At 41.4% G+C, this 141690-nt stretch overlaps 5 protein-coding genes across 9 annotated transcripts in view; 4 read left to right on the top strand and 1 right to left on the bottom strand.

The window, feature by feature from the left end:
* Positions 1–14188, top strand: part of PAPOLG (poly(A) polymerase gamma) — a 17735-nt gene extending 3547 nt beyond the window's left edge. Inside the window, exons 4-22 of one of the 4 annotated variants that reach the window (XM_066316573.1) lie at positions 33–114; positions 198–307; positions 887–940; positions 2018–2129; positions 2999–3088; positions 3659–3797; positions 3935–4007; positions 4090–4210; positions 4482–4566; positions 4882–4935; positions 6493–6612; positions 6874–6983; positions 8864–8985; positions 9073–9242; positions 10143–10231; positions 10309–10379; positions 11436–11507; positions 12054–12107; positions 12880–14188. In XM_066316573.1, the coding sequence (XP_066172670.1) occupies positions 33–114; positions 198–307; positions 887–940; positions 2018–2129; positions 2999–3088; positions 3659–3797; positions 3935–4007; positions 4090–4210; positions 4482–4566; positions 4882–4935; positions 6493–6612; positions 6874–6983; positions 8864–8985; positions 9073–9242; positions 10143–10231; positions 10309–10379; positions 11436–11507; positions 12054–12107; positions 12880–12978 (1827 nt within the window). In that variant the 3' untranslated portion in view covers positions 12979–14188. Of the gene's footprint in view, positions 1–32; positions 115–197; positions 308–886; positions 941–2017; positions 2130–2998; positions 3089–3658; positions 3802–3934; positions 4008–4089; positions 4211–4481; positions 4567–4881; positions 4936–6492; positions 6613–6873; positions 6984–8863; positions 8986–9072; positions 9243–10142; positions 10232–10308; positions 10548–11435; positions 11508–12053; positions 12108–12879 lie in introns of those variants that run through there. The other 3 variants (XM_066316572.1, XM_066316574.1, XM_066316575.1) reach the window with 3 other exon arrangements.
* A 16546-nt stretch (positions 14189–30734) lies between these two features.
* Positions 30735–60255, top strand: REL (REL proto-oncogene, NF-kB subunit). The gene is made up of 10 exons (XM_066316570.1): positions 30735–30844; positions 35706–35848; positions 38467–38615; positions 42456–42547; positions 52328–52468; positions 56093–56197; positions 56489–56701; positions 57049–57117; positions 57221–57292; positions 57663–60255. Exons 1-10 carry the CDS (start codon positions 30838–30840, stop codon positions 58388–58390), a joined length of 1719 nt encoding a protein of 572 aa, XP_066172667.1. The 5' UTR covers positions 30735–30837; the 3' UTR covers positions 58391–60255.
* On the bottom strand, positions 60068–84591 carry PUS10 (pseudouridine synthase 10). The gene is made up of 18 exons (XM_066316571.1): positions 84452–84591; positions 83614–83750; positions 82370–82636; positions 80932–81018; positions 76793–76827; positions 76232–76343; positions 74571–74632; positions 72017–72062; positions 69781–69845; positions 69274–69359; positions 67031–67156; positions 66161–66217; positions 65182–65258; positions 65033–65088; positions 64795–64912; positions 63550–63692; positions 62894–62993; positions 60068–62652 (listed from the first exon to the last, which is right to left on the bottom strand). Exons 1-18 carry the CDS (start codon positions 84462–84464, stop codon positions 62614–62616), a joined length of 1626 nt encoding a protein of 541 aa, XP_066172668.1. The 5' UTR covers positions 84465–84591; the 3' UTR covers positions 60068–62613.
* Positions 84592–85384: 793 nt separating this feature from the next.
* On the top strand, positions 85385–93267 carry PEX13 (peroxisomal biogenesis factor 13). Its single transcript, XM_066316568.1, has 4 exons — positions 85385–85570; positions 87616–88313; positions 88744–88869; positions 89103–93267. Exons 1-4 carry the CDS (start codon positions 85503–85505, stop codon positions 89396–89398), a joined length of 1188 nt encoding a protein of 395 aa, XP_066172665.1. The 5' UTR covers positions 85385–85502; the 3' UTR covers positions 89399–93267.
* A 1235-nt stretch (positions 93268–94502) lies between these two features.
* On the top strand, positions 94503–116438 carry SANBR (SANT and BTB domain regulator of CSR). 2 transcript variants are annotated; one of them, XM_066316566.1, is made up of 21 exons: positions 94503–94754; positions 97711–97876; positions 99783–99969; positions 103067–103160; positions 104149–104387; positions 105237–105295; positions 105931–106091; positions 106909–106995; positions 107102–107212; positions 108977–109100; positions 109274–109426; positions 109611–109786; positions 110163–110262; positions 110740–110772; positions 111366–111465; positions 112446–112540; positions 112655–112683; positions 112778–112851; positions 113483–113571; positions 113928–114019; positions 114432–116438. In XM_066316566.1, exons 2-21 carry the CDS (start codon positions 97727–97729, stop codon positions 114466–114468), a joined length of 2190 nt encoding a protein of 729 aa, XP_066172663.1. In that variant the 5' UTR covers positions 94503–94754; positions 97711–97726; the 3' UTR covers positions 114469–116438. The 2 variants fall into 2 exon arrangements, with proteins under 2 accessions (XP_066172663.1, XP_066172664.1); XM_066316567.1 differs by lacking the exons at positions 94503–94754; positions 99783–99969 and having other exon boundaries at positions 97803–97876.
* The last annotated feature ends 25252 nt before the right edge of the window (positions 116439–141690 follow it).

The raw sequence follows: 141690 nt of genomic DNA, 5'->3' as shown, positions 1-141690 counted from the left end.
TGTGCATGTTAAACTTTCTGTTCTACCCACAGAATCTTCCCCCTTCAATAACAGAACAAGTCGGTGGCAAAATATTTACGTTTGGCTCCTACAGACTTGGCGTGCACACCAAAGGTAGTACTTTCAGTGCCTGGTCATAGTTGGGATGTTGGAAAGTGAATTCCAACAGTAACAGGAGAAATGGAATCTCTTTGCAGGCTCGGACATAGATGCCCTCTGTGTTGCTCCCAGTCATGTGGAAAGATCAGATTTTTTTCAGTCATTCTTTGAAAAACTGAAGAATCAAGAGGAAGTAAAAAACCTGAGAGTGAGTAAACTGTGCTTGATAGATTGTGTGAAGCTTACAGTAAGAACATTCACGTTAAGGACTTGCATTGGTAGTTAATATCTTACAAGCCAAAATTAAATCAGTTCTGAGTACCCTCTAATATACTGGTTTATGCAGCATGAGGATGTTTGCTGTCTAGCTCTTGGCTCCTTTTCCCAGTGACTATATCATGTAAGTGTTTCTGTGGTCCCTCTCCCCTCCCTGTGTTTTGGGAATGAGTCAGCTGTATCAAAAGGCAAGGTTGCCTCTGGAAGCTGTGTTTTCACCTTGGATGTAGTAAGGGCTTAGAGCTACTGATACTGATGGTTTGTTGTGAGCTGCTTATAACAGTTCACGATCAGCCTCTGAATCTCTTGCCTAAACAAGATCTTTTAATAAAATATAGTATTGGTACCATAATAGTGCTATCCTGTCTGAGAGTTATTAGCATTTTTTGTTTGGAAGGAATTCGGTCTTTATACTGAGTAGCTCAGCATAAGTTCTCTATTTTATTATAGTACAGGAAAGCCTTTAAAGTAGTAAAAGGATGTCTTATTACAGCTGTCCTTTCCTTCACAGGCCATTGAGGATGCCTATGTACCAGTTATCAAATTTGAATTTGATGGCATCGAGGTAAGAATCTTAATTTTGATTTGGTTTGTTTTTTTTTTCACCTTTAAGTGAGATTTATTTTTCTTGCTTTGGAGTAGGATAACTTTTTCAGGGTTTTATGATCCTGCTGTTTTTTGAGGTTACTGGTTCATGGCGGCAGGTTTAGGAAACTGAACAGCCTGACTGCAACCTATCCCAGAAGTAAAATGGGATCTTCTAGGAAAATAAGCCCCTAGCTAGCCTGGCAAGCGTGGGAACATGAGGGACATTTTTTTAAACCTGTGCTGCAGACCAGGGTAGCCTGCTTGGGTAGTGTTTATCTCCCAAGGATGTGCAGAGTGGGAGTAGAGGCAGTGTCCTTGCTAACTCCCCTGAGCTCTGACAAGAGCTCCCGTTCTGCAGAGGGTGTTTCTGTTGTGGTTCCCTGCACAAATCACCTGACATTTTGTGGCAAATCAAAAATTAAATCCTTGTGAGACAAACAACAGTGGAAAATGAAAAGTAAAAACTACTCATGGGACTCCTGCCTCAGTTTATCATCTGCAGGAATCCTTGTACCAAGAACACCTTTCATGTAGAGAATAAATACTCATTTGCTGTAATACCTGAGCAAGTTACTGCTTGGTATTGCTGTCATGAAGACACTTCTTGATGACCTCTTTGTTTCCTTTATCTGGTACAGACATTCACAGAATAATTTGCTTGCCTCAAGTTAAACTGAAAGCCAGCTGCTTAAAGCCCTACAGCATAAAGAAAATGCTTTCTCATTTGTTGAAGTATAGTTGAGGTGCTTTGAATTTTTCTTGATTTTATGGTTAATTTAAAATTCCTTTTAATAGGAATTCTAAGTTTGGAGTAATCTTTCCAACTTTCAAAAAAACCCTATTCCTTTCCCTAACTTAAAAAAAAAAAAGGTGGTTTTGTAAACAAATAGGGATCTTGGAGCAAGTTTCTTGTTTTCTGGCAAATAAACATCTGTGGTCACATAATTCTAAATATAAATGTTAACAACATGAATGACTGGGTGTCCCTCACTAGTGTCCTGTTTGCAAACAGTGCTGCATTGTAAGTCATGGTTGAAACTTTTTTCTCTTGAAGATTGACCTCGTGTTTGCAAAGTTGTCTTTGCCAACGGTTTCTGATGATCTTGATCTCAGGGATGACTCGTGCCTCAAAAGCCTGGATATAAGATGCATACGGAGCTTAAATGGTGAGCCTGTTCTGCACACCTTTATAAAGACATTTCAATTGGCATAAAATGCACGTTACACAACCCACATTCCTGTACAAGATGCAGAAACTGATCTCCAGTGTTACTTGAGTTCTGAGGAGGCAACCAGTGGGCCCAAATTTAGATATTTCAAGGAGCTGCGTGTTTACACAGACTTGTGTGTCATGTTTGTTTGATTGGTTTGTAAGCAGTGCTTGTTTGCCCCAGAAATTCAAATGACTAAGTAGGGCACTTGATAAGAATGTACGAATGATAAACAAAGTCGTTCATAAAAGAAAGGTAATTAAAATATCTGAAGTCTGACTTGCTCAATGTTTAGCACCAGTTGGTTTAATGGTTGCTGGCTGTCAAAAGAAACCTAGCATCTGGAATCACAGAATATTTAGGGAGGGGACCTCTGGAGATCATCCAGTCTAACTCCCCAGCTAAGGCACAGTCACCTGGAGCAGCTGACCCAGGAATGTGTCCAGGTGGGTTTTGAATCCCTCCAGACAGGGACATTTCACAACCTCCCATGGCAACCTGTTCCAGTGCTCTGCCACCCTGCGATGGAAAGTTCCTCTTCATGATGAGGTGAGGCTTCTTGTGTTGTAGTTTATGGCCAAAACATCCTGTGCAGGGGCTTTATTTAAAAGTTCTTTGTTGTAGTCTGAACTGTGGAAAAAACTGTTGAGGGCACCGGTTACCTAAAGCAATGCTGAATGTTATGTGTAATCTATCACTTAATACGAAGCAGCTATTCCAAACCTGCTTTGCTAGACTTGAACTGTAAGCTTTTGATCCTATGTAGGGACACCTGACTTGTGCCTGTGACTGGGAACTCCTGTGCTTCACCTTTTGTCTTGCAGGCAGCAGGGTTACAGATGAAATACTGCGTCTGGTGCCCAATCTGGAGAACTTCCGGCTCACGCTGCGGGCAGTTAAACTGTGGGCAAAACGTGAGTGATGGGGTGCTTTGTGACCTTTAAACTTTTCAGAGGCACCTCATGCTCGCTGCTGGATGTACCTCAGCCTTGGATTGCTATTTAAATGGCAGCTGTTATATTAAAATCCTTTCAGTTTAGGTTCATGGTCTGTCCATGTGGTAAATTCTGTGTGTTTTTTTTAGTGAAGGGTGGAGTTCAGGGAAGAGAGGAGCACTTATGCTGCATTGCTTATCAGGAACCTAACTACCAATGATAAAAATTCCCAATTAAATGTAAGAGTAATAAGAAAGTCCCATTTGCCCACGTGGCTAAATCAAGTACTAGCAGAATGGCAGAACCTTTCTGTTAAGGGGAATTGAAGTGAAGCAGTAGGTGTAGCAGCACAAGCAAGTTTCACAGTAGCATTATTTTGGGAAGTGGTGTACTGATTATTTTTCTCATCACTGTGAGGACCAGCAATTTGGCCTCACTGCACTGCAAAAACCAATGACATAGAGGCTGAAGTGTATGAAGTATTCTATAGATAGTGCCGCTGGTGCTGCAGATTTGAAAGACAGACTAACAGTGCATTATGTGTTCCAGGACGTGGTGTTTACTCCAACATCATGGGATTTCTTGGTGGAGTCTCCTGGGCAATGCTGGTAGCAAGAATATGTCAACTCTACCCGAATGCTTTGGCCTCTACTCTTGTTAACAAGTTCTTCTTGATATTTTCGAAATGGTAAAAGCTGTTTATTTTAACTTGCATAAAGAGGTAACACTCGTAGTTATTTATATCAGGATGTACATTGACAACATCCTGTGCAGCCCAGAATTGCAGAGCTTAAAAGGGATGCTTTACTGTTATTTCTTGTATAGGGATTGGCCAAAGCCGGTATTATTGAAACGACTTGAAGAGAGCTTTCTTAATTTACCAGTCTGGGACCCTAGGGTAGGTAGCCATTGAGCTCAGAAGCATTAAAGCTTCATTCTGACCTAAGCTGGTGCTGAACAAAGCTGCTGTAACCTCATAGGTGAACCCATCAGACCGGTACCATGTGATGCCCATCATCACCCCGGCCTATCCACAGCAGAACTCCACGTACAACGTGTCTGTGTCGACACGAGCAGTCATGATAGAGGAGTTCCAACGTGGTAAAGTACATTTTGTGCTTATTAAACACTGTCTTCTTGCTCTATGAAACCATGTTATCCCAATTAGTTTTGCTCAGTGAGGGGTTTCTCTGGGAAATACGCCCATTGCAATAAGGGACCAGCTTTCCAATAAGCCGTTGTAGGATCTGCATTGTGTCAGGGGAATTCCTGCTTCCTTTTTTTTTTTTTTTCTGTCAGTTACTGTTACAATCTTAAGTTTGTCATGGTAATCTTTAAAAAATAGTGATAAGATTTTCAACCATATTTCTAGGTCTTGAAGTTACAGATGAGATTCTCAAAGGAAAATCAGACTGGTCAAAGCTCTTTGAACCTCTGAACTTCTTTCAGAAGTACAAGTATGTATGAAATCTGTTGCCTGAACTTGAAGTTATTTACTTAGTGGTTAGCATAATGAGTTTTAACTTGGGGTCTAAATAGAAAACTGCATTGATGTGTTTCAGTTTACGTGTTTTTAAAGAAACTGGAAGTAGTCATACAAATTTTGGTATGTATAAGCATAGGGAAGATAAGAAAAGCTGTCTTGTGCCACTCACATTTTCCTACCAAAAAAAAAAATCATCATCTGATTTATTCTATTTAGATTTATTCATCTAAATAGAATGTAGAATAAAATCTTGAGCCAGTGTACTCATTTTCCTTTCTTCTTCCAGACATTACATCGTGCTGACTGCCAGTGCCTTTACAGAAGAGCATCACTTAAACTGGTAAGTGCTGCTTTAAATGTGGGTCTAGTGCAAAACTGAAACGCAATTCAATATTGCACCATAATTTTGTTAATTGTGTTAACAAATAAAGTCTAGCTATGCAACTAGGCATGGAATACACCCCCTTCCCTCCCTGCTTTGAAGACCACTGTTCTAGAGCCTTAGACTTGTTTTCATAAAGAGTTTTACTGTAATATCTAAGGACTAGCTTGCACTGACTAGGACTAGATTGCACTGGTGGGTAGTCAGCCTATTCCAGACCAACTTTTCTTAAATGAAGGGAGATTTGCCAATAATTTATTATTTAACTGATGTGAATGTGCTGAGTCACTGTGGATTTTGAAATAAGGGGAAACGGTGAGGAATTAAGGCACTGTAATGTGTGTTTTTTTATTTTTCCAGTGGGTTTCTTTGTTAAGAAATTTAGTACTTTGCTTGCTTTTCTCAAGTAAGGAAGCAAAACACCTCTCCATAACAGACACCCATTCTGGGGGCACCTTTCATTTCAAAGTTTGGCTTGTGCTTTAAGTCAAATAATTCTTGTGCCATCTCTAAAAGACAGCCTAAAAGTAGTTTTAACAGGTAATACCTTTTATCTGAGTTTCCTATTTTATGTACCTAAAAATCTTATCTGCTACAACTTGATATCAGTCACAGTTGTGTACAACAAGGTGTATGGGCAGGGGACCAAATAATTTTTAATGTGAAATGTTCTTGAGTGAACAAAGCTTATTGTACCTCACAATAAAGACAAGGGAAATTCTGGCTGTGGTAAGAGCTGATGTTTTTTTCAGTGACACAAATAGAGGCAAATTTTCGAGTTTTGCAGCTTGGGAAAATGATAAACAGAAGATAAATCTGCTTCATTTTATAATAAGAAGAAATTTAATTTACCAATTCTTGAATGGATTTGGAAACAAATAGCATCTCTGTTATTCATCCACATAAGATGCTTTGGAAGAACATACAGATTTCTGACTGCTTTTAAAGTTAACAGTTTTAGGTAGAAGGATGAAATGCCAGTACTTTGTTGAAATTAAAGCTCTGATGGTCATGATTCATTTCTTAAGGAAGTTTCTGATGGGACCGTTGACTAGATAATTTTTTTATTTAAATAACTGTTTTTACATTTTCACTGATCAATCTGCAGGAAGAATTGCATCTTTGCGTGGGTGTAACTGAACTGTTGTGCTTGAGGCTTTTCAAAACCACTGTTCTTGATTTTTGTGGCAAAAAGGAGTTTTGCTGCACCCCAGAGGTAGTGGGATCTGCTCCTTGTTTCTTTTATCATGGGCTGCAGGTGGAAGTGTTGTATCTGAACTGTTCAGAGTACATGTAAAACTTACTTGTCTCTTGTCTTTAGAAACAAAAGCACAAATGTCACTGGAAGCATCTCAAATTACAGTGTGTGTATGTGATACAAAGATCTAGTGTCTGCTCAGCTCTATAGAACTTGGTCCTTGCTGATTGGATTGGTAACACTGTTTTACAAAAAGACCTCTAACTGATGAGCTGGATAGAGTTAAAAATGAATAAAATACCTCTTGTTTTTACTAGGATTGGCCTCGTCGAGTCTAAAATCCGTGTGCTGGTTGGAAACTTGGAAAGGAATGAATTTATAACTATTGCACATGTGCAGCCACAGTCTTTCCCTGGCAATGAAGTTCTCTATAAACAGTGAGTTTTGTTACTTCTCTGAAGTACAGTTTGGCCAATGTGTGTCTTCATTCCCCCTCAGCTCACTGAGAGGTGAGAGAGGTTCAGTATGTTTCTGGCAGGGCCCTGAGCACTTAACATCTTTTTAAAGGGAGCAATTCAGGGAAAAATGCTCTGGGAAACTAAGTTTGGACTGGCTGTAAACTGAGCAACTAAAATGTACCAGAATCCAAATGACTGGTATCTATGCCCAATTCAGGTTTGTAAATCTGTCTTTTTTAGGAGTGGATACGTATCAATGTGGTTTCTTGGGCTTGTATTTAAGAAAGCAGAAAGTGCAGTAAAGACTAATGTTGATCTAACACATGGGATACAGTCATTCACAGATACAGGTAAGGCTCTATTTTTACTCTAGACTTGTAGGGTAATTCTTGTGTGTAATTCTTTTTATCCCAGTGGAAGCTGCTTCACAAAGTGAATTGTACTTCCTTCTGTTATTAGATACCTCTGTAGATAGAACGGAGAAAAAATTAGCTTGAAAAACACGTTGTGTTGACACTTTGCCGAAGTAAGACACAAAGTAAGAAGTGTTACAGTTGTATGGGGTGTACTGTATATGAAATGAGTCCTCACAAAACTGCACTTCTTGTAGTGGACAGTCAGCTGTGAAGCCCAGAGATGCCCATTTGCTGGGGTAGCTATTCTTGTCAAACAGTAGTCAGCTGCTGAACTTTGGAAGTGGGAAGTGACTGTGTCAAGCTCTGAAATGAGTTGTTGGTGCCTGTTGGTGGTATTTTTCTGAGACAGTTTGTTTATATTATGATCCCAGTACTGTGAAAGTTGCTGGGTTGTCACATTGTAATTACATGCAGTCTTACATGTAAATTTTCATATTCATAGTCTGCTGCTACTTTTGATAGATGTAGAAATAAATCACTATTGCAAGTGTTAGAAAATGCTAGAATAATAAGGAAATCAGGCTATTCTTCTGAGTGATAAGCGTGTTTGGACAAAGAGTTCTAAACAGTGAAATCCTCTAAATGTTTGTTGGCATTTATCCATGATACTAGAATGAGTTCTGTGTTGTTTTGCTCAGACAACATGGGTAAAAGCAGTAAAGCCTGACCAAGAAGGTCGTGCTTGGGATATGAAAAAAGCACAGAAAAATGCATCAAAACTCTTGTCTGAGTTACAAGCCAGGTGGGGTGATTTCCTCAGACTTCAACTGTTATCTGTACTTGCACATTACATCCAGTGGCACTACCTTTCAATGGCAAATGTGAGAGTTATGTAAATGAGATTCATGTGCTGCAAAGAGGCCAGAACTAATGATAAATCCTCTATGCATGAGCATTGTTAGTATGGCTGTGTGCTCTTGCTTCAGTGAAGCACAGCCTGTGGTACGTGCTGGATGTAGCGTGTGAATCCAGAGAGAATTGAACAGAAAAGCTGCTCCTTGAGAGCTGGGAAATCCTTTGGCACATGTGGGGATGACCAGTAGTTCCGTGCTATGGAGCTGTTACCATGTGCCTTGACTTTAAGAGAGTAACTTTAGAGGGCAAAGATTAATTTCAAGTTGGTGAGCTCAAGAATAGAAGGCTCAATTTGGAAGGCTTTTGTTCAGTGAACTTTATTTCTCTTTTGCATACAAACTATTGAATTTCATTTCAAGGAACTGTCCATATTGGGCTGTGTGCTCATGTCTGCTTTTATTTCCCTTCTGGTCTCTTGTAGAAAGCCTCTAAGTTGCATATCCTTGCTTTGATTCCAACTCTCTATGTCAGTAAGCTCATCTCTATTTCCAGTTATGCTCATGATAGGCCAGTGAGATAAGCTGATCTAAATCTAACTTAACTCTGTAATAACTGTTGTGCTGCTATAGCATTTGTCAGTTGCATAAAAGGCTGTTTGCTGGCAGTTGAGAAAAAGCTGTTAAAGTTTAAAGTTTTTCGTTTAAATAACTGTAGTGAGTCTGTTAAATCAGATGTCCCTAAAATGCAGTCTTGCTTCCTGAGACAGCTAGAATTTATAAATGCATATTTGAACTCGAGTAGCTGTTGTGTCTGGTCTGTAGTGAATGTGAAATGGGCATCACAGGTCGCATTCATCTTCTTGTGATGACTGGGAGTGCTTTGGCAGCATTTTGTGTTAACTTAAGCTGGGAACTCTTCATTTGGGCTGGGCAGATGTGTTTCTAAAGAAACCATATGTTACTTTGACCAGCACTAATGCAATCATCCCCAGTAAGCTACAATGCTGTGTTTTATATCAGTTTACAGGCAAGCCAGTGCTCTCAACATCCTAAAAGAAGGTATGAAGATAGAGGCAACTTATGTGAAGAGAAAGCAACTCCATTATTTTTTGCCAGCAGGAACCTTACAGAAAAGAAAGAAGGTATAATAAAAATTCAGCGCTTCTGGTAATTTTTAATAAAAGCTTTAATAATTACTTGAAGACTTTATTTTTTAACTGTCGTTTCAGCAAAGGGTGTCAGATATTAGTCAAAATAATAGTGGACTTCAGTGCAAAAGGTCTTCTTTAGGTGAAGGCTGTTCGGATGGTTCCAAAGACAGAGATTCCAGAACACCCTCTAATTCCTCTTCGTTAAATAAGATTTCTAAGTTGGACATCTCTACAGCAGAGACAGAAAGGTTAGTGCTGTAACCTTGGAACTGTGGAGAAGCTGCTTTTAGCTGACTCACAATGTAAATGAGTCTAGGATTTCTTGTTTGGATCTGTGTGGATCACAAGCATGTGGAGGGCTAAGAGCTTCAGGAACAAAGCTGGAATCTCCATTGGGCACATGGTAGGAGACCAGGTTAAAGGAATACTTGAAAAAACTTAATAATATCCATGAACACATAGGAGTGAAGAACTTGACACCAGGAAAATTTAGTCTTGAATGTAAATCTTCATAGGTTAGTGTGTAACTTGAAGCTGGAGTATTTTTTGTGCAAGAATTTTTGTTCTTTCTAACAGAAAGTACTGTTGCTGCCAAGTGGATTAAGTTCTAATGACATACTGATTTTGGTCTCAGAAACACCAGAGCTGCTGCTGACTTAGTGGAGTGGTATGAGAACTCAGGCAGTAAAAGTCTGTCACTTCCTGGGAAGTCTGTTTGTCCCTAAGCACAGGAAGAATCCATGATCTTGAGAGTAATTGCCCAGTCCTACTCAATGTATGCTACCTGCTCTGTTCAGACTGTTTGATACTGTAGGAGTCACATGGAAAAAAATCCAAAAAAATTGTGTTCACATCTGGGTAGAACAGAACAATGGTTCAGAGTAGTACAGTGTACTGGGTAGAGTAATTTGGGAAAATATATCAGCACATAAAGACTCAGTAAAGAAAATGCTTGAGTTTAAATCTGCAGTCTGAAATTCAGCAAAAGGATGGTCTGGTGCTACATTCCCTGGGAGGTTGTGTTGCTTAATAGAGCTCTGACAACGAGCTGAGGTGGTTGATGTTTGTCTTGCATGCACTTTCTGGAAATGACATATGCAGTATTTTACAAACTAGCATTTTATAACTCTAGTGTTTGACTTTTATAGACATGTTGAATGTCAGAGTTGTAGTGGTGCCAACAGTGTATCTGAGCCATCAACGTCTAAGGGACTTTGCATTCCTGTGACTGATCCAAGTATGTATTTGAAGTGGTAGGTGGAATGTCGTTTTCAATTTCGTGGCCAAACTCTAAAAGCCAGGTGTCTCCTACAGAAATGGAGGCTACAGTTGCACTAAGAACATCGGGACTTCCAATTGGTTGCACCATTCCAGGATATAACACAGTTTGTCAACTCAGAACGTGTTTTGTGCAAGGACAACATAAATTAAGTGGGACTCTAATCACGGATCCTAAGAGTGCTTCACCTAAGCAGCATTATTCACCAACCTCTAAAGTATCTCGTCCACCTACAGCAGGAGAATGCCCCCAAAAAGCCATAGATGGAGAAAAGGCAAGAAGGGGGGGGCTAGGCCAAGGAGGGTTTGAAGTAGTATTAATTACTGATGTAGAACAAATGAAATAACTGAAAATGAATGCATCTATACATCCCTGAAGGATCTGGGAATCTAAATTTAAGCGTATCTAGTTGTACTAGAATGTAGATGTGAGAAATCATAATGAATATAACGTGTAACTATTAATGTATTTTCAGGATCTGGCACTTAATGACTGCTTTTAGCCTGGTGCCAAGGTATCTGAATAGTGCTGTACTTATCTGTCACTGCAGTGACCAATTGCTGAATGAACTGTCTCGTCTGAAAGCAGTTCTTAATTCAGAAAAAAAATCTCCAAATAAAGAAGAAATTAATCCTATGACTGTAAAAGTATGAGCTAATCTGTTTCTGGCAGATGCTTTTTCAGTGCCTATTGATAGTTTTGCTGCTTTAAAAATCAGCAGCCTACACAATAGGTCATTACTTCCAAAATGATTGTGTGGAGTTGCTTGTTAATTCTTGGTTTGTGGAATGTTTAGATTAATATTTCATTTGTTTTATAACTATGTATAAATATCCTTAAGTAGCTGTTCCTGGAGCTTGACCTCTGATTTGAGGCACAAGCAAAGAACAACCAGAAAAAGAAACCCCAGTTCTGACACTTTAACAGTTCTGCAAGATGATTCCTTATATCTAGTACTGAATATTGCTGAGCATGGGTTTCAAGGTTTGGGTAGTAGGGCTTTTTCAGAGGCTTGATATTCCTGTGGGGTAATGGTAGACTTGTATAAATATTCTTTTAAGAATGGCCCCTAATATATTTAATGTGCTGACTGGAAGCTGTGCCCAAATAAGATAATTTTAGCACAGCAATTATTTTGAGTCTGTGTATTTTGTTCCTCCAGCTAAATGTGTGGGACTCCGATTTCACAGAAAGCGAATACCCTCAAGATGGGAGGAAGAGAACTACAAAAAATGTAATTTTTAAGTGATTTTACTCAGTGGGCTAACTGAAAAGCTGAATAGTTTACACCCTAGACTGCCTCTCTGCATGTTTACTGATGGAAACAAAAATACACTTTTTAGTTATTTCAATCTTCATTTCCCAAATATTACACTTGTTTGACCTGTCTTAAATGTTACTATTTGTCTAATTCCTTGCTATGCTTGAAATAATATTGAATTTTCTTTTTAAAACTATTTGATTCACTGGTGTAAATTAAAACTGCTATGAAGACTAAATCCTTTGGCCTCTCAAAGGGGAGATAAAGAGCTTTGCTATTCATGGTGGTTGTTACTGAGGCATAAACTCTTGAGGGCACACCCTCAAATCAAGATGAGATCTTGGTGGTGAAGGTTGAAATACCTGAACCACTGTCTGTGGTTTTAGGGCTTCAGGATTCCTAAACCCACCCCCCATGGGGTGGAGGCTATTAATGCATGTATGGTTTTAAAGTATCCTTGCTGCCTCTCAGTCAGGAACCTGGTAATACTGCGTAACAAATCCCTTCTGCCTTTTTTAGGGTGTCCTTGATAGAAAATCCACGCAGATTCCGGTGATCACATCAAGAGCACAGGTATTTATTGTGCTTTTGTATTCATAGGTGAAGCAGAACTAGCATTTTCGTTTTATGTTCAAAGATTTATGTACCATTAAACTTGGTGGCTTGAAGATTAGTAGGGTTTTGCCTGTTCTGTGTCCAACAAATTAAATGACTGAACAGTGACCTTCACAAAAGTGAAGATGAAGTTTCCAAGTTTTGAAGTAGGAAAACCACATTTCCATGCTCTCAAACACTGAGTCAATGTCCTGGTTTGGTTTTCTTGGACTGTTATCAGTCCTTGTATACTGATTTCTTCTATACTGATGAGACCTGGAAGCTTTGAAGTCTATAGGTGACTTTAACTGCTCTGTGTCATGTAGAATGTTGTGAAATTCAGGGCTGCAAGACTGGAAGTGATCCAGACAGTAGAGACTCTGTTTTCCTGATCCATGGTTCTAAGGAAAAAAATCTTCTTTTACTGTGCTGTTGAGCAACTCTCAGCTAATTCCCCCCCATCAGGGAAATATTTCTCTTAGCTCATGCAAGAGAAGAATTGTGCAGAGGGGAGAATTGCTCTTCCTCTGGATATGGTGGTAATTAAACAAGTGGTGTGGTAAAAAAAGGCTTCTCTGAAAATGGATTTGGGCCATACAGGTTTGGCACATAAAGAATGTTATTTTCAGCTAGGAAAAGGTTTATCTGGTGCTACTTGTAAATTAATGAATTTAAAATTAATTCAATAATTAATTAACAATTCCTTTTTTCTTTTTTTTTTTTTTCCCCGTGGCATCTATTTGTGTTACAGAGGCTTCCCAGTAAAGAACTGCCAGATTCTTCATCTCCTGTTCCAACAAATAGCATTCGTATCATTAAAAGATCCATCAAACTTACCCTTAATGGGTAAGTGGTTGATCTTCAGGTGAAGAGAACAATCACTTGTTATCAGTCCTTACTCTGAATGTGTGTGGTAGTTACTAACAAAGGTAGAAGGTTACTGTGGCCATACTGTAACTGACCAGTTAAAATCATGGTCTGATTTTTATACTGTTGTTAGATGCTTGCTTCCTTTTGAACTACTTTTTGCATGTGCTTGTAACAGTTACCTTTAGGAGTTTTTAAGAAGTCCAAATTGTCACCAGCTGGCACAGCTACAAAAACCAACCTGCCGTGTTCCTTGGATTCAGAATGTATGTCACCAGGGTGAATTACTTGCTGCAACTACATTCTGTTTTCAAGTGTGTATGCATGTGCTTGTATTCCTTTGTGATTGCCAAATTCATGTGCATGCATTGTTCTTATCTCCAATTATTTTCCTATTTGGCACACACACGCTCCTGTGTTTCTCTCACAATGGTGCTCAGCTTCCTTGGCTCGCAGCTTTCCACTGCCTTGCACAGTCATGCACTACACAGGTATTGCCTCCCATGGAGGCCAATAAATCATTTCAGTGTCGAAGGAAATGCAGCAGAAGATGCTACCAAGGTATGGAGATGATAGACGTGTCCCGTGCTGTGTTATCTGATACTTTTTTTTTGTCTCAAGACTGCTCCAGCATGATACTTGAGAGGGTTATTTTGTGTCACTGGGTAGATAAGCCCAGCTCTGAACACACAGTGAAGATGCACTGAACCATTGCAACAGCTGAGGCTGTCCTGCCATTACTGCCCACCTGCAAGCTGCATGCAGAAAGTGGTTTCAGATAAACCCTGAAAGCTGTTCTAAATGCTGACATGAAAACCTGTTGTAGTCTTGAGTCTGATTCTGTAAACTGATAACACTGCTTATCCAGCTAACTGCATTAGGGGTTTTGAGGGGTGGGGAGAAATTCTGATTATATGAAAGAAGTATTATGCTATTTATCTATTGTAATTTCTTCATCATTTGGTGGTTTCATAAATGAACTTGTAAGTTGTTTTTCCAGAGTATTTTTGTATGTACTGTAAAAAACTATCTTCAAAGTGAAATTTAAAATCTGTAGTCTTTTTTTTTTTTTTTAAATGCAGATGGGATCTGCTTAAAAAATATAAACATCTAAACCAACTTTAAAGGGATGGGAGGAAGGCAGTGCCAGAAAAGTGTTCTACAAAATGACAATGTCGTAGAATCACTTAGGTTGGATAAAATCTTTAAGTTAGAGTCCAGCTGTAAATCTTAACTCTGCCAAGTCCACCACTAAACTGCCATGCTAGAGTAAATCTGAGGAGACAGGAACACTGCTTTGCTTTTCTGCTCCTGGTAGATCTGGGGTTTTATTTAATGCCCTCTGCATTGTGCAGTTTGCGAACTGCATGACTCACCTGAAGTCCCAGTTTGGTATGTGGACAAAGATACCCCTGAATTGTTTTAAAATGAGTTGCTTGTCTTAAAGAGCAAATCTGAGCTCTAAACATCTTAAGTATCCACCTTACCTCACCTTAGTGAGGAGACTGAAGGGACTGTAAAGAAATAAGACATGACAACATAGATACCACCTCTTAACTCTTCAGCATTCCCTCTGCTGCTAGCCTGTGGAAAAAGCATGGCTATATCTATCAGAGTCTTCTTTGTTTTCTAGTTTCCAGCTTGTTTCAAGTGCAACTTATCCCTTGGAAATGGATCTTAGTGGGTTTGAGGCCCTGTTTTTCCTTCTACCCTCCAGAACCCCCAGAACGTAGACTGCAAGGCTTTGATTTAGATTAAAAATAAGAAACAGTACCCCATGACTTATTTAGCTTTTAGCAGAACTACATTGTGGGTCTACATACTTCCATTTTGTTACCTGTTCTAAAACAGTGGTACTCAAACACTGTCACTTCTGTGTACCAGGTACAGTAGGTATGCAACTTCAGCACCTGTGTAAATACAAATCCATCATGAATCTGAAGGAACTAAAGTTGAAGTTGGTGATAAGATAAACAGCAAAATGAATAAAGGGAAGCATTTTGTAGGAGACCACAGTTCTGTAATATTCCTGTGCTTTTAAATTCTTCCACACAAGTGTTCCAAGACTGTTGTAAGGGATGATTTTCACATACACTCTATATATATATACCTTTACACAGGTATATATATTTTATTTTACTCTTGCTTTGTGGTTATCTTCTAATTGCTCTTTATAATTTTTCTTTTATTTTCTTCCTCACTCTTAGGGTTTTAAGAAGAATGTTCAGGGTTTTGAGAAGAACATTCAGGAAGAATTTAGGTTACTAGTTTCTCAGACTTGATCCATTGGTGAATTGCACGTCTTATCTTAATGTATCTTGACATATAAGATGTCAAGTGTGATGTTAAGTGACGTCAGTGTTCTGGAGTTTCCCTGGATGTTGCAGAAGTTCGATGCTGCCCCAGGACTCTGCAGATTAGAATTCAGCTGTTTGTAAATAAAGTTCAAACTTATTCAACTTGGGTGTTCTCCTCTGTTAAAGTGAAAGGGAAGTTACTCCTGCATAAGGAGTCAGTGAGGGAAGCTCTTTGATACTGGACTTCTCCAAACCTTGCTCTTTTCTCTCTGCTTTCTTAGCTGGTTGCTGGCTGTCTGGGTTGAGCATGAGTCCCTCATCTCAATCTCTTCCAAGAGGAGCAGCTCTGTATTGAAATTGTGTCTGATGAGTAACTTTGAGCAAGAAATTCCTTTGCAAGTGTTAACATCTGTGGTTTTACTTATTAGGTACAAGCAAGGAAGCAGTTAATGTGAAGTCACCTACGTTTTGGCTGTAGCAATTGATTATCCTGTAGAAAGTGAGAGAAAGTAACAGAATACTTACTTTTTGCCTTAATGAGGAAAAAGCAAAGAGGAAAAAAGGTATCTTGAAATTTGTTAAACTTGATTGTGGGAGAGAGGGGGCTTACTAACCCTGTCTTATGTAATGCTTAGTGACATAAGCTGTTGAGCCTAAAAAGACCAGCAAAAACTCCTGGCTGTATTACCTCATCACACTTCTTCTAAAGAGTGTGATCCTGTGCACTATTCCAGTAAATGAGGAGCCGTGCTTGGAGGGTGCAGGCAAAGGGCTCATGCCCAGCCCAAGCCCTGTCCCAAAGGGAATCGGGTGCTCGTAAGGCAGGAGCAGGACTTCGGTCCTATAGAAAAATCCTCTTCCCCTGGAGCACCCCGCCGGCTGCTGCCTTCTCCCTCCTCCACCCGCCGCGGGGTGGCTGCGGGGGCTGCGTGCCCTTTCTCCGGGGCTCGCAGGGGAGCTGTGGCCGTCCCACGCCCGGGGCGGTTTCCTGCCCCGCAGCCCGGGGACTGCGTGTGCTGTGACAGTGCCTCGTGTGGCCGCCTCGGAACGTCACTGCTGACCCGGGCTGCTGCCACCGCGGCCCCCGGCCTGGGGCGGCACCCACAGCCCTCTGCTGTGCCCTGCCTTGCCCTGAGCCCTGCGAGGCTAAGCAGAGTGTCGGGGCTGCTGTCCAACCTGGAGCGGTGGGAGGCACTCCTGCCTACATTGTGTTGATCTGTGTGGACCCCCCCATGGGTAAGGGTTTCTTCAACCATGACCTGGAGTGTGGCCCAAGGGCTCAGGGCGTTATTATGAGAGGATCTTGACAAAGCAATAGCCTGGGGACTGATTTTTCTCTTATTCTGGAAAATACAGCCTGATAAACTCTCATCTGTTTGACCTTCAAGAAATTGATGAGCTGCTCCTCCTTAGGCAGTTCCTCTTTCCTGGGAAGACACTGTCTGAATCCTCCTGCTGTCTTATTCACACCTCATTTTTTTTTCTGTTCTTCTGATCTCAGACTTGCCAGTTTTCCTTTTCTCTCTGACAAATTCCCATTTACATCTCGCACCTTGAGTCCCTGTTTCTGAATTTGAACTGGGTAATACATTATTTGGTGGTGATGAGTAAAACTCCCATGGGCCTGAAGTCAGAGGAGAAATAACCTAACTCTGTTTCAGTTTCAGCCTGTGGCAGCCTGGCAATCAGCTGCCTACTGCAGGCACCATCCAGGTCCCTGTGTGTGTGTGTGTGTGTGTGTGTGTGTGCAGTGGAGACAAAGCTGAAAATTTTGGCTACTGAAAGCAAGTCTGGCAAGCATGTGCAATCTGTCTGTCAATCTTTTCCAAGGAAGAGCAAAAAATCCCAGTAGTGACACCAGCATGGCCTCCTTGCTGAATTTCATGTCCCTCTTTCTGAAAGGCAAAGAACTTTCTTAAAAGTTTAAGAATTCTTTGAATGTAGTTAAAGCATATATTCCCCTTGGTCATTCGTAGAAAAATGACTGAGTCATATTTGTTCTGTTTTTCCTAAAAAATCATCTCAAGGGGCAGCATATGTGATCATGTGAAGAAAAGGTGTTGGCAAACTGGGAGTAACTGAAAATGTGGCCTTAAAATAGGAAGTGTTGACTAGCCTTTGCCAACAATGCGTGTTGACAATAATATGATAAAAATAAAAGGCTGTAGCAAGTAGGCACTAAAGCTAGAACATGCTAGAGTTTCTTTTATCCCTGCAGTTTTAATTCTGCTCTGTTTTTCCAGTGTGGTTACTTGGCCAGAACAGAAAGCTATCCCACCTACTCTGAGTGCATGCACCCAAGGAAGAAAAGCTGAAGTTTTGTGAATCGTTTGATGTGTAGTTCTTTGCTAAATGCCTTCAGCACTGCTTTGGAACGATACTTGTTGTGATTTTGTTTTTCCCTTTTTTATTTGTTTGGTACTGAATTTTTATTATGTACAGCTTTAAGCAGAAAAGCACAAACCTGTCATAATGAGCAATCCCACAGAGCTTTCTAATAACTAAGCTAAAGAAGTACCAGCTATTTTACATTTCTGTGTTTTCTGCTCTCTCAAATGAAACGGGCATTAGACTGGCAGGAAACTGAAAGCTGGTGCTGGCTCTGAATTGTATTTCTGAAACTGAAGTCTCTATTTCTTGCAAGACTTGTAACTGGTCATTACATTCACTTTTGGTTTTGTCTAGATGGGATAGTATCCATTTATTTTGAATGTTTTTAGAGCTCTTTAATTAATAATGTACCTTATTTGCTGTGCAGGATAACATGTTGGGAGAGTAAGCATTTGCCAATCACAAACAACTGGAAGATCAATTTGGTAAAGCATTTGCCAAATCGCAAACAACTGGAAAATCATGGAAATTGTATTTTCTATAGAGTAACTGTTTATAGTAATTTAATTAAAACCAAATGAAACAAAAATATGCTCCTGGGAATCGTATTTTGAGGAAAATGATAGTGTTGCAAGCAGTGAAGTACTAGCAATGAGAAGGCCAGGGAATCCCCTGTTTCTGTTCCTCTGTTCACCCACTAAATAAATCCTGCCTTACACCAAATGGTAAATTGTGCAAGTACAGAGATGTTCACTTTGCTGTAATTCAGGGTAAATGCTTGGTACGTGCCTGTAAAATGATCAGTCAGTTTACTAAATACTATTCCTCTTACAGAAATGTGTAATCAGCAGCATGTTAATTTTCTCTCCCATTCATACATGTTGTGGTTTCAAATGGGGAAAATTCAGTAAAGGTAATATCTCAATTTTCACTAGACTTTGGTTATTTAAAGTTGGCTTGAGTTCACCTTTCAGTAACAAGTAAGCTGAGATGGGTTGTCCAGCAGGCCAGCTATGAAGCTCAAGCAGAGGTTTATATGTTCAAACTCAAATCTTGTGTTCAACCTTAAAGGTCAGTCCTGATTTCAGTGGCTGTGATGTCAGTGGGGAAACCCTGCTGCACTTTTGTCTGTCCTAGTGCAAAGGTCTGAAAACGTCAAACAAAAGCAAAGCCATTACTTAGAAAAGTTTAATGCTGCAGAATAGAAACTAACCACAGGTTCTCACTGACTTCTAAGCAACACCACATTATTTCATCAGCTCATGCTTTTATGAGAACTTCAGTCTGTTCTCAGCCACTGTTTCTTTAGCTTAGATTGTTTTGGTTTTCAGCTATTTAAGATGTTTTGTTGACAAACATGGGATAATATATTTATTAAGTAATGGATACTCTCAACACCAGTGTTTAAGATGATTTCTAATCCAGAGTAATTGGACAGAGTGCCCACCAGAAGTTCCTTATTTATATCAAGTTTTGGAATTAAGTATCATCCATCTTTTCCAAGGCTTTCCTTCTGCTTTAACAGACAAACCTAAGGTGTAGAGATTAACTATTTATGAAGGGCCAGGCAGAAACTTTGTGGCTAGGACCAGAAACTGAAGCCAAGTTCCCTGAATGTATGAGACCCTTTTTCTTTAGAGTCAGGTTGTCTATGCCCACAGTGGGGATTCCCAGTGCCTAAGTTACTGTATCTGGCTAAGGACTGTTTTAAGGGTTCTGTATTTCTAGTGATTACTGACATTAGCTATTGATTGTTAAGCCACTACTTACATGATAGCCCACTATTCTTTTTTGTTGCGTTTTTTATAAGCTTGCAAATTAAACAACTTTTCCTTTCAGACTATCGCCCTAACAACAACAACAAAACCCCACAAATTTGTTTCCTGCTTATTTTCATTTCTCCATAAAATAGTCTCACTAAGGCTATTTTAGCATAACCCACAGTGCCACAGGACTGCCAGATGCAGGTTAACACCTTATTAAGCGCTCATAGGTAAGTTCTTATGTCCTAATATTGTGGGGCTGAGTGAGACTGCTAAGGAGGAATCCCAATAATTCTTGATAGTAAAGCTGTGAAAAAAATAGGGTGACTTATTTTCTAAGGAGTATCTCTAGAAAAGGAATGGATGCTAAGTGTACATATTTGTTTAAAAACGTCATTAATGTTACATGTGTGAACTGGTATATTGCTATATTTTTCTGAAAGAATGGCAGAGTTTACAGCAAGTGTTTGTAATCTATCTCCCTTACAATGCTTCAATACTTACATGAACGTTCTGTTTGCAGGGCCACGGACTTCTATCACTCAAAATTCCAGTCAAGCCACGTGGAAGCATTGCCTGAAAGGGAGGTGTGTGATTGGGTTCTTCACTCTTAACTGTTCTGTATTGCTGTGAATGCGTTATTGCCTGACCCCAAATTTAATAAACTTATTCCTTGAATCAGACTTGTCAGGTGCAGGGAATATGCCCAATGAGCATATCTTCAGCGCCAAGAGTGTGCTACTGCTTCATAAGTTTCTTAAAGCCCCTCAAATAAAGCTGGAAAAACACTCAGTTGAGAGAAGATGAAATACCCCTTCCCTCTTCCGGCTTTAGGTGGGTGAATTTTCTGAAATTCCCAAATAATGCCATTGAGCAGTCTCTGCTTGAGCATGTTATGAGCCAAGATAGAGCTTCTCTTGTAAAAGGAGCCACAGAGAACTGTGGCTCCCCTCCATCTTACTGAGCCCAGGCCAGCAGTTTATGAAGATACCAAACATCTGTCTATGGAGCAGCGCTGTGCATATGATGTTGGGAAGCTCTGGGTTGGAACACAGCCAGTAACTTTTGCAAAAGTTGAAAGAATGGAGGGTTAGAGGCTTGTGAAGGGGAGGATATTGCGTAAGAGAAGTCAATAGGGTTGCTAGAGCATAGAATGGCTGTAAAGGAGTGGAAAAAAAAAACCCTTTAGTAACATATAATTAAGCAGTAGCTACTTTGCTATATATTGTTTTTATAAACCACAATCGGTTGGAGTTCTATCATTTTAGGAGGTTCTTGCTGTCACCTTCATCCCCAGCACACCTGAGTCCTTCTCTTCTTTCCTGGCTGGGGAGTTCTGCTTCATCAGCTGCAGTAGATGGACTGTCTGTGTGTCGGTAAGGAGCCAAACGCTGGTAAAGCGAGCAAAATGAACACCTTGTTTATTTATCCCTGTTTTTTGTTATTTCAAATTAATTACAGAGGTGTTTATGAGACAGGGTTGTTGACCACACAAATGCAGGCTGTTCATAATGCATACAGTCTGGGAGAAACTGTAATTGCTGCACTAAATGTAATTTATTCTGTGGTTCCATTCAGCTATATATTTAATTTTATTTTTCCATTCTTCTTCTAGGGGTGCTGGTAAACATTCTTCTAAGCAGGATGGTAATGATGAGACAGTAATTGTCTGAGTAAATTATCCAAGTGGCCACCTTTCTTTTTTTTCACTTCCTACATTTCTGGTGTCCTCTGGCATCAGAACAGAAGTATATGCTAGTCCTGGGCTATGTAAATTAAAAGTTCTGTCTACATTGCAATTAAAAACATGTCAGGTCACATGGTTTCCACTTGACCAGTTACAGCAGCAATGTTTTGCAAAAAAGGTTTTAACCGTGTTGCAAGTGTGAAGTCCTGAACTGACCAAGTCTGTAGTAACTGGGTCACCTGCCAGAGTTTTTTGTGATGTAGGTCATGGGAATATTTGCAGAAGCAAAAGAGCTGTAATTGCATAGCTGTACCAGTATTCGTGTTGACATTGAAACTTAAAGATGCATATTCAGGAGGCAGAAACAGCACCATGTATAATTAAGATACGTGAAAGGAATATAAATTCTAGTTTAAAAAATCCAGCAGTTAAACACTGTGGATTTTTGAATTAATGGCACTATTTCAGGTCTATTTCCTAATGGGGTTTTTGCACCCCCAAGAGCACAGACACTGCCCACTCTTGGGCAAAGAGAATTAGGAGCAGTAGCATAAGAGAGCTCAGGAGCCCCAAAAAGAAATCAGTGCATCACATGTAAGGGTTGGGTTGCTGTGCAGCCAAGGAGCTGTAGTCTTAGACCACTCTGCTGTGCTGTGAAGGCAGGATGAAAAGTCCCCCCTAAATTGTCCCAAAGCCCTGGCAGTCTCAAAATAAATAGGTGAAAATGGTGAAAAAGGGTAGCACTAGCAATTCTCAAGACAGCATCTGTCATGGAATGGAATACTGTCTTGGAAAGGAACCTCAATATCATCTGGTTCAAGCTTTCCTGGCAAAAGCACAATTTAGACAAGATGGCCTGCTGCCCTTTCCAACTGAATCTCAAAAGTGTCTAACACTGGAGAAAAGAAAGCTGGAATTAAAGAAGGAGTTAAAGAAAGGTGGAATTAAAGCCTTCCTTGCAGCAGCAGATTTCTCCTGTGAGCCATAGTCTCACTTGGTGTGTCAGCTAAGTTTGAAAGGCTTGGGGCAGTAAAAGTCTCCAAATGTGAATCAGGTCTCACTACCAATCTCACAATTGCAACAGTCTCTCTGCAGGCCTTTTATAGGGGGTGTAGAGCATAATGAATATTAATTAAGTGTGGTAGCCAGTTTTACTTTAGGCAAGTGTCTCTGCTATTACCATGTCTGAATCTCCTGGAATCAGCCAGCCACAGAATTCACATCTCTACAGCATCCATGCCTTTGGGAACATGTTTGGTTTCTCTCTTACTGAACTATGAGTCTCTAGTATCTCTAGAATTTTGAAGTGGTATTAAATCTGGATCAATTATCAGAATTTTGCTTTTATAGGGCAAGAGAAGGTGATAAGAAAAATTGAAATAGCTGTATTATTTTTAAAAAGTAACAAACTTCTTTGGACCTACAGATTTGGCTTTGTATCTTGTTGGTTTTTTTAAGCAAATGATTATGTATATGGACAGAAGTGCTTTTCAAATTCGGTGGGAATGTTGGTCTCAGTTTCATTTCAGTCACGCAGATGGTTATTTATGCGGGTTTCCTTTTAATGGAAACTCCTGGAAAAGGCACAGTCAGCTCTCTGGCTACTTTTCTTGGAGATGAGAGCTCAAGATGAGAGCACTGAGACTACAGTTCTTGGCTTTGCACATGTAAATCTTGACCCTCCTGTTCTGGGAGAAGAAGTAAACCCAGCATAAAGGAGCAGTGGGGGAAGCAGGATTTGTGTGCCCAGTGTGGAAATCGTGGTGGTCACCCACGAGGGAGCATTTTATTGAGACACCACAAAGCCAAAGGTGTAACTCACCCATCACTGGGACAATGGTATCAAGGCCCTTAGGGGATAAGCTGCTGTGACAACCAGGAGTAAAGCCAGTGGAACTGTAAGCAGAGATTTCATTCCAAATGCCTTCCAGTCCTTAATCTTTTGATACTGGGGTCTGCAATGCTTATCTTAGAATCCATGGGGCTGGCACAATGGAAAGGTGTAGGTAGCAGGTACCTGTCTCCTACTTTGAGAAACAGAGAACTGAACATGTTGACTTTCAGCACTGCTGACTTGACTTGCACCCCAGGGTCTCATTGGTGAATAATCGGAAGTGGAGCTGGGATACCTGTGACTTTAATAATTTGTCTTTTTTACATCTTCCTGTTAAGGAACATTTCCATAAAGCCATTGCCTTTTCTTTATATTCAGCTTTATATATGACATTGCCCCTGTAGCCAACACCAGCCCTTGTCCTAATTAATCCTTCTTGCCACTGGCTGCTCTCTGTCAGCTCTTTCTTGGGTTAGGCCTTCTCCCTCCTCTGGTTCCTGCACGTACTTGCCAGAAGCAGCTTGTGGTGTCTGTTGTGTTTGTTGTGTTTCCATCCAACAGGCTGTGTCTAGAGCTGTTATTTCCACTGTTATTTGCACAGAGCAAAAAATCAGTTCAGTTCCTTTTTTTTTTTTTTTGGATTTGTATTGCACAAGAGATGTCTTGAAGAAGTAGTCTTCTTGGCTTGTTGTTCTTTTTAATTAAAAAAAAAATTCAGATTGACATATGTGTTCTTTACTTGCCTACAGTGAGTAAGGTACATGGAGTATTTTTTTCAGGCATCTGAAAATATTCTGAGTATCATGGTGTCTGACACATTTACTATACCTGAGGCTTGGTATTTCTGATCAAAAACACAGAGGTTGTTTGGATTTGATCTGTTTTCCACAGATCAAAGGTGGAAAGGTGGAAAGGCTCACAGGTGGAAATCCTGTGCAGGTGAATGAGTATCTATCAAACTCATTGTTATATGAGAGGTTAACCACAACATTGGTTACAAAAATTTAGGTAAATGACATTTACCTAAATGTCCTAAAAGCAAAATTGACAAGTCATGTAGCAAGTGCCAAGTGAACAAGATAATGAAATAGCAAAACTCATCACTGTTCTGGATGAGAAATCAAGAGCTTTCAACAATGTCATTCAGAAAGCTCAGACTAATAATGGTAGCCTTACTAAGATGTAGGTCTCATTAATAAATCTGAATTATTTTTTTGGAGTGTGGCAGTAAACTGGATGCACAGGCACCAAGTGCAGACAGCAGCAGGGTGAGCAGCCTGGTTGTGGCTTACTCCAAGCTGATTGTGGCCAGCTACTGCTGGTAAGGCTTTGCACAGTGAGGTGGCACCTGTGACACACAGCCCCGGGCAATCTGTAGGAAAGGGCTAATGCAGGGCCAGATAAGATGTGTAGTGGCCAATTTACAAGCTGCATGTTTGCTTGGCATATGTAGGAGGACTTCATGTGTCAACTTGTCCCAGAAGATGTTATGTGTTTACCTTTCGCCTGAAGAGTGGTGTCACTTTCTGTCATTCCTCGGTGTAATCCTATAACGGTACAGATCAGAGTCATTGCATTAGAGGTTGAAAATTAAGATGTGAGACTTCAAATTAAGAGGAGATAATACCTGGTGGGGCTGTACTGAAACAAGGTACCTTTTTCACCTCTTTAAAGTTCCCATGTCACTCTCTGCAGGCTCCTGAAAGGAGGTTGTGGCCAGGTGGGGGTCAGGCTCTTCTCCCAGGCAAGCAGCAATAGGACAGGAGGACACAGTCTGAAGCAGCACCAGGGGATGTTTATGTTGGACATTATGAAGGATTTCTTCACAGAAAGGATGATTAGGTATTGAGTTTGGCTTCCCAGAGAGGTGGTGGATTCACCAACCTTGGAGGTGTTCAGGGGAAGCCTGGATGTGGCACTCTGCTGTGGTCTGCTTGAAAACATAATGTTCAGTCAAAGATTGCATTCTGATCTCAAAGCTCTTTTCCAACCTAATTGATTCTGGTTATTGGCTGTAGATACAGTCTTCTGAGATTCTTGAAGCTCAAGGTGATGTTAAGGAGCTCAAACTCCTTGTGAACCCTGAGGAAAATGTGAAGTCCTGTAATAAAAACCTGGATGAGTGATGGTTCTCCTCTGGATGGTGGATGCCTGACTTTTGGGGAGCAGAGGAATTACTTCAGGCATACATTGCCTGTATATTTTTATGCAATTTTCATTATAAACGAAGGTACTCTAACAGCTTTCTGTTGGCAAAGGGACAATTCCTGTCCTTCCTTCTGCCTCTTTATGTTTTGTGGCTTCCCTTTGGAAGCAGCCACAGTGATCTGGCTTATAGAGGTAATCTATTTTGAAAAAAAGTTATTCTGGGCAGAAAAAGGTTGTTTTCTGCTGACTTAACTCCTTCTGCTCAGCTTGAGCTCTTCTGTAAGTCCTCTCCCTACAGCTCTACTGCATCAGATGAATCCTGACTGTGTGACCACTTCAGAGGTCACAATCAGCTTCACTGTAATGAGAGGCTTTTATATAGCACAGTGGAAAATGAAAACCCTACTCCATCTTTTTCTTTGCCTGCCAACAGACATTTAAAGTTTTTCTCTGTTAAATAACTCAACTCCCAAACTGTGGTGTGCATTTATAGCACTGGGATGAGTAGAAAGGAATAGAAAACACTTGAGAGAGTTGGGGGAGAAAGTGCCTGAGAAGTTCTGCTCTGAATACTAACTCTGGAAAGGAAGGAGTATGAATTAGAAATTTCAGGGAGGTTTATCAATTTTTCAGGCTAAAAATACAGTGTTAGGCTACAGTTCCATGACGTTAGCACTCTGTCAGGAAGCAGGCACCTCTGCCCAAATTTGTCTTCCAGAAACTTGTTCTAGCCTCGGTGCCACCGCATTCCTTCTTGCTGGCAGAGTCATTTCTGTGATTGTACATGGAACTGGCTCCAGCAGAAAAAAACCCAGTAGTCTTGTTTCTTCCAGGTTACTTTTATGCATGCTCCTGTGTTTCCAAAGCAGTGCTTGGAACAGTGTAGGAGCACACAGGAGTGAGTTACCTGGATGGAAGGAGACAGAGACCCCTCTCTGTCTTTTTCTGACACTACCCCAGTGTTCATTTAACTATCATTGTTTTGTGCTTGGCACTTTCATGTAAGAGAGTGGTTCATCCCCTGAAGAAGTTGCATCATAAGTGAATTAGGCAGAAGTGTGGGAGCAAGGAAGTATCTTCTCTGATTTTTATTGGGGAAATCGAGGCTTAGAGTATTAAACAACTTGCCTAACAGTAGAAGGGCTGACTTGCCAAGAGCCAAATTCCAGTCTCCTGAATCACAGCCTTGTGCCTTATCCACAAGACTAACCTTTCTCTATTAGCATTTCCTTTCTCTCCACCCTGTTTTGAGGGAGGCACGGTAGCATTGTTCTATGTCAAACAAACTCAAAGTGTGGTACAGGAACTCTTCCAACAGAATTACTTGAACAACCTTTGAGTTTATCATTAATCTGGAAGCCATGAGTTTTTTTAGGAATGGCTTCTGCATTGGAACCTTCCTCAGGACCAATAACCACAAAAAGCTCTAACCACCAAAAGGTCCGACATTGTTTAATTAGGACGCCTTTGAGATTAAAAAACATGCTTCAAACAGCAAAAGGTTTTTTAAGGCAGAGAGGATTGGAAATTTCTTATCTGGCAGTAGGTGAGGCTTGAGACAGAGAGGACAAGAAAACAGGACTTAACTTTATTCCTTAAGGAGAGAAAGAAATTATTTTATTAATACTACTCTGACTCCTAGTATGATGTACCTTATTAGGAAAACCATATGCTGAAAGTACCGTAGTGTCTGCTTAACCAGGCCAGTGACAAGGGCCTTATCTGTGATCGAAGTGAGATAGCTGGGAACAGGAAATAAAGGCTTAACAGTTTGCCTGTGCTGCTCTGCTGTCACAGCCTGCTTCATTGGGCAATGCCTGCGCCAAGCACCACTAAAGAGCCATCGTCCTTGGGCTTGACAAATACCATGTCAAATACTTAGTCCTTTGCTGTAGAAGGTTTTAGTGCTGATTTTTTATCCCTGCACTCTACCCTTGCTTGCACCATGACGTTCCCTGCCAGAACACGGAGCATTATTCTTATAGCAGTGTAGGTGTTAACTGTGCTAGCTCAGCACCCAGTGAAAAGCAGGAGTGTAGGACTTGTATTTGGACTTGATAAGTGGAGAGAAATGGGACCTTAAAACACTTGCTTTAACTGGAAGACAGGAAGTGAAGCACTGGATCAGACTGGCCTAAGAATTCTGGTATCTTGCCTCTGGCTATAGCCAAAGTCAGCTGACAAAAATAATAGTGAAGCACCTGGCTTTTGTTATGCAATGCTGCAGGAGGGGAATTCCGTCCTGTTTTTTTGCAGAGATCTGCATATACCCAAAGCTATGACATGTTCTTACACTTCATGGCAGTTGCTGATGAGGTTTCTGTGATTGCCAAAGCAGTCCTCTAGTTCACCTCACTGTCTCAGTATAATCCCTGTGCCAGAGATTCCGATCGCAGCAATTGCATACAGGGTGGTCAGGAATAGAGGAATATCCTCGTGCTTGCACAACTTTGAGTAAGGCCTCTTTAATTTGCTTAGGTTTTGGCCTTTTTCTTGGGATGGCTTCTTGGTTTCTATAGAGTTTAGGAACATGAATGTTTTATAAAACAGCTATGCTGGTCTTAGACTAAAAAGCTCCTTTTGTCCCACTCTTGTGCTTTTCCCTGGCCATCAGCTTATGGCCACTGCTAGAGAAAAACCATCAAGAAAACATTTCCTTTTCACCCTGTCCTTCCTCCAGTCACCTTGTTCAGGGTCTTCCTGAGCCAGATCTAGTCTACGTATTCTGGTGATGGGAGCTCACAGATTTTACACAATGAAACTCTTCACATGATTGGATGTCCTCTTATCACAAGTCGTTTTCATTTGAAAAAAGAGAGATAAAGTTTTTAGGATGCTATAAGAAGTGCAGCCCATTCGTATTTTTTCTGAAAAATAATATGAAGGAGCATTTTGTACCAAAGACAATGGTGTGTATGTGAGATACCACCTCAATTTCAAACGTGCAATCTTAAGGATTATCACTGAGTAGCCTGTTCCTGCAAGCCCTAAGAGTTAGAGTTCAAAAGAACTGTGGAAAATTAGGGAATGTTTATTATGTTTTAGTCATAACATGGTATTTGTATTGCCTGGAATACTTCCCTTAATTTCATATCGGTTTAGTTTGTGTACCCTACAATAACACTTTCCTTCTGAAGAAATCAGTAGATTCTGTTTTGAGCTACAGTCTGCCTGGTCCCCTGGTCTGTGTCTACTCAGCAGTGTCACAGGCTGGAGAAATAGGTCAGATCTAGGGATATAAACTGTATTTAGGGAAGCAACTAAATTAATTCTTTCTGAGATGTCACAGTTTTTACTATCCGAGATTTGGAAAACCAGCCTAAGATAAGTAAGAGAAAGTATTTAGTCACTTCATACATCTGTACTCACAACTTGCTTTACATCCAAACTCAAAATTCACATCTACAGCTTGAGCTATCCCACAGGAATTGCACCCCTTTCCTTTTAAAAATCACCTCCTGTGATCTGCAGGGATGCCCTCGAATTGGGAGTATTTCTCTGGCTGTTCAGCCCTGTGAATAAAGGCTTGTACAAAACTTGCCCGACCAGGTGATCAGTTAAAAAACTAAAGTATCTTCTAATACGAGATGTTGACGAGGTGATTGTTTGGATGAGGCACTTAGCAGAGATAATTCAGGTTGAGCATTTTCCTGTTTGCTGTCTTTGTCGTAGAGCGGCACAATTTTATTTGTGGTCTCTTTGTCAGTTTGTGCTTTGGGGTCACGTGTGCTTGTGTAGGTTAAGTCTAAGCTTGATTTAAAAATATTAGACGCACTTGCCTGCTTTATTGTACATTATCAATCATAGGGAATCCAAGAAATCCCTGAAGATGTAAAAGTCTAGTCTGAATTTCTTATAGTTTTAGCGTGCTCCTGGTTTATATATTTTGTGTTACTGTGTTTTGGCTTTTTTGTGGGAAAGTAAATGAGAAATTATGTTCTTCTGGCAAGAAACTAACCCACAGGAATGGAATTATTTTATTATAGCATCTGAATAATATAGTTTTTCTTCTCTTTAATCATCTAATCAGCTAATGTCACAGACATTTTGATTATCCTGAGTTTTTGATTATCCTGTGTTCTCCCTAGGATTCTTCTACTCCAATTTCAGTTATAAGTTTGACAGGGGTGCAACAATCCTACCATGTGACAAACCATGAATCTTTAATAAGGAAAGTTTTGCTTATGGGGTAGAGAAAGACATTTTTTGTTTACAGAAGATATGAGGATAGTTGAGCAAAACTAAGGTTATAAAGAAAAGTCCTGTTGAGATGGACTAAAGAGCAGGAAGAATAATAAGTATTTGGCAGCCTCTTCTGCTTAGTTACATGGCTTGGTGTATGAATTTGCGGATTACAGAACAGCATTTTCAGCTGTGCTTCATTTCTGTACATCCCAATAACCATAGCTTTAGAAATAGGATAGTGGAGGAAAAAATATCAGTTTTGTACCTCACTTGAGTGTTCTTTCAGGCTTTTCTTGATAATTTATTAATCAAGTCTGTTTCAGGGATCCTAATTGATCTAACTGCATTTTCACATGGGACAGTTTATTCCACTCCCAGATTAAAGATTTAAGAAAAAGACTTAAGTTTTATTGTTAACTAAGTAGTCTTTACACCACAGCTAGGTGTGGCCTTCCTGTTCCTTTGTGTTCCTTTGTGTTCATGTAGTTTTTAATTTCCCTCCAGATGTTTGTCACTGACCTCACCACCTGATCCAAACATGCTGCTGTGGGGCAGTTCCCAGTGTCCAGCTCCTTCGCTTCATCTCACTGTGTCGGCGCCAAGCTGTGAGATGTAGGATCTGGGATGCTCCAAAGGTTTGGTGGATTCAGAGTTGATCATTGTTGACTGAGTCAGCTCGTTGGCGATTAGTTCTTACCTTACCTGCCATGTTGGTCTATACCTAGTAAGTACAACTTAGTTATTGAATCACAGAATGAGCTGTAAAAGGCATTAAAAGCACATCTCATTCCAACCCCCTGTTTTGGGCAGAAACATTTTCCACCAGACCAGGCTGCTCCGAGCTCTATCCAGCCCGACCCGGAACAGTTCCAAGGATGGTGCATCCCCAGCTTCTCTGGGTAGCCTTGTTCCACTGTCTTACCACCCTCACAGGGAAGAATTCTTTATCAGTATCTAATGTAACCCTGCCCTCTGTCAGTTTAATGTAACTCTGCCATTCCTCCTTCTCCTGTCGCTTACAGGCCTTGGTACAAGTCTGTCCTTGTCTGACTTATAAACCCCATAAGGGGCTTAGATAGGCGCTGGAAGGTTGCAGTACAGTTCCTGGAGTTTTCCCTTCTCTGAGCTGATCACCAGGCTCCATGCAACCGAGAAAAAGATGGATAAGGAGAGCGCTTGCTCTCTCGAGGCTGACAGACCGGGGTTGTCGGAGCGATGCTCTGCCAGGGTGAGGGCATGGAAGGAAACAGGCTCTCGGTGAATCCGCCCTGCTCTGAAATCGGAGAAGTTGGAACTTTTTCCTTTGTACTTTTGGCTCCCGGGCGGGGCCGGACCGGAGGACACACTTGTGCTGCAGTCCCGGAGCGGGGTCCCGGTGTGCCGCGGGGGATCCGCCGCTGCCGGGCGGGGCGGGCGCGGCGGGGGCGGCTCCGCACCGCCCCGCGGCTCAGCGCGCACGTCAGCCCGCCCGCCCCACGGGAAATTCCCCCTGAAAAGGGCGGCCAGCCCGGCAGCCGCGGCCGTCCCTGAGTCCCTGCGAGGTGTGCGGGCCCGGGCCGGAGCCCCGCGGCGCAGAGGCCGGAGCGGAGCTGTCAGCATGGCCGGTGAGCGCTGGGGCTGGGCGTGGGGCGCGGGCAGCGGCCCCGGGGGGCTCCGAGCGCTCTCCGCCCTCCCTCGCTGCTCGCGTCGGGTATTTACACCGCGAGCCTAAGGCAGCGATGGGGTTGTTCGGATGAGTCGCGATGAGATTTCAGAAGGCTGTTCCGTTTTAAATGGATCTCTTAAAATCGCGGAGTGGAAGCGTTTAGGTGTTAAGTAAGCACCCGGGTCGCGTGTCTGGGCTGGAGACAATGGGCTGAAGGTTGGGTGATGCTCATCAGGATCCCGTTCACATCGGAACTCGGCTGTGAGAATGCAAATGAATGAGAAATACTGATGGCACAGATGCAAAGTAATGCAGATAAGGGATCGTGCTTTGAGTAATTACAACAAAAAGCACAATTAAGTTTCTAGAGGCTAAATTAAACCGAGTTCGTCATCCTTTCGGGAGGCGTCTCTCTGGTATCTTTCTTAGGGTTAAGAAAACCCCCTGAATTTAAAACATGGCAATACTAATTAGAATAATATTTCTAGGAAAAGCTGCTTTTCAGAACCTGATTGTGTGTTCTCTTAGCAAGGTATGAACTTTGAATCCTGAGAAATACATAGGTGTCCTGTCAACATGGAGGGAAAACAGCTGGGCTTGTGCTTTAAATATTATGATGTATTTTAGAGTGGCAACAATGAAGCAGGACAGAGCAGTTTCGGAGGTTTTTTTCTTCATGTCTTTATTTATTTTCGGTGTAATTAGGAACCAGATAAGGAACTTTTTCAGCGGGGGAAGTTTATAACTTCCTGGTACTAGCTAGCTTTTGTAGGTTTGGTTGGTTTTGTTTTTTTTTTCTTCTTTTAGTTGCCGTTTTGTAATGTAACACGATAGTAAAGAGGAAGTTCATTAGTGTCGTTTGGTTTCTGTTAGAATTTGTGCAGTTTATGGAGCCGTAGGTAGATTACTCCTTTTTCAAATCGAATCGTGATATGTTTCCAGGGCTTTTTTGCTTAAAATGAGGGGTACTGTAACAAAGTTTTCACCATCGTCCCTCTTTGCCTGAGGTGTTGCAGAAGGTTCCAAGTGGATAGATTCTTGCTTTTTAGAAATGACAGACCTAGGGCCACCAGGAATTTGTTCAGAGCAGTGACATCAGAGTTAAAGGGCGACACTTCTCCCATCTGTGTCTCATTGCAGTCACCTCGGGCCGGAGGGTTTCGGGTGATACTTTCACATCTTCCACAAAGACCCACAGCTGCTCTGCTTTCACACGCAGATATTGGTGGAGATTCTGTTCACCAGGCACTCCTGGCTGTACAAGAAAGTGACAAATTGGGCAGTGCCTCCGGAGCCCGCTTGCTTGGAGAAAAGAAACCAGACAGAACCCTTGATCGGGTTGTCACTTTGCTTGCTGGCAGCATGTCACACTTCCTCCCTCATGGCACAGACTTTAAACTTCACACCATCACGGGTTTCTTGTCCTGGAGACGTCTGATGGAAGTCTGTTCCGACTTTTAGGGATTGTCCTTTTGTTCCTCTTTGTATTGCTCAAAATGTGAGAATAAAATACCCTTCAGTTCTTGAATGAGCACAACTGGCTGAACTCTCCAAGCTGTCACTGCTTCTACTTATTTTCCTTGCTGAACTCTCAGAACTGTCATTGATTTTACCTCTTTTCCTTGCATATATAATTGATCTCCTGTATTCTCTTTAAAATTATTCAGTGTTGTACTCAGGGCAGGAGGGGAAAAAAGCGATTCAATAACAAAAAAATTGACAGGCAGGTTATAATGTGTAGCACAATGTTTCTATTACTAGCAGGTGTATGGGCAATTAGAATTAATTACAAAGACAAATTAAATTCTTAAGAACTTAGATGAAGAATTAGCTAGATTTTTTTTTCCTTTTCTTCCATTTCAAATGCTTTATGAAGTAGTTGTGGGCAGGCAGGTAATAAATATGAGTAGCTGTGCATTTCTCTTCCAGAATTAGTGACAGTTTGGGGTTTGGTATATCTCACATTTGATTGACAAGCAAAGCAAGACCTGAGGAGGACAGGTCTGTAGTGACTGTGTGGGAGCTAACAGACCTCTGTGCATGTGTGTGAGAGCAGATTGTGAAATAGTTAAGCTGTGCCATTTCATAAGTACATTGCTGATTTACAGAAATAGGGAACACTGGACACTTGGCTTCAGAGTGCTGGTAATACCTCTCATCCACACAAACACTTCTGTGTGTTTCCTCTCTACACAAAACATGATGACACTGATAATCACAGCAGAGATAATAATATGATTCTTGAATAGAGAGAGAGGCAGCCAAGACAAAATGTAGTTTAATGTTTAATCTCTGGAGGCTGCCGCATCACTGAGCTTTACTTTCCCACAAACACACCTGCTGCTGAGCGGTGGGTTTACCTTCAATGACATTTGTTTCGACCACAGCCCTGTAGAGATCACTGAGCCCAGAGTTTTAAAATAAAGGGCTCTTCAGAGGTGAGAAAATAGCCCTCTCAAGCAAATATTAATAGAACATGAAGGGAAATTGTTGGTTAAAGCAGCAAGAGTTAAGGACCTCAAGCGATTGCGCTCTTGTAGTTTCGAGTGGTGAGGCTCTGGCTAGTTTTGACAAATACATAATGTCTGTGGGTGTCCTGCACATCTGGTTAGCAGCTATGTAAGCATAAGAATCTCCCAGTAACAAGATTAGTAGGCACTTTGCTGTTATGTTGTCATTTGAACTTGTAAAACAGATTTTTAATTTAGTGTATAGATCCGCATCTGTATTTGTGCTGATCAATGTAACAGCATAAGTAAACTGGAGTGTGGAAGTTAAAATAGCCAAACACAGATGTGTGAGAAGCTCAGACTTCTGCTCTCTCTGAAACCAGCTTTACGTCATTTCTAGGCTTTTTTGTTATCAATGCCTACCTTCCTCTTCCCTTTTGCTGGACTTGCTTGTTTTCCGTGAAGAGAAAATATGCAAAGCTCATCTAAAGGAGAGTCAGGTAAAGAGCTGGGAAGTGTCTAGAAAAAGGGACCATCCTCTTCAGTAACTGCACCTAGACTAGTAGCTAATGTGTATTTAATGTGATAGCTCATGGCTAGTGTTCAGGAAGTTATTTAAAATCTTTGTGATGGGAGATGATCAGTTTAGAAAACTGCATTTTGACTGACTGTTTGAAAGGTTTATAAAGAGTCCTGAACCACAGTTCTCAAAGGTTTAGACCCCAAACATAGTCTGAAGTGGAACTGCGTTGTGTTTTTGAAGATTTTGCGGAGGCTCCAGTTGTTGAAGACCATCCTAGCACAAGAGCTGCTCTCAGACGGTGGTGGATGCAGTTCCACCACTGCCTGTAGGTGTGTGGCAGATAAGTGTGTATTCAGGTCAGACTGAGGTGACGTCTCAGATGTCGTTCTTTCCATCCATCCCTTCTCTGCTGCTCTTGATTACTTTATCTCTTAGGTTATAATATTTTCCTACTTTGGGTATGAACTGCTGCAGCACTGGAAAAAGTTTTGTGATCAATAAATCCCAGGCATAAAGTTCAAGCCTTGTGTTGGTAGGGTCGCCTAAACGATTGTAGGTGCAGCAAAAGAAAAACCTTTATTATGGCGTTAGGATTGGAATCCACCTCTTTGCCAGAACCCGTGTGCTGTGGACTCACAGGCAGCATAGACCTTGGGCAAAAGGAAGTAGGGGTTCTTTTACCATTTCAGCACTTTCAATATATTTAATAACTGTTTTGCTTATTATGTTAAGTCCAAGCACTCTTTTTCAGTGCTGTGCCACAGGATATTGTCTGTCCTATTTGTTTGTGATGCTCAGCTTTGCTTGAGGAGGATGCTATTATATGAAGATGACAGAGAGCCCAGTAGACATTTCCATAAGCTATGTTCTTCTGATGGTGTAGCACTGTGATGATTCAACTTCAGCAATATTTACTTAGCCTCTGTTGTTTGTTTTTCGCATGCCATCCCACTGTTGTCACTGTTTGATTGACTGTCCTGTTTGATGTTCTCAGTGAGATATATTAAATGGCTTGTTACTGTCTGGCAATAAAACATCACTTTAAAAGTACTTAGGCTATTGCTAAGTTAATGTCTTTCTAAACCCCCATTTAAGAGATCTGCTGTCTCTTATTCTCATCTGTCACTCCATGTTTCCTGAAAATCTCCCTGTTGAACTGCCCAATAGCTTTTCTGAGGTTTCATTGTCTGAGGAAATACTGCAAGTAGAAGCCAGCCCTGTGGGAGATGGGCAGCTCAAAATGTAGAATTCAATACGAGCAATCAGGTATTTTTTGAACTCACAGTGACAGTATTCCACCCAGTAGGGTGGGGATTTTTTGCATAATTTGAATAGTTTCTGCTGCACTGTGATAGGAACTAAATCAATCAATTCTGAGCAAACATCTTCACTTTCAGAGGACACTTAAGAGAACACAGCAGTTGACAGTGCCAGTGCTTGGAGAGTACAGCCATTCTTAAAACTGTATTATTCCTAAAAATGTTAACCATTCCCTCAGAATAATGATTTGGGTTTTGTTGTATAACATCTTCATCCATCAGACACGTGTTCTATGATGGTTATAAGAAGCTAAGTTCTAGATTAGAAGGAGGGAAAGGTGTCTTTTTTTTGCTAATTACTTCCATGGCATTGATACCATGGGAGCTTCATCCAAATCTGTTCTCTTCCCTTGTACCCCACCTTCAACATCTGCGTGTACATAAAAATAAAGAGTAGATTTTTTGATGAGGTAGACCAAGTGGAAGGATGGTAATGTAAATCAAAAGTCTAGAAATTCTAATTCTTGCATCATCTGCTGCTTTTTAAGCTCTACTGTGTCCTAACTCTGAAAATATTTTATTTTTAAGGTGGCCCTGAGCCCTACATTGAAATATTTGAGCAACCCAGGCAAAGGGGCATGCGTTTCAGATACAAATGTGAGGGGAGATCAGCCGGCAGCATTCCAGGAGAACACAGTACTGAAAACAATAAGACCTTCCCTTCCATCCAGGTAAATACCCCTTTTATCCGGGAATTACCATTTCCCACATTACCATGGTGCTCGTAGCTATGTGTTGGACTCTGCACAGTAAATACAATGCTTTTCATCTCACATTCTGGGATTCTTTCCTTGGCATGCAAATGGAGTTGCAGCAGAGTGGGAAAAGAGTTACTTGCTCCTGGTCACGAAAAGATTTGGTTTACAAAAAGAGGAGAAGGTGCAGAGGTGGTTTACAAAGTGCTGCTAGAGGGGACGCAGTGAAGACTCAAGGTCTGGGAGCCATTCATTAGCAGCTTTCTCTCTATGCATGTTTGCTCTGCTTTCTTAGTTAGGTGACGTGGGTTTGGTTTTACGGTTTGGACTGCAGCATGAATTTTGGGAGAGCGTTGAAGGAATTTGCCTACAAAACGTGGAAAGGCTTTGAAACGTTGCTGGGCACAACATGAAAGAAGGCGCTTTGTGCGAGCGAACAGTCGGCCGCGATGCGGCGAATGGGCCCTGCAGAAGACACCAGCGTGGAGGGTGTGAAGTCAGAACTTAAAAATGAGCTGAGAAAGGGGGATTGTGTCATCAGAGCATCCACGGCCATGATGAGCTGGGTGGTTGCACCATGGATGAGTTGGGAAATCTGGAATGAAGAGATTCAGAGGAGCCCTGACAGCTGTAATCAAAGCAGGGGGACAAAGAGACAGTAGAGCTCAAATGGAACCACTTGGGCAGTAGCTTCCATAGGTTGGACAAAGGACACCCTAGACAAGTAGGGTAAAAGAAAATAATTTCAGGTCCCCTATGTGATGTTAAGAGTTGCCTGAATTTCCTTGATCTCTTTCAGTTTGGAGGAAGTCTGTCAGAGCTGAGATTAGAGAAGAAAACTCAAATTTAAATGGGAAGTTAGGAGCACTTGCCATCTTCCTGCCCAGGAAGAGAGGCTGTGTATCTGCACTTGCAGAGCGTGCAAGTACAAAAAAAACAATGTGGAGCTCAAAATGGAGTCTCTGGAATCACAGCAGGAAACAAACAGATAGAGAAGATGTGAAATGTGACAAATATGAGATGTTTTATGCTGAGGCACAAAAACTCTTTTAAGAGGGAGGGCTTGAGGAGGAGTGTGTTGGCAGTTGTGTGTTAAGCGGCAGAGTGAGTCTCTATTGCATAAAGCAACTGTGGAAGCTAGTCCAGCCCTGGAGGCAGAATTACTAAGGGAAGAAGCAAGGAAGGTTTCCCTTTGACTATCACAGTGCCAGATTTGGTTAGGGAATGCAGGAAATGGAGATGGTGCCAGACTCATTTTTTCAGCACGCTGCCAATTGAGCAAGGAATTGTGTGGGCTCTTGGCAAGAGAAGAGGTTTGCACAGACTCTCAGCCTGAGTCTGTGTCAGGGCAGAAGCTGAATGGGCTAAATCAAGCCTTGAATCCTCTTTTCTTGGACTGTGCTGCACATGAATGCCAGGCAGAACCCAAATGCGGAGATGGGAGATAGGTATGTGACTATGCAAGCCTGGCCGAGTTTGTTCTTTTGAAAGGTGACTATTGATGACAGAGCTGATTGTACTGATAGCAGGTGATTTCTAGGTGAATTCCTGCCTCCCTGAAGCCCGTGGGAGACTTTAGTGCTGATTATGTTCCAGGGGAGTCCCCTCTAGAGATGGAAATGTGAAGAGAAGGGCCAGGAAGAGATTAAATTTCATGGTGTGGTTATGAAGATGAACATCAAGGGGGAACTGGAGAACCAAAACCAACTAGATCAGGCTTCATGTTCATGGGGCTGGGTGTGAAATGAGGGAGAAATGATGTAGTGGTTGAAGAAAGTGAAGAAGCAGTGCAAGGATTTTTTAAGGGTAGATGTAACAGAGGCATTTTGAAGACTGAATGGAGCCAAACTGGAGATTGATGCAAACAGATGACAACAGGTAAAAGAGTACAGTTCAAGTTAAAGATTTGAAGTGTTGACTAAAAAGGATTGTGATGGATCCTTGGAGTCTCAGGAGGAGGAAAGAAAGGGAAGGAGAGGAACTGTGGAAGTGGAGGGGAAGAGCTCACCTCTGCACAGGCATGTGCCTGAGCAAGTCTTGTATTTGCTTTCAAGATTTTATGTGTCAAACAATTTAGGGCAAACTGGTTAACTGGTTTTTGTCCCTTTTTTTTTTTTAATTTTTTTATTTTTTACAATCCCTCAGTGACTTCACTGGTAGCCATCTGCTTGAGGTTGCTCTTATGCACCTGAGAAAGGAGCATTAAATTAGGCTGATCACTACTGTGAAAGCTCTGGTAGGAGCTGGAGAATTTGGTACTCCCCAGCTTGAATGTAAGATTGAATACTCATCTGAGAATTAGTTGGGAAAAAACCCAACAGCTTCAGAGAGGATTGTGTCATGCTGCATGTGTTAAGATCCTCTTTCACAACTTAGTATTCCATAGCACAGGTATCATCCTCATCCCTGAGGCTTTATGAGTTTTTTTTCCTAAAATCTTTGGAGGTAGAGTTGTTCTTCAAGCAGCATTTCTGTACAGTCGCCTGTGAAGCTCTGGTGTTCCTTCCATAGAGCATTTCAGGATAAAAGTTATTTCCTGTAACAGGTGGGGGCTGACACCTAAAATCTTGAAAATATCTCACGTTTTTATGTAGATTCTAAACTATTTTGGAAAAGTCAAAATAAGAACTACGTTGGTAACGAAGAATGAGCCCTACAAGCCCCACCCTCATGATCTGGTTGGAAAAGACTGCAGAGATGGTTACTACGAAGCTGAGTTTGGCCCAGAACGGCGAGTCCTGTCGTGAGTAATGATGGTGTTGCTTGGGAGTTTGATTAATTATGCAAGTGATTTGCTAATCTTGTGTTTTAAAACTCATATTAATGATTAAAAGAGCAATTAGAACGCTGTCTTTGCTGTAGTTTACTAACCCATTTCGGGGAACTTCCCTTGGAAGTATTTCCTTCTCTTTTCAATACTACACTTGGGCTTTTTCTTTCCTGTCACCCTTTTCTTTCCTTTATGCATTCTCCCAATGTTTGTCTTCTTTTCCTTTCTCCCACTTACTTTGTTTAGCCTTGTTCATTAATACATCTTACTCTTAAGCATGATTCTTTCCTACATGTAAAAATGATGAGTAATAGAAAGGGTAACAGCATTAGAATTCATACTTCATGGTGATGAGGAAAGTTCACATCTTCCATGGAAATTATATTTGGACTTTCTGGACAAAGTTTATCGTGGCTGAGTATCATGTAATCTACAAGACAGTGTTTATGACATATCTAGAAATGTGTTAGTAGCTGTCACTGTTGTTGCTTGTTGTTTGAGTTGGGTTTTTTTGAGTGAAAATACAGATTCTGCTCCAGCCCAGCCCTGAAGAGTAGGTGTACCAGGAAAGGATCTGCTTGTGGATGCAGTGAGGAAAACTCAGGATGTGCACAAGACATTTCTCAGTGTTATTAAGAATATCTCAAATGCAATTGTATTTGATGGTGTTTCCTCTAAGTTTACTAGGTCTCGTGTAATAAAATAACACCAGAATGAGCTGTAGCAAACACAGAGTGATGATTGCTGGAGAGGGGAATTTAGAACTGGCAAGCTGTTTGTGGTTCTCAGTTTGCAATGTAGGAAATATGGAAGTAGGCTATTGCTTTAGGGTAAGCATAACTGAGCTGGGAAGAAAATCAGGTAATATTTCAGTGTATAAGTAGCTCTTACAGCTCTCAGGCCAATGGGATTCTGTTGGTGTTGGTGAAATTATTCCCTGTTTACGTGGGTTTAGTCAGTAGGACAGTATTAAAGGAGAGAGCTGAAGACACATCTGTTTTTGAAGGTGGTGATTGCCTGATGGTGAAATAAACAGTGGAGGTGCTGCTTCAGCATCCAGCCCAGGCTCAAGGGATCATGGATGTGCTACACTGTGTTCCAGTGGCGTGGGGCACACTGACTTGGAAACATCCTAAACTAACAGGACCTTGCACCTTCTTCTGACCATCCATTCACCAGCTTCCCCTTTGTCTTCTCAGATCGAGCTTCCTCAGCCAAGGTGAAAGGAAGTCTGCTGTTCTGGCCCATCCCACTTCCTCCCCTCAGCTCTGTGCCTGCTGATTCGAAGCAGAAAAGCCCGATTGCTTAACACCTTTTCTGGCCCTGTGTTCCCATCACTGAGTGCAGGAAGACACTGACAATGGTTTCTGCTCTTGGCATTTGGTTGCACAAGGTTCAGTGTGGAGGCACAAGACGAGCCTGTTAGAGAGGCCATTACAGGATGTCATGCCAAGAAACATTGGGATGCTCTGCAAATATTTGCAGATTGTGATTTCATCTCCATTATACATTTCCATCAAATCCTGTCCTTTGGCATAATTCCATGCCTCTGTTTCACTTCAGGCACTGGTGCTTGTTTGCTCCATCCATGAAATCCTCTCAATATTTTTAGGATGTGAACCTCTCAGTTTCCTACAGAATTGTGAGTGGGCTGCTTTCATTTTATTGATAATGTGAAACTGTGAGCTTTGTGTTTGACATTGGAGATCCTGATGGGAGGAGGCTCGACACATTCCCTTTGAAATGTTTCCAGCATCGGTACACTCATTTTTTTTAACAAATCATTGGTTGCTTTAAGATGAAAGAACAGTATGATCCATAATTGGATCTGGATGTTTAAAGTCATTTTCCTTTTTGTGGCTGGTGACTCAATCTTCACATTCTTCTCTTCAAGTCCGTGTTGGAGAAAAGCCTCATCCAGTACTATGAGTGGGAGATGTCCTCTGTCAATACTTTTTCTGGCTCTTTACTCTTGCTGAGCACCCCAAACTGAGCAAAAGTCCTATTTTTTTTTTTCCTCAGTAGAAGTGGAATTATTAATCACAGATTTTGGGCTGCTGTGAGTAATTACTCTGCTTTCTGCTGTTTAAAGTTCCCCATGTTTTAAAGTTCCCAAGCATTTTGTTCTGCCTGTGGTACAGTGATCTTTGTACTGCTGCCCAAACTTGATCAGAGCCCTCCCTGGCCGAGACATCAAGGGAAGAGTAGGAAAATCAGAGCTTTTGGGGCTGCCTATGTACTCAGATTTTTACTTCGTAGTTTCCTCTCTCTATGAGGGATGATATCATAGTTTTTTTAAGATGTTTTTCATTTTTTCTCTCTCTCTCTTCCTACTTCTCTCTCTCTGTTCTCGTTATCTCACTTGCTTCCTGTCAGCGCCCATCGATGTGAAACCCCACAGCCCTGCTGGGGCTCTCAGCAGTTCCTCCTCTGGCCCAGCCTCTGCTTAGGCATGGTTAAACACACACTTTCACTGTGACAGCACAGGCGTAGAAACCTTTGATAATCTGAGAATTTCAGGCTGCTGAAAAGCCTCTCATCCATGAGAGGCTTCGTTTGGGGGGGTATAATAAGGAACCACCCTGTTTGTGGACTTTTGAAGTGTGCTTCAAACAGCTGGTGGAATACAGTGGGTATTCTGAGGGGAGGAAAAATAATGTGTGCTGTGATCAAGCCCTAAAGAAAGTACTTTCTCCAGGAGCAGGTGGAAATAGGATTGCTCATCAAGGTACAATCGCAATCTGAATGTCAGTAGCCACAATGTGAAGGCAAAATGCTTTAGTGAATTATGAGATGCTACTGTGTTTTATTTTCTCCTAGGTTGCATCATGTTCAGTTTGCAAAGGAAGCCTGTATCTTTCTCTAGTGAGCAGAGATTCTGGAAGTGGAGCCTGATGGCAGAGGGTTTGAACAGAGCATGTTGGGCACAGACAAGGGAGTTTAGGGAAATTAAACTTAATATCATGCTAGGATAATCTTGTTCAGAAGTGTACCAGCACTCTTGGCAGGAAAAGGAGTATCTTTAGGTACAGTAAGATGCTCTTTTGCTAAAGCAAAGAAGGTTTGTGGAGTTTTGAAGGAAGGGAGATGGCTGGGACTTCTGGAGAAAGATGCCTGCTGACACAACCCATCTTCAGAGCTTATTGTAACATCATGAAACACAGATTTTTTTTTTTTTTTTTTTTTTTACTTCCTGCTTTACATCCAGTCAGCTTTGATGATGTCATGTTTTTTCCATGTGGGAAAGAGTCAGCCTGCCTGGGACTCCCCCCACCCCCTGCATCAGGGTGACCTGACTTTTATGCAAATCAAGAGGAGCTGCAGCTCTTCAGAACTTTTCCATAACTATGTGAGATTTAAAAACCTGTTTTGACCTGTTAAAAAAACCCTTTATAATAGTGTTTTAGATTTACATTCCATGATAAGAGCAGGAGAGCAAATCCTTTAACTGAAGCATGTTACCAGGTTTATTGATTACAAAAATGATTGTCACTATAAATCACCCAAGACTGAGTATCTTAACTTTTTAATCACTGTAGGTTTACTGCAGAGTAATAATCATTAATATGAAATACATGTTCTTAAATAATGTACATTATTTAGGATTTTATTTTAGGGCTTTTTTGCTTCTGTGTCTGCCCTTACTTTAGGAAAAACAGCATCTCTGCTCTTCAGGTCTTGAACATCCTTCTCAAAAGAAGCTTTTTTTCATTTCTTACACTGGATTATCACACTAATTAAAATGAATATTTTATTTAATAGTCAACACTGAAGATATTATTAGTTGCTGAAATCTTGCCACATATGCTTCAGTTTTCAGAACTTGGGCATTCAGTGTGTGAAGAAGAAAGAGCTGAAGGAATCCATTTCTTTACGAATCTCGAAGAAAATTAACCCTTTCAATGGTGAGTGGAAATCAGCTGGTTCTCTTGGCAGGGTGATGGGGCTTTTTGTCCTGTCCTGCCTTTTCTTTTGTGTTGGAGCTCTATTTTTTTTTTTTTTTTCCCAAAAAATCCCTTTCTGAGAAGCAGTCTTCCCCTTCTATGTCCCTCCCAGTCTTTCTTCCCAGTTATCACGTGATGAATCTATTTGGATAATTGCCCTGTTTTTTATATTGAGTTTTTGTAATTCCCAGCAGCAGTCTGAGTTGCTGCTTGGACAGACGGAATGGGATAGCAGCAGAAACCTTTCCTGGAAACTTCTACAAGTGTCTTGGGAGTTGGATTTCCCCAGTTTTGGCAGCAATGAGAGTAAAAGACTGAATTAGCCTAACTGCAACAACTTAAGCCAATACAAATCTCACTTGCCACTTTCTCATCTCTTCTCTTGCTGTGTTTTTTGTGACCAGGTCAGGAGGCTGATAGCCCCCTGGGATCTCCCCCTCACTTGATTTCACAGCATGGAAGCTCAGAAATCCACAGCAGGATTGCAATGTCGAGGCTGGGCTGGACAGGGCTTGGAGCAGCCTGGTCTGGTGGGAGGTGTCCCTACCCGTGGCAGGGGTTGGAACAAGATGATCTTTCAAGTCCCTTCCACCCCAAACCATCCTGTGATGCTGTGGTTGGGCTCATCAAGGTCAGAGGCAGGACCTAGAACCACACCTGTGAGGGCTTGCCCACAAGGTTTTGTTTGATGTGACTGATCCGTGGGCTGCTCTCAGAAGGAGTCATCTTGCTCTTCCCTCCTTCCCTGCTCACACACTCCCACCACTTTCCTCACACCTCCACAGACAGGGGCTGCATGGCTCCACAGTGAGTTGCTCCAATGGAAAACTAACTTGAAGAAAAAAAAAAAAAAAAAAAAAAAAGAAAGTGGTTTCCCTTCAGATCTACTTGGTAAACCAACTCCCCTCACAGCAATTAAACTGCCAAGTTCTTTGCACACAGAGGGTGAGGAGCACACTGCAAAGTTTTGGGCCAGCTGGAGTGGGACCAGAATGCAGGCACAACTGCGGGGAATTAGATGAAAAGCACTAATACCCCCAAATTATTAGCTAAGCAGTGTCAATGTAGTCATGTATTTTCCTAAGTGTGGCAGGAGCTTGGAGATTCTCCACACACAGAATTCTTGCTATATTCAGTTAACATCCTTTATGGAGAGTTAGTTGAGAGCTGGATTTCTGGCTGGCTTGAAAATACATGGCCCTGAATTGGGACAAAAAGAAGGATGTTGAATTTATCAAAGAATAAGGAATGTCTTAGATATTTTTCTTAATTTTGGAGCAACTTTGGAGTCAGGTTGATGGCCCCGATGATCCATCATAACATACCCTAGTTATGATAATATGCATGCAGTATTTTGACAAGAGCACAATTTAAACACTTTAAGGGTTTGAATTATGTTGCCTTGACTCAGCCAGCTCTACCTTGATTTCAAACAGAAAAAGGGAAACTTTTCTGTAGAAGGAAGTAAATTTTTACAGTTGTTGGCACTTAACTCCACTTTTACTGATTAATTTTGGGTGATTGTGCTAGCTTGTGCTTGGTAGCATCTGGGCAGATCCTGGGCTGCTTCCCGTCAGTCCAGCAGTGATGGAGGCCACATTGCTGCCCTGGCAGCAGGGGAGAGCCTGCCTGGGTGACACACAGGGCAGCAGCCTGCTCTGGGCAGGGGCTGTGCTGAGAAGGGGCCGCTGGCAATCCCCAGCTGCGTCATTGCCCTTTGGCACGTGTTAACATGTCAGCACAAAGCAGAGCCACTTGGGAATGGCCTCCAGGGCAGTCCCACGCTGAGCAGAGCCTAGAAAGGCTTGGGACCAAAGTCTAATAAAGGAGGATTAGTGACAGGAATATTTCTATGTGTTTGTTTAGTTGATTAAAACAAGGTTTTGTGAGCATCGGTCACTACAGTGTTTGCTGCTTGATAAGGTTAAAAGTTTTATGTATGGATTTAGTTTGTTTTTTAAGGTCAGAGGAGTGTTGGTACATTTTCCAGGATTGTGCAGGCTGTGCTGAATCCATCCTGCATTGTGCTTTACCTCTGTGTCTTCAGAAAGGCATCCGACTTCCCTGTTTGGAGACATTCCAGAGCTGTGCATCCTCTAAGCAGGTCGCAAGTTGGTGTTTCTCATTTCTTGTATGACATCATCAAAGAAACTTCATGGAAAACGAGCCCTCAGGGTGCTTGTGCGTTGGCTGGCTTTTTTTTTTCTTTCCCACTTTCTTCTGGAACAAACATTCCCTGTCCTGAGCCTCCTTCTGGGGAAGAGAGGTTCAGTATAGACCCTAAACAATTGATGCCTACCTCGGAATCCCTGGATGATTGGAATTTGTTTGCGGATCATGGCCATGTGCCCAGCTGGAGGTGTCTGCATCAGTGTCATTCTGCAAGTGTGCCTGTGTAAGGCTGCCTCCCTGTGAATTCACAGTGTTGGCTGGCAGCATTTATCCCTTGTGAAGTTCCGCACAGGCTGTAGGAGCTGTGTGCATTCTCTAGGATGGATGACTTGCAATCAAGTTGCTCTTCTTGTGTTGGCCTTGTTTGAGAGAGAGGGAAAGAGGTTTCCATACCATATTTGTGATCTGTTGTGTTCCCAAAGCACATCCCATATATTTTTGTCCTCTAACAATCTCAAGAATTCTAGAAATCCCTTTTGTCTCTCATCTCTGAGCACTCCAGGGAAATGGGGCACAGTGTCAGCCTAACATGTAACTAGGACTCCTTGGCATGGTGATGGTGATGATGATACAAGTAGCACAGCATCGCAGGAGCAGAGTTACTCCTCCAGTGGAGCTGGTCCATGTCTGCTTTCTATGGTGTTTGTTTTCTTTTAGGAGCTGTTGAGTTGTGCCATATCCTTGTCTTCCCATGCACTGTCTGATGTATAGCCAACTCAAATTAAAAGAAGAGCCAGTTTTCAGTTAAGAGCTTTTGTGAGTGGGTGTGACTTGACATAGAGACAACAATTGAGTTAATAACAACTCGAGTTAATTGTCAATGAGGAAAAGCCGTAAGTGTTTTCTTTAAATGAGGGAAAAACTGTACTCAGTGCAGTGTTACAGAGGACTGACCTTTTTCTAGCCAGATGCATGATGGTATGAAAATCCCAGACTTGGAGTGAGAACCCCATAGAATTGTCAAATTCCGGGCAGTTTTTATCAGAGGGGATAACCTGACTTTCCCTGGAGCTTGCCACAGGCTTAAGCTCCCTGCCCCTTTGCAGATGCCTGTGCTTACGAGCGTGCAGTTAATTTTTAGGCTCTCCCCTGCACCCCACACCTAAGCACGTCTGCGTGTGCCTCCGCAGTGTTTCCTTTGCCATTTCCCCTTTCCGCCCGCGAGCAGCTGACCCCGCGGCGGCTCCCCGCTCATCACCGTCTGTGCCGTGACGCCCCACTGTGCTCGCATCCTGCCCACACAGTGCCCTCTCTGCAGCTTCCTCCAGCACTGCTTCCATGAGAACGCCCCTCTCCTCTGATGCAGCGTGCCCAGGATCCCCCTCTCCACCTGAGCTGGCTCCGTGGGGAGTTTTATGGAGCTGTGGATTACATGAGCAGCTCTTGGCAAGAATTCTTGGGATGGGAATGGTTTGAAGGTGTCCATTGTAATGATCTTGAATATCACAAGAAACTTTAAGCTTCTTTTCTTCTATTGAAACAAATGTGCAATCCAGTTCAAAACCTGTTAAATCCTGAAGTGTAAAATCTTACTGCTAAGTCACCAGCTTTGGAAGAGGCACGGAGCAAACCCACTCGAGGGAGGCTGCGTGTCCTGGTCATGGCATGACTTTACAGCTTAGCTTTGGAAAGCCTTTTGGTTCTTCTGTTCTCATGCAAATGCTCTTTTCTGCTTATTCCAAAATGTGTATGTTAATATAAAGGATAGCCTCCTTTCAAATTGTTTAAAAAGGAAAATTACCAAGTAACAAGACAAAAATGCTGACTTCTTTATTTTTTTATGATAGAAACAGAAACTGCTAAAGAAAGGTATTGGGAATGTAGAAAGACTGTTGGATGCACTCGGTTAAATCTGTTCCAATTATACATTTTTCACATTTAATTTAAAACAGGAAAAGAAGCCAGAGAAATATTGTCTAGACAAAACAAATGCTGAGTTTTGAAGGTTTTAATTTGTATTCCCACCTCTTCCCTTGGCCAGGCCATTCACCTTCCCTGCATTTCTTTCTTCTGTAAACCAGGGAAATGTATCCGTAGAAGTTTGGGTATTTACTGACTGTAGAATGGCATCTGAATTTTAGTTGTTTGCACTCATCAACTCCCTGAGTTTTTGCTTTTTGAAAAATGCATGTTGCTGGTGCACGTTCTGTTTCAAGGTACATGTAAATGTTTCTCTTTTTCTACAGAATTGATTGAAAATTACCTTTTTGTGGATCTCAGTGTAGGAAAACAGGTGTAGGTGTATCAGGAAGAGGAACAGGGTGCTGCCACACTGTGCTCCCTCCTCTTGTTTGCAGCTTCACCAGGACTCTTCATCAGGGATTGCAGTGATAGGACAAGGAGTAATGGGTTCAAACAGAAAGAGTGGAAAAATAGGTTGGATAAACAAAGGATATTCTTTAATGATGATGAGTCCCTGGCACAGGTTGCCCAGAGAAGCTGTGGCTGCCCCATCCCTGGAAGTGTTCAGGGCCAGGCTGGACAAGGCTTGGAGCAAACTGGAGTAGTGGGCAGTGTCCCTGCCCGTGGCAAGCAGTTGGATCTGGATGATCTTGAAGGTCCTTTCCAACTCAGACCATTTCATGATCCTACTTCTTGGGAAGTGTTAATAAAAGGCTACACCAGCACAGCTGTGGCTGCAGCAGGGACACAGGCTGCGGGGATAAGCTGGATTTGAAATGCTCCTGGGCACCAGGAGAGACCTGTGACTTGCAGCCCATTTCCCTCCCTGGTTGAACCTGGTGTAAATCAGCACCAGCTCTGGAAGAAGCTCTCCTTCCACCGATTCCCTTGCGCTAGGGCTGCCTGTCGTGGGAACCAGCTGGCTGTGAACACAAGCCTTTTCATCTTCCCTTCTGGCAAGATAGCTCTGAGCCAGACCAGTTCCTTGATCTGATTCACCACATGAGAGCTAAGCCAGCCTGAGCAGTGCTGGAAAGGTTGGGCAGAGCAACCTTTTGCAGCAAAACTTCTGGCATGGACCAAGTTAGACTGCCCAGTTGGTATCAGGGCCAAGGGGGGTATCTTTGTACTCCAGGAGCAAAACCCTGGAGGCAAACCACCTCTGTGTCATCTCTTAAATGAAACTGAGCTCCCAGCATATCCCTAAATTAAAAACCCTCATCTGCGTAAGAGAGAAACAACCCATGATGATTATTAATTATGTGTGTTCCCCACACATGTGGGGAGTGATGTGTGATGATTATTAATGATGTGTGATCTCTGGGGTGTTTTAACTTGTGGAAGGTCATTCTCTTTGACATCTCATGTGGCTCATGTGCCCCTGCAGCCCCTCACTGGTGGGGGAAGGTCACAGGATGTCCGTTTGCAGGGTGAGCTGTGCTCTCCCCTGAGCACCCCCCCTCTGTGTCACACCACACTGTTTGCCTTGGAAGTTTCCATGCAGGTTAAGCTGAGATGCCTCCAGCTCTGCCCACTCCAGAGGCTGACATCATTAACTGGATGGTGAGCTCTATGTGAGGGATCTGCTGTTTGAGAGGTGTCACATTATCAGTCAAAAAACCAAGCCCTTGGGCATTTCTCTTCAGTGTTCAGAATAAACTTTCACTTTCCCTGAAGCATCACCTTATAAGTGATCATCAGAGCCCTTAATCCCCCATTTATTTAATAATATAAATGGCATTTTATTGGCCTTGCTGGATGTTGAAAGCTGTTGAAATACTAAAAAGCCTATAAAACTATAATTAGAAATTAATAAACAGGAGGCCTGACATTACCAGCATCTTTAATTTCATGTCCGAACTTGGATTTGCACATTGGTATGTTGAACCCAGAAAGTCTTCAATTTTGTATTACAGAAGCAAATCCAGCAGGTTTTTAGTGGAATTCAGTGGAATCCCAATGGAGCATCTCTGGATTTTAGAGACAAAATCTTGGAGACAGGGACAACCCAAACCTAATGGCCTGGAAGCTGCCCTGATCAGTCAGCTCAGGTTGGAAGGAGTTCATAATTTAGCTCACGTGGGGTGTTTTGCCCACACTGGGACTGTATTGGTCTCTTCCCACATTAGCAGACAATAGATTAGGGAATTATTTCCAAGATAGTTATTTAGTAAAGTTGACAAACCAGCGTTTTGTTCAGAAGAGTTGTAAACAGATCTATAATGAAATTATTTACTTGTTCTTGTAGTGCCTTTTCAGATGAACAGCAAATCCTCCCCAGGTTTGACTGTAACTCCAGAATCTTGGTGATCCGGGTTGGATTTCTTTTACCATGGTGCTGCTGGTATTTTTATAGACTTTTTTGACATCATATTCCACATTTACCTTAGAATTTTAGTTATTTTTAACTATTATTTTAATTTCTGTGAGTTACTTCTTAAAGCTCATTGTAAAGCTTACAGATAGTCCTTCATATGTTCCTGTGTGCAGAGATAACTACAGTTAAAGGATTTCTGCCAGGTTTAGGCTACTCTTTGTGATTATACCCAGGGTTTTGGTTGTTTTTTTACCTGGATCCAGATGAAGACTCTAAGCTGTGGTACCACACAGCGAGCAGCAGTCAGAAGAGGAAGTTGAACCCTTGCCAAAACCAGAGAACTTCTTCCATTTTTGTTTTTTTTTTTTGGTTTGTGTGTAGTGTTGGAGTCTTTTTTCACCACACCTGTGCCCTCAAGGTGCCACACTGGGTGATGTCTTTACTTCACACGTGCAATGCCCCTGGATTCAGTTCTGCTTGTCTGGAGCTTGCAGGTCGTGATGGAGTGGCTGCTCCTCCTCTCCAGTACATAGTGTTCCCAAAATCTTCGACAGCGTTTCCTAACTTTAATAACTTCAGGTTTGTCAGGTTTAACCCTGTCTGTTGTCCTTCTGCACAGAAGTTGGTGGAATAACACGGAATGACATGACCATCCTCCATCCGGCTGCACTCCAGGCATTACTCAGGGTGTTTGTCTGCCTCAGCTTTGTTTGCTTTTAATATTCCCAGGGTGTAAGCCAGCATCCATTCCAAGTTAGTGGCTGCTCTCAAATTGACTTCAGAGGGAGCAGAATTAGATGTTTATGAAAAATAACATTTTGTTTTGTTTGGATGATTGTCTTGTTTTGAAATCGGTGAAAGCTGTGTGCTTCTTCATATGCACATGGAATCTGGTCTCTCTCTTTTTTTTAAAAGTGTGTCATCACAAGATGGAGTTGCAGCTGTCTTGTTCTCCTTTTTTTTACACTGTTATGTTCTTCTCGTCTGGTTAAAAATAGCCCAAGAGGAATCACTCTTGACTGAACACTTCCTCTTTCAAACTACAGATTTTTTAAAATTCTATGAAATCGTTTATAAAAACATGCAAATCAGGAGCAGTGGTTTTGCTGCAATAGAGTGAGCTGTACTCAGTGTTTCTGTCCCTTGCCACTCTTGGCACACCACTCCTGTGTCAGGTGTTAAACAGATTTATTGGGAATTTGCGCAAGTTTGTAGCACAGGAAATGATGTCATTTGAACATTAACATTGCTAATTTTCTCCATATCTAGAGTATTTTTGCTTTCATGGAGTACTCTTAAGGCTTTCATCTGCTCTTAACATGCTTCTGAGGAAGAGACACATTCCCCTGTGGACAGCACAGAGCTGGACTGAGGCTACTTTAGCATGAGAGAGGGACTTGGTTGCACAACCACAAAGCCCTCATTTTTGATTGAGGGCTTTTGATCAGAAGCCAGATCCAGATTTCATGCTCAGCTTCCAAGCACAGCTTACTCAGGCAAAGGTATTGAATCTCTACGCTTCGTTTAATTGTGAAGTGGTTTGATGTTTGACCACTCCTTGGGTCTCGGGAAGGATCCACATTGTTGCTAATGGGTAGCACAGCACAGGGACATAAACCCTGATGTCAGGGTGTCTTTGGGAGCTGGCCGTGTTGTCAGGGCATGGATTAGAGCTGCTCTCTTGATAGCTCTTTTGCAAGGGGCACTTTGGAAAACGTACTTTTCTTTCTGTGTTCTCTAAAATCAGGCTGTATCAAGAGGCAGCTGGGCTGCAGAGTCAGCCAAATCCAAGTCAGGCTGACTGTTCCAAAATCAAAAGATCCTATTTCAGGTTAGCAGGTGAACTAATGAAGTGCATTAAAGCATAAAACTTTGTGTATCTGGTGACACAGTCAGCACCAAGCTGCAAAGTGCTCACGGGCAGAACTCCCCTGGGCCTCACCACTTCTGAAGCTCACACAGTTGTGGCTTAGTTTTGTACTCGCTGCCGTATTTGCCTTGAAATATTGCAGATCATAGGCTTGTAAAGGGGAAAGGTGACTTGATTTCCCTTTGCAGTGAGGCCAGTGGAAAGTATTCTGAGCTCATCACACTTACTATTTCACACTATCAAAAGGTAAAAGGAAGAAGTCACTCAAGTGGGCATTGTGGAATCCCACTCGTGGCAGGGTGGAGACCTGAGCCAGTGATAAATGCTAAAGGTCAGAGCAGGCAATCTAATCAGTACAGTGTGGTCCCCAGACTTATCACAGCCACGTTTAATCTTCTGTTCTTGCAAGAGCCCTTTGAAAGGGAGGGGAGGAGAATGTAGAGCTGGTGATCTGGTGACTTGGCACATGTTGGCTTTGGGTAACTGAGTGTGAAACAGCTGAACTGCTGCTTGGAGGGGCTTGGGGAAACAGAAACACCTGCAATGATTTTAATTATCAGTAGTTCTGATATTAAGTGAATTTAATATTAAGTGAAATTAAGCCAGTTGCTCATTTTTACTAGCATTGGATGTCAAGGTAATGGTTTAGTGTCACACCTTAAAGGAAAGTGTCGAATTCAGAGGGGGCTTCTCTTCCCAGAATTGTCCATTAAGCTGGGAATACATGAAAAGTTCAGTAATGATACCCCAGGCCCTGTGTCTTGTAATTAAGATAAGGAGTGAATAAAATTGAAATGCTGAGTTTGGGTTATACATTGCTGGGTTTTACACTGGGAGGAATATGCAAGGAAATGGATCCTTTCCAGCAAGGCTTTTCATCTTGTGTTACAAATCTGTGTCCTAATGGCTCCACTAATTCCTGCTCTGAAAGGTACAGCCGTGACACTGGTGGTGATGGGGTGGGGAGGTGGTTTCTGTTCTTTCAGCTTCATTCTTGCCTCAGGAATTGCCTTCTGACTCTTTTCCCATCTCAGTTTCTAGAGGAAAATTATGATACCATATAGCCAAAGTCTCTCAGTGCTGCAGAAAATCTTTAATGAGATCCTAGGATCCCTTTGCACCAAAATACTTCTCTTGGGCAACAACATTAATTTTGTAAATTTTATCACACACAAAGAAGAATAAAAAATGACTGTTAAACTATAGATAGTTGAAACTGTTGTGGAAGGCAAGGTGAGGCACCCAGACACAAGAAACAGCTGGAGAACTCAGACAGTTTAACCTTGTTGGGTGCAGGGAAACCATTAAAGGCTTCAGTATCATTTGTTGTGAACAAAGGAATAATTTGTGCAGCCGCTATCCAGCTGCCAGGGGCTCTGGGCACGTGTGTCTGGGCAGCACCATCTCTTTTAGTGGTGAGGATTCATCCCCAGTTTGGTGAAGAATTTGTGACTGACCCTCAGTGTTGTCTGTCCTTCAGTGCCTGAGGAGCAGCTGCACAACATCGATGAGTACGACCTCAACGTTGTCCGACTCTGCTTCCAAGCTTTCCTTCCTGATGAGCACGGCAACTACACTATAGCCCTTCCTCCTCTGATTTCCAACCCCATCTATGACAACAGTGAGTACCAGCTCAGCCAAATGGCCTTTCTTTCTTTCTTTTCCCTTTTGTTTTTTTCTTTAGCTTGGGACGAGAAGTGCCAGCTTTCTGAGGTCTGTGCTAGTTTTGGGTAGCTCCTGTGCCTTGGGACTGCCAGCTGCATGACTGTCACATGGCAGGTCACAGTGAGCATACATTCAAACACGATCCCAGGGTTGGCCACCAGAGTAAGGATTGTCCATGGCATTCATGGACTCAGATGTTTTTCCAGCCCTTGTTCACACAGAGCAGCGGTGATTGCAAGGAGAGGCCCATGCCAAGTGATTAAAGTGATAGTAGTGAGATGGATAGCTGCCTCAAGGCTGATCTGTTTTCCAAAGGAGTTCTCTGGAGCCTGTTTGTGCCCTTGAGGAGTCTTGCCTTTGGCTTATGAGGGCTCAGGAATGGGACTTGCAACAGAGATTTATGGGAAACTGTCTTAAGGCCTTTTATGTCCTGGTTGGTGGCTGTTTCACTGTACAGGTGGGTAATGGAGGAGTCCTTGGTCATGCTCCAAGAGGGTGTAGAAGTACATGACAGCCCTTCTTGGCACATTCCACAAAACTGGACACCCAGAGGGCATCAGCAACTGAGAATTTTAGCCCCTGGTGTGTGCTGGACTCCTCTCTGGGAGCAGAGTAGCAAAAGAACTCTTAATCCTGGAAGACTTTCCCTCAGTGTTTTTCATTTCTGCACCATGACTGTTTCCATGCTAAATATTTGGCGTCCTCATTTTAGCAGAAAGTAGTGAATAAAATGGCATCTGCATTTCCTAAAGTTGTTAGGATTGTGTTGATGTGGGCATAATCATTGTGAATATGTTGAGTACGAACTCAGATGGCTCGGATATATTTAGAGTCTCCTCTAGAATGATCTAGAAGCTGAAACTGCGAGCATTGTGTTACTGAGAACCCTTACACTGAAATAATCAGGGCCAAGATAAAAACTGATGTATAGATTTGCAGCTCTTCCTCAGATGCCATTTAGAAATGTGCCAAATCATGATTACTCGTCGTGTGAGCTGACGTCAGTCCCGGCAGAGCTGCGAGAGGCCAGGGCTGAGCGCAGTGGGGGAAGCAGGGGCGGGTGCTGGGGGTGTCTGTGGGCAGCACTGGAGGCACCCAAACCCCTCCCTGTAACGTAGCAGCCGTGTAAATAAACCCGTGCAGAGCTGTGACCACAAATCGTAAAAACCTGCCCTGCTCAGTTTCAGATCCCAGCTGCTTTTACAAATGTCAGCCTGGTTAGAGCTGCTCTGTCCTACAGCCAGGCTGTGCCCTCAGGTGATGGGGACTGCAGGCTGGGCAAACCTGGGCTCTGAGCCTTCAGAGATCTGCTCAGACTAGGAGCAAAGAGATACTCTGAAAACCAACTTGGACACTTCAAATCCAGAGTTTTCTTCACTTTCCCATCCCTCATAGCCTCCACTTGCTTTGGATAGCGAGACACAGAAGAATCATATTGACATCATGCAGGCAACCCCATTAGAGGCTGTAAGTGTCTCAAATTCAGCACCTTCTGTTTCCAGATGCTTCTAAAACTAACTGGTTTGGAACAGAAATTTCCCAGGTTGCATATTAAAAACTCTTAGGAAGAGTCAGATGAGGCAGCTCAGCATTTCTGAGAAATGGGGTTGGGTAGAACATGTCCTGCCCTTGTTGAAAGCAATGTGATTTTCAGTGAGGAGCTCATTTCTCTGGGGATTTGTCACCAGAGATGTCGTGTAGAGGAGTGAGGAACAGGAATTGGGCAGGAGTTGTGGTGACAGGGGATGAGGAACATTTCCCTTTGAGGCAGATGCAGGGCTCAGCGCTCCTGCTGACAGCACAGTGGTGCATCCACATCTGCTGGCATTTGTGTGTCGATTTCCCATCTGAATTCCTTCTAAGGACAAAACAAGTGAAGGAGATTGTCCCAGAAATCTGTCACAAGGACCTAAAGGGAACTGCAAGAGAGCTGGAGAGGGACTTTTCACAAAAGGGCATGCAGTGATAGGATGGGAGGTGATGGCTTCAAATGGACAAGAGGGAAAGGTTAGATTGAATATTAGGAAGAAATTCTTCTCTGTGAGGGTGGGGAGGCCAGGTTGCCCAGAGAAGCTGTGGCTGCCCCATCCCTGGAAGTGTCCAAGGCCAAGTTGGACAGGGCTTGGAGCAGCCTGGGACAGTGGAAGGTGTCCCTGCCCATGGCAGGGGGGTTGGAAGTGGGTGATCTTTAACGTCCCTTCCAAGCCGAATCACTCTGTGATTCTCTGCTGTTGAGTGCCATTCTTGCACACAGAAGTGAAACATTGGTAAAATTAGGCTTTTCCTCACAATTCTTAATTTACCCTTCCTGTGAAAAGCGCACCATGACGCCATCAGTCACATGGCCCTGTGCTGTTTCTGGGTTTGTTTGGTTTCCCCTCCCTTGAAGGTTTCTGATTCATTCAGCAAATGAAGTGGTGTGTGTCATGTAGTACACGAGGCTGTAGCTCTCACAATAATGACAGTAACTGCAGATGGTAACTACGTAATTGGGGACTGGTGAGAGGTTATCAGGAACTCAGCTCTAGGTATAGTTGTGTTGTGCTGTAGCTGTATTTGGGTAGGAATTGATTCAAACTGAGAGTCTAAAGCAGATTTGTTTGGTCTGTTTTTTTTTGTTGGGTTTTGTTGGTGTTTGGTTGTTTGTTTTTTTTGGTTTTTTTTTTTTTTTTTTTTTTTTTGAAGTTGGCACTGTGAGCTTTAGTTTTTGTATTTCTTCTCTTTGTCTGAAATGGGAATCCTGTGGTGGTGGTAGAGCCTCATGGAGGATCAGTTTCATGGTGTCAAAGCAGCACCATCTGGATCATTCCAGACATTTTAAATGTGTTTGGAGCTGCTGCTCCAGAACAGAGCCAGACACCACCAGGCAGAGTGTGGCTCCATCCCATTGGAGTCGCCCATAGCCATGAAATTGTTTGGAATGCAACGTGCAGCCATCAGTGGCAGCTAATTCATGGTGCGAGACAGCTCTCTGTCCACAGATATCCTGAGGGCTGTTCACGTACAGCCACAGTCTGGAGTTTGAAATTTGAGTGGTTTGGGGTGAAACCTGCTGCCCTCAGTGAAGATGTGAAATTATGCTAAATAAAGCTAAAGCTGCTGTTGGATGCCTGCAGAGGGGAACAGAGGAGAGGCTGGATGGCCAAGGACCTCTGTGCCAGACTGTCAGAGAGGGGAATTCTCCTGACTTGCTAGCCCAGCTCTTTCCAGAGAAGTGGGACTGTGCCAGGTAACCAGTCACTCACAGAACTGCTTTGAGTTCTGCAGCTTGAAGGGCAGTAGGGGCTGAGCACAGTCATGTCAGTGGGGGAAGTATCTGAGACTGCTGTACAGTAGTTAGGGAGTGGGTGGCACAGCAGTGCTGGTGTCTTGTGTTTGGAGATAAGCTGTAGCATCATGGAATATCAGACCCTGCTACTGAATTTTCTGTATGGAGTAACTTGCTTTGTGTGGATTTCAGGGTGTCACACTACCCCAGCTGTTGCCTTCCCTTCATATGCCTGAACTCCCAGGACCTCCTGCCTAACAGTGGCAAAGCCTCAGTAATTCTATGTCAGTAAATTTCCCTGTTTGCTTCCAGGAGCTCCCAACACTGCAGAATTGAGAATTTGTCGTGTGAACAAGAACTGTGGAAGTGTCAAAGGAGGAGATGAAATATTTCTGCTGTGTGACAAAGTTCAGAAAGGTAATGTGGACTAGGTTTTTTCTCTCCCTTTTTCCCAAATGGACACATTCCATGATCCTTTTCCTGCTGGGGGGCTGGAACCCTTCACCACACACCTCAGAGCGGTTTGGTTTTGTAGCTGGATGGACCGGCTTTCAGATTCATGGCATCTCAGCATCTCTTGTGCCTTTAAAGTTGAGCCATTTACTTTGCATCTGAATTCTGAGTCAGGCTCCTCACTTTGCTCCCCTTTCTTCTGCTGCAAGTTCTCAGTTTTCCAGCTTAAAAAGCACCTTGTTTCTCATGGCCTAGATGACATAGAAGTCAGGTTTGTCCTGGACAACTGGGAGGCCAAAGGTTCCTTCTCCCAAGCTGATGTTCACCGCCAAGTCGCGATCGTGTTCAGGACGCCGCCGTTCCTCAGAGACATCACCGAGCCCGTCACCGTGAAGATGCAGCTGAGGAGGCCCTCTGACCAGGAAGTCAGTGAACCCATGGATTTCAGATACCTGCCAGATGAAAAGGGTATGCTTCAATGAACTGAGCTTCTGAACAGCCATGATCAGTGCAGGACTCGTGGTAGTGGCTTAGTTGATAAAAAATGTACGGCGCTGCTTCAGCAAAGTAGAGTTTTGGGTTTTTAAAGTTACAGCAAGTCAGTTTATTCCTTCTTTCAGTGAAAATACCAGAATAATGGGTAGCATTCCATGAAAATACCTGTGGGTAACACTGGCATGGTTTGTTAGTGCTGTTATGCCTGCAGTATTTTCCTTTAAATAGTTCATACTACAGCTTGGTGCCACTAGGAAGTTCCTTTAGGCCTTTATTAAAGAGAAATGCAACACTTTCCCCTTCCACTCCTTTCTCTGTAGATCCATATGGCAACAAAGCAAAAAGGCAAAGATCGACGTTGGCTTGGCAGAAGCTCATACAAGACTGTGGTAAGGAAAATATTTGTCGTTTTCTTCTTGTTTAAGTGATGTTACATTTAGATGGAGCTGTTTTCCTCTAAATGCTGCACCATCATGTTGTGTTCCATCACAGGATCAAACACGATGGAGAGGCCCAAAGTAGCCCCATTCCCTGTCATTCCTGAAGGGAAGCTGATTAAGAAAGGTAGGTTTTTGCCTGCAATCTGACAGTGGTTTAAACAGATAGTGCCCTCCTCTTGGCTCAAAATTCTAATCTCTTGAGGATTTCTTCCTGTAAGATAGTGATACTTCTGACTGTACAAACTTGAAACTATCAGTTCTTTATGTCACCCTCAGTATGGGCCATAGAGGGGTGAGGTAGGGCAGCTCTCTTGCTGCTGCCCAGAACTCTGGAGTCCATCCTGGACAGCAGTGAAGCGAGTAGACAGTACAAATACCCGTACAATCTTGCTGCCTTTCCTTTGCTTTTTACCATTTGCGATTTGAAAAAAAAAAAAAAAAAAAAACAAAAACACAAAACACAAAAAACCCTGACAAGTGGCGTTCTCTCCTAGAACCAAACGTGTTTTCCTCCATGCTGATGCTGCCGCCGGCGCTAGGAGCCCTGTCCAACGCGAGCCAGCTGTTCCCCGGCTGCCCGCCGCTGGCGCAGCCGCCGGCGGTGGGGCCGGGCAAGCAGGACGTGCTGTCCCCGTGCTGGCTGCACAGCTCCCCGCCCTCGGCCGGCCTCCTCGGCTCCCAGCCGCCCAGCAGCTTCTCCGCCGAGCCCCAGCCCAGCGCCGCGGGCAGCGGCTCCCTCCCGGCCTTCCACGACAGCGCCCTGGCCTGGCCCGACGACAAGGATTCGGGTTTCTTCCGGACCTACAGCGGCACGAACGGGCAGGGAGCCGAGGGGATGTCGGCCGAGCTGCAGAGCCTCCCCGGCGGCGCCGCCTCCAGCGCCGGCGTGCTGGGCATGGACACGGACGACATGAACTGCAGCAGCTTCAGCCTGGAGAAGTTCAACGCCGTGCTGAACGCGAGCAGCCACCGGCAGCAGCTGCAGCTGTCCTCGGCCGGGCCCAACGCGGGCAGCGGAGCCGCCGCTTTCGCCTCGCAGTCCGGCCTGGGCCACCCCTCTTACAGCTTCCTCGACCAGGAGGTGCTGAGCGAACCCAGACTGTCCAGCGGCCACCAGGGCGGCCTGGCAGACAGCCAGTTCTATGACGCCGACGGTGTCCACACTGACGAGTTCTATCAGTCCTTCTCCTTCGATAACATTTTACAGAGCTATAACCCGTGAGCCGGCGCTGGGTACGTAGAGCTCCCGGGGTGCTGCTGCGTGGAGAGGATTCATTTACCCTTCTGGAGTCCCTGCTTTCTCTTTCAGAATGTTGCTGTGCAAGTTTCGTGATCTAACTTAAAGGTTATTTATTGCAGCCCATAGGGGTGCCCGTAAAGACGGAGGTGGGAGTAGGGTTTTGGGTTTCTGTACCTTGAAAGTACCTTATAGATGTATTTTTGCACTGTTGGAAGTGGGAACTGTTAACACTTAAAGCTTCCTTACCTTTGGGGACTGTAAAAGCTGGCATCTTCAGAAGGGTTAAAATTTCCAATACTTCACAGGGTTAAAGTTGTTTTGAAATAGCCATTTTTGCTATAGAGATTAAATTTAAATTTTGATAGGACAGAAATTGGGGGAAAAAAAACCCTGCTCATGAGCACTCTAGTTCAGTCTCATCTAATGAATGACATCTGAGTTCTGCTCAACTTACTTGAAAGGTTTAGGTTTTTAACCCCCTTTCTATAAATATTCTTCTCCTAAAATGAGAACACGTATTGATTTTCCACGCTGTCACCACACTCCATTTGCTTTGAAGGCAAATTTACTCGTAAATTTTTTTAATGACTATGTCATTGTTAGATATATTTAAAAAGACCGGAAGGTTTGAGTTTTTAAATAGTCCAGCTCTGTTGTAAAGGAAATCACTGCACAAGAGAAGGAACAGAAAGTGAGGACTTGGCTGCACTTCATCCAGAGTGCACTATTTTAACAGCCACGCCCCTGTTGCTTTAGGAATGAAGCTGTTATTGCTCTGCAAGCCGTGTGAGTGTGTAGCTGCGATGTGAGTGAGATTGGAAAGGCAGAAATCTCTGGAGCCAAAGTACCCCCTGACTTTCCTCAGGTATCCCGGCAGTTTCCTGCTATGCAAGTGACTGCTTCAAAGGCGGCTCAGATCCTGCCTCCCCAGCACCACCCCCTCCCAGGAGGGCAAAGCCAGAGGCTGCCTCGGTGCAGCCTCACCTCTATTAACAACTTTTGAAGCCATTTCAGCCAGTACTAATTAAAAACACTCCTCTATCCTCTGTATCAGGAACCAGAACTTCTTCCCTCCCACCTGATTCCCAGTCTTCGCTCTTAGCCTGAGCAGGAGCTGTTCTGACACCTCCAGCTGGAGGTATCTGCCTGGGTATGACACTCTGGCCTTGGCTACTTTACTATGCTGTTATTTTTTAAGAAGCAACACAGAGAAATGTCTGAGTATTTCTTAAGTGACACAGCTGCTCTTTAGGGCAGATAAGGCTTAAGGGTCTCCCTTGTTACCTTTTGGTGACATAAAACTGCACAATGAGAGCAGCAACAAAAAAAAAAAAAAGGCAGTAAACTGTCCAAAACCCATTGCCCCAGATCAAAAAAGCCACTTGAAATGTCGAGCTGTACACAAGGAGAGGTGCTCCAGAGCCCCTCTGTGGCTTACAGGAAAGCAGGAATCCATTGCACAGGGAATACTCCAGTGCTGCTGCTGGAATTCCATCACACAGGCCTGACAGTCAGGTGAACTTTGGAAACTGCTTCCCCTAACTCAAGGTGCACAACGAAATGAATTGACTCTCCTTGTTATAAAGCAATTTTCCCTCACTCCTGCACCTCTCCTCCACACTCTTAAACAAGAGAAAGACCAAAGAAATACACAGAAAGTTTGAAACGTGTTGTTTATTCAATTTTTTTAAGTTCTCAGTTTTAAGTATATTAAATGTAAACATTTTACTCACTTCATAGAAAGCTCTTTATAGTACAATTTGTTTTTACTGTATAATTAAATATTTTCAAACTTTGTTTTCCTTTGTAAACGAGTTGGTTTGGTAATTAAAAAAAAACTGGTTATACCAAGTGCTCAGCTTCTGCAACCTCCTCAGCTTCGTGAGATCCCTCACCACGGGGAAGGCAGGGAAAAAGGACAAGGTAGGTTATTGGTTGCTTATCCTCGGGTTTTTTGGGGCATTTTCTGTTCCCTCTTGCTAGTGGCCACTATAAAACCTCAAAGCATGTGAGGGCTCATCTGCCTCAGCAGGTTTTGTGGCAGAGCTGTTGGGTTTTTAGGCAGAGGGGACAAGGGCACAGATGCTTTTGGCTGAGCTGTGTTGCTGGTACAGCTTTCTCCAGGCCCAGCTGAGCTGACGCAAAATGAAAATGCAGAGGGGAGGCATTAGAGCTGTCTGGCTGGGGAAATGCAAGAGGAAATCTGGCTCTCACAAAACACTTAGTTTGAGCACTCACAAAAATACTACTAAAAACCAGATGAAAGTCCAAGTACAACATGAATATTATTGCTGCAATATTCAGTACGTGGTGGTTCCAAAACTGGACTGGAAACAAAGTTCAGACCCCAGATTATTGACAGGTGCCCAGGAACTGCCTCAAGAGCTCAGGAATATCTGCAAATCAGCTTCCACCCCTGTTTGGACACTTCAGATTTACTGTAAAAACAAACAGCCTGGGAATTTTGAGAGGAGCTCTCCACCTTGTCCAGAGAAGAGGTCAGACTCAGCACACTGAGGGTCATCTTTATGGCCCTGTTTATCCCGGATTCTGCCTGAGATCCCCATGTGCAGCAGGAGCTGCAGAGGGAAGAGCTTCCTGTGTCCTTGGCACTACTGCAGCAGCCCCTTCTCTCTTCCCTCTTTTGGCTGCATTTCCCCTTGGAACAGCTCTTCCCATGCCTGTTGTGTCCAGAGAGCACAGTCTTGTTGACTTTTTTTCCCCCCTTGTAGCTTATGGAATTTCTAAATCATATTTTACCTCACTGTAAAATTTAAGAAATCGCACAGATACGAAATTCTCTTTTGTTTTCTGAATTCAGTTGCTCTGGTTTTCCATCATTAATGACATTTCCTTCCTAGCTGCAGATTATTATCTGAGAACTACTCATGGAATCTGTTGCTCATAAGAGCTTTAATATTAATACCAAAAATAATATTGCTGTCTGAATCAAATTTTTGTGTTAGAAAAACAGGAGTTTCTGAATTACTTACATTACAGACACAAGTTTTGACAGCCCAGCAGAGGCAGAGCCTTAAAGGAGCTCCTTAAAATTAACACTTTTAGAGCCTCCATCTCAAGCTCTCATGGAACTGGTTTCAGCATCACTGAATTCAAGGGAAGACATCCCAGTCATCCTCCCTGTCCCCTTGTCTTGGCAAATGTTACTCTCTTTATTCCCAAAATGTTAACAAAGAGCTCTGAAATTTCAAGCCTGAATTTTTTGTTCATAGTTTAACCCTCTTCTGTGCTTCAGGGAAACGCCTCCCTCATGGATTAACATGATACAGGTATTAAAAATGACTTCCTAAAGCTGTAGGTGGTGCTTAGTAAGAAATATTTAAAAGAACCAAAGCAAACATCAGATCTGCCCTATTCCATGTGAGTTCCTAGGCTGTGTTCAGCTCTTCCAGGCATCCATCCAAGGTGAGGTACAAGAAAAAATTTATTAGGCTGCTAAATCACAGCTTTTTATCTCTCTCTCTTGATACCACCATCCTGTGGTAGCTTTTGTTTCTGCCTGCACTCTAACATTCTCGGTATTCCTGTTTTTCTTTAGAGTCCCATCATGCACCACTGCCAGGAGTTCCCAGTCTTTCTGTTGTGACTCACTGGGGAATTCCTACTCAAAAGGGCTGATGAGGCCTCAACTCTTGTTTCTAGGAAGCATCCCCAATGTTTTTAAATGAGAAAAACTTGGTTTTCAGTGCAAAGTTTTCCTCTGAAAACTTTTTTTTCCCTTTTGAAAAGCACTCAGAGAGACAAATTTGCTCATCTCTTCTGCCACTGACCAAAAAGCAGTCAGTGTCTCAGGCAAACTTGCTGCAGTCTCCCTGGATTTTGGCATTTCCTGCATGAACTGCTCAGAAAAAGCTGAGACTGGGTTTCAGATAACTCCATGTTACATGTATCCACAAAAGGAAAGCTGTAGTATCCGATATAAAAAGAGTTTAAAATAAAATCTGGCTTGATGGAGGGTTATATACACTGGCTTCCCCAGAATCTTTTTATGTACAGAAGAAATAAAAGTAAGGCTAGAGATTGAACCAACACTACCTGGTCCACCATGGGTAAAGTAGAGCCCAAAGGTATCCTTTGGCAGATCAACATGATCCAAATGTTCCAGGGACACCCTTGGCACCCAGGCTGTAACACTGCACAGTGTCTGGTCACCAGCTGCTGCTTCCTCATCCCAGCTCCAGAAATTAATCAGCCAGAGTTGGAGGCCAGTCAACATCAACAGACTAAAATAGCAGAGGGGAGAAAAAAGGCAGCAGAGTGGGTATTTTACAGATATGAAAAGAATCACAACTCCTTTTGCTACTACTTGGCAGCATCACTGTCTGTTGGGCTGCATTTACAAAGGAGAGTAGCAGTAGGGAACGTCTCCTGTGCTGATCCACTTACAGCAATTCCATGAAAAGCATCTCATCAGGGCAACTCCCTCAGTAATTTCCAGGAAAGACAAAACAACAACCAACTTACTTCTACATCCAGCTCCAGAATGTCAGCAGTTCTGTTCAGAAGGGACCCAATGTTGGGCTTTGTTCTCCCAAAGTCTCCATGCACAAACTCTTTAATGTAGCTGGAAATGCTGGCTAAGGAGTAGTGGATTCCACACCAAAGAAATCAAGAGGGAAAAAAAAGAAGTGGGTTTTTTCTACTCTTAAGTAATATCTTATTTAATATCCTGTTAAGCCCATACCTATCTTTAGGAGAGCACCTAATTCCTTGCTTCTGACTCAGGTGCCAAAAACTGCACTGCTGACCTTTGTTTTGTTTCATTCCAAACTGAGCAGTGAATTTAGCACTAAACTAACTTATACGTAGCAACGATCTCCAGCCTGCACTGAAGGGCATTAAATATTGTGGAAAAGGTCGTTTTTGGAGCTGAAAAGTTTTCACTTAAATTTCAGTTAAACTAGAAAAAGCTGTAGTATATTTTAACCAGCACATTTTTATACCTGTCACACCCTCAATGAAAACTCCAATGTGAAACTGTGAAGCAAATACCGTGCAGCGACACCACTGCAGGAGAGCAGGGATCCCTAAACACCGCAGCCACCCGAGCAGGAAACTTCCCATTACCCCCATCCCTCCCAGCAGGAAGCAGTGCCTGGTGGCAGGGCACCCAAGGATACGTTCCTGCCTGAGTCTTGAGGTGCAGGCGGAAGTGGTGCTGGTCGATGTACTCGGAGCTCATGGTGTGGATGAGGCGGCGGCGCACGGCCAGAGGCCGCCGGTGCAGCACCCGCAGAGGGGTCTTCTGCTCCAGCTTTAGCTCCTGGTGCAAGAAGGGACCAAAAAACATGAGGAAGGAAACGTGCAAATGCTGTAGGAATGGTGTGTGTTGTTAACCAGGCCCATCTATGTCATCTTGTGTTCTGGTGGCTGAGTAAGCTCAAGGCAAGACCGGTTTTTTTCCAAGTTTATCAAAGTAAAAGGATAGCCCTCAGAGGCCAAAGGAGGCCTCACGTGAACACAAACTGATGGAATCACAAATACAGAGGAATAACCTTGAAATCTCCATAGCCCTTTGCTGGAATGACTCCAGGATTTAGCAGCTCACTCAGAGCCTCAGGGCAATCAGGAAAAAAAAAAATCCTACCCGCAAAATGCTTTGTCTAAACTATAGCCAACCCCCTAGAAATAAAACTGAAGGGAAAAAAACTTTAAATGAGATGAGATCTCAGAACAGTCATTTTAAAAGTTCATTCCCAACTCCCTTTCCCAAAGGAGAGGCAGCAGTTTGAAAGGCAACTTCTCAGCAGCAAGGGAAGCTAAAGGAAGGACTTCCCAACAGTTGTCTGCCTGAACTGTAATGGCTTTGAGAATGAGCTCATGGGCAAGTCCTGTAGGAATGGTGCAACACACCAAAAACTGAACCCACTTCTCCATCAGGCCAACAGCTGGAGAAAGTTCTCATTCCTGCACATGCTGAGCTTTCCTAAGGCCTCTTTGCACTCTGACACAGATATTTCCACCTCCAAAATGTTTCAGCTGTGGGAGAACAGCTTTAGAGCAGAACAAAAGAGCTTTTCTGCTCCTTTCACTTACACAGGATACTATCTAAGGTAAAAAAGGGGGTGCAGGTGCCAGATTTCCTCCTCTCCCAGGATTTGGTCTCTTAGAAGGTGAACTTTACACAAGAATTTGTTGTCTCTGCTGATAGCCAACCACCCTGTCCTGCTGGAGTGACTGGTGAGGGAAGGAAGGGTGGTGCGGAAGTCCCTATAGCAAGAGAAATCCTGATTTAAAAAAAAAAAAAAAACAAAAAAAACCCTCAAGCACAGAGCAAGAGATAGGCCCATGGATGGCCTGTATTTAACTCTTCCATAGGGCACAGGACAGGTACAATTTAAATGAGCAACAAGAGCTCTTGCTACCTTGATATCATCTAGAAACGCGATGTCTTCTCTCTGTATTGCTTTGTCTGTCCATATCAAGGCACTGTAGGTCTTTGTCTTCTCCTCCTCACCTTCCTTCATACGACCAATTGCCTCTCTAAACAAAAGAAATTAATTACTTAAGATAAGCATAATTATACAAGGCTGTGAGCAAGAACACTTCCCAGCTCCCCGAGTGTTGCTTTGAAATCCTTCACTGGCGACGATAAACACTGACCTGGTGACAAGCTGCAAATCTCGAACCTGTATTTTGTCTGAAGAGTCATTAATTGCCTGTGATATTTAAAAAAGCAATCAGTTAGCAAAGCTGCTGGGTTGGAGAGGCAGCAAGTGCTTTCTGAGCTCCATGAGGTGCCCGTGATTTACCTGCTGCAGCCTCTTCATCTCCTCGGCGGTGAAATGTATCCTGCGAGGATTCACCAGCTCCATTGCAAAGGGCCTTCCTGGCAACAGGCACGGGCATAAAACACAGAAACATGCTGTTCTAAATTAGTGCTGGATTTACACAGCAAAGCTGGAAGGTGTGAAGACTGTCTGCTGTTACACAAACAGGGAGAGGACTGGCGGGCTGAGGGCTGGAGCATCAGACGCAAGGGAAGAAACAAGGGACTTTTTTTTGGCTACTAAACCCCAGTATCAGCAATAAGTGCAAATTATGACTTCCCAGAAGACATCTTGTACAAGTCCGTGCTAATTAAAAAATAAAATAAGAAAAAAAGCTAATTAGCTTATTTTCTGTCACCTACAGCAATGCCCAGGTGCACGGCAATGTTAAATCCCACTCCCTCAGCTCAACATCTGTTGCCAGAGTTGTAACTCTGTGCTCAGGGCCAGGACAATCCCCAGCACAAGGCATGCCAAGAATCACACTACAAATCAGACAGCTACTGAAACACACAATTGTTCATTTTTATTTTTCCTTTCCTTCCTTCCTTGGCTACAGCAGCTTCAGCACGCTGGAAAGCAGCTGACCTTTAAAAGGGACTCAAGTTCAAAAAGAAAACCAGGCTCTCGCACTCCACAGTCACAGTGAGGGAATTAGAAGGATCCAGCAGAAAACAAGAGAGGAACCAGTCTGACATAAATGGCTTAAAAGTAGAGAGTGAATAAAATAACATACTTTTAACTAACTATGTCTTTCCCTGCAGCCAAGGCCACTGAAAAAGGTCTCCTGTTTCAGGGGTTTTATGAAGGTGTTTGGTCTTTGGGAATAAATATCTAAATTTCACTAAAATAGTTCTGAGATAAAATTCCAACACACAGTGGGCATTCAGCAGGATCTGCTGGAGGAGCTCCATGCACTCATTTCATCTCTGTCTTTCACAAGGGGTCTTCCAAGCCTTACCATTGCCTAGTGTCCTTACATCCACATCTTCTCTTCCAGAGGAACTAAAATTAAAGCCTGTAACAGATTTGAACAAGGCAAGTGAGCTTTTATTTTACATTTGCTATCATCTCTATAACTTTTAAAAGGTGAAACATTTTTTTCTCAATTTATTTGCAAAATCTACATTATAAACTGGAGCCTGCACTTTACAAACTGTGGGATTTCCTATTTATTCCCAAGTTTCTTCACTGAGCACTCCCAATTCCTTGGTCTGAATGACACTGCTACAACCAGACTAACATATCCACTGGGAGGAGAGGAGGGGGAAGTAGCAGGGATTTTCCAAACTCATATTTAATGCAAATTTTCCTTGGGCCTTCTATGTCTCTAATTCCACATCTGTTAGATGACAAATGATGGGCAGTGATAATTTCATCTGGATAATCCCTGGATAAGCATTTAGCTTGTGGAACTTTACACACTGAGGAAAAGAAATGAATCGAAGTAAGAAATATGAAGAGGTGGAAAACCAGGCAGATCCTATGAAATAAATCCTATCCTGGGGCAAAAACCTTCTTGGTACAAGTCCTTTTATGAATTACCAACTGTTAAGAAGTTTGGTTAAGCAAAAACACTACCACATGAAACCGACATATTTTCATCAGCAACTCTACTGAGAGCTACTTTAGCGGGATAAAAGGATCTAATTACTCCCAGATCACAGCTAAATAAAGTTTACAAGCTTTAACTTGGAAGGAAACAAGAAGGATGAAGAAAGATCTTTTTTTTTTCCCATTATACTCCCATATTAAGTGGGTAGCTACCACAAAAAAAATCTTCTAGTAGTGATGAAAACTATGGATGGTAAAGGATCTCCTAAATACTTACTGTCTGCCTTGAACTGTGCCATTAGATGCTCTGAAATTAATTCTTCCACTGAAGATTCCAGCTTCCGCTCTCCATCAATAATCCAGGGAGTCTGAGGTAAATTCCTGGAATATTTGTTGTATCTTCCTGTAAAAGACAATCATGGTACTTCTAATCGTTCTACACCCATGAGTGAAAGCTGCAGTCTTGTACAGCACATGGAACTTGCACAGGAGCTTTGTGAAAATAAATTGACAGGCTGGAGCTTGTTTCCTGGCAGGAGCATTACACCAGCACTGTGGAACACACGTGGCTGCATCCAGGAGAGTGGCAGTAGCCAGGATGGCCACTTGGGCTGGACTTGGAGAGCCTGTGGCTGCAGTCCTGCCTCCAGGAATCACTCCCCTGTATGAAATAATCCAGCCTCCAAGCCAGTTCTGCTATTGTCTGAAGGCTTAAGAGAAGAAACCCAAACTAAAATGCTTTGGCTCACTACAAGGAACACTATGCAAGGAGTAAAAAATTCCAAAAATAAATTAGGAGGAATGGCAGGAACCTTGAAAAGGTGCCAAGTAAATAGATTGGCATCTTTGGATGGTCCCAGTGACGTTTTCATGGCACTTCCATCACAGGCTGTAACCAAAGAGAAAGCCTGATGTGGACAACCAATATGAGTGTTTTTTATGGGCAGGTTTGATAAGAACTGAAAATATTCTCAAAGCAAGGAAATAATTCATAAAGGCCCAGGCAGCAACCTCCTGCTTAAACTGCTTTCAACTTGAAACCTTGCAAATAGAAAATAAAAAGAGTTCAGAGTAGCTCTGTGCATTACTTTGAGCCTCTGACAGCTCAGGGCTTTGAGGTTTCGCATCATATTTTCCTATCTTGAACAATGTTTCCTTTTTGCAGTTCAAGCAGCAGAAAAAGCCACACAAACAAATGGGGAAACTGAGTAACAGTTTCACTGGGGCAAAGAATGAAAGTAGGATGACTCATCATTCAGATACAGCCTCACACTGCTAAATTCTCTTTCCATAAAATAGAAAAAGGAGAATAAGGTTTGCTTTTTTTTTGTTGTTGTTCTCTCAGCTTCCCATTCTAATAATTTTAACTTTTGATATGAACCAGAGTAGGTTTAAAAAAACAGAAGGTGTTTCTTGGTTTGACAGTTCCTGAATCCTTAAAATAGGTTAGGGTGGGAAGCGATCACTAAACACCAAAGGTCAAGAGGACAATGTTGTGCTTACAAATTCAGATCCCATCTCCTTTATTAAAAGGAAAATATCTGCACTGTACTCAATAAATTCTATTCTGGGTTTAGTTCTTCAAATATTAAACACTTGTCTGGATTGGTGGGGCTTTTTTGTTTGGTTGGTTTTTTGTTTTTTTTTTTTTTTTTTTTTTTGTTGGAGCAAGATATAAACTCTAAATGACAAGACCAGTATTAAGTGACATGCAGAAAGCAAACCCTCTGTTTTGCTCTTCATAGTGTTGAATTCGGATAAAACTATCCCATAAAGCAACTTAAAATAAAACCGTGTTTGGAAAAGCCTAAAAGGAACTGGATATCTTGGATGCACAAAAATGAACATCTAACTGTCTAATCAGTAATTAAAAATAAGGAATGGTTCTATGTAGAACATGGACTACCCTGCCATTCACTTCTGCACTTTTTCATTTTCCAGTTCTTTATATTCAGGATTTTTATCATCACAGTATGTTGGATTTAAATTACAGGTTGGGTTCTTTTTAATAATTATCAGTTTGCATGTATTTAAATCAGTTGTTCATACAAAGGACTAGAAGAATGGCAGATATTCCAGCAGGCAGATGAAAAAAAAGTGAAATCATCTTAACTCAGAGACACCCAAGTGTTGCTGCACTACCTGTCTCACCCAAACCTTTCACAATCTCATTAAGATTTGCAGTTTGGGATGGGATAATGGAGAAATCCAGACGGTGAAACCCTCTGACTCCAAATCAAACCCCAAGGAAGTGAGCAGCACTGCTGAGAGCTTGCTGGTGTGGAGGTGCCTTTCCCAAACCATTACTCTGAGGGCATCTCTAATTTCTAACTTTTGACCAAATAATATCTTCAGCAAAGGCCAAATATAATTTCTTCCCCTTTCAAACCACTCTTGGATAGAGCTGCACTTGTTTCTTTGCTCCTCACACTTCATTACAGGAATTAACAAACAGCAAGAATCCTCTGGGTCTCAGGGCAACACAACACAACACAGTAGCAAAGAAAGGGATCACTTTACCAGCCACAAAAACTGCACCATTATTGCACTGAATTTCCAGAGCATCACAGAGGTTCTTTGGTGAACTTGGGGGACATGGAAAATGCCTGTATTAAAAGTAAAAACAGAGTAAAACATTATCAATACCAGAACACGAAGGAGCATCACCAGAGCAGTAAAAAGTGCCTGTTTTTTGCTCCCACTGTGTGATTTTTTACCATATCAACAGCACTTGCTCTTTTCTTAAAACTCAACTCCTAACATTTTGGAAATATGGGAATGTTTCTTGCAAAAGGAAGCTTACCTTATAAATTCTAAAGCTCAAAATAATCCTTTTAATTAAAAGATCAGGAGTCATTTTCTATTGCCAGAAAGAAAACACATTTTAACCAGTAAAGCAAAAGAATTTAAACAACCAGAAGTTCTTTTAAAGCCATCCTACCTCTACTTACACAATGAATATTTTCCTCCCCTCCCCAATTCTATACAAAAGCCCAGTACTAAGAAATAGTTTCAGTATATACTTACTTGAGAAAATCCTCTTCTTTTATCTTCTCCAGGGCTTTTATAACTGCCATTCTGGTGAAAACAGACTGCACAGTGAAATAAAACAATGAGTCAAGAACTAAGAAACGCAAAGCAAGGATATACCTGAGGAATAAAGAAGCACTGAAACCTACAATGTGCAGTTCTGTCACTGCTCACTTGGGAGCCCAGGTCCAAATTTGCAAAACTGTTTAAAACCAGAATCCTAAATCCATGAACAGAAACCTAAACCAGCTCCATTTTCAGGAGTTAAATATACCTAAGGCCAACTTTTATGTCTGACAGCAGGCAGGTAGTTCAGCTGAAAACAAGCCTGTTGAGTAGGAATCTGTTTCTGAAGTTCAAAAGTTGATTGATTCTCAGAACGAAGGGCTCTGAACAGTGGGGCTGGGCAGTTCCTCCTGTGGAAAGCAAGCAGCTTCCCACTCCCAAGCTGCAGCAAAGGCAGTAATGCCAGCAGAGCAGGAGCTGACTGCCAAGCTCTGTGCACAGCCAGCTGCTGCTGGGCTCACTCCAGCGAGAATTTACCTTCCTGGGACAGGAGGAGCAAGTGTTGTAACAGCTGAGGTGAAATCCTGCTCTAGGGAGGCTGAGGATGGGAGAAGGTCTCTAAATGGACCTTCTAATCAATCATGGTCAGGTCTTGAAATCCACCTGGGATGGAGCCTGCAGCCCCTCTCTCCACAGCCTGCTCCACTCTGTTTCCTCAAGGTAAAATGTTTTCTCTTGCATCTCCTCTGAGCTTCTCATTTCAACATATTCCCACTGTGTCTCATCCTTCCACCACGCTCTGTGCAGACCAGCCTGGCTCCCTGCTCTCAATAATCTCCTTCAGCACTAGGAGGAGATTGAGTTGGATCCTCCCCAAAAACCTTGAAGACGTCCAGGTTCCTCAGCCTCCCCTCCCAGGCATCCAGTGCTCCAGCCCTGGGACTGCCCTGATGGGTGCCCGCTGAATTTCCAATTTAATGGTGTCTTTTTTGCAAACTGGATTGGGGATTTGGGGAAAAAAAAATACTGGGTTGCTGTTTGGGACAATTCAAGCCTTGGCTCTAAAGAGTACCTGGGTGTCTTCAGGAAAGCTGCTCTTTCTCCCTCTAAGCATAAATCAGAGAAGATAGCGCTTTCCTTTCTCATAGAACAGATGAGCAGGAAAGACCTGAAAGCAGCAGCAGGTTTAAATAACTATCTACAGAGACAGCACAGAAATTTTCCTTCACAAGCCAGATTTTACACCACTTCTCTGATTAACACAGCCCTTGAAGCCCAGCTTCTTTGTGAGGACAGACCTCTGACAGCTCTTCAGAGCTGGTATTTTTCTTTAGATTCCCCTACATTTTGTTGCCTGTGTAGATTTAACAGCCAGGCCCTGCTGGTTTAGCTCCTTATGTGGGATTTTCCCCCTTTTAAAGGGCAGCAATGCAGCAAGCAGTGAGTTGTAACACTATAACCCTGCTAAAAAAACTAGTGGCATTTATTGGTCAGGTGGAGCAGACTCAGCAGAATTCCAGGGCCAGACCCTGCCTCTGCCAAACATTGGCAGACTCTTCACCAGAAAGAATAAAAGGCCTTGCAATGGCTTCTGACAGGAGTTACTTGTTCTCCCTCTGATCACACCAACTGTCCCACTCATATCAGTTTCCCTCCAACTGATTTTTTATCCTTGCACGTCCCTTTTCCCATCAATGGCTGTGTGCGTGCTCAGGGTCTGCAACAAGTGGCAAGGTGCCTTTTCTTTCCCCCCTCTCCAGAGGCAGACAGGATAAAACCATCCTGCATGTATCCCTGGCTTTCATTCAGATCAGAGCACATGAAAACTGCAGTGTGATCATCTCCCTTTTGGCAGCCGAGTCTCATCTTCACAATGTGACTTACCTGAGCTGCTTCACCCACAGAGAACTTGAGGATCATCCTTTATGCTGCTTTCAATGCATGACAATCAAACTCCTAGATCTTAAGGGAGGTATTTACAGAGAACCTTCCTAAAATTATGCCTGGAAAATGAACGACCTAAAGAAAAGCACCAAGCTCTTGGTTTTCCTAAGCTGAGAATTGTGAAGTGGATAACAGACAACTTTATTTTCAGGCAATTGAAAATTAGAGATCTTTTTGATGAGGAGAAAGCAGACATTGAGCACTGACTGAATACCCAGGTAAGTTGTAGCTACTGCTGTGAAATTCTGAATGTCAGAGCAGAAATACAATTATGAGATCTTACCTGTTTGTTCTTCGCTGGTTTGAAACAGTCTGGGCAGGTTGTGGCCCTAAACACAGAAATGAAAATTAGCTGCTCCTCTTACAGAGAAAGAAATAAACAGACAGACTCACAAGCACGGCATGTAAATGGTTTTTTGTACCCATGCATCCAGTGTCTCACTTCCACAGCTTAGCTCAGAGCAGATTTTCAAATGCCCTTTATCCTAAACCACAAAAGGTGCAAGATGTGCATTGCTTGATCCAGAGAAATCAGGGACAAAGCTCTGCTCTTCTGCTCTTACCAATACCATGTGTCAGATTTGAGATGGGATGGAAAAGCACGCAAGTTTCACTTTCAATCCTTTCCCATCCTTCTCAATAAAGGTCATGATTAATATTTTAAGTTCTAGGCAAGATTTGCTGACACCTTGAAATCTGTACTTGCCACTCTTAGACAATGGCCACTACAAACCTGAGATTCAAACTGTCCCCTCTGGAGAGGAAAATTCAATTTTCCACTAAAAAAATAACCCCAGGTGTTCACCACCACTTGTGCTTTGCCTCTTCGAAAGGAAACTATTGGCTGTTTCATGAAAGTGAAAGCCAAGTCAGTGAAACACCTTTTCTGAGTAGAAGAAGTTGCTGTTCCTATCAGTGCATTTCTGTGTATGCAGTCAGAGATGATTTCTGGATTTCTGTGTATGCAGTCAGAGATATTTCTGACCTCCAGCCCAACTTATCATTTCTTGCTTGTGCTTTTCAACACCTCTGTAACTCCTCCAGACTCGAAGGAAGCAGGTTTTGCTGCTACTACACAAACAACTTCCCTGGCCAGTCTATGACCCAAAGCAATGCAAACTCCCTCTTCCAAAATTTCAGTATCACCTTACCCTTAAACATGAACTGACAAGAGCCAATTCAGTCTTTCATGTCAAACCATGGGTCATTTCAGCACACCCACCTCCACACAACTGTGTAAGAACAGGAGAGAAACTGCAGATCCATGCTTGGAAATCCAATCCAAAAGCACACCTGGAGTTCTCCAGGTTGAGACAAAGTCCTACTTTGCTTCCACAGAAACCATGACTGTCATTACTACTGTGATAATTCCCAAATTTGCCCTGTTTACATGAAAACCAAAGCACTCCCTCAGAATGTGTCCAGAGCCAGCCACTCACACAAGCAGAATGCCTTGGCACCTCAGGAACTACTGTGTAATTAAGTGAGGTGATGTGCTGTTACTTCAGAAAGTGTCTCAAACCTTAATTGATGTTTAAGTATGCTACAAAGAGAAGGCAAATAAAGGGATATTGCCAGGTCAATGGAATAAACCTCAGTAATTGGAATGTGGAATGGAGCTTCTTTACAGCTTTCACCTCTACAGCTGCTCTGCTTGGAGCACTAACACTGGCACTGTAACATGCTCGACTGCAATACTCCTGAAATGCCAGAAAAAGGATGGAAGGATGAGCAGAAAATACCAGCGAAGAGGTTTTGGAGGAAGGAAGTAAAATTAAATAAATTAGAACAAAAGGGTGCAGGATGCAGAAACACTTCAGTTCTTTACAGGATTGCAGTAACCATTATTTAGAACTGTAGTTTGGCCTTACAATTTTATCCCTCTTTTGCCCAGTCTTGAAGAAGCTGGAAAGGAAAGATGTTCAGCAAACACTGGTAATAATTGTTCCTAACACTGGTTCCATCCCAAACTTCTATTCCCTCATCCCCTGCCTCCAGACAAAAAAAAAGATGCAGTTGTGGAAAACCAAGAAGGTGGTGGATTGAGCACTCCAATACCACAAATTGCCAGAAGAGAAATCAGGAAATAAATAAAGGCTGCAAGAGAAATCTCCAGTCTCAAGAAATGAATTCACGTTTCAACAGAGGTGTCTCTGCTGAACTTCCTTCTATGCTAAGATTTAAGTTGCTGCAGATGCAAATTAACTGAGTGAAACTTTCGGTTTTCAGGAAGTATCAACAAACAGGAAGAGTGACCCTAATTTTCCAGAATATACTACAGCTAGATTTTAAGAAATCAGATTAAATGGCAGCTAAATTCACAGAACTATTTTGCTTCTTTATGTACAGCAGGTGCTCTACTGGGCCAGGCCAGAGGCTGAGAGTACCAGCCAATAATTTCTGTTTGTTTTCATCAATCAGCTACGTTGGATTAACTCACTTCAAAGCCTTTCCTCCTGTCCATGTGTCCTATAGGAGCAGGAAAACTTATGTATGACCTCCAAAGATTTCCCCACTTGCAATTACATGGCTGAAATTTTTAAAAATGATGTCGAGAATGACTTTGAGCAGAGCTGAAATTGAAGAACTTATCTGAATGCTCTCCTTCGAGTTCAAATCAGAATTCCAGATGATTTTTTAAATCGGCATTAAAGAGCAGAATTAGCGAGAGACGGTGTAACTTCAAGCTCTGCAACTTCATGTGGATATGAGGCAATCTAAATGCAGGCCACATTCTAGTATATAAACACTGCATATTGTGCTCTGTAACAAATCCAAACCAACAATGTTGCTCAACATTTAGATAAAGATCTTTTGTTACTTGTAGAAAAACTTACAGGAAATGGCACTCCTCGTCTGTTTCTGGGTGAGCAAAGACCACGCTAACTTCAAACAGACTCTAAATTAAAAATAAAGAGAAAAGAACAAGGAGGTGGTAATAGTTTTTTGAACAGCCAGGGAGGATATTCTCAAGCACCCACCCAATATTGCAGTTTTAGGAAAACAGTAGAGTCAAAAGAGACAGTAACCCATTTATTTACGTTTAAAGACATTAAAAGGTGTGCCAGAGCAGCGTTTGCCTTTCTGAAGTCACCAAAGATGATGTGAGAGCACTTCAGAGCCATAAGTGACCTGCACTGGCCCCATCCTGTGCAGGGCCAAGGCAGAGGCAGCCAAGGCTCAAAGCCTATTACGGTCACTAAACCCCAGAGCCCTCCCAGGAGGGCAATAAAGATAAAAACCCTGCAGTAGTCACCACCGTAAGATTTTGTCAGGGGCTTCTTTGCAATGCCTGCATGGCCTTGGGGCAAAGCAAGGCAACATGTCCTGGTGGATTGACAGCTAGCCCAGGAACTCCAGTGCAATCTCAATTCTTCCCCCAATTCCCTCTCTGGCCTTGGGCAAACAACGCTCATTACTTCTGTTACTCAGATACCAGAACACCTCAGGAGGGCTATTGAAAAGACTGGCTAATATTCAAGTGCCTTGTAGATAAAGGGCACTACAAAAACTTGTGTGGTACAGGGATGTCTGCAGTGGCTCTGTGCCTAAGTGGCGTGGAGCTTTTGCTAACTTGGTTTGTAGGAAGCTTGTTTCTTCCTGGACCATCTTCAGAGTAACTGAGGGGGTATTTTCTTCACTAAGACAAAAGGGATACTTTCAGTTAGCACTCCTGCAAAAACACAGCCTGTAATTATTATGGAAGCAGAAAAATCAACGTAAAGATTAAGTGAATCTAGTCCTGGGGTCAGTGTTATGGCTGGTGACACGTAAAACCTACAGACAGCCACGACTGCAGAAAATTTACATTCAAGACGATTCAAGGTGCTTCTGAATTTGGCAACACCTGATTGCCATGTTCAGTCAGTGCCTTTCAGAAAGATTTTAAGGATATTAATCAGAATCTGCAACTTGAAAACAGTTTGAAAAAAAAAAACATTTCTATTGCCTACTTAGTTATTTCAGGTCCCAACAAGCTCATTTCTAGTGTCCATTAAAGTGAACAAGGACCAGGCTTTTCTCTTTCAGTACATTTCAGAAAATTATTTTATCCACAGAATCTGAACAACTGAGCTCCCAGAGCAGTAGCGAGTGCTGGCAGTGACAGGAGAGCAGGGAAGGAAATGTGTGAGCTTTCCTCAGCCTCTGCAAAACAGGGATCCTGGAACAGGAGACAACTGGAAAAGTCTCATTAACAAAAGGAGGTTGGCAGCACAAGAGATCTAGCACAAGCCTGTGGTGGTTTCAGAAGATGCAATGATCTGTGTGTACAAAAATGAACACTGGGCCCCTCAGGACTCTTACTTGGAGATCTCTGGTTAAAAGAACTTCCTCCCAGCTCTTCCTTACAATTTAGAAGCCACTCAACTTGTTTCTCTCTTAGTCAGTAAAAAAAGATAAATTTTTATTTCCCCACTATGTGTATAAGTGTATAAATACACACGTACAAACACGTATGAAAAAAGAATGAAGAAACAAAGTGCTATTTATACAAGACCTTTCCATCAGCAGGAACACCCAACTCTTCTGACAACTGGGGATGAATAATCCACTTATAAGCTTCTTTCAGCTGAACGATGTCATCCTTAGGCAAGGGAAGGCCCAGATTTCTGAATCACAAAGAAATAGTAACTTGCACAGGGGTCTGTCAAAAATAGGTGCATGACATACAACATTTCAAGAGGAACTTAAGTAACTACTGCCATGTAAAACAGATTCAGTTTTTCCTGCACACTGAGGAAACTGATGCCAGAGCTTCCTGGGAGATCAAAAGTTGCAAGAGTCTTTTCAGAGGCTGCCCAGAGAAAAGCTGAGAAAGAGAGAGATGCGTTTCAAACCACTTGTCTGGGAACTTAGAGAGCAAAAGAGACAAGAAACCCCATGAAAGTTCAAACCAGGTAAAAAAAAAGAAAAAACAAAGCACACACAAAACCCAGCTGCCACCTTATTCTTTGTAAGCATCAGGTAACTGGACTATAAAATCAACATTTATCTAGAGAAGTGGTGTCTGCATGAAGAGTTCTTGTCAGACTGACAGACAGCAAAAGCAATGGCTCACCTCATCTGCTGCTTCATCCCCAGCCAAGCAGCACGCTGCAAGGTCACCAGCCATGCCCAGGGAAAAGAGAGGAAAAAATAAAAGCAAGTGGAATTAAGGCTCAGAGCTTCCAACAATCTGAGAGACTCTTTGCAAAAGAAGGGTTTTAAAAAATCACGACTAAAAGGAAGTATCAGGAATTTAGCTTTTGCTTCAGAAGTGGAAAGATGGAATTGGCTGTGAGTTTTTATTCCTAAGACATCACTTTGCCCTTCACCTCAAATCCTATCTAAAAAAAAAAAAAAAAAAAAAAAAAAAAAAAAAAAAAAAGAGCATCATTAAACACTTTGGAACTTGCTACTAGTACTGTAACTACAAAATGACTCTAAGTGATCAGTTATCTTCCATATAGAAATTAAAAAAAAGGTGCCTAAATGAATAGTATTTGAAAGCTGTTTGAAATAAATTAATAAAGCCCCAAATTCAGTTACCATCCATTATTACAAATGGAAATAAAATTGTACTTGTTCTTATGGTAATCACAGAATTCCCCTCCTTATTTAAAACACATCATTTAGTTTAGGGGAATAGGCTCAATAAAGAAAAGGCGAGGAATAGAAGGAATAATTCTAGAAATCAGAGGGAGTTTTTAGTACAAATGCTCAAGTTCATTAACAGCTAGTGAAAAGAGAAAAACTTTTCTCAGAACTTCCTACAATGAAGCACAACAACATTTTCAGTTCTCTACTAACAACAACTACAAAACATTACAACAGGCAGGAAACCACTAAAGTAATTCAGTCAGTCTGGGTCACCATCCTCACTGAAGATGAATTCCAAAAATCAAGTTGTTTGATTTGAAACCAACACAGTGAAACAGTTTTCAGTCTGTAGGCTGCAGACTTTTAAATCCCTTCCCCATCTTTTATTTTTCATATACCTAAAGAATAACCTCCCCCAAACTCTGCTGAAAGAATCACTGTGCATTGTCAAAGAAATCACTCGAAGGAAGAGGTTTGAAAACAGGTCTCAAACTTCAGGAAGCAGGGCCAGGACCACACGGATATCAGACGGAACCACGTCATAGATCCCTTTTCCATGCTGATAAGGAACTCAATCAACAAAATAAATCTATTATCCTTCATTTGGTACAACTTACAAGAATGAGGGAACCCTAAAAATAGAAATGTTAGAGGGAAGAGGAATAGTGGAGGGAGGACACAAACTTTGTTAGATCCACGATACACAAACCCACGCACTGTTGAACAAAACAAATGCAGTTGTAGTGATGAAATCCTGTTTGCTCCAACCTACTGTGATTCAATATCCTGCATTTGAGGACAGTATGAGTAAGGATGCTTCACTTGAAGTATACTGTAATCCTGTTTGCAAAATAACCCAGATAAAATCATAAATAAAAATAGCTTCAATTGAAATTCCTTGAGCGTAGCTCTGAACTAGAGGATGTGACAACCACAGAACTGGGACTAGGAAGCTGCATTTCACAAATGCCAGTTTACAAAGAAACCTCTCTCATGGCTTGATGTAGAGCACATGCAGGTTTGGGATGTTTGGGATTAAGGGAAAGGCTAATCTCACTCCTCTTCCCTGTCTTCTTGGAATAAAACTACAAAATGGGAGCAGCTATGCTAAAATGAGACCAGAGGTCAAATTTCATCCCCTCTCTCTCTCCTGACTTCCAAGATGAAAGTGAATTAAAGAAATTACTTTCCCCCTTCAGTTAAGGAGAAACAATACATGAGGGTACTGCAAGCACAGAAGCCAAAAGATCCCGAATTCCAAACTGCATTCAGCCACCAAGACAGCCAAACCCCTCTACTCTCCCCCTGCTGAACACGGAGCAGGGGATCAGGTCCCTCTACTTCGTAATTACTTCGTGTTTGTGAAGTGGTTTGAAAATGAAAAATGCTCATTACAGAGCTGAAGCCTGCAGGGCAATGCTCAGCAGCAAACACACCTCTGGAACACACCAGCCCAGGCACTGTATTGATTACGAGCTGCAGGATATTATTCTGGTGCTATCTGAGGGAGCACAGTGGCAACAGTTGAAATACCATGTGCAATCCCAGGCACAGCATTGTTTCAGTGCATTAGAAAAGAGCTTGGAGCTGGGGAATTCCAGGATGAGGCACAGGCAGCCCTACAGGGAGTAATGACTACAGATGTTATTTGCATCCATGTCCTTGTAGCAAGCACCAGGATGATGGATCACGAGTGAGAGCACAGGCAGAGGCAGCAGTCACCCTTCTGAAGGGCACGACTCACTTCAGATTCTAATAGAGCTGTCTGACATAAACTTGGGACTCCTGTATTTATGATTTATTTCAATCAAATCTCCTCCTTGTGGAAGCAAGCAATTGCTTCCTTGCATCACAGATACAAATACTATGCAAATGTAGATTTTATGTCCCGCTCTTCTCCAGCTCCTCTCATACATTTTAGACTTGGCAGGATGACAACTGTCATAATTAAATGAGATGGAGGTAATACTGAAAGGCAGTTTCTGATTTTCTTTTTTTTTGTTGTTGTTGTTAAAAAAATGATGGGGAAAATCTGTGTGTCACACCAGAGGGCAGTGGGAGAGAAGCTGCTCTTTGATGATAGGATTCTATATGTTCTTGTACACAGCAGGTCAAAGAATTAAAAGCAGAATTTAACAAAAAACCTCTTTTCAGCACAAAGCATGCTGAGATATTCTGATATCTGACTCTGATATTTTCAGGCGTTTTTATATCCTGTATTGGTGCTTTTCTGTGGCTGTAAAACAGGTTCTCACCTATTTATTTTTAAGTGATAAACAGATAGGAGGTAAATAAAGCCCCAAGATTTTTAAAGTTCTTCCTCCCTGCAGCTGGAGCAAACAGCTGCTTTAGCATTCCACAAGACTGGAGGCATGGAATAGAAGGGACAGCAGAAACTACTTAATCCAAACCTTTCCCTAGTCGAACTAAAAGTGCTTCCAAAGGGAACAGATCCAGTTTGGGAGCTTCCTACTCACTCATTTCACTCCATCTATTGATTTGTGGGCCCACAGAAGAACTCTGACTCCCTTGGCTGTCCCCAGCACCGCAGCCCCCGGCAGTGAGGACATCCCTCTCCTGAACTGCAATGCAACACCACCCTCTACCGAGGCTTCTGCAAACATCAGCCGCTCTTGGATCACCTCGGCTCACACCGGGCTTCAGGCTGCAGGAAAACTTGGTAAAGTCTGACCTTCGTTTGGGGCTTGCCCATCACAGGCATCCCAAGACTCACCCAGCCTTGAAAGTGCTTTTTGACAGACCTCCTTTGTTGCAGGCATCAAAAACCAAAATGGGAATCTGGGAGGTTCATCCAGCCAGAAAGGACAAAGCAAACACACCAAGTGTGCTCAATTTAAGATGGGAAGTAGAGGATCTTATGCTCCAGAAGATTCAGGAGTAGAATATTTGTTAGCTCTTACAGTGGCACTTGCCCAAGATGCCACAACTAACAGCACAAATCACCACTACACGTGCAGGAGATTATTTACCAAACTGTGTGGGAGCAGGAGAGACCTCACCACAGCTTTACACAGAAATCCAACCATCTACACTTCTTTCTGCCATGTTCACTGAAGCTTCCACCACTTTTCCATCACTTTTAGAACAGTAATCATTTTTGATCATTTTATATCAGGAAGCAGAGGAAGACTGCAAAATATCTCACAACTAAGTGACTAAGTGTATTATTTTCCCATAATTTAAAATGCTGGACACTTCAAGAGCTCATCCTCAAATTCCTTCATTTGCATTCTGCACTGCCAATTGTCATTTATCCCTGGAAAGGGAGCAGCTGTGCAGCTCTGTCTCCAGGATCCACAGAGCAGGGCTGGCATCTGCACCCAAGGGAAAAATTCACTGAGGGTTTCAACAAACTCCTTTTGGGTCTTCAGATGGAAAGTAATTCCTGGGCTAACTGAAAACTGAAGTGACTCAGACCCTTTATTAATTACAATAATACTCACAAGGAAGGGGAAAGCAGACTTCACTTCCAGCATGGGCTTTTGGGTTTTTTTGAACAGTAACAATTAAAAATCAAACCATCTCCAGCTCACACACTCCACAGTTACTTTCTTAAATATGTATTTAATTCTTTAAGTTATTATTTAAGTTACTTACCTCCCTGACAGACAGCTGTGGGGGCAATGACACGGAAAATACAAAACTGGTGAACTGGTAGTCAGCAGAATTAACTTTTTGGCACACCTGTAAGAGAAGGAGCTTAATATGAAACCAAAGTAATGGCACTGAGGTGATAATTTTTCTTCTAGAACAATCACTGTGAATTCATGTTAACACACACTTAGAGAGGTGTCCAACATACAAACCAGAGTAATCACTAACAGCTTATTGAAACATGAGCTCTTCTGTGCTGTTAAAAGAAGTTACTAATCAACAGTACCCTTGGTGTTATGCAACAACCAAACTCACTATTTTCAGGCCAGAACCAATTGTATATTGAAATTTTAAGTGAAATCAGCATCTCTGATAAGGAAATTTATGTATCAAATAATTATGTTTTGTGATGCCTTAACAAGTGCTGTCAGATTCTCCATTGCTACTGAAGAGAGTAGCTCTTAAATCTTAGCAGTGGATTCTGTAAAAAGATACATATTCTGCCCATGGAAACAAAAAAAGAAACAATTATGTTCTGCAACAACAGAAACCAGGTATTATGCTTTCTGTCTATTCCCATTTTGGATACATTCCTGCTATTAAATCAAATCCTTTTCTATCAAAACTCTGTTAAATATCTCAGATGCCAGTGTGAGTTTTCTAGCTGATATTTCAGTTTGGCACATGAGCAATGCAATTGCTCAGAGATGGCATTTGCAAGACTCTGTGCCCACATTCTCTCCCAATTCACATTTTCTCTCTTATCTGTTAATATAAAAATATTGTCTGTTGTATAATATCATTATTATAACAGGAGTATTATAATATTATCTGTTGCATCACCAAGACATTTTCTTCCCCTGTGGTACTTCATAAAGACAGGTTCATGCTGTATTAGAAACATGTAGTTCAGAGGACAGTACTTGATGACTCCTCATTTTCCTGTCACATCAAAAAGTGAAGAGAGTTCACCTGTTCCACTGAGGTTTTCCTTGAAAGCAGCTGAACCTCAGGTCATCTCCTAAATTCATGTAACCACATATCTGTTAATGCTTTTCTTAGGAAAGTGTGCTCCCTGCAGTCATTCCATTGCACATGGACTGTTATTTTTTTTAAAGCCTGGGCAAAATTTGGTCCCACCACAGATGCAATTTCCCAGCTGCAGAGGTGTGCAAACACTGCCCAGGAGCAGGATGGAATAGGATTCTGCCATCTACATTTCAAATCTTCAAAACAGGCAAATGTTTTGGCTAGTTGTCTGGTCTCTTTCTTTCAAAAGAAAGAGAAAACATTTCTTTTGGGAAAAAAACAAAAAAAAAAAAAAAAAAAAAAAAAAACAAACAAAAAAAAAAACTGCACAGTGCTTTTAGTCACCAGCTCTATCCTGTAGGCCCCAACATACACAGCTCCAAAAAAGTACCCCAAAAGGCTGTAAGTTTACCTTTTTAACAAAGTCAGCCTCGCAGAACTGCTGGAGAATCCCCAAACACACGTTGCAAACGCTCCCAGCCGAGCTGTCCAGGGCAGCACTGCCATCACCAGCTGAGGGGAGCTGTGGGATGGCTCCGTTGTGCTGCAGCTCATCAGCACCTTCTTCCCTGGGCTCCAGTCTCAGTCTCTTACAAGGTGGGTCAGCCACATCCACACACACTGTGTCTCCCTCCTCCTGGGTGTTCTTCACAAATTCCTGCAACTCCTTCAGCAGATCCTAACACAAACAGAGGAACCACACCGTGGTTGTTTGCTCCTCTTTAACAAACACAACTCCCCAAGGCAGCACTATTCCAGCTGAGGCTCAGTGTAGGTAATTAACATGGAATTTATACCCAAAGACATCTTTAAGACACAATTCAACAGCTCCGAGCTGCATTTCTCTCAAAATAGAAATTTCCAGAGAAAATATTGCTGAAGAGACATGTTTATCATTCGAGAACAAAAACATTTTCCAGACCTGGCTTGCAGAAACACATTTATCTTTGCCCCATCACTATTCCATGAAAAGAGACATTTAGTGCTTTCTTGTCATTTAGATTATGTTAGAATTTAATTCCTTCAACTCCACTAGTCCAGGAAGAAGTTGGCCACTATAATAAAAAGAAAAGAGAGCAGACACAGGTTGGGGTGAAATTAAACACGCAGAGTAAGACTTCGTGCCAGGAGAGAAGCCTTCAAAAATTAAGAATTACCTGCATGTCTCTGACTCCTGGAAGGATCAGAGACAGTTCAGGAAGAAATATTCCCTACAGGGTTTTCAGTAAAGAAGACAGCAGCTACTGTGTTGTTGCAACTCAGGAAAGTCAGGCAGAGATGCAAAAGGATAAAAAAACGGCACAATGAACGAACACTCAAATAACTGATAAAAAATGGAAAAGGACAGGGAAGAAAGATGTTAAAAATGGATTGTGCAGAGTCTATACTTGAGCAAAGATAAAACAATCAAGACAGACACCAGCAGACACAAGCATAAAGACAGGGGACTAGAGAAAGCTAAGACAGATGCCTGACAACACTGTGTTTCTCTGATTTATCCTTAACCTTCACTCTGCAACTCTTCAGTTGCATCCCCCAACCACTTCTGCAATTCCAGGTAAAGGAAATTCCCTTTGCAGTAAAGGAAAAAGCACAGTTTTACATAACTCCTTTTCCTTTCAGGCCAAGAGCCCAAGAACACAACTAAAGACAAACCTTGTGTGGATGTCTATAGAGCATCTGGGATCCCACACAGCAGAACCTCAAAACACACCGTGGGCAAGTGCCAGTGTTGAGTAAGAGCTGGACAATTGGTCTGTCCTTCTCTGCTAGTGAAGACATGCTGGGCAAATCTAAAATTCAACAGAGAGAAGTCAAAAAGAAAAGCTCAGAACAAACACAGTTCAGCAATTCAACAATAAAAGGACTCAGCTGAGACTTAACTGCACCATATTTAAAGTAACCGGAATTTTAATGTGGGAGACATGGTTGTTTTAAATCACAGGCACAAGAGAAGTGGAAGACCAACCTCAAAAGACCACTTTTGGTCTTCTCTGTTTCTTAGGTTTTTCCTAGAAAACCTGAGCTCAAGTTCTGACAAGGGAACTGAGCTTTTTGCCCAGTTTTATCTTGGATAAAGTACATGACATGCTGATCTTTACTGAATAAAAGAGGGTGGAGCTAAGACATATTAAGGCAAATTTAAAATGGGAATTCCTCCTAAAATTGCAGTGACTAAAGAATAAGTGCATTAAAATCACAAGAAAAAAAAATAAGAACCTCAAGCCATCTCCTTTGGTCACACAAAACTCCTTCATTTTTTTAAAGATGTATTTCCCTTCTCAATACAGGACTCAAGTTTTTGTGAGAAATCCCACGCTTTTTTTTTCACCCCTAAAATATCAAGGCTAATTTGGTTCCTGTCATTCTCTCTGCCCAGAACTTTAGAAAAGACTGAGTTGGGGGGTTTTTTTGCCAAAATTTTGTGAAGGGGTAGAACTCAGGGGTGGGGTTTTTTTTTTTGTTTTTAAGAGATTCCCAGTGAAGTGCTCACCCTTACTGGACATCTAGGAAATTTCAGGAGGCAAATCAGGATAATCACAGTCGTTCAGACCAAAGGTTTAATGAGTCCATTGTCACCCAAAGCGGGAATAAATTCAGCAAGGAATTCCACAGTACAAATGAACCACTTGATTTTGCTGTTGGCTTAGCTCCTGTAGGCAACATTTGATACTCTCCTAGTTGTTGTGCCCCAAGGGATGTGTATCCGTGTTCTCCACGCCAGCCAAAGGCTCTTACACCTGCAATATCCAACCCAGCTCAGGAGGACCTCGCATAGAAATACTACAGCCATGGAAAACCTCCACAGGTTTTTACAAAGTTATTAATTCTATGAGTTTCGTTAGTCCTGGTTTTGGATGCCTTATGGTAAGTTGTAAAAACCAAGGGCTACCTGGAAAACTTTAAAGCCGCTTCAAACAGGAACAAACATGCTTTTAGGAAACTGCCACCTCAATTCACCTCCATGAGACTTAAATACCGGCACTGTGTGGCGCATATGGGCAAAAGTGGCAATATTCCTGACATTTGCTGGTAATGTTGGGGGAGCAATCGGGGACCCTGCTCCGGCCCAGCACCTCAGGGTGGAGCTCCGGAACCCTCATACGTGAGGGGAGGAGGGGCTCAGGACCCGCGTTCCGGCTCCGTTCCCGCTCCATTCGCATTCCGGCTCTCGCTCCCATTCCCGCTCGCGGTCCCGTTCCCGCTCCCATTCCCATTCCCACCCCCGTTTCCCGTTTCCCATTCCCGTTCCCGTTCCCATCCCCGGTCCTGCTCACCCCTCTCGCGGCGGCCCGCGGACCCCGGCAAAGACCCACTCAGCAGAGCGGCAGAGCGCATCGCTCGGCCGGCGCGCTGGGGCGCCGCGCCCACAGGGCGGCCGGTGGAATAGCTCGGCGCTCCCGCGTGGTGCCTGCCAGAGGGCGGGGCAGAGCGAGGCCGAGCCCGAACCGAGTGGGGCCGAGTGAGGCCGAGCCGGGGTCGAGCCCGAGCCGAGCGGAGCCGAGCGAGGCCGAAGCGGAGCCGAGCGTGGCTGAGGGGGCGCGATGGCGGCGACGCCGCCGCCCAAGCCCTGGGAGTCCCGGCGGCTGCCGGGCGCCGCGCCCGCCTTCCAGTGAGTGCGGGCGTCCCTCCCCGGGTGTCCCCACCGCGGCGGCCGTGGGTGTTCGCCCCCTCGGGCCGGCCGGGCCCGCTCCCCTGGGGCGGCCTCAAAGGTCGGGCCCGGCCGGGGCCGTGCGCGGCCCGGGGCTGCCCCGCACCGGGGGAGGCTTGTGCCGGGCGGGGAGCGGGGGGCTCGGCGTGCGGGGCCTCGAGCACAAACCCTGCTGGTGTCACGGGCAGACTGCGGTGACAGCATAGGCTGTGTTGTCACCGGCGGGTAGAGTTCACAGTCCTTTCCTAGGAGCATTCGTAGTCCTTTCCTGGCGGCATTCGTAGTCCTTCCTAGGAGCAATCGTAGTCCTTCCTAGGAGCATTCGTAGTCCTTCCTAGGAGCATTCGTAGTCCTTTCCTGGCGACATTCACAGTCCTTTCCTGGGGGCTGTGCAGCTCTGTGGGCCCCCGAGCCTCTGCAGGACTGAGGGAGCTGCTGTCACCAGCAGAACTTGGAAAGGATTCCTGTGTGTGGTCCCGTCCTCTGGGAGCTCTCCCAGAAAACAACCTGCTGGTGAAGGATGCACAGAGAGCGTGTGTTTGTAAGCTCTTTATTTTTTATGGGACGTCAAGGAAGGCTCGCTCGGTACCTGAATGCTCGTCTTGTTTTTCCCTTGGTGCTGGTGATTGCGGCTGGAGGGAGCTGCAACTGGGCAAAAGGTTGGCCCGAAACGAAACTTTGAGCAGAAACTTCGCTGTGTTTTCTGCAGCCTGCAGCGTGCTGAACCAGCACTTTGCTGTTGGTTTTTCGTTCTGGGTTTGTTCACCCCATTTTAAATGGCCTCAGGCAGCTTTAAAGTGGGGTGTTCCAAGCTGGCTGCTGGAGAGGACTGTAGTGTGACTTACTGAATTACAGTAGCTCTGTTTGCTGGGGTAAGAACTTACTTTTCTTCATGTTTTCGACTGCTGAGAGAGTAAGTCTGTGATGGAAAAAGCAGCAGTGTAAAGACACAAACATTATTTTTTTGCTGTGGAAACCTGTAAGCTTTGCAGAGAGGAAGCTGTTCCCTACCTTGTATGGAAGTAACACAGCAAGCAGCAGCTCCATAGCAATTCCAGCTTGACTTCCTATTTTTTGTGGACTGCAGAAGTGGGAAGTTGTGGGATGAGGCAGTAGGCACGGGAGATAAAATGTTTGACTTTTAGGGTCAAAATCCGTGAATGGAACACGTATATTTTTATTGAGCTGGCAGAAGTTGGACAAAAAGCTCCTTGACAGAATTCAAATGCCAGTCAAGTACTTCCAGAGTTTTATTACGAAGGGCATTGATAAAACAATTTAAACTTATGGGCATTCTAAGGAAAAGAAAAATGACTAAATTAAGACCTCTCTCTGCCAACACTTCTCAGTATTAGATTCAACCCCTTGACAATGTGCACAGGGGTAATCAGGTCGTTTGGGTAGAGAGGGAAATTGGGGATCCCAAAGCCCTTGCACATATTGTTGCATAATTACTTAGATTGTCAATTAGGTCATACCGCCCTTTAAGAGTGGATTCAGAGGAGCTCTCAAGCTTTTTTCCTGCTGTATCATTGGCTCATTGTGGGGAAGAGCTGGAAACAAGGGCTGGAAATACAGCTTTCAGATTGGAAAGCTCATAAAGCTATGTGTTAGCGCCTATGAGAGGCTTTCATGTGCAGAAGAATCACCTGGATGTTAGAGCAGCAGGTTTGATGGCTCTGGGTTGTGTATTTCATGTGTTGATACATTAAACACGCAGTAAATGATAGAATAAACAGACAAAGTTTTTCCATGTTTACATTCCAGCTTCATGTTTACACCGAATTAACTGATTATAGAGGGTTTATTACCCTGAAAGATGTGTTTCCTTTCCAGATTTTTTTACTTCCAGCAAACTCTGTGCAGCATACCGAGTGTTGGGCTCCCCGGTTCCCTATCCCTGCACTGCTGAAACTCTCTGTGGTGTTTATGTAGTTAGCCGAGGGCTCTGCAGAACAGAGAACTTTAACTTCGGGTGCTGATATTGATTATCTGAATTCCTTTAGGTCTGCTGACTTGGGTGACAACGTGCTGACCAGGCCAGGACAACCCACGGTGGCACGAATCCCTCCACCCATTTTGCCAAGACCATCCCAACAAACGGCAAGCAGCAGCCTGAGCGCTTTCAGGCCGGCCTATAGCAGTTCTTTTTCTCCAGGCTATGGCTCCTATGGCACGTCTTTCTATGGAAGCTATAGTCCCTACAGCTATGGCTACGGAGGGCTGGGCTATAACCGCTTCTGTGCCGACAGCATTCCCCCCAGCAGGTTTGTGCAGCAGGCTGAGGAGAGCAGCAGAGGCGCCTTCCAGTCCATCGAGAGCATCGTGCACGCCTTCGCCTCCGTCAGCATGATGATGGATGCCACCTTCTCGGCTGTCTACAACAGCTTCAGGGCCGTGCTGGATGTGGCCAACCACTTCTCCCGCCTCAAAATTCACTTCACCAAGGTGTTTTCAGCTTTTGCTCTAGTGAGAACTATAAGGTACCTCTACCAACGCCTGCAGCGCTTGCTGGGCCTGCGGCAGAGCTGTGAGAACGAGGATTTGTGGGCTGAGAGTGAGGGCAAAGTAGCTCGTGCTGGCCTTGAAGACAAGGTGGCTAACTCTGCAAAATCCTGGCCCATTTTCTTGTTCTTTGCTGTTATATTGGGAGGCCCCTACCTGATTTGGAAGCTGCTTTCTACATACAGCGATGAAGAAGCAGGTAAAGATGAGAAGTGCAGCGTGTATTGTTCCTTTTGTTGTTGCCTCTGTTGTGATTTATCTCACACTGCAGCAATAGTAATTAATAGATCCTGGGGCACAGTACTGATTTTCAGGCATGTGATGCAAGTGACAGACTACTAGTAACTTCTTGTTAAGATGTGGTTTCCTGCTGAAGCTTTCTGTGATTCCAGAATCATTGTTCCTCTCAATTTTTGGTTCCTTCCTATTAGGTGTGATAGTTTGGGTTGGGTGGGGCAAGTATTGGTTGGACTTACTCAACAAATCTTGCTTTTTGTGTTAATTCTGTCACTCCTCTATTAGAAAAGTGTTAGCAAGGAAGTTAAAGTGTTTTCTTAATTTTCCTTTGAAAAACCCACCAAACTTTGTAACTCAAAGGAGATAAACTCGTGATTTGTGTTTGAAAACAGTGTCTAGTAACTGGGCGAGTGGAGAAGATGACCATGTGGTTGGAAGAGCAGAATATGATTTCAATGCTCTCTCAGAAGAGGAAATTTCTTTCCGTGCTGGTGACATGCTGAGATTAGCACCCAAAGGTAAACTTTGGATTTTCTGTTTATTTTCTCACCACGTGTGAAGTAAGTTACAGCGTAAGAGTCTGAAAATTGAGACAAAAAAGCCCCCAAACCACCTTATTTGGCCAAATTCCTCATCCACACCAGTTTTTACTTCCTGTTAAGTGATTTACTTGCATTCTAATGCAGTAGTAGTTTTGTTCAGTTTTGTTGAATTACCTTGTAACTTGATGCATTTACATTCTTTTCTTCAGAGCAGCAGCCCAAGATCCGTGGTTGGCTTCTGGCTAGTTACGACGGCCAAACAACAGGACTCGTGCCAGCTAATTACATCAAAATCCTGGGCAAAAGGAGAGGTAGGAGAGCAGTGGACCTGGAAAAGGTCCAGGAGCAGCGGCCAGCCTTTCCCAGCCCAGCTGTCAGAGGAGCTCCTGCTGCTGTGACTTTAGAGGAGCAGGAGGCTGCTTTTGAAACTGTTTTTGCTGGGAGCAGCAAAGTTCCGGCGGCGTCGGACTCTGCTGCGGCTGGTGGAGAGAAGCAGGAACTCTGATGCACTTGGATCAACAGAGCAGCTGAACTGTGCTTTATTGGTACCACTTAGGGTTTGTTGAAAATCTGGTTTGTAGTGGAGCACTGGTGGGTCTGTACCAGTTATTGCTGCTACTGGCTGGTGAAGGGATGGAGAAATGATTGCTCAAATTTGTGGTATCTGTTTTTTGACTCACATAAGGCTGTGCATCAGTGATTCTACCCACCCACCTGGCAGCCACTCTGAGATCTTGAGATAGGAGAAGTGAGGCATTTATCAAAAAGCAAACAAAGGAAAAAAAATAGGGCATGCCATTCTTGTTTAGGAGACAAATTAACACCCTGTCTTCCCAGGAGTGTGGAGCCTCTTCAATAGATGTGCAAAGGGAAGATTGATTTCTGTAAGATGTCCTCCAAAACCTCACACTTAGAACCAACCATAAAGGAGTAATAGCACGTTGTCTCCCTCTGAAAGGAGGGAGAATTGCAGGAGATGCACACAATTGAATACTTAGAAGGCTTAAGTTGCTTTTCCTAAGAAGTAGGGTTCTGTCATAAAGAACTTGGCTCTTAGGAAAAAAAGGACTTGGGAGGAAGAGAGGAGAAATAGAGTTTACAAAGGGAGGGCAGTGAGGCATCACTAGTAGTTCCAAGCAGTTCTGTTTTGTTTATTAAAAGGACCTTAGACTAAAGGGTATTCTGCAGTCAGGCACTCATCAGTTGTTACTCCCTTAACTAACTTTGCTAATCACTCAGCCATTTTGTGTTGTAGCCTGTTAGCTGCCTACCTGTCAGCTACCATCTCCATCTCAACTTATTTCTGTCCTTTATTGATTTCATATGCGTGTCAAAATATCTATCCTGCATTTTTGAGCAGTAGGAAAAAAGCCTTGAGTTGGGGGAAGCTGAAGGTAATTGGAGTATCAAAGAAAAAGTAATATTTTTTGCTTAATTGTCTCAGTTCGTGAAGATCTAGGAGTTGGACAGAATTTTTATGCTGCCTTTCAGGTGGTAAATTTTGCATCTGCCCATAAAATTTGAGGGCTTCAGTTTATCAAAAGCCATAAAAAATATTAAGATTGTTCAGAGTATTTTCTTCATATGGGTGTTTGAGAAGTCTGTCTTGAAATACTGTTTTGATTTTTTGTAAAATGAAGCAAAGATAATTAAAACTTTTTTTTTCCCTTGTATAAAATGTATGTATAACATGTTGAACTTCTAAAGGTTCCGTCAGTGGATTAAATAACTAAGTTTGTCTTAATCATTAAAATAGCTGTTTTACTTTAAAGTTTCTTGAAAATATCAGTAGGGCACAAGCCTTTGCTTAATTGATTGAGTAGTTTCAGTTTGACCATTCCTGCAGGGATCTTCAACACCCATTATGTGTTAACAAAGCTTTCAGTATTTATACTTCAATTGCATTTGCTGGCCTTGGGTTCTTAGAAGTCTATTCAACACAACAAAACTGTAACAAACCTGAAATGAGCACCATGTTATTGAGATAGAGTGGCTGAAAAGACAAATATTATGCTGGAACCTTGATTATAAAGTAATCTCTGAATGCCTGTTGTTAATAAATAGAACATGAATTCAAGTGGTTGTTCTCAGGTATTGGGAGATGATGGTTAGAATAATTTATAGTAAATTGTTAGATTTTCAAGTGCAGATGTAAAGGAAAAAGTAGTTAAAGGGCAAATGAATGCCTTGAGGTTTAACACAAAACACATCCCTGAGACATTGCCCTGTGTTCAAGGGCATAGAAGAACATGATCTGTATTTGAAAATTATATCTATTGTTGAAATGAAAATAGAAAAAAAAAAATCTGAAATCTAAAATACCAAGAAGCACAAAGGGGGAGGGATGTATCAAGTGTACAGTTCTGTGTGCAGAGTGTGTCCCTGGTGGGAATTGATTTGACTGTTCTGAGATGTAATTAATGGACTGTCAGCCTCCCTTGTCAGTGAAAGATTTCGATCAGAGGAAAGGTCTTTAAATGAATGAATGAGTAAATAAACCCCATTTTTTTTTCTTTTTGCAAGAGTGTCCATTTAGGCAGATTTTTATTTTGGCTGTTATTTTTTTTTTTCTGTCATCTGGCTCAGAACAAGTTGAGAAGACAATGCCATGATGCTTGTTGAAATGCTTTAAGTCTTATTTTTAGAAAAATAAGTTTAATTTCACTTTCAGGTTTTACTATTTTGACAACAATTCTTTTAGTAGGAAGATAGGTTATTCTTACCTGAGTTGTCTTTATATTTGCTTGACTTAGCCTACAAGTCACTGTCATCATTGTATCTATTAAATTTCAACAAGAATTTTGATCCTTTTAATCTTGCAATTACCTTAATTGGAAAGGAAGGCTCTAAGAAAATTGTCAGTTATTTAACTCACAATTAATTGTACTGATTTCAGAAGGGTATTAAAGTTCATTGAAGTCAAATCCACACTACAATACACTGTCTGTTTCTGTCTGTATGCCAGGCTACAGGAAAAAGAGCTAACTGAGCACTGGGTGGAAAGGAAGGCTGGTGGACAGGCTGCTCAAGACTTGCACAACTTTAGGAAGGGGAGAAGATCTAAAGGATCAGGTGTGGCAGCAACAGGAGAGTGGAAGAGGAGAACAGAGAAGAGATGATGTTGAAATATTGCTTAACCTAAGCATTAGGCAAGCAGCTCTTATTTTAAGGTCTGTACATTCTGAGTTACCTTTATCTTATTCTTTGGAATTATTTATATAGCTGTAGCAGAGCCAGAAGTCTGTGACAGAGCTTTGACATCTGTTTATGTAAGATTTTAGTTTGTTCTTACTTAAATATTACTGTTTAGCAGATCAGCCATTTTCTGCTTGAATATGTGAGCTGCTGACAAATGCCACTGCTGAGTGGTTCTTGGGGTGCAAACAGAAGATGAACGTGCACAGGGTCAGAGCTTTGTTCAGCTTCCTGAGTAATACATTTAGAATCCTCTGTCTGGTAGAAATAAACTGGTCACTTTGTGCAGGTTCAAAAACTCTTCCTTGTGTGGAACTAGACTCCATCTGGGATATTGAGCTTGTTCTCACTCACTTGGTGGTCTTGGAAGAATTTGCTACTGAGCTAAATACAGAGCAAATGCAGTTTCTTAGAAATCTCATCTGTTGGTAGTGAAAACCTTCCAGAAGAGGTGTAAACTTGGAAACCAGCACAGGGATTTCTTGATAAACCAGTGTAGAAATAACTCTTGTATGCAGTCATGGCAGAACTGTACTTGTTTTACAAAACGTAACAGGGAAGTCATGTTCTTGTGTAACTCCTTCCAGATTTTTATCCATGCAGGTGTGGCCCAGCTGTTGAGATTGGTGAACATTTTTGGGCTGTAAAGGCAAGTAGTAATTGTGTGTGTCCACAGGTGATGAGACACATCCTGTTCTCTTCTCCTCGTGTCTTGGTTCCTTGCAGAAAAGTTTGAAGCAGCTTTGGGCTGATAAATCTGTCCCCTGAGTTCTGTGGCCATGTGGAGCTCATCCTTTAAACAGCTGGATAATCCCTCCTTGGAACAAGTGTACTGGTGTAACTGGTTTGACTGGTGACAGAGGCATGACGTCAGTGCAGGGCACTCCTGGCTCTTTCCTACTTGCTTTGAGCAATTCCCTGAATTTCACAATAGTCACAAAACTATCAGACTCCAGCAAGTGACGGGGATTATTTATTCTGTCAGAGTATAAACACAGTCTTGCGGTTTTAGAAATGAAAAATACAAAGGGACAGTTCTACTACCTTTGGATTATTGTAACTGATCCAGCACAGTCTCTAGAACAGCAAATGTGTAAAATTTAAGGTACTGATTTTTTGTTTATTCTCAAATACTGACAATTTTTTTCTTATTTGAAAAAATAAACAGGGGAGACTGAACTTGTGCCTGATTAATGAAAAAACCATGTTCCAGTTCTGTTGACATACCATCAAATTTTCATTCATCATGAAATAAATGGATGCCATCATAATGGAGCAATACTCCAGCATTAGTTTATTCTGTGTGTGGCTATGGAGTGGTATGAAAACAGTGGGTTTTGTTCTCCCTGAGACCTAAAGGAAGCTTTCAGACTGACTTGGAGAATGTACATTTCAGATACTTCTCTAGATGGGTGGAATAATTTTTTTTCTGATTTTTTCTGGTGTTTTTTTTTTTTTTTTTTTTTTTTTTTTTTTTTTTTTTTTTTTTTCTTTTTTTTTTCCCATTCTCTGTCCTCATTGTGCTATTACAGAGTTTGCAAGTGAGATTTTTGGAGAGAAAATTGTTTATACCCTGATTTTTGCCAAATTACCACGAAGGAACTGAATTTTTGTGGCTGGAGTGGGAAGGATTATTATGTGGGAAATGTGGATCTGGGCTGGTCTTTGTCACGCCTCGGTGGCTTCCCACAGGAAGTCATTTTAAAATGTTTGGGAATACTTGATACAGCTGGAATCAAACTGTGTGGGTGAAATAACAGGATTGGGACTGTCGGAGCATCGGCAGAGTAACTCTGGTGAACCACTGGCAGTGGTTGGGCTGTTCCGTGTAATTAGCTCTAATTTCCGTGCTCTGCTGCTGGTGTTTTATGGTTAACACTGTATTAAATCTTGACCTCAGCTGAAAACCTGGGAAGAGCTTACTGAGGCTCCTCTTTGCTAGGAGCATGGAGTACATTAACACATTAATTAAGCGGCAATCAGCTGTGCTTATGTCACGAGCCTAATTCTAGTGCCTGACGCATTATTTTGGCGGGCGGTAAGAACTTCTCGTGGCCGGGCTTTTCCTTCCCTGCGGGCTTCTAGCCGGTGAGAGCGCTGCGGCGACTTGTGTCTGCGGAAGGCGGAGTTACCGCCCTGGGCTCTGCTCGGCAAACTGAGCCGGGCATGGGGGAGCAGAGGGGCGGCGTGACGTCACGCTGTGACACTGAGCAGTGTGTGGCACTGAGCGGCGGCGCTTGTCCGAGGCGCGCCGTGACGTCACGGCGACGCGGCGCGGGGCGGGGCGTTGCCGGGGCGACCGGACGCCGCGCGCGGGGCGGGAGGGGCCGCCGCCGCTGCACTGCGGCAAGGCGGGGCCGCCGCGCGCCCGGGGCGGGAGCGCTCCGCGCCGCCCCATTGGCTGTGCCCGGCGTGAGGGGGCGGGGCCTTATCAGCCAGCCCGCAGCCATTGGCGGGGGCCGCCCCCCTCACGGCCTTCCCGCCCTCCCCTGAGGGCGGGCCCGGGCGGCGCCGGCAGATGAGGGCGCGGCGGGTGCGGACAGGGCGCTCCAGGGTGCCGCTCGTCCCTCGCTGGAGCCGAGCCCCTGTCCCGCTGCTGCCCCGGCACGTCCCGAGGAGGAGCCCCTGCCCGTCCCGTCCCGTCCCGCTGGCCTGGGACCCGCCAGGTAAACCCGGGAGGGCTCCCGGTGGACAGCGCCCGGGGGGGCCGTCGGAGTCCCCGCTCTGAGGGTGCTGCATTTTGTAGGGTATCTGAGACCGGGTTTTATTATTATTTTTTTTTTTTTAATTTAAACGCTTGATAATTTTTAATGTTGGCTGGTACGTGGGTAAGCTACAAAGTTGCTGTTGTTCCTCTCCCGCGCCTCGTTCTGCACCATCACTTCCTTGCGTTTCAGGGCTGTGCCTGGAAACCGCGCGCCCATGCCACCATCGTCACCTTCCCTCAGGGTCTGCCCCTGCGAGGGGTGCTAATTCTGCATCGCTACATCAATGCTTTGCCTGAAATAATAAAAGAACTCCAATCAGAGTCTGTATTTCCATGATTAATTAGGTCTTAGGAATCCTTTTGCACCGCTTGATTTGGAATTCTGGGTATTAATCGGAATTCCTGTTCTCACCTGTCTTTCTGTGTTGTGCATCTCGAATGACTTGGTCAGAGTTAAATAATTTGGAAACTTTTTTTTTTCTCCGATTTTCATAGTTGAGGGAGGGGTTAACCTGAGCTGTCCTTGTGGTAACTGAGCAGAGAGAATCTGTAGAAGTTGCTTCTTCTCTTTAAAAATGTGATTTGTTACAGGCTTTATGTTGCTGCTTTTAGAGAGTTCTTGCATGAGACAGACTCTTGCATGTGTCTTTATATTTCCAACAGGGTTTCCAAGAGGATAAAAAGTCAAATATCGAATGTCACATATAAAGCTGCAAAGAGGAGTCCTGTGCTCTTTCTAGAATATAAATAAAAATACTTCTGGATGCCTGTAATTAAGTCTCTTCCTTCATTTGTCTTTGCAGTGATAAGCATATACAGAACTGTCTTGTAATGTGCAGAATAAGCAAATTAAGAAACCTGTATGAGAGACAAAGACTTGATTCTTTCTGAATGTGTCATCACGTTTTAGAGCACCTGTCATCTCTTCGTGCTCAGGCTGCTTCATGGTCCACAGGGTTGATATACAGTAAACTTGTTACCACTGAAGCACTCAGAATTTTTCCTTGTAAATTACAGACTCCTGTTTTTTCACAAAAAAAAAGAAAAAAGGTTTTCCCTCTCTCTTCCTGTCTTTGATTGCCCAGTGTAATCTTCCCCATAGCACTAGCCCTCAAAAGGGTGATTTATGGAATATTGACATTGCTGGTAATTTTACTCCCATTAAGCCTATTTTATGGTGGGAAACCAGGGGATTATAATACTCCATCCTTTACTTATCTCATCCAAACATATTTTTAAACCAGCTGCTCCGTGTGTGTGTGAGCCAGCACAAGAAGTCAGCTCAGTGTTTCATAAGCAGGGGCTTTTGCCGCTGGTGCTGACCTGTCCTGGCCCGGTTATTTCTCCTCCTAAGAGCAGAAAGGGGAGATGTTCAAGGGCTGGAATGGGATTGCTGCTGACATCTGTCTGCACACTGACACAGAGGAGTCTCCAGCACAGAATCACCACAGTGACACTGCTTGAAAGTGCTCTCAGGGTGAGGGATAAGGACACAGTGACTTCAGGGGCTGAGCCACTTTTCCCTGAGACTGGCATCAATTTTACTCGGAATTTTGGGCTCATATCATCTGTGAGGACCTTTCTCTTTTAAAACCAGCTATTTGGCATATTTTGCAGAAGACTTCATTTAGACAGAATTGCTACAATGATATGGAATTTTCTGTAGGACTTGTCTTCTGTTTTGTGGCTTTTTTCCTTCTTTTTAAGTCTCATGGCTGTGGGAAACCAAAAAAGTCTCTCGGTGAGTTCTGGGTTTTTTTTCCTTCTGATTTAATTCACCTGCTCCTTTGAGAGGATGAAAGCTTACAGTTACCTGCTGCTGTGATTTCTGCTCCTACCAACAAAACAAGCAGAAAAAAGGGCTGGAACAGCTTCTAGAGGGGGAAAGAAATCAGGGCTATTTTGTGTATTTTAAGCATCTTTTCTTTTAGCAAGAGGATGGTGCAAAAGAAACATCTATGTATAGTGTATTTTTAGTAACAAGTGATAGGCTGTTATCTAGGTGTATTTTCTCTCAAATTCTCTATAATTCTTGCTTTATGAGTCAAAAATTTGTGTGTGGCTTTAAAGTTCTGTTATTAAGTACTTCGAAGTCCCTCCTGAGCTCTTTGGCCATGTGTTAGTTGAGCATGAAACTCTCCATTAATGCCTGCAGTTCTTTCCCAGCATAAACCAAATCAGTACTTTGAACTTCTGCACTGTTTCCTGGTGCTATACACAAAATCCATTTGGAAAAAGAAAAAAAACCATGAATATAATCCTGTTTTATAAAGTGTTTTCTGCTGTCCTTATATGCCTTGTTCTGGTGTTCAGCTTGAAGCTGAAGACTAAGAGGTTTTTGTAAGTGTTCCTTGTGGTTAATGAGGAGTTGGGGATGTCAGGTGTTTGGGATGAGAGTTGAATGAGATTCAGGTGTTGTTTCCTGGCTCTGAAGTGTTGATGACCCTTAAATTGGTATCCTGGCTTGGCTTCTAAATAATGGCAGTCAGGTGTGCTGAGCCAGAGGCAGGCAAACCTGAGAGGAGAAGGTTTGTGAGAACAGACAGCTGTATTTGAATATGAGTAAATTTACATTAAAATGCCCATTTGTAATTTAGGCTGTTTATTCTGAGATCTTGGAAGCCTTTCTCTTGTAATAGAGGCCTCAGAGGTGTGATTTCCCCTCTGGAAAGAGGCAGCTCAGAGCAGTGGTGGATTATACCTGCTGCTCTTGGGTTGGGTTTGGTGTGTTTTGCCATCTGCTTCTCCCTCAGGGTTTTGAGAATATGTAAATTTTGTCCAAAAAAACCTACAGTACTTGACTTTAATGCTGTGGTAAACACTTCCCCCAGTAATTTATGGAGTGCTGCAGGTAAAGTAGATCAAGCTTTACTAAACCATGCAGTAAGACTTGCTAAAAACTCTTTCTCTTCTAGGCTCAAGTAGCCAAAGATGAGTCGTGGATTCTCAGAAAACAATAACTTCCCCTATGACAACAACCAGATGGTTTTGGATATGATCCTGTGTTCCCTGATTGGTGTTCCTCAGCCTATTAACTGGGACAGTGTGGCAAGGCTGGTTCCAGGATATACATCTAAAGAAGTGAGTTCACTAATAAAAGAATTTGTATGCTTTAAGCAATGCTTTATGTCAAAGAAAACATTTTGGGGGGAGGGAGGGAAATTGAAGTTAAGGGTTTTTTTTTTATCTAAAGTAATTTGCACTAATTGAAAATGTTAAACGAGCAGTAGATTGAAAAGAGGGGGGGGATTTTGTTTTGTTTCTACAGAACCTGAGCATTGAAATTGAGAAATACATTCTGCATTGTATTTCGTTAGAACTTACACAGAATAAGAATTAAAATTTCTAGAAAGGAAAAATTTAAAAGTGGAATTAAAGAATTAAAGAAAGGTAGCTGTGCTGCTGCATTCCAAACTCCATAGCTAAGACTTGGATGGAAAAGATGCCAGTATCCAGTAACCCTCTGCAGGTTGTAGAATCCTTACCAGGAAACCTAATAACTCTCTATGCTTGTTGTTACAACTCCAAACAAACAGGGGTTACAGGTCTCTGTTAGGTAAAGAGTGCAGTTGCTTCTTTTTTGATCCTACAAGATGTGGATTTTTCTTTCTTTGGTTGGAGTAGAGCTGGAAGAACCTCTGTATACTTACTTCTCTTTCTGGATTGCTGAATTTCCTGGTGAAATGCTCTTTTTTTTTTTTTTTTCTTTTTTTTTCTTTTTTTTTTTTTTTTTTTAGTAATAATTTTGACTTTATCATTTCTGAGAGGGTGTAAGCTAAGAAAAGAAAAATGTCTTTTGCCCTTGTGATTCAGCAAAGCTGAAAGAAAAGCCAGTGGTCTTGACTTTCTTGCAAACCTAATCAAGTATGTCAGCTCACATTTATAGCAGTGCTATTGGGTGGTGCTGTAACCTTGTATTTTGAACATAAAAATGAAGGATTGGGTGTAGAAGGTTCTGTGGCATGTTAATGCCTTCCAAGTGCTTGGCAGAATGCTTGGGGATGTCTCTGCTGTCCACCTTTCAATGTGCAGACAGCACTGTGCATGTTTAGCAAATAAAATAATATCAGTGAGCCCTCTTCTCCTATTAATTCATATGATTAATTAGTACATGCCTAATTGCTCTGTTGTTAAAGGACTAAATGTCTCAAATATGTGGAGTCCTTGTTCAAGGCAGTTACATGGAATCACAGCTCTCCCTTTATTTATCTCCTGTGTGTGTGTGACAGGCATCACAAGTTTGAGACACTGTGATTATCAGAGGGATGTCCCCATGTGCCCCTGGCCCAAGGGGGCACTGGCAGCAAGTCTGGTAACCCCAAAGAAATAAATAAAACCAGCTGCTCATGGAGCCCAACACCTGGGTCACAGCAGGAGCACCTGTAGAATTAAGTAGATTTATTTGGATGTGCAAGTTACCTCTGTGTAGGACTTTGCTGAACCAAACCTATTTGTTGTGATTGTGTTGGTACAAATTTACAGGATGGGAAAGACTTTCTAGTTCATCAAAACAGGGAATGGGAAGTTTATAGAATTGCAGTGGAAAGCAGCAGTCCCTTTTGTCCACATTGGAATAAATGTCATAAAGTGAAAGAATAATGATTGTGAATGGGTTTCTATAGCCACTCTTAATAACATTTGGCTGTGTTTATGGTAAAAGAACTAGTTACAAAGTCAGAATTCAAACTCACTCCATAACTTTCTCTTTGAAAACTGGGCTCAAAATCACAGGGTTTAAGGAAAGGAAAGTTGAAACAGGTTTGACTTAATTTTTTTTTCTTTCTTATAGTGTATATAATTATGGTAGCTAGTATTTTACTGTGTTTTTATATACTGGTACCACTAACTACATAGAAAACATTTATGAGTTTGAGATCAGTAACTGTTCACATGCAAAAATGCGCAATACAGTATCCGTCAAATCATAGTTATTAAAAATGTGCTGAAAGCTACTGCTTCATTGTCCTATCATTTAATCTTGTGACAGTGTGCAAAAAGGTTTGATGAACTAAAAAGCAGTGGAAGTTCACCTGTTGACAACCAGTATAATTCCCTGATGGCTGCTGGTGGGAGTCCTGTGGAATCTTTAGCTACGTACATCAAATCCTCCTTGCTCGATTCACAGACAGAGTTTCAGGAGCCTGCTCTTGGGCAGGATTCCATTACTATAACTGGTATGTTTTTAGTCATTCTGCAATATATTGGCTTTCATAATCAGTATGTGCATGCTTTTGTCCTGAGTGGTTAAGTCCACCCAGGAATAGTAGTCATTCATCCTTGGAGAGTTAAGTATGAATATAAAGCATATGACAAGGCACTTGCCATTAGTTTAGTTTAAGAATCAATGTTTGCTTGGGTATTTTTGGTAACTTGTCCTTCCAAGAGGCGTAAGTCCTTCTGCTGAATTCTGTTTAGGATTTTTGGTGATGTGCTATTAACCCTACAGCCATTTGAAGTCACGTTAAGCAGCTTTATTAAAATAACTGGAGAGTATTGTGAAGAAAAGCTGCAGGAAGCTGAGGAGGTGATCCCTCAAGGGCAAACTTTCTTCTCCCAGCTACAAGCCCTGTGTTTGCCATGGATTGGTGCAGAGCAAAATGTAGCTAATTTTTGCTTCAAGACAATCTTGATATGACATAAAAATGTATCTTAGTCGATTATGTGTCCCAGTAATTATTGGGCAGAAGAGGACCAAACCCAATAAATTGTAGATTCAATCATAGCACAATTAAATATTATTAACGATTCCTTTAGTATTACTTCTGTCAAAAGTTGTAATTAAATTTGTGTTATTCTCTGATTTTCAGTACAGAGATGTACCAGTGACTTTAGAACTTGGTAAATGTGTTTGCATGACAAATTTGCTTCAGTGATGAATAAATAATTTCTGTGTTAAAACTTAAGGCAACAGTGAAACGTTTAAACATTGTGTTCTCTGTTAGAATGTCCTCCACTGCAGCTTTCCCTGTCCTCTTTGCAGCAGAAGAACAGCTGTTTGAACTTTGAACAAAGCATTTTATTTTTAATAATTCTAATCAGGGGATGATATTGGAAAACTGTATATGAAGTGCCATGACTGAAAGTGCTTCCCATCAGCTTTCAATTATAGGGTTCCACGCCTGCTGTGGGGTGAATGCTGCTGGCACCCACAGGTCCCTGTTTACGGGATTAGTGGCTTCCCAGAAGGCACTTAACGAGCTAACTCTGCTTCTAGAACTCCTTAGACAATTAGTGCATATGTTCTTTTTAACAGAGTAATACATGTAATGAGTATTAATGCAGTTAAGTCCAGTAATGTAATGTTTCCTTGTACAAGATCCTAGCCTGAGATTATTCACTGTTTTCTTTGTGACTTTCGATAAATCATTTGCCCTGTTTGAGTGTAATTTGTTGATAAGAAATTAGAGTAATTAATCTTTTCTTCTCACAGGCTTGGGTGAACTCACCTTAGTATTTGTTTCATTTCTACATTTCAGAATTGGGGATTTGAGTCAATCCTATTTGTAAATGTTTTTTTGTTTAATTAATTGCTTCCTAGTGGATTTATTCACATTAGCTTATTGTTAGGATCAAGAATTTGAGGCCTGCTTGCATTTGTTTGTAGTCATGAGTAACAGCAAGAAAAAGCAAATCAGACCATACTCATTCTGAGCTGGATTCTGGTTTTGGCTGAGTTATAAAAGCTTATTTATTGCTTGCTAATTATAAGGCAAACTGCTGCTAAGTCCCTCTGATTGCCTCTCATGACAGTAAACAAGCACAGAGGATAGCCTTTTAGCCAAAGTATTTGTTACAAGGTTTCAAGAGTCAATTAATTTGTAAGCTTTGGATGGGAGGGAAAAAAGGATACAAAGAAATGTATGGTGAAGTCCAGATGTCCCCGCTGATTTGGCTGTGTTGCATATTCTTGTTGTTAGCATTATTGCCTTCAATAAATCACTTCACTGTGTTCACAGTAAACTTGCAATCATCTTTGCAGGCAGAACTCTTTTCATACCATGTCTTTCCACAGTCCCTTCTTTTAAAACTCACACCTTGGATTCCAACCCAGGGCTCCCACCTGGCCTGTAGTGAGGATGGCTGCTCAGAAAGCTGTGCCTGGAGCAGCCCTTCCCAAGGTTTTACTGGGAGTGAATCTTCCCCTTCTGTTCACTGTGCTCCCTCTATTAAAGCCTTAACTTTTGGAGAAAGCTGTGTTTCTTCTGCTTCCCATGCAGTAATTTTGCTTTCCTGAAGGGCATAGCTGCTGTGTTCTGAACTGTAGATCATTTTTGCTGTCAGTCTGCTGTAGTTGTTCAGCCATTAGATGAAGATGGTCTGTCTTCATCTTCTTCAGCCTCTTACATTACTCAGGAGGGAGATGATGTTTCTGGAACTCTCAGAAATCTGAGAGAATGGCATAATCATGGAAGATCACCACCTTATGGATTTTCAGTGGAAGACAGATATGTGCCCCTCCATTGTTTAAAAAAAGATAACGATCTTTCTGACTTTTAAGCAAGATCATTGCGATTTCATGTCGCAGTAATCCATTCACAGCTGGAAAAGGCATTCATTGTTTTAACCCTTGATCCAGAACTCAGTGGGTTTGGTGACTGAACTCCTGAACTTCACTAGGTTGTTGTGTGCACTTTCCACTGCTTGTAGTACCTTTGTGAAGGTCAGCTTTTTGAAGTGCATCTGTCCTTTATTCCTGGAGCAACCTCACTGATGTAGCTCCAGGACCAGGCATATTTCCTGGTCTGCTCTCTTTGAACCTTGTTTGATATGGTCAGCTGATTTAAGCCACATGTGAGAAATTTAGCAAAACCAAAGACATCCTAAGAGTCTTCTGTGCTTCTCTTTGGAAGCTGCTGATTTCCAAAGCCGGCACATGATGGGTAAGGAGTGGGATTGGTCTCAAGTTATGTCCTGGCAGAAGCTTTGATGTGGCAGGGTCTCAGGAGCCACATCCCACAAAGCAGACCAGAAGAGCTAAAGGAATGGGTTGCATTCCCTGAAGGAAGTGTCTCATGTTCAGTGTTGAGCCAGGAGGGATCTGGGTTTGTAGCCAAGTGTCTGGACAACCCAGCAGTGGTGCTGCTGTGAGTTCCCATGCATGGCACTCAGAGCAGGAATCTGGATTGTTTAGTAGCCCTTTTGGAAGCAGATTTGTTGCTAGCTGTGCCATTGCTCCACCATGACTGCCATACTTCAGTTGCATTTCCAAGATGCTGAAGAGCAAAAGATCAGGAGCTTGTTCTAATGCAGCCTTTTTCCCTTACATTGAAGGAAGGCCCAGTGCAGCCTCCACAAGGAGTTGTTCTTCAGAATCTGAGAAAGGTCCTGTACATAACAGTGGAGAAAGCACTGATGAAACCCAGGGGTAAGAAGAGCTTTGTGTATTTGTTGTCTAGGGCATTGTAGAATTGACAGAAAGATGTCTAAATTGCTGAAATTTATCTACTACCAGAAAGAAAACAGCTGGAAACAGCCTAATGACTGCTGTAAGAAATCTGGAAACCTTTCATTGCTACAGAAATCCGAGGACTTGGTTTACAAACGTGTTGTGTGCAATAATATACATTTATAAATCTGTGCATACTGTTCCTCTGGGTGATTGATCACTGCTGTGGCAGGAATGAGAAACATACTTGGTTTTACAAAGAATGAAACAAGACTGATGCTCAATTATGCTTTAAAAAATACTCTTGAGCATAGATTTGTCCTATGTAAAAGCAGGAAGAGAAAGCTGTAAATGAAAAATTTTCCCATGAATTCCAATAGCCATCCAGGTCACTTTTATCCCATCACAGTTTTCCACACTATATAATTGCACATAGAATAATGTTTGTTTGAAACCTAAGCATCTCTGTAGAAACAGCAGGTACTGATTCTAGCTTTGAGCATTTCTTAAGAAATAGAGGTTTTTAATGTACAATAAACCAAATCTTAGTTTCCACTGACGAAAATTGCTGTTACACGGTGCCTCAGTGATTTAGGCATCTATATTTGGTTATTCTTTGAAGAAAATTAAGAATGGAGGACAAATAAGTTCTCCATACAATTCAGGTAGTGTCCTATAACAAGCAGGTGAGAGAATTGGGGAATGGAGCTAGAAATTTTCTATTTCTGCTCCCTGAATTAAATCACTTTGATTATCTGTAGAGGATGTGCCTCTGTCTTCTTCACCTATCCAACTGTAGTTTCTATTAATAGTTAAAAACTGCAATTTGTTTTTCCTCTGTTAATAAAACCCTGTTGGTGTCATCAGTTGCAATGCATGACCCAGAGCTGGAGATGAGGTGGCTGGGATTTGATGTCCTAATTGGCTTAGGCTCCTAATTTGCTTTGTGGCTTTTTTTTCTTTTGAGGCCAAATATGGTGATCCATGTGTGTGATGAAGCCAAAAACCTCAAAGAAGATTTCGTGTGTCCTCGAGACCTTTTGATCTCAGAGATGAAATACTTTGCTGAGTACCTGTCAGTGGATGCCCAGCGCTGGGAGGAGGTGGACATTTCCGTGCACTGTGACGTTCACATCTTTGACTGGCTGATCAGATATGTCAAAAGGAACTCCAAAGAGTCTGAGGGTAACGAAATGCCCACTTTAGGTAAAAGCAGATCATTTCTTTTCTGTTCCTTCTGTTCTGTACGAATTGAAGATGAATGGTTTTGATGCAATTCAGCCGCAGTCTCTTTCTGACTGTTGTCAGTTGTTAGAAGTGTGTTGCAACAGAGATCCTCTGGTCATTTCAGCAGATGGCTCTGCTTTGCCAGCACTGACAGCTTTGACAAAACATGCTGAAAGCTGAAGCAATAAAAAAGCCCTAATATATTTTGGATGTAATGTTTTTAATTAAGACTCTTCAGACCTCTTCTGACCAAGGGCACAGTGGTAGATTTTAAATGCTGATGATTGGTTTGTTTGTTTCTCCTCTGCTCCCTGTTGGTACAATTGCAATGTTTTCTACAATTTCAATGCAATCCAATACAATGGTAGAAGAGCCTTTGCGGATTTTGAGGCAAGTTTTTAATTTTTTTAATGAGCCCTTGCTACCACTTTAAAATATAACTTTATTCTCTTGGTTTGTTTAAAACTTGCAATGTGAAGGTTATTTTGACAAAAAATCTCTGCTGGGTGTGATGGCTACAGATGGAAGTTAATCTTGTGCAATTGTTTAGTTGTATTCCTGTGAAGCCTGTTTTTCCAATTTTAATAAGGTTTCCAGTTTTAATAATTTTTCCAGGTTATAGTTGTACTCTGGCCACTGAAATGGTAAACCAAAAGTTTATTTCTTAAGATGATTAAAAGGTCCTATTTACTAGAAGATGGAATGACAAGTTGATTGCTAAAATAGTAGCTAACACAGATGCTAAATATGAAGAGGGAGGGATATAATATGAAATTACAAAAATAAAAATCCATGTAAAAACCCCACCTTTGTTCTGTCGCCTTCTAGAACCATCAAATGTCATCTCAATCCTTATTTCTTCTGAGTTTTTGAAGATGGATTCATTAGTAAGTATTAAGAAAGATTGATTTTCTGGCATGAGGGCATAGTTAATTACCAGGTGTCTTAACAGCTTGTTTGTTGTGCTTTGGCTGTTAGATAAACAGGTGCTGCAATGAGAACATTTCGAGATTTTTAACACTTCTCCTATTCAGTGCAGTCATCCAATATTTGTGGAATCTCAATGCGATAAAATTTAGAGTAACTTATTTCTAAATGTGATAGTGTGATCTAGAGTGCTTGTTTTATATCCCTTTTTACATGAATGATATGTCTGCAGTTTAGGATCTGATTTTCCAGCTCGGCATAAGGAATAGCTGCTGACTTTGTTAAAATGTTTGTCAAAAGTTCTGTCATTGGGGTGACCCACAGGAAAGCACAGCTGTTGAAGTTGAGATCCATGTGTTTTGTGCTTCTATTTTAACCAGCAATTGGACCATTACTGAAATTTTTGGAGGAGAACATAAACTGAATCACCTTAATTCAGTTTCTCCTTTAGGCAAATCTGAGGCTTGTTCTTTATTTTTAAGTCGAACTGAAATAGTTTTCCAAAACACCAACTTAAAAGAAGTCTTATAGCAATTAGTATGGGTTGGGGTTTTTTTGTCTAGTATTCCTTAACATTCATATTTATTTTTTCTAGGTAGAGAAATGTATTCATTATTGTCACGAAAATATGAATGCTATTGTAGCCACGCCATGTAACATGAACTGTATCAACGCTAATCTTGTTACACACATTGCTGATCTCTTCAGGCACAATGAGGTGGAAGAGCTGAAGGACAAAAGAGACAAATTTAAGAGGTAACTTTTGCCCTGTAATACCCTTCTGAAGTGCTGTTGAGTTTTGGGATCGTATTTCATAACAGCTAAGACTGAAGTTTGAAATTATGTGTTCTATAAATTCTCATGGTATGTATTTTTAATGCAGAATATAATGGTGTGACTCCAGAATTTTATATTAAAATTATGAGCAAAAGGAAGGAGCTTTTGTAGGACATGAGGAAAAGGAAAGGCCACACTAGGAACATGGTATGGGTGAATAATTCATGAATTCTCATGTGGGAGCCAGGATTAGGGTGAGAAATCTTTTATGGGATGACATGCTCCTAGTGGGTAGAGAATGGTTTGGCTTCATCCTGTGAACCCAGATGTTTGGACTTAAAATTCAGAGTGGCTGGGAGACTGAACAGCTGTGATGGAATGTTCTTTCCTACCTCAGGACCCCGGCTTAGTATCAAGATAAGGGGCCAATTATAGGAGTGCAGACTGACAGACAAGCAAGGTGAAAGTCAGGGACGATTTTAGTCTGTAGGGATGAAGGCTTTGTTTTAGAATGAAGTGCAATTTCGCAGCAATATTCATTAATGAAAGGTCTTTTAGTCAAGGTAGAAGCTGGCAGTTAATATGGCAGGCATTTTAATAAAGAAAAAAAATCGGAGTATCACTTGTCACGCTTGTGTAAAAATGAGGTAAACAGGATCATTTAAAGGGAAATGATATTAAAAGCTAGATTCTGTGAGTGACTTTGCTTATCAGAATGTGATTATTAATCTCACTATACATAAAGCAATTTTCAGTTGGTTTTCTAATGGGTGAGCTGTGTTGCTATCATTAATAGTAAACTTTTCTGCAAGAAGATTGAGAGACTCTTTGATCCGGAGTATGTAAATCCAGATTCTAGAGGAAATGCAGCAACTTTATACAGGTATGGTCTTTTTATATGGCTGCTTCAATAGCAAGGACAGTCCCTGTGTTTAGAAGTCCTGCTCTTACTCCAGTGCTTTCTTTCCTTCTTTCTCTTTTTAATCTAGGTGTTGCTTATGTAAAAAGCTGCTAACCAAAGACACTGAAAGGAGAATTCCTTGTGTACCAGGAAAAATCAACATAGACCAACATGGGAATATAGTCTATGTTCATATAAGGTAGTGAATGTGTACATATATAAAATGTTTCTTCAACTCTGATTTTGGGTCATTTTAGAAGTACTGCATACTCAGATACATGACAAAATTAAGTCACAGATATGTGAAGAGTGTATGAAGCCTCTCAACCTTTTGTATTACCTGTCAAAAAATGAAACAGGAGTGTGATTATGATGAAGTACTACTGAAATTCATTCAGCAGTGCTGCTGCTGAATGGAAATGGGAAAACTGCAGCCGTGATTACTGAGGGCTGTTTTTGGGTTGCACTGCTTTAAATAGAAAATACTGCTTTAAATAGAAAATACTCAGCTAATTCTTTCATCAGCTGGTTTTAAGATGTATGCAGTTGATGACAGATTGAATTAAATGCTGCATTTATGCAAGGTTTTTTAGTGAAGGATAGACCCCACCATACCAGCAAAGAAAGGCTAAGGAGTATTTTCTAGTCTGACTTTATACTGTCGAATCAAATGCTGTTTAAAGACTGCTATAAATCAACCTGTTTAAAGACTGCTATAAATAAACTTTGCCAGTTGTTTCTCTGTTCCTGAAGTATTTGTCAGAGGAGCTTGCAGGACCTGTTCTCTATGTAAGCCTGATTCATTTGGCACAGATGTTTGACTGAATTCTGTCTCTCTGATCCATGGCTGTGAACAGCCGGATTTTCCTGTTAATGAAGATCAGTCCATGGTCAGCTGCAGTTCCCTCCCTTCTCTCATGTGCCTTTTAAGGTCGTTGGTGGGAGATTTATGACAGGAGACCTCATCAGATCCATTTTGTCCAGAGCAACCAAAACAGATCCATATCAGCTCCCACCAGTTATTCCAAGGTGGAGTTAACATCTGCCTAACATCTACATAGAGCCTAATCTTGTGCCCTTGTCCGGACCTATTTAAGATCACTGGTGATTAGTCACATGAAATTCATTAATTGTATTCCTTCACTTAAGCTGAGTGTATGTGGCTGCTCTGCAATTCCCAGCAGATAAATATGCAGGGCTTTCAAGTTACTCACAGGTTTATCTAGATTTTAATCATTTGCCTTCTGCTACTTGTGATGCCTTGTTACACAGAATATGTTTACTGGGAAGTCATGCTGGCCACTAATGAATTCAGGCTCAGGAGCTAATAGAGTTCTATCTTTAGCAATTTAAAATAAGTTTCTATTTATTGATCCTCTAGTGGTGTGTAGAACTAACTTCCAACTTGCTTAGTCTAGGTTAGGCACATATTTAACAAAAATGCTTCAGGCCAGGGCTTAAAATTGTGAAGAAATTTTATCTGCCCTTTCTGAAGCTAACATGCCCCACTGCATGTTGCATATTCTCTTTTGAATTCTGAAGAGGTGTATCTCATTTGACCACGAGGAACAAAGTCCTGTATTTTTAATATTAGAACTGTCAGGTATGTACCTTCATCAAAGGGGCGAGATCTTGTGCTTTCAAACCATATTTCTTAGCTAAGTAATTATTGTTGTGTTGCAGATGGATAGAAAATGTTTATCTTAGCTTGTAAATTTGCAGCATATGGATCTTGAGATGAATCAAGCTCTAATTCTTTGTTAGCAGTGAGTTTAGGATGTTCTGAAAAAACAAAGGCTCTTTTGTCATGTTCTGAATTTAGTAAGCATTGTCTCACATTGTCTCTCTCCCGTTGTAACTACTGGAGACATTTCACCAGTGTGTTTTCTGCTCTTTCTCCACATCATGGTTCTGGTGGCAGGGTTAAAACAGCATCAAGACTCTTGATATTTTGCTTTTTCAGAGACAAAACCTGGGAAGTGCATGAGTATTTAATTGGCCTTCATGAGGAGCTGAAATCCTGGCGGGATGTTTACTGGCGTCTTTGGGGGACTGTCAACTGGTTGACCTGCTCGAGGTGTAACCAGGTAAGTGTGTTTTCACTTTGGCTTGTGGTGGGTAACTTTTGGGGGGTGAAGCAGGGATTAAAGCAGTCTGGAAAATATGTGGTGATAAAGCTCAGTACACATTCTTTACAGTGCACAATTTTTACTTCCACAGGTCATCTCACCTCTCCCTCTCTGTCTTTTTGCTAATGTAGTCTTTCCTGTGCACTGAATTCTCCCATTGCCAGTACCACTCGCAGCCAGTGCTTTATCCAGGCGTAGCAAGTGCTCTGGGCTCGACTGGCACAGGAGTGTATCCCTGCTGTAACCAAAAAGTGCTTCGGTTTGACCCAACAACCCTCCCAAAGGTACTTCACCTTTCCTTTAAAAGAGCAAAACACGTAGTGGGGTGGGCAGCTGTATGTTAGGAAAATGGATCTTTTTCCAAAACAAGGGCTGTAATTCAGAATATGAATTTTTATTATTGTACTGACTGAAATTAGTTCTTCCCATAAACTCCGATATTTGCTCTTCTGCCTCTGTGTATTGCAGGGCTGCAAAGTGAGGGATCATATGGTGGAGTTACCTCCAGAAAATGAAGATGGGGATGCTTTGCCATCTCTAAGTGAAGATGGGGATGCTTTGCCATCTCAAACTGCTCAGATCTTGAATGATCTGCTGCATCATAGAGATGTGATAGTTGTTCCTTTCACTAAGGATGAGAATAGGTAAGAACATTGTATTGTGTTACTGAAATAACTTAGCCTTCAATAGTGAACACGTGTGCTTGTTATATTTGAGTTCTCTCTCATTTCAAAATGAGTCATAGGACTTTCTAAGGGTAACTTATTTCTGGTTGTTTACTTGGAAATTGGGAAGTGATGAATAAGTACTTTCTCCTTTTACTTTTCAAGCAGACTTTTAGTCACTTGACCTCCATGAGCATTCACTGCTATCTTTATATTTTAATATATTGCTATCAAAATCTTATGTGGCTGACTTGGAGGTCTGTCTGCTCTCTTGACACACGTTGAATAAATTGAGACTGATTCTGAAGTAGTGGAATAGAAATATTTATCTTTGGTTTATGTATTTCTCTCAAAGTGATTCTGGTATTGGGCTGGGTGATGACAAAGGCCTTGAATGTGATGTGCTTGTAGAACCAAATACACCTTGGGGCCCCAAAACTGGAGAAATCAATGCTGTGAGTCCTGATGCTTTTCCTTCCTTTTTTCTAACAATGAGGATTCTTGGAAGAAGTTCTTGAACAACATTTAATAAAAATAAACACTGGCTGAGGGTTGTAGCATAGGATAGGTACAAAATACCTGGTTGGTGAAAAGGCAGAACCTTTCCCATGTCTGCTGGAAATATTTCAGTACATAACTTCCCTCCTGTCCACGACTGATTTTTGATCAAATCAGCTGTAAATATTTTTAAGGCTGAGCTTACTTTCACTAATACATGAATTGACTGCATTTAATTGGTCAGTGGTTTCCAACCTGCTTGGATTTAGGCATTCCACCAGAATTTAGAGTTCAAGATGGGAGGGAGGCCTGGGAGTTACCAGTATAGAGTACTGTACTGTAACATACCACCCCTATTCTTAGAATTCCTCTCACTTTTTAAATTATTATCAGTTCTTTAACTTATGTGCCTTTTTCTCTCTTTGTGACTACAGTTTTTGTCTCTGAAGAACTGGACTTTGCAGCTGGTTAGTAAAGTATTTTACTAATTTTTAATATTTGGTCCTCTGTACTAGCAGAGAACTAGCTTTGATTTTTGTCTTATTTTCTCATAGATGAGAAAAAAAATGGATATTTTTGCTTTAATTTGGAGGTTACAGTATAGCAACAGTTTTTACAAGAAAGTATGGTATGTGTGAAGTACTAGAAATGAGAAGTTCCTTTGAATGTTTTTACAAATGGCAACAAGCCACACTAGCGCTGCATGCATCAGTTATTAATAATTTTTTTAGGCTGACAGAAACATAAATCCAAGGGTTTGAGTATCTGTCTCTCTTGGCTGGTCTGAGGTGCTTCACCTCTTCATTGTTAAGCTTTATCATTTCTCATTACAAGGCACTTATTATCACTTAATTTATATATATATATGTGAATATCCAAACAATGTAAACATCGCATTACTGAACATTTCTATAATTCTGTGCTGATCTATTAAGAATTATTCACTGTTTCCTCGCTGAGGTAGGGAACTATGCTGGATGTCAGCTCCTGCAAGACAGATTTAATATTTAATAGAACCTTGCCTCACTTTTAATCTCTGGCTTCTCCTGGTGTTGATTAGAAGCAGCAGTCGCTGTTATCTGAAGAGGAGGAGTACACCACAGGCTCAGAGGTCACTGAGGATGAAGTGGGGGATGAAGAAGAAGTATGCAAGAAACCAGGTACAGCAAATCTTTACAGTCCTCCTCTCTGGAGTTATTAGTTAGGTAAGGATTTGAGGCAGCAGAAGTCTGCTGTAAGCAGATTTTGAATATTAAGTGTTTCAAAAATTAAACCCAAAGTTACTTGAATCTTATCCCTAGTTTTCCTGTGGTTAGGTACAAATTACCCCTCTGCTAGGTGCCATCAAAAATCACTGGCAAACAAGAAAACTGCAGTTATTCATGTCTGAGAAGCCCCTGGAATTATCAAGTGCTTATTTTGCAGGAAACTCTCAAATTAATGAAATTTCATGTAATAAATGTTGGAAGAAAAGACAGCAATTACATGACTGTTTTACATGCAAAAACAATTTGCAGATTTGTCTTTTGATTATATAGAAAAATGGTTGGTTAATGCAGCTAAAATTGTGTCTGCATTGAAGCTAAGATTTATGTGATTTAAAAAGACTTTTATTCACTTTTTGATGTGGTAATGGGTTTAGGAACATGGAAAGCCAAAAAGCAACTTCTTCTTTTCACCCTACTAATGATTCATTGGAAAAGAGGCAGTTCTTTGTTCTTTTTTGTCTTTACTCAAAGGGCAATTGCAATTGTACCAGTTTAAAAAAGAATATAAGTTTTGAAAGACATTTTTTGTAATTTAAATTTGAAGTTGTTTGATCTGATATTGCTCCGAATTTAGTCATTGAATTAATATGGCCAAAAAATGTAGCTTGTTTGTGCACTTGTTTTTAAATGTAAAAAATTTATGCTGTTATGTGTAATCACTCTGCATTTTAAATACATACTTGAGTTTCTGTATATTTCTCATAGAAAAGCATTTGAGTAATGTGTGTTAGCCTGCCTGCAACACTAATAAAATGAAAACAGCCTGTTGATTTACACTATTTGTTAAAAAAGAGGGGAAAAATACTTTTATCAGCTCTGTAGTTGAGAAATTCCAAGTATCTGAGGGTATGAATAGATATTTCTTCCATTAGCAGGGAGAAAGGAGAAATTAAAGAAATCCTACAGGCACCCAAAGAAAGCAGTTTCTTCACCTAGTGTTCAGAAAAGGGAGAAGCCATCTGAGAAGGTAAAAATCACAGCTGTGAATCCAGGCTCTCTGGCTGACTTAAATAATGAGGAATTTTCTCTAAATTTTGGACTTAGAAAACCACATTAAATGTGTTTTTTTTTCCTTCAGCAGTCAAATTCCCGAGATGCTTCCCCGTTCATGTAAGTCATTTTCAAAGCCCTTGAGGAGCCCATTTTAGTATCTCCCTCTTTTAAACTGTTTCTGCTAAAGGGTGTGTGCACCTTTCTCTTGCAGTGTGAGCATGCAGCAGAACAAATGGGATGCCTCCAGGTCCCTGAGATTCAACCAAGATGCTCAAAGAGAAGATGGTCTGTTCCTGCATGAGTTTAGCTTTCCTTCAAGTTAATATGATGCATAGAAAATGATCCAGCTAATTTTCTTAAAATTCAGTTAGTTACACCCCTGTAGGGTGAATTGAATCTCAGATACAGCAATGGGATTTGTAAGATTTATGTGCTTTATTTGGAATGTCAGCACAGAACCTACAGAGATTATACTTGTGTCATCTCATGATTATATGCAGACATTTTTTTCCTGCATCCCTGTGGCATTCGTTGTCTGTGCAGATAAACAGAGAAACATCCACTTCCATCTCTTTCCCAGTCACTCTGACTAAAAATATTCAGAGTTGGATTAATTTGTTCTGCCTTTTTTAATGTCTCCTGGGACTCTTCTGTGATTTTGCTGTTTTAAAAACGCCTGCCTCAAAACCATTTCCTGAGATTTTGATCTCAGTGCAGTGCCTCAGGCTGATCCTGGTATCTTCTGCCATAGCTGCTGAGGCTACATCAGGATTTAGGATCTTGGTTGTTCAAGATTTTTTATATGAACTAAAAACAAAATTACAAGTCTGGTACCACTAAAGTCCGTGTCTAATCCTCCTTGTGTTCAGTAGCAATGAAAACCTTTGTTCTAAATATCCTTTCTTATTTCTGACAGATCAGAGAAGAATGTCTGAGATCACAGGGCACTTAATAAAATTGAGACTGGGAGACCTTGATCGAGTCAAGTCCAAAGACAGCAAAGAAGTAAGATTTGTCCTGGCAAAATGTAGTGTTTGCAGAATTGAAGTGAGCCCTGGTTAACAAAAATAGTAAACACAAATGAAAATAACATCTATTCAATACTTAAGCTAAAGAATGAATTTTACCAATCTTCATCTTGTTCCAAGCATGATTTTTTGAGGATCAGAGTTTAAAATAATATTTAAAGCTTTTAAAAGCTGCTCATGGAAAATAGAATGGGTTTAAAAAAATCATTACGATTTTTACGATAATGGACAAAAGTATACCATAGGTTGTGCTGAATATGAGTGATTTTTATGGAAAGTCACTGATTACATTGAAATAATGTCAAAAACTTGGGGTTTTTTTCTGGATTCCAGTATGCAGGAGGCATTTATTCTAGACTTGAAGCTCAGATAAAAGCGTCAGCACAGGTCAGTGCACGACAAAGCAATGCTGAGAAGAATCCAAGGTAAGATTTTAAAATAAAAGCAAGAAAAACGTGTGGATTTTGGGGGTGCGGGGTGGTATGTTTTAAAGAAATCTTAAAGAAAACATGCCTCATTTCATAACACTTCTTATGTATCAGCTTCCACCAGATTAAGCCATATGAGGTGTGAAAGCTTCCCTTTGTCTCCCAGTAGAGCTGGGAGAATGAAACATGTGGAGCCGTGCTGGGGGGAGGTTCAGTGCAGCTGCAACATCATTTCCTTTTTGTGAAATTACAGAAAACCAGGAAAGTGTCATCCCATACTTTCAGCCTGTTCTTTGTCCACCGTGTAAAACAAAACCAAAAAACACCTATACATCAAAAACCTGCATTAATAATGTAAAACCCCCTACATTAATAATGTAAAGATGTTTCTCTTGTGTTTTTAACCCAGGTCAAAAGCCCGTTTAGGTCAAGGCCGTCCAACATAAGGAGTCATGGATACACTTTAGCCAGAACTCATTACTGCTTCCTGAAACTCCACTGCACTCTGATACGCGGAGAATGCACATCTCTGAAAGCTTTCCAGTGACTTATTTATTACTTTAAGCCTTGTAAATTATTTTGTGCTATAAGTGAATGCAAACCCAATAAGGTCTGTACTTATTTTAATTGTAAATATACTATTTCTTAAAGTTAAATTTAATTGCTTTTTTTAGGCTATTGTGTTAAGTTGCATAGAAAATATTTTATAAATCGACAGAATTAAATTATCAGACTAACTTTATTTATGGGGGAAGACACAAATGCCTTTTGGTATGCTAGAAATACTGAAAAGGGAAAAGCAAGACTACTGAATTCTGAATGCAGTCAGCAGCATTAACCCAAGTCTCCTTGTGTATTTATATTGTGTTGTATTTGATGGTACATTTTAGGTCAGTCTTCTGGGGATTTGCATTTAAAGTCCATGACAATACCTGTGACTTAGACTAGTTTAAGCAAAATTTTCATGCAGTTCTGAGGTTGCCTGTGTACATGACACAACTCCCACTTCTCTGAAGGTGAGTAGCAGGTAGGGACTAGACCTCCAAAGATGCTCTCAGTGCCATGATGGTGCAGCATTGCATCTTGCATGTGAACCATTTGCTTGTCTCGTATATGAAATCTGCACCCGTCCCCATTCCTGACCCCTCCTGCACAGGACAGTGCTTTGTTCCCTTCTAGAACCCAAACCTTGTGATTGTGATGCAAAGCAGTTCTATCTCTAACTGATGCTATGCCTCTAAATTTCTGAGAAGACCTGTTTTTAATTCTGCATCTTTTTCAACAGACATGTATCATTACAAAGGCTTGTGCACGTAGATCTTTTGGGTCTAGTTACTCCCTGAAACCTGCCTGATTAATACTGTTTAGAAGTCAGATGCACTTTGAGGTTCTGTATTTGGAGCAATAGAATACAAATCCAGGGCTACCAAAATGAAATGACTTGCCTAGAAAATATGTTGTATATTAGCAAAGAAAATGGCAATAATAATAATAATAATGATGGCTGAATTCAAGGAAACACATTCTGACTTTGTGAAACAGGTAGAAAGAGAGCTCAGGGAAAGCTTATTCCAACTCCTGGCTGCACAATAAATTGTGAGTTTGGAATTAAGTCAGCAAGTTCCTGGGTGGGAGGGTGGGGTAAGGAGAGGGAGATTTGTTTAAATGCTCTTCTCTCCATTTCGGCTTTTTTTTTGTCTGTCTTGTTTCTTGATGATTTTTGGTAGGTGTTAGAAGATTAGGATAGCAATACTTGAAAATACTGCTGTTAAGGTGGAAGATTTTTATTGAAACAATTAAAAATCAGTGTTACATGTGTGTTTTGTCCAATGCTGTAGCAAATTTGGAGCCAAATGAAGCCAAAAAGCAAAATTGGATTTCAGTGGCTTTGATTTTGGGCAGGAGCTGTAACTTTGCAGGAGTGCTTTAATCTTTACCAAATAAATAAGGTCTTGTGAATGCCTCAGGCCTGTTTGCAAGTACTAATGCAGTTTGAAGCACTTGTAGTCAATGGAAAACTGACTGTTGTTTGTTGAAAGTATTATGAAAACCATCAAGTATGAAAATGCAGTAGAAAAAGTGTTTTGCTACAATTTTGTGACTTCTGATTGAGGGTTGTTCCAAATTCTCGTGGTAAATCTGGCTATGAAAGTTGCAGGCTGCATGTATGTGTGTTTAGTTTTCATAGAACTACTGACTAGAAGAGAGAGGAAAATTCTGCTGGTTTTGTTCCGTGGGGAAGTGCCAGTTCTACATGCCAGTATTGTTTTGCTCAAAAATATTTTTGAGCAAAAATAATATCCATGATGTGCAGTCTTACCTTTTTTCCCCATGCCAACCACCTTGAATTTTTATCTTGTATTAATTTTGGAAATTTGTCTTGATTTAATGGAAATAAACATTATTAATTTAAGAACTGTGTGAGTTTTTTATACAGGCTTTTAAGAGCTAAGTATGTGGATAAATGTTGTTTGATGGGCTCAATCATGTGTATTTGTGATTAAATTGCAGCATTCTCATACACTCTTTTTATCTGTCAAGAACAGGATATCATTAAATGCAGAGTTTCTCCAATTCTACAAGAGTTTTAAAGAATTTTTATCTGCATCAAATTTTGAAGCTGGATTAAAAATTCCTCAGTGAGCTGTACTACGACTGACCCAAGTATGCAAAAATGTCAGACTAAGCTATGTTTAAAAAAAATTTAACTTTGCTTTGCATTGCCACAATGCAGATTGTTTAAATGGTACAATATGTTAAAGCTGTGAACACAATTAGTTTCCTTGATTCTGCTTCTGGGAATTGCTATATGGATGTCTTGGATGTCCTGTGTGTGCAGTTGGGATATTGGGAAGGCTACAGTGTACATCTTGCTGTCACATGTGGGTATAAATGAACTTTTTGAACTCTGGAGCTGTGCCTGTTTCCTGGAGGCCCAGAAATGTTGGAGAAAGTGACAGAATTTTAAATTCAGTGATGGCTCCAAGGGAAAAAGATGTTGTGTTAGAAGTGTGGACACATGGTTGTCCCAGTCTATGAATAGCGTGGGCATGTTTGATGTGACTGAGTAACACCTTTCTCTTGGCCAGAAGGGAATCAATTTTTAAAAAATCATTGTTTCCTGTTCTTGTTGAGTGCTCAGACACGTGGGATTGTCTTGGGAAATGGCTCCTGTGCATCAGATGCTTGCTTGAGCCACTATATGAAATTCTTGCTTTCATTTAGGCACCTCCCTCCCCACTCCAGACCAGTGTAACACCTTAAGTTATTCCTGATGTCTAAGAGACCAGAACATACAGGTCCTGCAGCCCAGTGAAAACCAACCTTCATGAGCTGTACCACTGCCTTCTGAGCTTTTCTCTCTATTTCTTCATAATTAGGGAATCACAGAATCCCTTAGGTTGGAAAAGACCTCCGTGATCAAGTCCCATTTTTGAGGAGGTAAAGAAGACTTGACTCATGCTAAATTTATTCTGTCATAGAAATAGAATCACTGCTGAATCCCTTCCTGGCCAGATCTATAAATAAAAGCAGCCAAAGGCTTTTCCAGGCTTGAGGCCAAGTGACAGCACAGCAAGGCTGTGTCCCTGAGGTCAGGGTCTCCTCCTGTCTTAGAGCAGCATGGTGGTGGAGGCTGAAGGATCCATCAGCCCGTTGGAAGACTACAGTAACTGGCAAAGTTTAACAGGACTCTGAGCTCCTCCACTTTGGGAATCATAGGGGCATTGAATGCTAAGTTTTGGGAGGTGCTGCTGTTGTTTTGGACCAAGACCCTCACAGCAAAACCACTCTTGCAGCTTCCAAAGAGAGAATTTACAGAGTTGTGCTGCATCTCGGGAGCAGCTTTCATCCTACTACACCTGCCTGTAGGGATCTGTGTACACTAGGGGCCTTCTTCCTTCAGCTTTTGGGCTGCTTCCCCATGGATAATGTGGGAGATCTTGCTTAAGTTTGATCCTCTAAGGTCTTGTTGCCCCCCTCTCACGGTTGACCTCTCTTGCTAAGAGAGTTCCCAGAGAACTGAGGCAGCTTTGCCTTCCCTCTGGTTAGGGATACCCAAAAGTAGGTCTTCATCAGTGAATTAAGGTATCCAGCATGAGAATATTTCCAGTGGTCAAGAGGATTTGCTAGAAGTTTTTGGCACAAATATCAGATTGTCTAGGCTCTGGTGTAGCTGTGATAGCCTGAAGGTGTTTGGTGAATTAAGTAAAGGAACTTCTTTTCCTTTTTCTTCTTCACAGGAGGCATTCTGTGCACAGACCTGCCTTCCTACTTTGCCATATAAACTTACAAAACCTTGGCCATCGTAGACATGGGGAAAAATCAGCCCAGGGAGGAGAATTACCTACCTGAGATTGGCATCAGAAATAAATAACACCACTGAAGGCATAATCATGGCTGCACGTGGCCTTTGTTCAAAAAACATGGTGCCCATGCTTGCACTTCTTTTAAGGTTTCTTGAACTGCTTCTGCTTGAGTTGCTTCCACATTTTATTTATTCAAGGCTATGACAGTATAATGGTGATTTTATTTTTAGTTGTCTCATGCAATTTTATTGTATTTTGTGTTCTCATTCAGCCTACAGTAATCACTTTAGTGTCCACGGTGACTAAACATGCTGGCACAATCACAAAAACTGCTGGCAGCAGTTCTCTTGTTGCGTGATCAATTGCTCCTTCCAATTAAAGGTATATTTACCTACAAGTGTTATACCTATCGAGGTATATTTACCTACATTCAATCACGTAGGGGTTTTTTCCATCATTTGTAGTCTTTGAAGTTCTCTACAAGCTTAAAATGTTGGTGTTTTGGGTTGGGGTTTTTTTTAGGTAACTTCACTGAAGTAAAATGTTTTAGCTGCCTGCTAAACTTATTTTCAGTGTGTAGTATTTGTAAAATGCTAGACATGCTTCAGAGGTGTTTGCTTTCACTACATCAAATAGCAACCAGTTTTCAAACAGGGATTCTGGATTTATTCCTTGTGGAACAGTTATGTGAGATACTCAGCCATCACTATGAGATAAAAGGGGCAGTGCTGGTCCCTTTACCTTTTGACACAGCCCATTAATTTTCTTTCCCAGGGAATATGTACATTTCTCTGGCATTGGCCAGGACATCTTGCTAATTTATTCTCAGTTGGAATGTTAAAATAAAAATGCACTTGTCACAGTTTGTGTCACAGCACAAATGTGTGGTTCCTTGTTGGCTTATTTTTTTATTGCCCTAAAGGACTTTGATCTCACAAGCTGAAAATGATAAGCACATTATATAGTTTGTGGGTTGCTCTCAGAAGCTTATTCCAGTCTTTGCCTTGTTCTTGGTGAAGTATTTGTCAGGAGAGTAACTAAACTATGATATGGCAAATGAGATGATTCTTTGCAAGTGTTCTATGTGAGAAACAGTCAGCTGGTTTTGCCTTGAGTTGGATATTCTTCCTGCAGTAATCATGACTCTCTCCAGAGCTCTGGTTTTCACTTTGGTCAGCTGGGTTACGTTCCTCGGTCTTGATGCACAACGTGAGTATTGCTATGTTTATAAATGCCTGAGTATTTTACTGCTTTTATTGAAATGGAACAAATTGAAATTTATTAAATTCATATGAATCACGAAACCTAGAAGTTTCAAATGTTTTGATTTATTGATAAAATAATACCTGAACAAGTAATCTTGGTGCCCTTGGAAGTGGTGTGTGGGCTTTCAGGGACAGAGTGATCGACAGGTGAAAACCATGTTCTTGTATATACAAGGGGTTTTACAAGTTTTCTTTAATTTTGGGGGGTTTGATTATTTTATAGCTGCAGTTGTCTATATATTAAATACCTAGGCTGAAGCTGAGTCTGAGGATGGATAATTTTAATGTTGGAATCAGTTGAATTCCTTGCTGCTGCTGCTGCTCAGCTAAGTTAGATTGGAGTAACCAACAGTTACCACTGTTACTTCTGCTACTCACAGTGATAAGTACTTCACTAAAAGTTCTATTTGATATATTGAGGCTTCCAGAAAGTGAAAACTGCCAATTTTTTATCTTTTTCACTGGTCCAGAGCCTAGTCTTTAGCATACTCAGAGATGGAGGTGGTGAATGAAACCTATAACCAGCAGCTGCTGACTAGAAATAGTCATTAGGATTCTATTCAATGACTTGTGTAGAAATCTGCCCACTGCTCGCTTATAAATGAGATCATATGAAGTGATGCAGACATGAAGGCCTCTACCTAGCCAGGAAAAATAGCCCACTACTTGTTTATACCAAACGTGCCTTTGAATATCCATAAGGGTGGCAAGGATGAGGAGTGGGGACATTCTTAGCATTGGTGCAAACCACATAAGACCACAAGAGTTGCACAGATATCCATAAGAGGGTGGATTGCAGTCTGGAAGCTTTGCTGCTGAATTCTGGTCAGGGAAGGGGGAAAAGTTTTGGTAGACTTCAGGATTTCTGTGTGTATAGTTTGCAGGTCTTAATGACAAAAAAACCAAAACTCTGTCACTTTTGTCACACAGAGAAAATCTAGAGAGGTGACTGAGATACAAGAAACCACTTGGCCACTTCTCATTAAAAAAAAAAAAAACAACAAAAAAACAAAAAAAAAACAACACTCCCAAAGGGGTCTTTCTCTAAATGTTTGAGAGTAAATTTTAGGTAAATGTGCCTTCACCCTAAGCTCCTGGATTCTTGCTAACGTTTCAGTGGGGAATAACTTTGTGTTTATTGTTGTCTTGGGAACAGAAAACAATCTGAGGGCCAAGGTACAAGAGTAGTTTCAGTTATGATTTCCACAAATGTTTCATCAGGACACTTGAGCAGTGACTCACTCTTGTCAGGCAGTAAAGCCCTGTATTGGCTCCAGAACACCAATGTTTCTTACTTCCTGTAATGTATTGCTTTAAACTCTTCAAGGTGGCACCATGATAAATATCTTGGAGCTTAATTTGAACCCCTGTGTGCATCTGGGTTTACATAGCATCAGCTTATTTACCTTCTACTATTTCTGGAGGCAGTCCCTCCGTGTTCTTTGCACATGACATTTCTGTTTCTTTTTAGAATCCACAACTATCAACTGTGATGTACCACCCGGGCCACTGGTGATCTCGGGCTTTTTGGATGGATATACAGGTAAAATCAGGATTCTAACCTAGAATTGTCTGATCTCCCAACTGCACTATATTGCTTCACACAGTCAAGTGTATTTTATAATGAATCTGTATTAATAATTATTCAGAACAGTCTTCATGGCTGGATGCAGTAGCTGCCTACATGAATCTATATTTATTTATTCCACTACTACTTAGTGCAATAAATAAGTATAACCCGCCAAATTCCCTGATCCAAGGATTTCATTGTCTGAATAGACACATCAGGCAATGGGAAAGAAAATGAGTACAGAAAATGTTCTCAGTTCACCTTGCCCAGCCAATATTTGATGTCCCTAATGGATATCCAGCAGTTTTACAAGGGAAAGGGTTAAGTTATGGCCAAAGCCTTCCCTTTGGGATATGTCATAATCCTTAGGATTTCATGCTGACTGTCCACAGGCAAACTTCACTGCTTCTGCCTTTCAACAGCACACAGAAAATAAACATGATCTAGAGCAGTGATTCATTTCACAATCAATGCTGAAACATTTCTTTTTGAGTTGTGGAAGCTTAGCTGCTGTGTCTGACTCTTGCATGGAGGTAGAAAGGAAAATAACTACATTTTGCTCTGATTCCATTTGATTTTTAATAAGCCAGCAAGAACTCTGGCCTTCTGTGTGCATTGTATGTGTGAATGCACCTGCTGACATATCTGATGAATAAGCAAGAGGGACAACCAGCTTTGATTTTTCCTCATTACTTTTATTGGGGTTTCCCCTCTGGAGGGAATGCTATTTCCTAAGCTGCTGCTCGATCCTTCTTGGCTGAGTGTATCCTGATCTGCATGGAGGACTGGACAGCCTATGGCAGCAGGCAAAGCTGGATTGTGTTTTCCTGGAGGGTTTTCAGCACTGCACACAGCAGGGTGGTACCACACAAAGCTGTGCCTCTCAGACCCAGCCCTGCAGTTCTGTGCTCCCTGTCAGCTCACTGGACTTTCTCCTCACACACAAATAAAGTCCAGTGTCTCGGGGCTGATAGCTGACAGCATTCCAGACACTCCCTGCTGCTGGCAGAAGATAAGGTTATATTCCTGAAACAGCTGGAGACCAAGAGCACAAAGCCATGCATGGAAGATTAGAGATGGGACTGTTACAGAAAGCATTTACTAACCTAAACAAGTAGTGATGGAGTACAAAACTAGTGGATAAGGAAGAAACACAGCTTGGAAGTTTCTTGAAGATCATGGAAAATATTTGGGCAGCTAAGGAAAGACCTTAGAAAGGAGAGGGGATTATGGGTTTACAATCCAGATAATATGTTCCATGAGAAGATAAGTATGATTACATAAACACAAGTGTCTTGATGATGTGAGTAAGGGAACTTTAACAAAATTTGCCAGTAACACCATGCTGGGTGCTTTAATTGCACCAACACAATTTCAAACAGATTTGGTGTATAACCAAGCAAGTAATACACAGTCAGTCCAACAGGAATCCTGATCATTATAAACAACAAGTCATCATCTTTTCAGGCAAATAGTTCCTAAATGCATGGTCGTAGAAAGTCTCACAAGAATTGATTTGACGGTTGTAGGGTTTTGTGTTTGTGTCCTGTAGAAACAGGAACTCAGTAAGGGAAAGGCCACATGCTTTTCACCTGAATCCAGATTCACACTGGATTCAACTGCCTGATAGATCCAGATTAAATGTATGAAAGGCCCTTGTGTTTGGAAAATACTGAAACTGCTCCTATGCAGCCTCTCAATGATTTTGATTACATTGGCTGACTTCAATTATATTTTCACAGTAAATGTGAGAAAAAAGAGTTTGCAGCATTAAGTTGTTTTCAAAAAGAAAGGTGGAAATTTAGGTGTAAATTATGCCAAGCTTTTTAATTCTGGATTTAATTATTGTGTGAATATATTGGAAAAGATGGGTTTATGTGGTCTTAAAAACACATCAATACACTTGTGTAAGGTATTTAAGGGAATATTAACAGATCTTACAGTTTAGCTGAAAATGCCAAAATGATATAAAATGTAACAAAAAGTCACCAGTAATTAAGCTGTCAATACATATGAAATGAACCTACAGATTTCTTTTCCATAAAGCAAACTAATTTTGTTTCATTTTCTCTTATAGGTGATATAGAACGGATTACAGGTATCCCATCCAATGTGCATCTGAGATTGCAGGAGTATGTATTTCCTGAACATTTGGATTATGTACAGCTGGTACATGATTCTGGAGCTAGCAATGCAACTGTGAGGACTACTATGGCACTGGATGTTGAGGCTCTTGAGGTATTATATTTACTCATATAAAGTCTAGAGTGAAAGGTTTTCTTCACAAGTGAAAAAGAAATAGAATTAAGAGAATGCATTTTAATTACTCATTCTCTCGTGATACAGGTTGGTATTTCAAAAAAGTGATTGGTCTGAATAGAATTCAGTATCTACCTCTCACTAATATCTGTTAAATGCCTTCAGTTTCCTATAACTAAACTCTCCTGTCATCTGACAGCCAGACAGGTTATTTCCTAGTGGTGTATTGTGCTGAGAGCTGTAAACATAAATTATTTGATCACTGAGGTTGGGCAGATATAACTTGGTAGAAGGTAATCCTTAATCATAAGCACTTCACTCACTAAAGGATTTATAGGCCTCTGTTGCTTGATGCACAAAGGGATAGATCCTTCTTCCTAGGCAGTTCTGGCTTTGGAGGATTGTCAGGAATTTAGAAAGCAATATCAGTGTTTTTCCTGGCTGAAGTTGCCTCTGAATATGAAAATGGTGTAGTACTGCAGAGTAAATGGAGATAATTTATCATACAAGTGCTATTGCGGAGTAGCACTGGATTTGTGTTATGGACAGTGGCATCTCAGAGAAGCACTGTACCAAATCAGTGTTTGTAATGGATGAAAACGTTCTCTTTTTTTCTTTTTCTTTTTTTTTAAATATTTACATTTCTCATTTGGATATTTCACAAATGAATTAAAACACTTTTTATGCTTCTTGCACATGTTGTCCTCTATTCTCTCTCAACTTTTCATTGGGGAGAGTGATCAGGTACAGAGGGGTGGTAGGATCTGGATAGGTGGATATCAGTAACAGAGGAATGGCAGTCAAATAAACTTTGTAATTACTTAGCTCTGTATTATAAAGTGTTAATTTCAAGCAGACTGTTACGGTACAACACAGCTGAGGATTCAAGTAGTAGAAGTAATTTTGTATAATTTTGGCAAAAATTGTCTTTGATAATCATATTGTTAGTTAATCGATTATATTATTTATTGGCTTGTTTGCTCAATTTTAGGGTAATATCATCTGGTATGCTGTTGTTTGCCAAAGGATTGGAGCAGTGAGTACAAACCATGCTTTATCAACTGTTTTTATTGTCTCATGTAATGCAAATTATTATTTTCTGCAATATTATTTAATTGAAAACTATGATCCAGGGAGTTCAGAGTACCTTGTAGAAGATAATCTGTTGAAATCTGCTGACTAAAAGGAGTGTTTTTGTTTACAGAAAACTGAGGTAAAGTTTAAAAAGTTTATTTTAGGGATAGTAGTCTAATTCCCTCTCTTCTCTAATTCTAAATGGTAGTTTAATGAAAGGGTGTCTCTTCGAGGCTCTCCTTCTTAGATGAAATTAAATGTTGGAATGCTGCCACCTCACTGTTGTCATTTCTCCCACTACCAAGACTGATGAGATAGAGAACATCCGGAATGTAGAATTAATAGATGTAAACGACAACGCTCCAGAATTTCGACAAGCTAATTACAGTGCTTCAGTATCAGAGGTGGGTTATGACAAATGCTGAGACTTTTTTCCCTGGGATACTTTTAAATTACTTTTTTTTGGGGAGGTTCTAATGTGGCCATGCTGAGATTAGTTCATTACCTGCAGCCTTACAGGACCTACCTGCTGCTCCCCATGGGTGTGGAAAAGAAAGGCTGGGTTGCACATGCAGCTGGGGGAGTGGGGTGATGGAGAAACATTCCCAGCCAAAAATGGCAATGGGAAGTGAGTTGCTAATCAGGTGGCACAACTTTCCTGCCCCAAGTTAGGAAGGATGTGGAAAGGGGCTTGTGACTGAGTGTTTGATGATCTTTATTTCCTCTCAGGTAGCTGAAATTGGTTCCACGGTTGTAAAAGTGGAAGCTGAAGATAAGGACTTTTCACCACAATTCAGCCTCCTTACTTACAGTCTTGGGGTGAGTGCTTTCTGTTAGTTGGGAACTGTGAACACCAGTTTGAATTTCATAATCCATAGCCTGGGACCTGAGCCCAGTGTGCTCCCTTGCACTCTGAAGATGAAAAATCTGCAAACCATCCAAGGGACCTTTCAGATTATACCACAGGATCAGCCTGGCATGCAGTGAGGCCTGAATCCTGTTTCTTAACATTTGTGGAATGATCTATGGCCCTCTTCACCTACAGCTAAGGGACTCAGTGGTCCTTTGCAGAAGCAGGAGGGAGAGCTGTTTCTCCTCTTTTTAAAGGTTTTGATTTGCTGTCTGTCTCCAGTCCTCAAGTCAACTGAAGTAAGATCATTTCATAAATTTAGATATCTGCAGCAGAAATCTTCATATCTGAGCTTGTCTCTGCTCCTTTTATAGCTGATGAAGAGAAGCTGATACCATTCCCCTGTGTGCCATAGGATAAGATAAATCAGAGAGAAATTCTATTGGCACTGACAGGGGAGGCAATAGAATGTGTAGAGAAAGATCAGCCTTTTCCTTTCCATTGGTGGTGGTTGAGACATTCCTGCACCTTTATGAAAATAGTCCAATAATAAAGGTGAAAAAAAGAGAAAAGAAAATGTATTTCATAATCAGTCATATAAAATATTTGATTTTTCCATTTAATAGGGCCCAAACTCTGATTACTTTTCTATAAGGGAAGGAGATGGAAACGTCATGGTGAAAAAAACTCTGGATTACAACGAGGTCAACTTTTTCAATTTAACAGTCCAAGCAAAGGTATGATACAAATCAAATGAAGAATGAGACCCACAATGACAGTTCCTTTGTCTTATAGAATCCCAACTTCTACAAATTTACAGCTTTGGGAATTCCCACCCAAAAGTTGTGTCTGCAACTTGATTTATACTGGAGACAAAGTAGCACATGTTTAATGTTTCAACCATTGTTTCTTCTCAAATGCCAGCCCAAGCTTCTTTCTGTATTTCTCCAAGTATAAATATTGTACACATTCATTCTCCATTATTGTAACACACATATTCACCTATTCATCCTAGCAGATCTCTCATATTTTTGCTGTGTCTTACCAGATTTTTTGTTCATCTTTTTTGAGATTTGAGTAGATATTTGCCTTCATTTCCTTTTAGATGTAAAGAGAAATAGTTTTGCTAGGATTATTGTGGTATCTAGCAAATAGTACAGCTGTAGCAAATGTTGTATTCTATATTCTACATGCCTGATAGAAAGTGAAGAAACTAAATAAAGATTACCTGTGGATAGTTGTGTTCCCAGAACTGGATTCCAGAAATGGAAAAATCTGACAGGTTAAAACTGCTGCAAAATATATGTAATAATATTCTGCTGTATTTTCCACTGAGATATGGGGTTCTTTCACAACAGTGGTTCTTATTTTCTTCTTTCCCTTGGATGCAGGAAAAATTTGGAGACCAGAGTGCCACTGCATCATTAATAATTAATGTGCAAGATTATGATACATTGAACCCCTATTTCAGTCAATCTGTGTACCATGGGAATATCAGTGAAAACCAGGTAAAAATAAAAACTCTTCACTGAATGCTGCTGTGAATAGGTTTTCCCTATCCATAGGGCTTTTCTTCCAAGGATTCTTCCTCCCTGAGCAGCTTAAGGTGGATGGAGCTGCTTTCCTCTGTGCTGACCAGTGAAAAAGATATCAGCTGTAGATCTTCAACTACCAGATAAACAGGCCATGTATTATAACAAGCATAGAATTTTGGTCAGAAACACATAATGTTGTATTTGGGGGAAAAAAATTTAACCAAGAAGAAAGAATAGGAAAAAAACTCCAAATTCCTGGTTTAACAGGGCTTCTGTAAAATTCAAAGGGCAACTGGCTATCAGTCCTGAAATTAGTTTAAATTAGTGTAATTCCTTCATACAGCATGACAATCAAGTAGGCAAAAATAAGGATCTGAATGGCAAACCATGGTCTTTATTACTTTTCTAACAATTTTTTTCTGTATAGAGTAGAAATTTCTTGGTGGAATGTATTTGTTTGACTCAGGTTTCTGTATGTATGAAGAAAAAAACAACACTATTGTATTAGTCAGAGTAATCCCCTAAAATTAAAATATTTTAATTATTATCCCTATTTCTATGTCATTATCTTCATGTATTTTAAATCACAAATACTTCTAAAGTTACACCTCCAGTGTCCCTTTTGTTCATCTTTAATTCTCTGAAAGGAATCATTTCAGCCCTTCTAAATTTTGTTTTATATTTTAAATTACTGTTTTTCTATGGCCTGCAGTATAGACCTGTGTGTTGTTTTCCAGGAGAGAAATGGAACTGAAATAGTCAATGTTCTTAACATAAGTCCATCTGTGACTGCAGCTTCATAATCTGGTGTTTCTTAAACACAGTGTATCCATCAAGTCATCATTTCATCATGACATCAAGTCATCTTGGTCATCATTTTCCTCTGTAAAGCACATAGGGCAAAGATTTTTTTTTTTCTGGATCACATTGATTAAATACATGTTTCTTGTTTCTTTAATCCCAACTGTGACTTATCTAATGAAAAATTGAAGGTAATGTGTGGTTTTTTTCAAGATAGTCAGGTTAATGTATGTTTTCTAGGAGGGTCCTCTGTCTGTTTTCCCAGAGGTCTTGGCTCAAGATGGAGACAAAGGTATAAATGAAAAAATAATTTACAGCATCAAACAAGGTAAGTGCCTTATTTTCTTCTAGACATTGACATGGTAATTCAGGATGATTCATTTGCCTGTTACTGGAGGGAATGATAAAGAAGTCCAGGGTCCATTCAGATGTCTTGAAGTGCCCACAGCTTCACTGCAGTGCTGCTCCACGAGCTGAATCAGCCTGATCTCAGTCATTATTGCAGGGTCCTGCTACTTCTAAAATGTTTAAGTGTTTTTGCCCTTTCACGTGGAAGCCTCACTCTAGAGGCTTCAATTTGATCAAAGAACTTCCATTCAGGACCATCTAGAGAGAGAATTCCATCAGGACCTGTTCCTCCTGCTCAAAAAATTGCCAAAAGTTTATGAAATGTTTCATTTGAGACCCTCGAGGTGTGAGTGAATTTCTTAGGAATATTGTTTTGAGGACAGAGTGTTTGAAAAACAGCCTTTCATGTTCATGTTCCTTTTTGCTGAGGCTGAGAAGTTAACACTCATACAAAGGACAGATCAGACTTCCAGTTCTGGTTCATTCTCATTAACCCTTCCCAATTTGTTGCTTTTCAGTGAACCCTCCAGCCTATAACAACAGCTTTTCAATCAATGATGCTGGAGTGTTGGAAGTCAAGACCTCAATTGACAGAGAAAAATGTCCAAACCTCGTGGTGGGCATTCAGGTAGAGATTGTTTTGGTATTTTAGTCTCAATTTCAGAAAATAGTACATAAATCCAAGTTGCTGTTAATAGCATTTCTCATAGTCATTGGTATCATGGCTCCATCCTGCCATTTAAAAATCAAAATAAAAAAAAAATGAATCAATTATAAATATGCAGTTGTCATACCCTTGTGTTAAGTTTGTTGTTATCAGGGTGTGGAATTTACAGCTGTAAACTATTTTCTAGGCAGCTCAACAAGACAAGATTTTCAAAACAGCCGATGCAGTAATTCTGGTTACTATTGGAGATGTGAATGACAATGGTCCAAAACTGTCACAAGAAAGTTACAATGTCTCACTTCCAGAAAATTTCCCAGATGGGATGGAAGTTCTTCAAGTAACAGCTACTGACCCAGATGAGGTAAAAATACAGTGGTTTTATGGCTGCTACAAATACTGCACTTCTGAAACATAATATAAAATGCGTTTGTGTTATACAGCTTTTGTGAATAGAATTGTTTTTTTCTGACTGCCTAAATATGCTTAAGCAAAGCAAACTTAATTCCATTTCTTTAAGGAGTAGAGTATTGCAGAGAAAGAATAAATTTTGTCTCTCTTTGGAACTCCTCTGGTTTGCACAAGGTCCCAAATCTGGAAGTGAAGAAGTGCAAGATAAACACAAAGCTGCAAGTCATTCCCAGCCTGTGTGTTATTTCTTCCATATTATTTGCTTCTCTCTCTTTTTAAATTTTCAGTTTTTTGAACTGTAATCTCAATTAAACCAGGGAATTTCATCTTCTCCATGTGGAAAATAAGAAGAATGCATCCTAAGGGAGTAGTTCAGTGGTTGTCCTATTTAATAAAATGTCTTTCCTGTCTGCAGGGAGGCTTCCAGGGAACATTCAGTCTCACTCCAGAGGACAGTCCCTTCCAGCTGAGTCCAGCTGGGATCCTAACTGTGAGGAACTCCACGCTGCTGGACAGGGAGAGAGTAGCCTCTATTCACCTACAGGTATTAAAAACAAGCTTCTTCCCAAGGTCACCTGAGGCCAACAGGTGAGACCTGATCTGTCCTGGCAGGAGGCTGAACCTTGAGTATGGATCAGCAGCTTAATTGAAGAAACTAACCCAGACTTTGACAGCGATGTTATCTAGAAGGAAATGCCACTGCTGATACCATTTCCTCAGCTTGTAATTCTAATTTATCCTTTTTACTAGTTCCACAAAAATATCTTTGAACAGCACAGTCTTCTCACTGGATCATTCTTGCAGGTCACTGCCACAGATCATTTGCAACCTTACCAAAGGGTGAACTCTACTATCAACATAATGCTGCTGGATGAAAATGACAACAGCCCAACATTTAGAGACACACCATATAGAGGAGATATTTTCCGCAACATGACTGCAGGAATGGCCATTCTTCAGGTACTGGAAATACTAAGCAAAAATGACATTTTTGACTTGAATGCATGCATGAGTCCTTGCTAAAACTTGTGAAGTCGTTCTGTTGAGTAGGGAATCCTTTTGGAACAGCTCTCAGTTCAGAAACCATCCACCTTTCATTTCAGAGCTATTGATATTCCATAATCACGGTGTCCTGGATACTTTAATCACATCCCAGATCAGGGAATAAATTATAAAGGATTTTTATTCTGGTACTGTGCACCAGCCTGAATTTCACAAATACATGACAGAAAATTAGATTCTTGAGTGTACTTGTTGTAAAGTGTTTAATAAAAACTGAATGTTGTTAGAATTCAGGAACTCAAATAATGGCAAAAATTTTTGAAAGGCTGTTGAATGCTGGAGCATGGGGGATAATTTTTAGATCCAATATACTTTTTCTAACATAGTAAGCCAGTTAACCAAATAAAACAGGAAATAGAAGTTGAGATCTGTAGGGCATCACTATTAATGCTAATACCTAGAAGTGCAGATTTCATGGCTCCTGATGAAATCTCTTGAACAATCTGCCTCCAGTGCCTTTGGAATTGTTATGAAACCAATTCTCTGACATGAAAGCTTGGTGTAATTGACATGAGTTCCACAGGAGCAGGATTTTGCTTGTGCTGCTGGAATATTGTGTGTTTGCATCCAAGAGCAAATGTTGTTACTGAGGTTTAACTCAGAAGTTAAATTAGGAAGCAGACAGTCAAAGGTACAACCAAATTCAACTGCAGCTACACTTATCTGATTTCCATATATATCTAAAATGGGAGAAAATTTGATAAAAGCACAGAACCTAGAGTAAAATAATTCTTTTTTTCCTCCAGGTTGCTGCCACTGATCCAGATGATGGTATAAATGGAGAGATAAGCTTCACCTTAGCTGGTGGCAATGAAGATGAACACTTTGAATTGGATGCATCCACAGGACAAATCAGTTTAAAAACAGTTATCCCATTAGAAATCGATCAGCTTAAGAAGTTTGTCTTGTGGATAACAGCTACTGATGGTAAGACAGGATTTTAGTACTGGTCAATGCAGCTATTCCTGGTGATGGGTTTTGGTTTTGGTTTTTTACTTGAAAGAATGCTGTCAAATACCTTCACAGGCTTTTTTGAATAATACCATACATTTTATCTTCTCTTGTTTGTTGAAGATAATAAACTGTCTTATTTATCCAAAGTAATTGCTGCATCTCTGGTAAAACTGTTCCTGCTGATGACATTATAGCAAATCTGTTTTCTTTATGGCTGTGGGAAAAACATGTGAAATAATACATATATATATATATATAAGCAAACATAGCTATATATATATATAATCACATCTTCCTTTAATTTACTGACTGGTGTTGCACAGGATAAAAAACAGAAATTCAGGCAGAAGTCAGAAATGTATAACGCTCTCATTGGTTTATAAGGAGTAAAAGGAAAGTAAAATGTGCTGAGTAATTTGGTTAGCATCTGCACATCTGTGTGGTTAAACTGGAGATGCCAAGTCCATTTTTAGGATGAACAGCATTTCTTTAACCATAGTTATTGGGGGTTTCTTTGTTTTAAAAGAATAACACAGAACTCAGTGAACATTCATGACTTGAATAAGGGCAGAAATAAATGTAACCTACGAGTGACATCCCACTCCTGGTGTAATGAGAATATAAAGTGGTTTTCAGCTTTGTGATTTTTCCGCAATTTGGTCAATATGAGCCCTGTGTCTTCAAATTTAGGGTCACGTGGATAAAATGGGTCTTGCAGGGAATGTGGATACAAAAGGGATTGCTCAGTCCATCCTTTGTCTGTGGTCTTGGTGAGAACCTCTGAGGCAGTACCACAACAGCAGCACTAAGGATTAAATATCAAAAAAAAGGCAGTACCCATAGAAAAGTGTATTTTGGGAGGGGGCAGTAGGTATTTCGTACATCTGCTGAGAAATTGTTTCCTTTTGCTTGCAGGTGGGACCATTCCAAGAAGTTCATCAGTGCCAGTAGAAATCTTTGCAGTTGGAGATTCCAGTCCACAGTTCATTCAGAAAACATACAGTGTGTCTGTGGAGGAAGAGCTGGCTGTTCCAGTTGAAGTAGCACAAGTAGGAACAACTTTATCTCTATATAGGATAGGGCAGCTCTGAAAAAATCCTGATTTTGTAATAGATGTGCTCTAAATATCCATATCTCCCTTAGTTATGGGGAACTAGATGCTGTGTGTTGTACATATCAAGATTCACATACAGTTATCCCTCAGATGAAGTCTATCACCCACAAAGGTGGGTTTGCTTCCAGGTAAATCTTTGCAAATATTTAAACAGCATCTGCTACCATTTAGCATTAAAAAACACAAAACCCCAAAGCAGCTCTCCAAATCAACCAAAATGAACCCCAGAACTGCTTGAAAAAGTAAACTTTGTAAGTAGCCCTCTGTTGACTTTGGACACCCTTCAAAGGGTTTAGTGGCTCGAAGTTTGGTATAGGGAATATCCCCTCATTTCTTGGTGATAAATCTAAAACCCTGAGACATGACATGAGAATTCTCATCACAAAAATGTCCTAAAGGCATTTTCAAAGAAGGCCCTAGAATTTGCTCTTCATTTTGATTAAAAAAAAAAAAAAAAAAAAAAAAAAAAAAAAAAAAAAAAAAGAAAGTTCAGACAAGCAGAGCACTAGAATGGACCATGATAGCTCCTTCTTGGATGAAGGTCTGAGCACAGATGAGAGGTTACATATCATAGCAGTGAGAAGGTAATGTGTTTTAGTGTTTTGATTTATAGACATCTTGAGTTAATTTTCCCCATTTTCTCATGTAAAGGAAGGCAAAACCAAAGGTGAAAAGTGTAGTCTGTTCTTTTTATTCTGTGTTATATATATTCACATTTTAATAAAAGGCAGTATTCTCTGCATTTTTATGTATATTGAGGCTTGATCTCTACTTCTTTTAAAGAATCTGTGAATTAACAAGTATCTGAATCAAAATTCATTAAAATAAGTAAAAATCCAGACATAGTATCAACCATAAGTTGCTATCAATCCACAATATCAACCAAAAAATTAGTCTGGACATAGTTAAAACTTCTATTCTTTTTCAGACAGTGGTTTATGTGTTTTAATTCATTTATTGACGCTATGCTGTATCTTACACAGGTCGAGTACAAGGCTTTAAATGCCCATGTTGAGTTTCGAGTGCTGACAGAATCTGTTCCATTTGCCATCGATGAGAAGGGAGTTGTCTCAGCAATAGACAGACTGGACTACGAATCCCAGAAAAATTACACTCTCAATATTTCCTTGTCAGATGGAAGCACTGCTGACTATGCCACAATGTTTATCAGAGTTACAGATGTCAATGATAACCCACCAGAATTCAGTCAGGCAGTTTATGATGTATTTGTGTCTGAAAACCATCAGAAGGGGAGTCCTGTCTACACATTCACTGTTGCTGACAAGGATGAGGTAGGTACCACATGAATCTCATCCTGATAAATCAAAATGACATGCTTTTCTCTGTTAACCTGCAAAAAAGCATTGCAGTAGATGGGCAAAAGGAGATTTCTTAAATGGTTGGTGCTATGTTATGGTTCATGAAAACTTTGTCTTGCTTTCTGTGGAGCCAGCAGTAAACCTTCCCAACCCAAGGAAGTTAAGACCTTGTGCAAGATAGTTTAGGGTTATATCAGAGAGGATGGGGGAGAGCTTCTCTCCCACCCCAAATGTGACCCAGGACAGGAAGTGGTGTTTGCTTCTGTTAATGTGCATACGAGATGAAAGCATCACAGCAGACAGAGAATAGATTTTTTTTTAAATTGTCTTATTGCTTCTTATGTCAAGATAATAGTTTCTGATTTTATGTTTCTTGATAAACTAAACTTGGTAAATTTACCTTTAGTCTCAGCTTAGTAAGAGCAAGAGGCAATTTATAACCCTCATAGAGTTGTTTCTTCTATTATAGGAAATTACAGAATTTCCCTCTGCTTTATGACAAGTGATTTCTTTTTCCCCTTGTTTTATAAAGATATTATGCATGTAGCCGTGGCACTGGGGAGATGCTTTGGAGGAAGAGATTTTTGATTTGCACTATTATTCTTGCTCATGTCAGTTTTAAAGCACCATAAATGCTTGGTTCATACTTCACTGAACTCTGCTTTGCTGCCCTTTCTGTCATGGGGATAAGTCTTGGAGAGCTTCAGGGAAAGAGAATGTGTAGGACCCAAATAGTGCTCATAAGTGCTTCCACATAGCCCAGTTCCTGTTTGCCAAAGAAATCTATTTTTCCAATAGCTCAGGGTGCAAGATTTCATTTACTAAACCTGGCAAATCACTTGTAGGTCTGTAATGAGAAGCCTTATAAAAAAGTCAGGTATTAGTTAATAGGATTATTTTTTGAACTTAGATCTTAATTATTTTAAACTGACATGAACAATATTTCCTTTTTAGGCTGGATTTTCTCAGGGCTACTTTATTCACAATGGAACTTCATTTACTGTGGATATCCCTGGAACAATTTCATTAAGGAATGACACAGAACTGGACAGGGAGACTACATCCGGATTCACTTTACAAGTAAATTTGGAGAGAGACTCTGCAGCTCAACTCTACTTCATTCCCTTGAATGCCTTTTTATATCTTTTTAAGAGGTTAAAATGACAATGCAGTCAACTAAAATTCCATTTTTTTTTCTTATTTTGTTAGGTATGGGCAGTTGATAATGTAATAAATGGGCTTAGTTCAAGTGCCTTGTTCCACATCAGTGTTCTGGATGTCAATGATAACAACCCTGAGTTTCAGAATCTGCCATACAGTTTTGAGGCTCTGGAAGGGGAATACACGTTGAATAATCCCACTAGAATTGGACATGTGACTGCTACTGATTTGGATGAGGGAGAGAACGCACGAATTACTTACTACTTGTCATCTGAGGATGGAGATAATCCATACAGCATCCAGGAGGTAAGAGTTTGGGTATGCTGAAAACAAGATTTAGATCCTGCTGTTCATGAAGTGACTTGGCATAGTAAAATACATCAGGTAAAAAAAGAGTAGGCAGTACCATTCTAGTACACATCACAACTAGCATGTGCCCTGTAGGTTGGAAATCTATGTTAATGTTCAAAAACCAAGACATTCCTGGTCAGGTGTTGCTTGGAATGTGAACTAGACCAAAGGAGAATAGATCATTTCAGTCCTTCATCCTTTTTGAGGATTCAGTCTACAAGAATTCTCCACTCTCTTCTCTAGGATGGAACCATTTTGGTTACTGGCTCTGTAGACCGAGAGAGTAAAGAGAAGTATGAGCTGCTCCTGGTGGCATCTGATAATGGAGTGCCTCTGAGGCAGGTAAGGAGTAGCAAGTTATGCTTTATCTGAACTGCCTTTATTTGTACATCCAAGTGCCTGCGCACTGTCTGAATCATGGTTTTTCTCCTGCCACACCCCAGAACTTCACACATGTCACCGTCCAAGTGTTAGATGTGAATGACAACCCTCCTCAGTTCACAAGGGCACAGTACTCAGCCAGTGTCCATGTGGCAGCAGCAAAGGAAGGAGAGTTTGTCCTGTCAGTGACTGCCATTGACCTCGACCTTGGGAACAATGCTGTCATTTCATACAGGTACGTTTCTGTGAGGTTAATAAGTACCTGCTGTGAGAGACACAGAAAGGTACTTTTATTGATCTTAAGAAGGATAAGATCTCTTCATAAATATTTTACAAGTGCTGTCATCGGTTATGATTTCTATATTTAGGAAGAAGGACAGTCATTGCTGGGTGTTTTAGAGCTTATCAAATCATGATTATGTCGTAAGGGAGAGCACAAACAATAAACTGGCAACAAAAACCCACAGCCAAGATTTGCTGCAGTTTCTGAAACTTGGAATAACACATTGGAGTTTCTGGGCACTAAGTAAATTAATCTCTGACTTTTTTAAGCTATGTACTTTTTGACGGGAGGAGGAGATAAGAAATTAATTTCCTTAATGCACTATGCATAGAAAAATCAGTGGAGAAAGATATTTCTGTGAGCCCTAAATCATGGAAAATACCAGGATACCTTGACATGGAAAGCATAGATTGAGAAGGGCAAACGAATGAGCAGTAAACTTGTGGATGTTTAAAACTACTGCCTTGAAAGAGGTTATTTTTAACTATAAGATAGCATCCTACCTAAAACACATCACTTGTGAGCAATCCAGTTATCTGTGAGAGGTCATAGAATGCCAGGAATTAGCAGGTCCTCAGATGAATGTCACTTGGGTTTCTCCTACTGCTGAATATGCAGCTGAGTGTGCAAGATCTGCCTTCTCCTAGTGGGAGCATCAAAGCCTTGGGGTGTAATGGGAACTGAAGGCATGAATGCCTCACATTTTCATGCTGCAAGACTTACTTGGAAATAAAAGGCCAATATATTTTTAGGCTAAAGACAGCAATTGAAAGCTCTTCTTTATAAATAGGCAAATATTGTCTGTCGAGTGCTCCTTACAGAGGTAGCAGTAAGTAAATGGCACTTCCAAGGTCATTAACATGAATGCTCTCCTGATTGCTTCTTGATCAGCCTCATGAGCCATTCTGATGATTTCCATATAAATAATGGCACTGGAGAAATCACCCTCAGCAGTAACCTGGACCACATCACAGCCGACACAGTTGTTACACTGACAGTTGTTGCCACTGATCATGGAGTTCCTCAGCTTAGCTCAAATGGTAAACCATCTTTTTTCTTTTCCCACATAAACATAACCCTTGCAAACATTTAAATTTGAAATTAATCCCCTTGCTGTCAAACTGAATTTAGCGGGGAAAAAAAAAAAAAAGAAAAGTTATATTTGAACAATGATGAATATTTGGTTTTTATCTTTTGATCTCCTCCATGCTGATCATATTAACGGAACACTGGGTTTTAATAACCCTGGTTAGAAATAATTTTTTAAATTTTATTTATTGCAGTTGTCCTTATGGTACAAAACCCCAGACTCCACAGTTGTAATCACTCTAAAAAGATGCATTCAAATAATATTGTTGTGTTTAATTTTCAGTTTTCCTTTATTTTCCTAAAATTAGGAACATTTAAACAAGCAGAAGCTGGCAAGTCACCCTCAACTGAGTTTCTGTTCCTCAAAAAATATTCAATCACGTAGTATCTTTTTGTAACTTTTTCACATGTTTTTTGGAGGTTAACTTTGATTTATCATGAACAGGAGAAAACAACTGATTTTCTTAAAACAGGACAAGTGGTCACAACAGAAATTGCCCCCGTGGGTTTATGTATATCCCTCCTCTCTTAATACAAAGCAATTGAGGGTGGGATTTTTAAGGAGTGTGAAATACCTGCCATCCCATTAGCTTCAGATTGGTGATTCTTGCTCTCCTGTGACACTGAAGCAACACTTCTGTAACCAGGGGAGTGAGGTTATTCTGGAAAATCAGTCAGGGGTAAAACGCATCACATTTTGTGTTACATATTAATCCTTATTATTATTGGTTTCTTTCTTCTTGTCATTCCTCTTTCCTACGTGATAATTTCTATCATTTTCAACTAGTTCCTCAAGAGCTTAAGGAAACAGAGCACAGATCATGAAGACTTTAGCAGTGACTTCACTATTTTGTTTTCTCTCTCCAGCCTCTGTTACCCTCTACTTGCTGGTAAATGATGCCAGCTTTGGACTGATTTTTGAGAGCTCCAGCTACGAGTTCAGCATTGAGGAGAACAAAGCCCCAGGGGCTGCAGTGGGCTCTGTGAAGGCTCTGACTGGCAGCATAGCTGTGCAGGTGGGGTACTCCCTGAAATCCCACCGGGACAAGTTCCTCATCGGGGACCAAGGAGACATCGTGGCCCGGGTCCAGCTGGATCGGGAAGAGAGAGACCTGTACAGCATTCTTGTGGAAGCTGTGGATTCTCTGGTGCCACCCAACACAGCTGTTGCTTTGGTATGGAATATGCATTTCAAAATATTTTTTAGCAAGGAATATGAAATATCATTTTTAAAATATTAATAATCGAGCAAAATCCGGATAAGTGTCTTCTGTCATGCAAATGTGAAGCTTTGAGAGCTTTCTATTTAATTTCCCTTTTTTTTTATATCCTGAGGAGATATTACCATCTGGAGATATTGTCAACTTCACAGATTGTGTCACTCCCTGAGAGCTCCTTGTGAACAACCCATAACCAGAGAAACTGATTAACACCAAAACTGGTTCTGTGCGTAGTTCTGTCAAATGCATGAGGCAGATGAGCCAAAAAGCCCCAGGTTATTAGCTCTGCTCATCTATTCCAGTTAGAGTGTGTTATCTCTTATATATGTTATCTTGTAGCTGAGAATTCAAAGAGATAAAAAATGTGGAGGTTGTGAAAATGCTCAAATGCTGAAAAATGCTGAAGTTGTAATCTATCCCTTTGGGTTTTGTCCATTGATTGATTTTTTTCCCATAGGCTTCCGTGAACTAAAATAAATCAAAATTCTCCTTTGGATACAGCTTCTATAGCTCAAATTTGTGTCTTTTTTTTCTTTTGTTTCTTATTTTCAACATAGGTAACTGTGAGGGTTGAAGACATTAATGACAACCCTCCAGTTTTCTCTGCATGGATCCAAACTCGTTTATCAGCTCCTGAGAATGCAGCTGATCTAGACTTGGGCACATTTTCTGCTACTGATCTGGATATAGGAGATAATGGACTTATCAGCTACTCTCTGCAAGATGATTTTGCTGGAACATTCCATATTAACAGTTCTACTGGCAAGCTGATGACAAAAAAAACCTTAGACAGGGAAGTGATGGACAGTTATGAATTGAAAATAATGGTAGGTTGACAAATTTGATAAAAGTTCACAGAATTCTCAGCATTAAAAAAAACAGAAAATACTGAACCCTCACTAGAAAACCACTTGATCTTAGAGAATTCCATTTGAATTCATGCATGACTTTTTTACTTTCCTTATGTTCTGTGTGCAGAGCTCTGTTTTCTGCTCTGTAAATTGGTATAAGTGAATAAACGACCAATGGACCCTAAATTTTAAAGGTCACAGTCACACAGCAGCTGACTCTGACATCTGCAAAACATTCTTGGGTCCATTTTAGACCATACAGCTGCCTTGCCAATCCATGGTATTTGTCTTTTGCCCCCCTCTTTTTTTTTTTCCCATTTTCCAAAATATATGTCCTTAGATCTTTTTAAAAAATACCTGGAATGAGATTTTTTTAAGTAAAAAAAGAAAGAAAAAGCATAACCTTTCACTCAACATCCATGAGGTTATCTATTTGTTCTAGCTGATTTCATTGATTTTTACTGGTACTAACCGGATCAATTACTGTGCATACAATGAAATGTTCCAGCACTGGCCATCAAGTACAAATATATCTGAAGGACATTTTTACAGATCAAACAATTTGTGGAAGATATAGAGGAGACTTATTAAAAATTTGGCACTGTCTTGTGAAAATTTTCAAGTTAATGAAAGTGGACACTTTTTAAGACTAAGTGAAAACTGTGTATATGTACCTACAGATGAGAATTTTCTATGGCAGATGCTGGTGCAGTGTAAAACTAACTGTGAATTTGCCACATATCGATCTTCACAACTTGTTTGCTGGCACTTTAAACCCTCAAAATGCAAGGGATTTCCTCATTCTTTTGACTACCACAGCACAGATATCTGTACATCACAGTCTTGTGTTGATTAGTGCCACATCTGATCACATGACAGGCTTGAGCTTTTGATTAATTGTTAATGAGAGGCAGAGCATGTGATGGGGTGAGGATACCAGCTGCAGGAAGACGTGGCAACTAATCAAGCACAGGGCTAGAGAAGTGTCACTGAGAGATAACTGGTCCAGCAGAAAGACGTCAGAGGCAAAAGCTCACAAGTTTTGGAGCAAAATTGAACTGGCAGAGTAAGTTTGTGTCCAAGTAATGCTATTTTTAATGACAAACTGTTCCTTTACAGGCCACTGATTCTGGAAAGCCACCACAATCTGCCAGCTTAGTTCTGAGCATTGCTGTGGAAGATGTGAATGACAACGCACCAGTGTTCCCCCAAAAATCCTACTCCGTGACTGTGAGGGAGAATGAGCCTCCACATGTGGTGTGTGCCACTAAGAATAAACAGCCTGTTATGCACTTGTTTTCTCTCTGTGCACTGGGAAGGGACAGTGATGTCTCATGGCTGTGCATTGCTGAACATAGTTTTTTACTTTGTGGGGCCCATAGAAGCACACAGCATGTTTGGTTTGTATGACAGGGGGGTACTTGTCCACTGATTCCTCCTAGAACTCTCGCAGAGAGTGAGATCTGCTCCCCCTTTTCCCCTCTTGTCCTCAGCAGTGATTCCACATTGCCCAGATTGAGTTTTCACTGGATCTATGGGCAACATGTTTTAAAGATGTTTAGAGCTGTAGGTGCTGTGCATTAAGTCCATCATCCCTCTGTTCTTAAGCACTTTTGTCTTATACTCATGGAATGTTTTGGATCAGAAGGGACATTAAAGATCATTTTGATCCAACCCCTCAGCCATGGGCAGGGACACCTTTCTCTAAGACCAGGTTGCTCAGAGCTCCATCCAGCCTGGCCTTGAACGTTGACAGGGATGGGGCACCACAACTTCCCTGGGCAACCTCCCAAGGTTCTGTATCTGCCTTGCAGATGTGACCTCATGGTTTACAGGAGTCAAGGGAAGAGTTATCACCTGACAATCTGTAACTGCTCTGCCACAAGCTGTGCCAGAATTCCAGCAATGCAATTAATGAATTGATGAGTAATTCAGTTAGTAAATACTCTGTGGGTCAATACCAGTCTTGGGTGCATGCTTTGCCACTTTCTTTGTTCTGCTCTAAACCTTTTGTTGCTGACTTTTTTCCCTTTTATTTTAGATTTTGAGTGCAGTAGCCACAGATGCAGATATAGGGTACAATGCCATCATTCATTACACCATAACTGGAGACACGACTTCATTTTATGTTGGAGAACTTTCTGGAGATATTTCAACCCTTCAACCTCTGGACTATGAAAGTCATTCCCAGTATATGTTTACTCTGAAAGCTTTTAATCCTGGAGAGCCACATCTCCAGGACACAGCAGACATTACAGGTATTTCTACTTTAACACGGAAAATGAACCTTCATTAACCCTAGGGAGTATTTCAGCATGTGTAATTCTGAGGCATAAACCAACAGTAATGCAGTCTGCTAGAGTAAATTATCAGAAATGATGCTGGGATCTTTTCACTACAGCCAGATGAAATTTTTCTAAAAACAAAGTTTGCCATGTCAAAAGTGAGGAGTTTCACACAAACTGACATTACTTCCTTCAATATAGTCACAATTTTTTTTTCTATTTTCTGAGAGCCTATTGATGTTTGGATTGAAAACTTTCCAAAAACATAATTCAGGGTTTTTTTCTGGTTGTATATAAAAGGGCAGTTTATAGGGTGATAAACAGTGTTGACAGTGATTTTTAGTCTTGTTAAAATAACAGAGCTTGATTGCTGGCTGCTTCTTCCTTAAAAAAAAAAATATATATATATATATATAAATTTGTTCTGTTGGGGGAAAAAAAGACATTTCTGTGAAGTTGGTACCTTAGCTTTTGGCCAGCCCTACTGTTGATCTGGATATATTCTCATTTAGAG

Source organism: Sylvia atricapilla, chromosome 3 (assembly GCF_009819655.1).
Source record: "Sylvia atricapilla isolate bSylAtr1 chromosome 3, bSylAtr1.pri, whole genome shotgun sequence".
NCBI lineage: Eukaryota > Metazoa > Chordata > Aves > Passeriformes > Sylviidae > Sylvia > Sylvia atricapilla.
Note: the sequence above shows the minus strand (reverse complement) of the source record. Positions and strands in the feature narration are given on the sequence as shown.

What these genes read in the sequence shown, in the direction of transcription:
- PEX13 (XM_066316568.1), top strand. Translation starts at nt 85,503, where the DNA reads ATGGCGGCGACGCCGCCGCCCAAGCCCTGGGAGTCCCGGCGGCTGCCG. An exon ending in GGCGCCGCGCCCGCCTTCCA is followed by an intron (nt 85,571 to 87,615) that starts GTGAGTGCGGGC and finishes GAATTCCTTTAG; the next exon opens with GTCTGCTGACTTGGGTGACA. An exon ending in GCTGAGATTAGCACCCAAAG is followed by an intron (nt 88,870 to 89,102) that starts GTAAACTTTGGA and finishes TCTTTTCTTCAG; the next exon opens with AGCAGCAGCCCAAGATCCGT.
- SANBR (XM_066316566.1), top strand. Translation starts at nt 97,727, where the DNA reads ATGAGTCGTGGATTCTCAGAAAACAATAACTTCCCCTATGACAACAAC. An exon ending in TTTTGAAGATGGATTCATTA is followed by an intron (nt 105,296 to 105,930) that starts GTAAGTATTAAG and finishes TATTTTTTCTAG; the next exon opens with GTAGAGAAATGTATTCATTA. An exon ending in AAAAGAGACAAATTTAAGAG is followed by an intron (nt 106,092 to 106,908) that starts GTAACTTTTGCC and finishes TATCATTAATAG; the next exon opens with TAAACTTTTCTGCAAGAAGA.
- PUS10 (XM_066316571.1), bottom strand. An exon ending in AACCAGCGAAGAACAAACAG is followed by an intron (nt 69,846 to 72,016) that starts GTAAGATCTCAT and finishes TTCACTGTGCAG; the next exon opens with TCTGTTTTCACCAGAATGGC. An exon ending in GATTTGCAGCTTGTCACCAG is followed by an intron (nt 64,913 to 65,032) that starts GTCAGTGTTTAT and finishes TCTTTTGTTTAG; the next exon opens with AGAGGCAATTGGTCGTATGA.
- REL (XM_066316570.1), top strand. An exon ending in AGACCTTCCCTTCCATCCAG is followed by an intron (nt 35,849 to 38,466) that starts GTAAATACCCCT and finishes GTTTTTATGTAG; the next exon opens with ATTCTAAACTATTTTGGAAA. An exon ending in GAAGCTCATACAAGACTGTG is followed by an intron (nt 57,118 to 57,220) that starts GTAAGGAAAATA and finishes GTTCCATCACAG; the next exon opens with GATCAAACACGATGGAGAGG.